Source organism: Corvus moneduloides, chromosome 5, assembly GCF_009650955.1.
Source record: "Corvus moneduloides isolate bCorMon1 chromosome 5, bCorMon1.pri, whole genome shotgun sequence".
NCBI lineage: Eukaryota > Metazoa > Chordata > Aves > Passeriformes > Corvidae > Corvus > Corvus moneduloides.
In genome coordinates, this window is record NC_045480.1 from 63,272,768 (window position 1) to 63,402,530 (window position 129,763).

Below are 129,763 nucleotides of genomic sequence, written 5' to 3' on the forward strand. Positions count from 1 at the left end.
CTTTTCTCTTCTCTTCTCTTCTCTTCTCTTCTCTTCTCTTCTCTTCTCTTCTCTTCTCTTCTCTTCTCTTCTCTTCTCTTCTTTCTCTTCTCTCCTCTCCTCTCCTCCTTCTCTTCCTTTTTTTTTTTTTTTTTTTTTTTGGCAGTTTCAGCTTCAGTTACAGATATGTGCGTTCTCTTTCATTGACTTGTTATTTATGTCATCTTAATTTAAAATTACTTTGTTTCATAGTTCATGTTTCATCCTCTGGCTTCTGTCCACTACATGATTTTAAGTACACTCATCACTTTCTTTTTAGTCAATATTAGTTGCTGTATATGTTATGTTTATGGTGGAAAAGTACCTGCAAATATTGCTAGGCCCTTGCCTCCCACTCAATAACCGTAAGACTGATTCAGGATGACAGATGGTGTTTTCAGTTTCCAAATTCTTTGCTCTAAGTGTATCTTATAACAGTTCCTTCTGTGTTTCTTGTTTTGTCTGATGCAGGCAGGATCCCAACCCCAAATGACCTAAGTTTTTGCTTCATCCAACAGTTCTTCACCCATAGAACCTGAGAGCTGGAGCTTTAAAGCAGATGCTAGAGCTGGAAAACTACCAGTGTCATGTACCACACATCAAAAAGAGTTGGAATTCCACACAGCGCACCCCCACGTGTTGCGTTATGATGCCAATATATGCATGGTGATCAAAAATACATATATGTGAATATACATGTTTTCTGGCCATCATTTTAAATATATCGTGGTTTGACACTGGTTTAAACACCAGGTACCCATGAAAACCGTAACAAAGGGCTTATGCATTGAGATAAGGACTGGGAGAAAGCACTTTTAAGGCCAAAACAGGCTCAAATTTAAAGGTATAAAGTAAATTTATTATTAACCGAGTCAGAGAAGGATAATGAGAAGTAAAATAAGCCTTTAAAACACCTTCCCCCTCCCCCCCCCCCCAAACCCTCCATCCTTCCCACCGATAGCGCAGGGAGACAGGGTGTGGGGGTTTTTGGTCAGTTCATCACTCGAGGAGTTTCTCTTCTGCTATGCTGTGGGGTCCTTCCCACAGGTGATAGTTCTCCATGAACTTCTCCAGCACGGCTCTAATTTCACGAGCAGCAGTCCTGCCCAACCTGCTGTAACATGAGTCCCCCCCACGGGCAAAACAGTTTTCCCAGAACTGCTGCGACATGGGTCACCGGTCCACGAGGTGCAGTCTTTTAAGGATAGGCTGCTCTAGTTTGGAAGCAAGGGCTTTCTCTCTCTATCTCTGGAAGCCAGGGCCCTCTCTCTCTATTCAGGTCCCCCACTGGATTGCATCTTTTCTGGCCTCCACTTGCTCCAGTGTGGGCACCTTTCCCACAGGCTGCAAGCAGATTTCTGCAACCCCCCATGGACGTCATGGATTACAGGGAGACAGTTTGTTTTATTATAGTCCTCACCATGGCTTGCAGAAGAATCTCAGCTCTGATATTTGGAGAACCTCCTCCCCCTCTTTCCTTCCACTGCCCTTGGTGCCGCCAGGTTGGTTTTCTCCACGTTCTCACTTGCTCCTCTTCTCTGACCAGAGGGAATAAAAAACTTGTTGCTCATAAGTACCATTGCTAACAAATTCCACTGATTCAAAGATTTCTGCAGGATCTCGCAGCACTGAGAGGTTGATCTCATCTAGGTTCCACGTTGGGGAATCGCTCGCCATATTTCTGCTGCCAGCCATATGGCAGGGCAGTCACTGCCACTGCAGCACTGGTGCCATTCAATGCCTCTCTTCATGCGGGGCGCCAGGAAGGAGAAGCCGCTGTCGCCAACCCTGTCCTTCCGCCCACAGCAGGGCTGGCTAAAGGCAGCCAGGCAGGCAAAGCTTGCTGCCGGCCATGCCAAGATGGCAGCGGCCGCACAGCTGCGGCAGCCCCATGGCTGCGCAGTGGTGCCAGGATAGTCCAAGGGTGGTGCCTTGCCACCTCTGGGAAAAAGCTGCACCTGCGTGGTTTTGATTTTCTTCTTAAATATGTCATCACAGAGGCATTACCAGCCTCTCTAATTGGGCAAGCAGCATGTCCATCTTCAGAGCCATCAGAGATTGGCTCTGTCAGACATGGTGGAAGCTTCTAGCAGCTTCTCACAGAAGCCACTTCTGTGGCTTCCTCCTACCCCCCCCCCATCCAAAAACTAGGCTGTGTTAAACCAACACAGTATATATAAAGAAAATCTTAAATATCTTTATTTACCATCTACTATCATCATGCATATAAATGAAATATACCTATTTAATGACAGATGAAAGTATTGAAATCAATTCTTTCAGGTCAGACACAATTTGACAAAAGCACTCTGAGCCTTGGAAGCCAAAGGTCAGGGCTGCCAGCATTTGTGCTTTTTAACAGCAGCATCATAGTGACTCAGATATTAGCTCAGAATTGAAGTTAGTACTCAAAGATAGTCACAAGGATGCACAGGAACTTGAAAACCCTCTCTGACGAGCACATGCTTTTTTAAATCTACAGCTGAATCTTTGGTTGCTGAAGCCAGAAGCCCTTCACTGTCTCTAATTTATGAGTGTGTTAAAAATACCTTGAAGTAAATAGAAAAGCTGTTTCATGTATTTTAGGGTCAGTTTAGTCTTTTCCTCTTCATTTGCCCTTCCTTAACTGAAGAAAGGACAGAGGGACAGATGAGTATGAAGGACAAGGAGCATCTCAACCCCCCTGAGCATTTCAAGTGTTTTCCTGTACAGGAGTGGGTGTGAAGGGTGTGGGGATGACCAAGCTTTGGAGAGGATAAATGGTTTGCAAATGCAACTTCTGCTTTATGACTCCTGATTTAGAGGCCCAGCATGATGTTTTTAGCAGTAAATCACTAAGTTTGATTTTCAGAAAGAGGGAGTTTGGCATATTGCCTCACACCGGTCTTTTTCCTGCCTGTGACCTTTCCAAAGGGGTAGTCCAAACAGTAAAAATAATAATAGAAAAGGAAGTACTGAGCTAAGATCAGGGTCTTATGACTCTTAAGTTTTCATATGCTCAGAGCTCCATCCAGCCTGGCCTTGAACACTTCCAGGGACGGGGCTCTGGGCAACAGCTGCTCTGGGCAATCTGTGCCAGTGTCTCACCACCCTTAAGAGAGAAGAACTTCCTAGTAAGAGCAGCAGATTTGTTAAATGCAGGCTAGGGAGAGGATTATGCTTTTTGGGGGGCTTTTTAAAATGATCACTGGTATTGCTATTAATTTCAAATTATTAGCTAAGGATTCAATCATTTGTGGTTCACATTAAGCAGTGGTGATTCAGCAAGGCAGAAAAAAAAATACATGTCAGTAACATCCCCCCAGGGATTGTGCACCTCAGGGAGTGCCGCTGGATGACCAGTAGCTCTTACTTGCCTTCCTTTGGGCTCTGGAAATACCTTCCAGAACTACGAGGAGCTGCCTTCAGCACGTGCTTCAAATTGGCAGGTGGGAGGCTGTGCAGAGCCCAGTGAATCCCAGAACATCCCTGGAAACCAGCAGCCCTTCTTCCTCTCTCAATGCCCCTTCACAGCCATCACTGATGACACCTTTCAGCTGGATAAATGAGGCCTCCTTTGGGCACTCAGCATCAACAGAGGAAAGAAAAAAAAATCCCTCATCCTCAGAGAGATTCTCAGAACAGTGAGTTTTTTTGTGAGTCCTACAATAATGACAACTTCTAATGTTATTTATGATTTTAGATTTAAGATTACATGTTGGTGTTGATTTGCAGAGAAAACCAGACTGCCATTTGAAAGTAACATTACTATTACCTTTAAATAACATGGCTCTACATTTATCTGGGAATTGCAATGTTAAGCAACATCAGTCAATGACCTTGAAAGTAGGACTCTGGAAAAAAACGAGTATTAGAATTATACACTCTGGTGGAAGCGACAATACCTACAGAGAGGACAAGGGATATGACTTCCAATGAATTTATAAAAGTTAAAGAGATTTTTTTTCTGAACAAGATGAGACTAGAAGAAGAGTGATGGAGAAGACTCCTTAGGGTCTTGACATACATCCAAGGGTTAGTAATTGCTGTTTTTGTAACTGTTCTATCACTTCTCATTCTTCTGGAATCTGAAATAAATCCTGAACATGCCTCTAAATCATCAGGTGAGTGCTTCAGATGCCTCAAAACCACCCAGTCATTGCAAGAAAGCACTAACAGTAGTCCAAGTATTGCGAGTCTTACAAAATTGTCACCCACACAGACAGAAACTAGAAACTCCTTTAACTCCCTCACAGCCTTTTGTTAACTATATGGAATTATATTATCATTCCTATTATAATTATTGAAAACAAGTGATAACAGTTTGTAGCAAAGCCAGTTTATTAGGTTTCTGGGATTGTGCCTTGCCTGCCCCCAACACATAGTAAAGAACCCAACTTTACAATCTGGTAAAGCGAAAATACACATACAAAGTATTCAGTACTCTGACATCCATTCTGTGGGCAGATCACCACTGAAAGCCAGCAAGCAACACTGAATCCTGCATTACTGACCATACTGCCTTGATGGCAGAACCATTAAAACATGCTTTGTACTGAACATGGAATTACACACTTGAACACCATTTCCACACAGTTTTCATGACATGAGGGCCCTTATTTACAAGTTGTGATAACTCAAAACTTAACAGATGTGCAGGTGTTTCAGATCAAATTTAACAGTAACACTGCAGCTACATTATTTGCTTACCTCAACCCCCAACCTGACTGACTGACTTTAAAATTCTTAATTCTGGGATATTTATTAAAAAAACCCAAAACCCAAAAACAAACAAAAAACCACGAAAACTTTCTGACATACTTAGTATACAAATAATTAAGAAGGAACCTTCTCAGAAAAAGGATTAAGGATATGAGTGAAAAACAATCTGTCCAACAGGACTGTAAACCGTATTTATTTACAATAGTATAAACATAAATTTAAGATCAATCCTTTTCTTAAAGAAATCATTAAGGACACTAGTGTTAAACAGGTGATTTGTTTCTGAAACAACTGTAAATTCTAGTCATGTAAGGTTCAGAGTGAATACAAAAGTTCCCTTTTACAAACTTTTCCTAAGCAAAAATAGTCACAATTGAAGCAGCTTTATACAGGAAAAAGTATTACCTTTTGTTTAGATTCTTTTTAAACATCTTAATCATATTAGACCAAATTAAATACTCTTTCTAAATCTAGAACAAAATCAATGCATTTTCTTCAATATAAGTTGCAATGAAAGTACATCTCAAGAATTGTAATAGTTTACATAATAATAGTTATCTTGTTTCAGTAATTTGTTTCTAATGTGATCATTACGGTGGCAGCTTTTGAACTAGCCCTTCGATTTAGTTTCCAGTAAGCAACACATGCTACAAATGGCCAATAAAAAAACCTTCATTTATACTTCGAAAACTAAGTCACGAAACACTGTTTGACATGGCACATGAATGAAGTCATAGATTGCGTTCTATGGCTTACATTTCACTTTATGCAACTATGTGAAACTTAGCACCATTTTTATTATGAAACTTAATCTTCAAATAGAACTGGAAAAAGCAGTTGTAACTATGAGAACACAGAAAAAGGTGGTTCAAGAGGAGGAATTTCCCTCATCTGACCCCTACTAGCTCACATTAGTAATGCCAAGGGTGCCCTACATACAGTCACATTATACAAGCAGGTTTTAGCTCAAAAATCTCTAACAGATTATATACTTGGTAGATTTACTCCATATTTCAAGACCAAATTTCATTTGTGTTTGGAAATATTTTAAGAATGTACCATATTCCTAAACATTCCCATTCCTGAAATATGTTAACAAGTTGGCTTTTCAAGATATTTAAAAAGCACTCATGATCTCTAAAGCCCCGCAAACCCCAATCTTTGAAAACCAGTATGCTTTTGCCAAATTCACCCAATCTTTTACTTACTCAACTGTTTTTACTTACCTCTGAGACACTCAACTCAAATACAGCACCTTTAGAAATATATAATTTAAATTTTAGTAAGATCAGAGAATTTATGGACAGATGGAGTCCCAATTTTTACCCCAAATCCTGTGCTACAGTACTTTCCATAACATGGTTTAACATAACAGTTTTGTATGACATGCCCATTATGAAAAATTAATGAAGTTTTAAGTATCAAATAATAGGGAGAAGTTTGTCAATTCCGTTACCACTGCCATGAAGAAACAGACCAAGTTCATAGTGGAACAACAGCCAAAATCTAGCAGGTTGCACTGACACTGACAGCCCGAACTTTGACAGACCTGTTTTTTTTGTTTTTATAATAAAAAGGTACCTGCTTACTAATTTCCTAGCAGTCACCTAATATTCCTTCATATGCCAAAAATCTCCCCACTTGCTGACCCAAAACCCAAGTTCCCTGGTTGTCACAAAAGGCTCTTCTACATTATTCCAATGCCAAGTAGCAACCAAAAGTATTAGTAAACCAGCCTACTGTTTATAATCTTACCACAAGTGATGAGAATAACCTCAGGCAGCAAGAGCTCAAGTAGAACCACTTTGTCAAACTTGACAAAGTATGTTCCCATATATTTATAGTGAAACTTAGTAATTCAGAAAGTACAATTACAAAGTGCAAGAGCATGAGATGGGCACACCTACAACAGGTAAAATAAAAAACACATTAAAGTGCCAAAGAGATTTGCTATACTTGCTACCAAAACCTGGAACTTTGCCAAGATCATAATTTTGAAGCACTTGCAAACAAGACAAGGTGATAGCCAGTGACAGTATGACCTAACACCAGCAGGATGTGGTAGGTTTTGGTTCAGGCTTTATACGTATTTCATCATGATCTGGGGGTTGACTAAGCATTAAAGGCTTGTGACTTTTAAGCTTGTGAGCCAGCGTCATGAATATGGCCTCCACATGGTCATTGTCATTGGGGTTCTTGGCAGAGGTTTCAAACAATGGCATGCTGTGAGTGTCAGCAAACTTCTGGGCCAGGTCCGTGGGCACCTGAATAGCACTTCTCAGGTCACATTTATTTCCAACCAGAATCCGTGGGGTATCATTGGCAAGAAGGTGCTGTTTGCATTCCTCTATCCAGGATGGCAGGCTGTGGAAACTGGCAATGTTTGTCATATCATACACAAACACCACAGCATGTACATTCCTGTAGTAGTGCTGCACCATGCTCTTCCTGAAGCGCTCCTGGCCTGCAGTATCCCATAGCTGTATCTGAAAATGGAAAGATAAGGAGAGGAAAAAATGTTTTACTACTCATCTTGGAAAATAACACAAATTATCTGTAGCGAGGGGAGTTACATGATCACAGAAATCTACTCTTCTGAATTAATCATATTGACAAGTTTGTGCTGAAGAAAATGGTTGCATTCACACAATTTTAGAAACTTTGGATTTCAAAGCTGCTCACAAGCAAGGCCAGGAGGAATGATGACACAACTTGAGAGAAAATACAAATTTCTGACAGTTTATCGGAGCCTGTATTTTTAAAGATTTTTATAAAAACAAATCCTGAAGTCTTAGCAATAGCACTTTTGTTTGAAAATGAAATATATGTTACTTCCAGTACAACTCTCAGCTGACATGACTTTTGTTATTGCCAAAAATAATATCATCTTCCCCAAAATTCTGTTGTTAGCATGACATTAACTGCCATATAGAAGTAGGAAGAAATCAAACCATGGTTGATTTCAACATCAACAAAAACAGGACAAATAAATCTTTCTCTGCAGTGCATTGGAATCAAACCCTCCTGTGATGAACATCTAACTTAAGCTTATTTAATGCTTAAACTGGGACCATACTACGGTTTGTAGTATCAAGGCATGCATAAAAGGAAAAAAATAAAAAAAAGCATAAACCTCCTGTTGGTGTAACATGTGACGATCATTTCCAGGTACACACCATTCTGTCCAAACCAGACTGAATGTATGTGCCAGAAGCTTAGTCAGAACAGAAAGACATTCAGAAGAACTGAAATGCTTTCAAATTTCTGGGGTCCAGATTGAAACAAAACAAAACAAAACAAGCTTTGAAGCACCAGCAGACATAAGCAACAACTAACAGAAATTTTAAATACATTGATCATCCTGTGTAATGGCAGCCTGGAGTCCTCAGATGTGTAGAGAATGCTATAGAATTGTGCACAGTGATGTTTACACAGACTTGCACTCCAGGAAACAAGGAACTGCAATGCCCAGCAGTCAGAGCCCCTTCACCTGCAACACCTGTACACTGTCAGAAATAAATGGCTGTGTGGCTCTATCATGCACACCTTAGTGATAGTGAAACATCTGAAAGACATTTGATTTCTTGGGAAAAAGCTGAGTCCTAGCTTCCTGTCTTATACAGCTGATCCCAGCCGAGGCAGTTTGATTAGTACTCTGGCTTTTGAGCAGAAAATTTTTCCTCCCTGGGAATGAAAGGAGTCTTCCTTAAGACTCAGAACTCAAGGAATACTAAATGTTCTGTAGACAATGAAGATAAATTTGAAATTTAATCTGTTCTCATGAAAGTCGCAGCCACTATGTAATTGTTGAAATTGTTCTCCCATTACCATAGCTCTGCATTCCTTTGATCCAAAAGTTTCAGTAAAACTTCTTTAGAAATTGTAAATATCTTGAAAGTTGTGTTGTTTACCACATTAACCAGTGACTTTTTATATTAGAAAAAAGGAAGCCCATCTGCAAGGGAAATCTGCTGAGAGCAAGAAGATGCATCACTGATAGAGAGGATTACAGTATCACCTAAAACTGTTTTGAAAGCTACAACAGTGGAAATAGGGTAAAACTGAATAGAAGCAGATGCAAAGTCTTGGTAACAGTGAGTGACAATAAGGACTTTTTCTTTAAGCACAGGGTTCATCAGATTGGAAATTATTAAAATGGATGACAATCCAGATCCACAAGTCAATCACAGTATGTTATGAATCAGTCGTGTGACAGACTGAAGAAAAAAGAGTAAGAGATGTTTCAGAAGTTTTTCTGCAATATTCTATTCAACCCTGGTTATCCATCCTCAAAAAAACTCAGACTAGAGCAGGTGGGAATGGCAGCTACTGGTTGCATCAGGGGAACTGAGAATTTGAATGAGAACATCAGAGCAGCTTGGCTTTTGTAGCCCAGTCCAGTTCTCTGCAGCTTTTGATCCAGAGACTTAGAAAGACCCATGTGCAGCTTCTAAAAGGGTCATTAAGAATGTTAGGAAAAGCAAGGCAAGTTGCCCTGGCTCTGATCCCAGAATGGTAGTCAGTTGCAATCGATCTCATTTTAGAATGAAATCTCAGGTTTTGCCAATGGTATTACACTCTACACACAACTGACAGCATCTCCATGAGTCTACACAATTGGACTGAACACAGGCACCTAAGTTTGGGTAAGATTCAGTCACACACCCAGATGAGACATACTTCCAGTTCTGTGCACTTATAAAACATTATAAAGTCAGAAGACTCATAGAAAATGCTCATGAATTTGACAAATTAGAGAAAAAAGAAGCACAGACTGAAGCAATCCCATGTATAGACAACATTATGTTAAGGAATCACTATAGATAAATCTTGGAAAATGCTGTATCAAATAAATTTAAAGAGAGAGTTAATTTTCACAGGCAGCTGTGGGCTAACAATTCTCTCCCCAGCTTATTCACAGAGTAGAAATTGGTCATGCTTCAGTCAAGCAGAGATCTTTAAGTGTATTGCCAGCCTGGGGTAAAGATGGGGAAATTAAATTAAAGGTTTACATAACTTGCAAGTGAAGCTTAAACTACAGTTCTTCCTAAATTTCATTTACATGCAGCACTCAAGCTTGAACAGCATTATCTCAAATTGAAGATGTTAATATTCTTGGCACTGAGTCATTTGCACTAAATCCTTTCCCAATGTTGAAAACTGTACACTTTAGAAGTTTCTTTTTTCCTCTTTAGAGGTGAACTTGAGGAAACTGTTCCATTTCTACCTCTTCTCCCAAATATTTTCTCTACTGAAAAAAAATACCGAAAATGTTCACGTTAATGGGTGTGCACTGATGAAGTAACATAAAGATTACTATTTCATTGTTGGTCCAGTAACACCCATCTTCAGGGGACCACAGTTTTTATAACAGCCCTTTAAAGTATATAGTTTGATTGATTGGTTTAACAGCATAATTCGGCTAATAAAACTGTACAGAATCCCTTGGTCATATTCCCTAAGAAAAACAAATGGCATAAAAAATATTAAATACACTGACTCAGCTATCACATCGCACCTTCTGATTCCGTTCTATGTATCCAGAAAGGCTTTTTTCTAAACAAGGACTCACTTAGTATGTGTGTTTTATAACACACTGGTAAAAACATAACTGGCCTCAATGCTGTCTCCTTTAACAAGACAAAAATTGGAATAGCTCAAAGGTACAGAACATTATGTTCGGACTTTCTTCTTTGGATTTCATTTGCATTTTGCTCTTTTAATGTAGGTCAGTGAAGACTAACATCATTGTTTTCTTCAATTTTCAATGCTTAGATTAACTGAGGAAGAGTAAAATTTAGAAGGCAGAAAATCCATTTGTTGAAAGTTTTAATTTACTCATCACATTTAGGCATCAGTGTTTGATATGAAGCTGTTCAGCCTACTGTACAAGGAATATACTTGTTCCTATGTCTTGGAATTCTACACAATTACTGTGTGGGAGATCCTCAGTGAGAACTGTGCTTGTGTTCCTGCCAATGACACAGCACTTTTCCAGCTGTCAGGGAAACACTTACTGCTGTAGCAGCACAAGAAATAACCATCCAGCTGGCTGGGGGAAGGGAGAAGAGGGAAGACACTACTTTAGAACCTCCTCCTTCGATGCAAGAGGAAAAATTCCCTTCAGGGCACAGCAAGGACTACAATAATTCAGTTCATCAGAGCTTCTCTCTCTCTTCGTTCAACTAGCATTGCTGGAGCTGATTGCTACACATCAGGAAGGTGAAGAGGAGTGAGAGAAGTTGCCAAAACCGCCCAAAATTGGTTCAAACTTGACAACACTCCCACTAAAAACTAGAGTCCTGGCCATAATGACAAAATTCATTCCTTTAATGCTGAAACAGAACTTGCACAAAACAATGTGCCTCAGAACAGCCTCCTTCACTTCTCCACCTTCCTCAACCAGAACTGGTTTATTTTACAGGTAATATTCTCAAGAATGCAGCAAAACGATCTACAAAAACATATATAACAGAATGGCACAATAACCTATGTGAAGCATCTTAGAGCTGTGGATTACTCTATGTTCTTCTTCACTTCTCTCCAATGAAGGCCAGGCATCATTCAGAGGTGATGAAAATGCCAGTCAATAAGATGGTGCTGACAAAACAATATCCCTCAGGAGTTCTCTCCTCTGTCATGAACAGCAACGGACAAAGGAGTACAGAATTTCAGCTGTCAGACAAGTTCTAGTCAGTGGTTTTACAAAAGAAAACCAAAAAAACCCCAAAGATTCCTATTCACCTTTCATTTTTAGTTGAAAAAGGATATGAGATAAAAATCCCACAAGAGCAGGAAAGCAAATTGGCTCTCCTATTCTTCTATATCCTCCATAATTTCTTTAATCAGTAAATAAGCAAGGAAAAACTACAGCTTTCAGCTACATAATGGTAAGCTGTAATTATAACGTCTGATGATAACAAATGTCCAAGTACAAGCTCAAGACTGCTGTTAACTTCCTTTTTCTGCACAAATGAACTTTTCTCATAAAAACAAACTGTAACACAGAAGCAGACTAGGATTCTATTTAAAACCATGTTGGTAAATAAACTGCATTTGTAAGCTGTTACAGAGTATTCTGCAAATGCCTGTTAGGATCAACATACAGCAAACTTAACAGAATCGTAAAAATTAGAAGCCGAAACACATTGCTCAATCCTGAACAATATTCGATTGCCTAATATTTTTAAAGCAAAATTATCATAACAGTGGCACCTACACAGCTTTGTGGTGTTGAAGGTTAAAGCAACTATGATGTCTGATGAACAAAGAAGCAGAATTTCTCAGAGGCAACACGCTGCTGATACCAGGCACAAATAAGACGAAAATACTGCTAAGAGATCTATATGAAAGTCCATTGTAAAGATAAATTACTGATTAACACTTGACAAAAAATGCACGAGGGTCTGGCCTACGGTAGGAATTGGTTCATCATCACAGAAACCTACATCGTGACTACCTTTCCAACAGGAGCAAGGCCAAGCAGTAGAACAGTTTCAGGGCAGACACAACGGCGGCTGCTGGTGACGCGACCCCGCCGAACTGAACTTCGGGGGTACGACGGTGACAGAAGGCCTGGAGACCGCTGCGAGAGGTGCGGCCCGGAACATCCCGCTCTCCCTTCTCCCGGCCGCTGGAGCACTGCGCCAGGCGCGGGCCGGGCCGGGCCGGGCCGGGCCCGGCGTTGCCCCTCCGCCCGCCGCCCCCTCAGCCCGGGCCGCTCCCGGCGCTGTCCCGGGCCGGGCCCCGAGGTACCTTGATGCGCTCGCCGTCGATGGTGACGGCCCGCTCGCGAAAATCCACGCCGATGGTGGCCTCGGTGCGCTGCGGAAAGCGGCCGGCGCAGAAGCGGTAGGTGAGGCATGTCTTGCCCACGTTGGAGTCCCCGATGACGATGATCTTGAAGATACGCGAGCGGGCAGGGGGCAGCGCACCGGGGAGCGCCCCGGAGCCCGTCAGGCTCAGCTCCAGCGAGGACTCGACATCTCCCGCCGCCATCGCGGCCCCGGGAGAGCCGCTACGGGACCCAGACAGAACCTGCCGGCCACCCACAGCGCGCGACGCGTCACGGCCCGCCGCGGGCCGGTCTCGCGAGAGTGCGGCGGCCAAGCCCCGCGGGCGGGGCCTGCGCGCGCCGGGGCCAGTGCTTGCGTGGCCGCCGCCGGCGCCAGGGGGCGCTGCGCGCGCGGCCCCGCGCACTGAAGGGGCGGGAACGGGACCCGCCGGGAATCTCCGAGAACGGGAAACAGCCGGGAATATCCGGGGCTGCGGCGTGCGGGGAGAGCCCGCACCTCTCGGGGCGGCCTGAATGCTGCGAAATGTGGAATATGCAAGATTTTCTTAAAAAAGGTAGTTCTGTGATGTTTGGTCTTTGTCCACTTTCCAGCCTCATCATGGAGAAGGGAGACAATCCATGAAACAGAGAGCCGCCAACAAGTTCTAAGTGATGGCCAGGTGTTCCAAAAACAAATTATTTGTTGGTAGAAATGCTGTTACGGTTTGGGGCTAGACAGGCTTCAATATTCTCAGACCCAGGGGGAGGTTAACAAAGCTTGGGAAGAAGGATGTACCTGTGGACACAGTGGATGTCCCATAGTGCACACCAAAAATGCAGAATTTAGGGGCCACAAGGACATCTGGCAGAACTCCCCAGATAAGGAAGAAACAAATGAAGACAACTCAGTAATTGTGCTGAAATCGGCTCCAACTGGGTAACAGGTAATTCTGGCAGGGGCAGATCCCGACCAGCTCACGGAGCAAGGACCCGAAAAAGGACACCGGCCCAAAAGGAGAGAGAGACTGAGCATGGGGTTAGTTACCATGGGAAATGAGAGAATCATTCACCAGCAGAAGATAGAATACTAATTAGTAAGAGAACTATGTAACTTGTAGCAAACACACTAATCCCTTTGTTTGCTAAAATGTATAAATAGGAAAATGATCTGAGAGTTGGGATGCTTGATCTGTGGAATGCCATGGAGCACCAGGTTTGTGCAATCTGAAATAGATAATGTCTCTCTTGAGTAATTATTGGCTTGTTGCACATGAGGTGACAAATCCAGTTTTTGCAGACCACATGGGGAGCATCCACCAGGAGTTGCATTTGTGAGATGTTTGCATCGATGGTGAATACCCAAAGACAAGAGACCTGGAGTCAGAAGGGGAAGACCAAGAGCATGAGGGCTTGTTTGTAATTGTGGGGAAGGTTTTCTGTGATAATGATGTGACTCAGTCTGCAGTGTGTGGTGTGATGCCGCAGCCCAGGCTCCCCTCAGTTGTCTCAGTGCTGTACAGTCCCACCTCCCTCAGCCTTTCCTTTAAGAGAGGTGCTCCAGTCCTTTAATAACTTCACAGTCCTCTGCTGGACCTCCTCCAAGACCTCCATGTCTCTGTTATCCTGAGGAGCCCAGAACTGGACACAGCTCTCCAGACGTGGCTCACCAGGACTAATCAGAAGGGCAGGATCACCTCCCATGACCTTGCTGGCAAAGCTCTGGGGAGCGCTGTGCTCCAGCCTGACTGCGCTGCTGCTGCCATTTATAGTCAATAAGCAAGTTATCCCTGGCAGGGCAGGACACTTGAATTCGAAGGGATTGATGTATCTCTCAAGAAGTAGGAAAGTGTGGCATTGCCTTAAAAATCTGTTAACTCACCAAGGGCATCAACACTGGTGAGAGGTAAGATGCAGACGTTGAGTTTAAGCAATGTCCACCAGCAAAAATTTTTAAAGAGTTTAACCCCTACAATGGAAAACAAATGTAGATTACAGTAGTTGAGAGAACTGTTGCCCTAACAGGGCGTTTGCAAACTGATAGCTGAGCCAGAATTCCTAAGGTTTAGATCAGATACCTAATAATAACCTTTGAGAGTCCTCCTCTTTTACCCTGCTACACATGCCCCATACGACTTGGGGTTTCTACCTGCACAAATAATAAATGATCCTGGGATCCTATAGAGCAACTGTCATGTGGTTGAAGGACAGTGCTTTGAGCAACCCATTATTACTCATATAAAAACAACAGGGTAGATAAAATTTAGAAAGCATTAAAATATCCTGAGTTCAGAGCAACTTCAGTTACAGTGCCCATCTTAATTTTTGTCACTCCCTTTCCTCCTGCCCTTGGACCAATCCCTAAGACTGTAGAGATGTTCCTCCACCCTGTAGTCCTCTTCTGAGACAGGATGATGCCATTTATGTTCTCAAACAATTAATTCTGTCAAAGAAAAGGAGTAATTTTATTGAAAGGAGATTGAAGGGTGGGGGGAGGAGGTTGTGCCACCCTCAGGTTCCTACTGTCCCTTGCACAGAATTGTTCGTTCTTGCAGCCAGAATGTAAAATGTGTTTGGCTAAGGAGAGGAAGCACAAGCAAGCCCATCTCTATAGCCCAATGATCAAAGAATTATAGAAACGGTTATTCTGGTGATGGGTACTCTGATGTGGGCTCTGTCTAGTGTGCTAAAAGGTGAGTTTGAGCAGCTGTTCACGGGGTCTGCCAACCACTCATTTAAATGATTTTGATCTGGGTTATGCCAGGAGGGCCAAAGTGAATCAGAATCAGATCTGAACTCTTCAACAGCTCTTGACTTCTTTTATGTCAACAGCGAGGACTTTAAATGGCAGAATCAACACACCACCTAGTGGCTGAGGACATTCCTAGTCATTAGTACTCGGCTAATTTTAAGCGGACACCCCGAATACCTTGGCAGTGAATTTGCCTCACGATGCTGCCAACAGCCACCATAGTTCCTGTTTTGTTAGCCCTGAGACAGAATCTCCTTCACGAAGAAGACAGCTGGCCCCTGAAACAATGGACTTAGAGTAAATAACCTAATTTAAACCTGAGAGTTTAAATTTTCTCTCAGATGTGGATGCTTTTGTGTGAGCTATTTCAGTGTGGTACTGGAAACTTCATCACTTCTGCTATACTTGAAGGAATAAAGATGTTTATTAGATCCTTACATTTCATCCAGCACAGACTATTTCTGGATATTCCTTTTCCTTTCCAATATATTTGGAAACCAGCAAATAGAATTGAATTTATTTATAGTAACAGAATAAATTAAAAACGCTTCTTGCTATAAAAGCTTTTGAAAAAGCTTTTGGTTTTTGTCTTGTGCAAGGACAAGTACTTTCAATGGGCTCTTCAGATGTGCTCAGTGAATGAACATGCAAGAGCCTAAATTCACAGCTATTTTTATTTAGCAGATGTAGAATATTTTATGAAAGGGGATTCTGAAAATAGTTGCAAGTCTCTGGACTTGCTTAGCATTTCAAGAATAGTTATTTCTGTTGTCTCTTGAAGGAATATTTAAATGTGTTAGTCCCATGCAAATGCAGAGTGTTCAATATCTAAAAAAAATGTCTACTAGGTTCTAAGTTAAGAAACAAGTAAGGGGGGAAAAGTGTAAGTCTAAGGCTGTCTCATTTACTTGTTTTTTTCTGAAGGTATCAAAAAGTTTCCGGGTGTTTCCTGGTGATTTAATGACAAGTAGTTTAAAAATGCTTTTAAAGTTTCTGCAAAGATACTGTACCTCTGACTTCTGACTTCTTGTGGGGCTTTGGTATGAGGCTTCACAGCCTTCATTTTTGCAGGAAAAAGTCCTGTGGTTTTGCAATGAAAGGTTCTACTACTGCAAGACTTGACTCTGCAAGTCTCAAGGAGAGTTTGACCCCCCACTAACATGTTCCTTTATGACAAAACACAGATGGCAGAAATGTTGGAGCTGCAAAGAACAGCTTTTTAGGAGATGGGGTCCAAGGACCCTGTATGTCAGACTGAAAAAGCAAGTGTTAACACACCGTATTGAAATCACAAAGTCAAATGTCTCATTATCTTTGCACTGAAAATGAAGTTTTGACACAGCTGCTTTACTGCCGGTTACCAGACTGTGCCTTTCACATTCACTTCCATGCCCTTGTTCTTGTCAAAACTATAAACCAGAAAGCTTTCTGAAAATTAAAAGCAATAAAAGCTTTCCCATTTTTAGTTTGTGCTTGAATGTTTTTCTCATTGCATGTCTGGAATGAGCCTTAAGCCTGTCTGGGTAGCTGATGTGACAACTCAGTAACTTCGGCATCAAGAGCTTGGCACAGAAACCTGGGCTCTTCACACATCCCAGTCTTGTAGCAGCACTGCCTGCACATCCTGGCTCTGGTGCTGGGCATGCCCTCTGCCCTGGTGGGATGGCTCATCCAAGGGGAATTAGAAAAAACAGGGAGCATCTTGACAGCAGAGCTGCAGACTGCCAGTGAGCAGCAAAGTGTATGTTAAACCAAAAACTGTGTCCCTGCTTTCTCTGTCCCTGTCATTGTACATGCTGTGCTTAAGGGTGTCTGTATGTCCCAAAGGGTCATCAAATGCCATGAGGCTTCTATATTTACCTGTGTGCACCAATGCCCTAATAAATCATCCCCAGGCAGCAAACAAACCCAGTTGTACTGTGATCTCCCAGAGATTTGCATGCATGTTGATACCTTGACTCACAAGACTTTAATGTAAGGTTATATTATGCATTTTATTTTCTGGTAACAGGTTTTTCTTCCAATAGTTTAATCCCAGGGTGTGGTTTTATTACTTATTTCTGCAAGAATAAGCTCTTCTCCTTTTCACCAGGCTCACTATTGTAATGCAGGGCATAGTCCTACTGTGATTTCAGCTAAAACATTGAATAAAAATACACACAGTCATGGTTTCATCCCAGCCAGCCACCAAATCCCACAGAGCTGCTTGATCACTCCCCCACCAGCAGGAGCAGGGAGAGAATCAGAAGGGTAAAAGCCTAAAAACTCATGAGTTGAGATAAAGACAGATTCATAGGGAAAGCAAAAGCCACACACACAAGCAAAGCGAAATGGGAATGAATTCCCTGCTTCCCATGGGCAGGCAGGTGTTGAAGCATCTCCAGGAGAGCAGGGTCCCATCACACGTAACTTGGGAAGACAAACAGCATCACTCCAAATGTGCCCCCTTTCATCCTTCTTTCCCTTTACTTTAAATACTGAGTGTGATGTCACATGGTCTGGAATATCCCTTTGGTCAGTTGGGGTCACCTGTCCTGGCTGTGTCTCCTCCCACCCTCCCAGGCAACCCCAACTTCATCACCAGTGCGGCAGCATGAAAAGCAGAAAAGGCCTTGGCTCTGTGTAAGCCCTGCTCAGCAATAACAAAAACATCTCTGTATCATCAACCCTGTGTTCAGCACAAATCCAAAACACAGCCCCATAGTAGCCACTGGCACTGCACAAAGGACACCCCTCTGAAAGAACATCAGTCTTCAAGGTGTCAGTCACAAATACCTCCTTTTTGAGAGGGCTGCAGGTGAGGGAATGTTCAAAAGCAAATAGTATGAGGTATTTGTGCTATTGCAAATACTATGATCTCACCAGGAAGAACAATTTATAATGTATGTAGCAAAAGAAAAAAAACCAACCCCAAAACAGATGGGGCCCATGCATCTGATAGTATAGGTAGGTATGAGACAAAAGCTGTATTTTTCTGGTGATTTGCTAAGATGTCCTTTCAGATACCAGATTTATACACTTTTTTAGTGTATTCAGAGTATAATCCTTATAAGTAAGGATAAGTACTGCTTGTTTATGACTTATTCCAGTGGCTTCAGTCTTTTGTCTCTTCTTAACACTTGGCAACAGCCAGTGCCTGCAGCCTGGCACTGAGCTCAATTTGCCTCCTCAGCTTCAGCCCAGCTTACAGCACAAGGCTGTTCCTCCATATAGGTAAATTTAGGTCACCATGCGTTTTTCACGTTGCTTGTATGCAATTTGTGTAACTGCAATTTAGAAAAGGCAGGATGGTTTCAGTGCAATTGGGGTCCTGCAATATTAAACAGAACATAAAGGACATGGTGAAAAGACATGGGGACAAAACAGGAATTCAAAAGTACAAACAAGTTCACTCTGCAATAAGGCAAAGATTGGGTTTTTTTTCCCAGCTCAAACATTTCACTAAGATATTTGGCTGATACTGCATGTGAAATGAGATGCAGAGTTGCGAACGTTTGATGATTCCAGTGAGGAAAAGAAATACTTGAAATGCACGTTATAAACAGCCAGAAGCCAACATTTTCCTAAAATTTTATAAAAATTCTTGCAGGTTATAAAGACAACGGTAAGAAAAAATAGCAAATAATTAATAAAAGCAGCCTAATAGATTATAAGGAGTGTCTGGTTTAAAGCTTCATATTTTTGCAATAAAATCATACAAAAAAATGTGCAGTGGAACAGAACTGTTCCTCCTTTCAGGGACATCTCTGTGGTCCTCTTAGAAGAATGGGGCCATGGCTCTTGGTTTTGGGATGTTCAGGAGAAAATACCAGACACTGAAAGAGCCCTGACAAACCCACCACTTGCACTTACCATGGAAATGCCAGTCTTGCTGCACGATCCACTCAACAGCCACATCATTGCTCCCCATTTACTTTCCTCTAAGTAAAGAGCATTTACACATCCCTTGGGTTCACTGCATGAAGGCAAATTGAGAATAAAGGCACTTTGCATGCACTCCAGCATTTTGAGGGACACAGGAACCACAGAGAGATGTTGTCTTTCTGCTACTGCACATGGGGCCTTCAGAACAGATTCCAGAAGCATAATGACATGGTGGTAGGAAGATCTTTTATACCTGATGGAGTGGAGGGGTACTGATGGAAAGCCAGAACTGAGAGATTTATGCAGATAAAATAATGCCTAACCTGCCAGGCTACCTTGGCTCCTCATAAATGTTCTGTGCTTCAAATCACAAGGAGCTGTTCCCAGAAATGGAAGGGGGCAGTTTCAAAGGATGAAAAGTTCAAGGCAGGCAGTTTCCCAGCACAAATGTTGCTTCCCTCCCACAGAACAATGAAGTTATGAGCACATGGATAAGGAAGGGATGCTATTTTTTAGGGGTGCTGGTTTTGAGTAGAGCATAATCTGTGTGAAGGAGCCCTTCCTGAAACAAGATCCCCTTTGTGATCCAAATGGGTGAATATGAGGATATCGCTGCTATCACTTCAAGTATCGCACCCACCACCTTCCCTGCAGGCATCCACAACCATAGACCCTGCAGGTGTTGCAGCCCTGGTGCTCCCTGGAGACAGGGTTAATCAGAGCTGTTACACACAGTTGTTAACAAATATGTTTTTCCAGGTAATTTGAAATGCCAGGTACACAACACGATAGGTTCCTATATTGCTGTATCTGCTTGGCTACTTTTGCTACAATTTGTCAGCATTACCATATTTTGCATGTTAATTGATTAAAATCGCAAGATACTCTGGGACACTGGATCAGGAAAACTTTGGGATCAGAAGGGCTTATGGATGGGGAAGAGAAGCCTTATTTTATTTAATCCCCAAAAATTGTATCTGAGGAAAATAGCAAATGCTTTTTCATTCAGCTTGCCTCTGAACACCCATTTATCCAAATCCCCATATTGACTCTTTGTAGTCTGAAAGCACAAAGGATTTTTTTGTTGTTGTACATACTGTTAGTTTCTGGGCTAGGATAGACAGCTCCCTGGCAAGGTGGTTCTTTTCCAGCCTGACTCCAAAGGGAGTCACAGCCTTTTCCTATTGACCTTTTTTTTCTTTTTTTGAGACCTGCACCCCCAGTAACAGCTCATCAGCTTGGGAGGAGACAAGGGGAATTAAGGGAACTGGCCGAGGGATTCTTTATTACAAAGCTGTTGGGCCATTCAAGGAGGACCCTGAACCCTACAAGGAAACACTAGTACTCATTTACAAACAGAACTCAGCATTTTTATTCTTTGATTGACTTCCTGCTAGTTTTGATATTTGCTACCACCAGAGAAGAGCGTAAAAACACAGTACAACATTGTTAACCAATTAGGAAGGCTGGAAGGGAAAGCAAATCCCAGTACAATTGCAAGTAACTTGCTGGAGTTTATAATTAAGATTTTTTTGAACAGATCAGCAATGAAGCAATAAATATGCTGCTGCACTGAACCAACAACAGGATTTAATCACTAAGTTTGTGGTTTATTGCATTACAGTTTAAATGTTTTCCATAATCATACATTCACCAACCAGGTAAATGACACTTTTTCATATGTTTTATGCTAAATGGCTAAAATTATGTAGTAGCCAAACTAGACTAGGACTAGTAGAGGTAGATATTGAATGGGCAGTGCCAGGCAGAAATATTTTGTGAAAGTTACTTCTTTGTCTTTTGTTATGAACAGTTAGCAGGTTTAACACTTTTAATTAAAACAAACATCTTACGGAAGCTATTCTAAGATGCTTTGGATTTTTTAGCAATATTTCTCTTGCAATATTACAAACTCTTGGATATGATCTCTCATAAAGTGGACAATTTTTGTCCTCCCAGTTTTCTGCCGTGATTCACATGAAGACTAATATACAAAGTTAGAATCTTTGTGGACATACTACTGGTTTTGCTTGTACCACTCGAGAAGTAATACACATTTACAGCTTCCTTGGCATGGGAAGACTGCATTTATAGTATTTACAGCTTCAGTCATCTTTCTAGTAATAAAAAAGCTATTTTAATCTAAAATGGAATTTCTATTATGCTGCCTCCTTATAACTCACTTCAGTCTCCTTTTGCCAAGCTGCTCAATCAGTTGCTCCTTGCCATTCCCACTGCTGGCTGTATGCTCCTGGAAAGTGTCTCTGCCCAACACAGCCATTAAAATTAGTGTTTGTAGACTGCAGCTTTAATTTCCAGGAAATATCATGACAGCATAGCCACAGGTTTTGCCCTTTGCTCCTCACCTCATCCCAGAACAGATGATAACTGAAAGGCTCCTGGAAGCAAGAGCCTTTCCCCATGCTCAGCAACCACTTTCCTCCAACTGGAACTTGACCTCTAATGAACTTATAGATGGCTCAATCAATTACTGATACAACTGTCTACTTACACTACATTTGCACCGTTTTCCTTCACAGGACCCCAAAACACTGTGTTATCACACGAGCGTAACTCTGACTTCCACATAGTTCAAGCTTTTTACATTACAGTAATAGCATTTTTAAAGCAAAATTCCTTAGGGGAAAAGATTTCAAAGCTAGTTAGGTACTCTGTACAGAACACTTAGAAAAACAGTTAAAGTAATCACAAAAAGGAAAAAATAAATTTTTTATCTGGGTCTATTGAGGTGGATTATGGTATCAAGTGGTCTTGTTGGCATTAGTAGCTACGTGTTCAAAGCAGAACTGTGGCAACAGCATGTGAGCGCTGCAGGAATGATGGCACCATTGCTCCAACCCCCAAAGACATCACATTAGACAGAGATCTTAAGTTTTATTACTTATCTTGCTCACGTGATACTGAAATTGTATTTGCCCCTCTGGCTCCTGAGGCCTGATCTCACTCTGCCCTCATGGGTGTTTTCTTTCAGGGAAAATACAATTCAATCTGAGTTGCTACACCAACTTCCAGGGTCTACTGTTATGGTTGCAGCACCTCCAAATCTGGCAAATCCAAATGCTAAAGGAAGATTTAACAGGCTTATCATAAACACCTCATCTGGCCCTAGAGAGCTCCCTGGGAAACTTGGAATTTGCTCCCCATGCTAGGGGAAAACCTGGGTGACAAACTTCCTTCTGTGTTCTGCCTGACACAGCATGTATCAGGACAAGCCTGCCCCCTATGAACATGCAAATATTAAGACCTCTACTGAAAAAAAAAAAAAAAGTTGAATATAGAAGCTTTTAAGGCATTTAATATGCAAAGAAATTAGTTACTGAATAGGTAGGTTTGTGGCCATTTTACCTGCCTGTTCACACATGTGCATGCTCTGGTCTCCACACGGACAAAGCGAGTACCTCATCCACCATCACACGGAAAACCACAACTTTCAGTTCCCTACAATTTAAGCCCACATCTGACTGGCATTGCTTCATGCAATGCGCATTTGCACCATCTTCTCTTATCTAGGCAAATTTGTTGTCTGAACATTTTTGTCCCCAGGAAAGATACCCATATCATGTGTCATAACCAGTGGCTCCACTGATGGTGAAATCCTCCTTCTCTACTGAAAATCATGAAGAATCAAACCACATTGTGTCATGCCAATACTTTAGGTCACTCTGACCACCAATCCCTGTTCACCTGCTTTGGCAGCCAAGCACCGGTGATTACAATTTTGGATCTCAGCACACAAAGGAAAGCTTCCATTGCAGCACAGCACTCTGTGCTATCACTTCACAAGACTCATTGCACTGGATTTCGACTTCATTTCCAGCTCTTAAAAGCTCTTCCTCAGAAGTCAGCCTTGCATCTAACAGAAGAGATAAAGGAATAACGATTTCTTTACCAATTAAAGAACCTCAGACTTCAGGCAAACTCTTGGCTTAGTTTCCTGTCCTGGGTTTGCAGTCTTCTGGTAGCGGATGAGTAACCACTTAATCCAAAAGCACCATCTCTGAAGCAGTATGGATGCTTTTCAGCAAGGCTATGAAGTGTCTTTAGGGAAATCACAACAGATGTATAGATGGAGACTTCTGGAAGGCCCACTGAAGCACCCTTTTCCCCATTTGCACAATAAAAGATAACAAGTAACTTCCTGCTTTTAGTTTGTCCATTTCAATGCAAAAACAGGCAGTGAAAATGTAAAGGAAATAATTCCATTTATAGGCAGCACCCCAAAAAACCAGTATTTGGGAAAAAAATAATTTGCTTGATGCAATTAACAATCTGTTACGAGTGAGCACTCATCTGCCTCCAGCTTAAGCATTACAAGCCAAGAAATGGGCAGCAATACTCAAGAGGCAAGGACAAAAGCTTGCAGCTTCTGTAGGCAAGACTGAACCATCTCCAGGAGTTGCAGAAGACATGCAGTCCAAGTATCTCAGGCCACAGAAACAACTGACATCAAGACATCAATACCAGAGTCAGTATTCTAGTCCCTAAAAGCCCAGCAGGTTATATATACACATACTGCAAATGTACACAAGGATAGGCTAACCATGAAAAGAAAGTGGAGGTGAAGACACAGTAAACAAAAGCCTGTTGTTCTGACAGTTAGAAAACTACAAACCCCAGTAAGTCTTCCAGGATTTCTTAACTGTACATGTCAATCACTGAATTCCATTATGTGGAAGAGGAAGGCTGTGTATCCACACAACAGGTACTCTGTAACTGAACTCCTGCAGCAAAGAAGGCACTCACTTTGTAAGCTGTAGTTTATTTCTGCTCTGTTTTATATGATGAGCCTACAAAAGAAAACATTTGAGCACTTATCTATATTATTAACACAGTAGACTTGTAGACTGAAGCTTGACTTGGAAAACAAAATTCAGCCTAACACTGGTGGAACTTAAAAGCCAAGTAGCAAAGCGTTGTGTTATAGGACTTCCCAGACATTCAGTATTTACATATAATGCATTTGCACTTTATACTCAATGATCACCCATCAGCAGTGACATTGTTAGCGTGACTGGACAGCACAGTAAGTCAACCCTGAGCTGCACTCCAGCAAACCCCTTCACTGTCAAAGTACAACATAGATTGGTTTAAATATTCACACAGTTGTTTTTCAAAACATTTTATTGCATTATATTTGGTACCTTATGTTTGACAAAGGAAATTACATCTGTAACTGCAGGAATAAGAAGCTGGTCTGTTATTGAAAAAAAATCTTGGGCCCCTTAAAAGTTACAAAGTCTTGGGCTTGCCTGAAACAACTGAGCAAGAAATATATTCTTAGAAATGTAGGGCTTCAAGTATTACAAACCTGTGACACTGTGGAAAAGTTCCAGAGGTATCTAAACTGCAGCACTTTATTTTTTGTTTTTCTGCATAACATTAACAAGGCCTGCTGAGGTTTTAATCTGTTAGTCTCTTGATCAGTCAAAATGGTAGTCAGGAATTTTCCTCTTTGCAACTTCAAGCCATGGTATGTTCTCATTTTGTTTTCACTCTATGTGAAAAATGCATGCGATCTTTCTAATTGGTGCCACATCACAGTGCATAATTTTATTTGGTTCTTGCATTACAGTTTTAAAAAGTTTGGCCAACATACGCCGATAGGTTCATCTCAAGAACAGCAATGTTGATTCTCCCCTCCCCACCCCAAGTTTAATTCCAAGAAAGACCATTTCTAACTGGTTCCTTCAGGTAAAAACTGTGGTGCAAGAACACCAAACTGATCGTGTACAGTGAATTTCAGAGACACAACAAGCTTATTGAACACACTATGTTTCTTAATTCTGGTTGATATCCGTATGTCCAAGCATCCCCAACATAACACGTATGTTGCAGGTTTCTCTGTATATTCTGATTCACATTGCATACTTCCTATGGACACAATCATCCCCCCGTATCAAAATCAGTCAGATGCTAAAGCCCCATCAACTCTTTGTGCTCAGTGAAAGAATCCAGTGCTAAAACAGCAGTTTTGCTGTCTGAGATAACAGTAATCTCACAAGACAAATTTAAAGTTAATATTTCTGCCACACACCTGCTCTGAAGGCTACACACCTCCAGGTCTCATATAAATTAGTTTAAAAACATGGGTGGGTAGGTGAGGAGAAGGTTTGTTTATTTTTTTCCTTTTTTTCAATTTTAGCAGCTTTTAATTTTTAAGAAACCAAACAACCTATAACCAGTAATATGTTAGATATTTTATATATATACTTTGTCAGCAGGATAAAAAGAAGTAAAACTATTTGAAGGCAACAGGCTTTTTTCCTTCTGTTCTTTGTCTAAGTTAGAACAATTCAGCAGGTGCGTGACAAAAATATTATACACCAGATATGGTCCAACGTCATTTTTTTCCAATAAAGTTGTTCATATTTCATTGGCCAGTTCTTCAGGTTCTGCAGAACTATCTCCATTAACTGTGATCTTCATATCATCTTCATATCCAGGGGGCATGAAAGCCAAAGCATAAGGGAAAAGCTTATGACAATTTGCTCTGTAAGTTTCAGATGCTTCTTTACAGTCTCCAAGGCTACCATCACATAAAGCTTCTAATACCTCCATACAAGTCTAATTAAAGAGAAAAATAAAGAAAGTGTTATCGTTTTTTAAATGTTCAGCTGAACACTTGAAAACCAATGCTACAAAGAAAAACTTCTATTGTTTCCAGGTTTCAAACAGCAGTTTTGCTTTCTGAGATAAGAATAATCTCACAAGACAAATTTAAAGTTGTATTTCTGCCACAAATCTGCTCCAAGGGCCACACACCTCCTTTCAATATCAAATGACATTTTAACTAAACATAGCATGAAATACCAGTGTAGTCTGATTTGAAATAATGCAGTTTAAAAAGGGATCTAAAACACAGTTAGAAATCTTGACTGTAAAATGAAATACTAATTTGTCACTTGTTTCTTATTTTCGTAAAAAAAAATGTTATTCCTACTAGTTGGCAACCATTCTTGGGACACACTGACCATTTCAGCAATTCATAATATACCTTTCAATCGAATCAAATTACTCTGATATTACCACATTTTTTCAGATACATGCAGTTTCCTGTCCATTTTTGTTCATGATTTAGAAGAAGAAAAGGAGATATCCTGTGTATTTTTTTCAGCTTGCATTCCAAACATGAGAAACCAACCTACTGAGCTCCACTAAAGCCTGGCAGCATTCACCCACCCGTGGCTGGCTGTGTGCAGGCATTATAAGCATAGCAAGGCAGTCTTTTCCTGCTCCTCTGACATTTAGTACAGTTTTTATTTCTTCTGTGTACTGGAATTAACTGCTCTGTCCTCCTGCTGGAGGGTTATGGAGTTCTCCTCAACAATCCCTTTTCCTAACATTTGCTCTTTGCAACACTGGCATCCACAGAAGGTCAAATATATCAGGTTTTATGCCTGCAGTGTGCTCCAAGACAGTTGGTCTTTACTAGAATGAAATGTAGTAAATTTGATCTCTTTCCACACAAAAATGCCTTTCAACAAACACCTAGACTCCTTCAGATTCTCCATTTTTAGGGCACCTTCAATTTCCCATCTAGAAGTTCAGTAGAAGTCCAACTCTTACTTTACGTTGGCACCAAAAATGCTTAAATTCAACATTTTTTCAGTTTTATCACAATGCAGTGTACAGGATGTTTATGCACTGCTGAGTTGGTAAAAGCTTCCTCTAGTCTTACCAAGTTTGCACCTCCAAAACAACCAAGCTTTTTTGGTTACACTTAATCTTTCCCCAGTCCTGTTCCCAGAATCCCACTCACAGGCAAAAACCAGCAAATAGAAGGCAAATAATTTTTGTTTTCTAAATCTCTTGATAATCTATATTAAGTTCTTTGAGACCACTCAAACAGTAAGAAAACCCGAACCCAAAAACCAACACCCAAACAAAGACAACTTTAAGAAAAATGCTAAATGGGTACTTAGAATATAAAAGACATGAGTTTCCATCCCATAACACAACAGCTAGAATAGAGAAAGGATCTGAATCTTTAACATCCTAAACAAGTCTATAAATCAAGACAAATTGTCCTTTACTGTCTCTTTTTCCCTGCTCTGTCTGGCCCAAAAATTCTGCTGTGAACTTAAAATCCATCACAATTAAAGTTCTGTTGAACCCACTATGTTTCATAAGAGATGTTTGGTGGAAAACTCCAATTTTTGTCCACAAAAGAGTAATTTTAAAGCAACATTTACCAATTTTACTTGCAATAGATCTAAAAAATTGAGCACACAGACTACTGTAAATTGCAAGTCAGAAGTGAAAAGTCTTCCCAGATGAAGGTGGGGGAGTGGTGAAAGGGGCATGGAGGCAGTGTCACAGGGAGATTATTTCATGACCACCAATGGAGCAAAGACTCAAAATTTGGTAAGCTTTTCACTTAACTACATGCTAAGGCAAAACTGTGCTTATGCAGCTTTTATTAAACCTACAGTAGCTCCCACAGCTTGCAGAAAGTTGACTATGGAAAGCCTTCCCAGAGTCTGGGCCACTCCTTTTCTTGTGAACAGTTGCCTGGGTGGCAGCCAAAGCTCAGACAAACTACTACCTTTTCTTTTGCCTTGTGAATTCTCTCAAATTTAGTAAGTTTTCCATTACCTTTGGTAATATGGTTTCTGCTGCTGCTATTTTCATATTATCACAAAACTAAATTAATTTAAATGTGTAAAAACGGTATTAAATATTTCAGTTCAGATGAACCTGACACCCCTTTCTCTCACAACTCGACCTCTTTACCATAAGGTACAGCAATGATTTCAGCTTCCTCTTACCTCCCAATTTTGTTTAAAGCTTCCACAGATACAACAGAAGCTGTTTACAATTTATAAATATGTTACCTGAAGATTTCTGTTAATAAGGGATTCATCCAGGGTCATTGCCAGTTCCACTGCCCTTTTCTGACTGGAAGGATCTAAATAGTACATCATTTTGGCAGCTACAGGAGGAAAAACAAGATTCATCACCCAGTAGATGATGAAAACCATCTTATATACAAACACAAAATAGAGATAATATGAGGAGGAGGGGGGACTGAACTCTCCAGCAGTAATTCAAAATGGAACCAACTTGGAGCATAAAGCTTCACACCTAAGTAGGTAGAAGGGAAGTTCCAAACAAAGAATTAAAAAAACCATTCAGCCACATTAGAGACAACAGGGCAGAGAGGTCCCAACATTTGCATTTCAGCAGGACAAAGAGAAAATTGAAGAAAACCACTGACAACCTGGCAATCATGTTGTCAGAAAAACACAAATAGAGAAGAAAAGCACTCCTGAGTGAAAGAGTGATTGTTACATCACTGGGGCTGATACTGAGATACAACTGCCAGAGAAGCACAGGAAATGAAGAAGTAGGGCAGAACAAGGAGAAAAGCAAAATACCTGATAACCTATGTGGCAGTGAGTCATAGTTCCTTTTAAGGAAAGCTTCATTGAAGTTCTCTGGATTAGTTGCTCCAAAAAGCCGATTCATTTCTTGGTTTAGCACTGTTCTAACAGCATCAGGCAGATCCTTACTTTCAGATACTGTTGGAAAAAAAGTTGAGGTGAGCACACGTAATCACAATAAAATATGCTTTATGCATTTAATATTTTTCATTTTTACATTATTAATATAATTGGAAAGTATCTCAAAGGAAGATATATGAAATTTGAAAAGGTAAATAGTGGATGCAGTTAGATGAAGCTCAACTGCGGCAGTTTTCTGATGCTTAGAAAAAGCCAAAGCTTTTTTACATTAATACACTCTTCCCCTTACTAATTAAAACCTATTAGGTTAAAAGGTTAATGTCATGCAAGTCTGTTCTTAAATGTCTAGTCTGTAGTCCCCACAAGAAAGGGTGACCTTTGGGGCAGGGGAAGGGAGAGAATTCTTCCAACTTTTACCAATAAGGACAGAATTCTAAGCCCTCTCCTTGCATGCTGACACAGGCTGTCAGCAGAAAAGCCACATTCCTCACTCTGCAGTTTCCATTTCTTCACTGCCTTCTTTTCTTTCAGGCGTCACATACTGGTCAGAGTCTTAAAAATTCTTAGCAATACTGGAATGACTCCTAAATTCAGCTGCAGTCATAATAACCATGCATAATTTTAGCATAAATCAGTTGGTTAAAAAGCTTTCTAATACATGCATTAAATATTTTGAATTAATTGTGCTAAAAATCAGTGACTGTAGGTTTGGCATCACCTGGCAGTGTGCACAGATGGAAGTCCTACCAAACAGATACATACCACTGCTAAAGAGATGAATCATACACTCGTGAAGCCAAGGATGACTAGAATCGATAGCAAAGGCTCTCTTCACAGACTGAAGCATCAGAAGGAACTTCTCTGGAAAAAAAAAAGTGTTGACAAACGTTCAAAAACTTGTGGTAGGAACTCACTGCATTGTGTTACAGGAGTATTTAGTGCTTGGAATTAGAATGATCAGAAGAATTTACAGCTGAGTGTACTGCAAAAGCTATTTTTAATAACATGCATCTATTAAACCAGTGAATTAAGTGGATAATCATCAAATGTTCAAACTTTGGTTTTCACACACTGCTCATGGCTGGAGTGTTGGTCCAGTGAAAAGTTGTGTTGTGACAGGGATGGGCTCCTCATACCTCATCAATAATTGCTGCTTAAGTTCCAATAAACACCTTTATGATTCACAAATTGCTTGCTTTCATTAAGTCTTCTCACCTACCTTTTCGAAAATAAATCTCAAAGGCAAAAAGATGAGTCTCTATTTTGTTCTTCACTAAATTCTTCAGGGGTGTTAAAAATTTAATGGCTTCTTCCAAAGGTGCTTCAACCTACAGATTCAAGGAAGTAACAAACAGCTAAGTCGAAATTCAAATCTAGTCACTACAACAACAAAAATCAGCTATTGCTGAGTCACATCAGAGAGTTACTCTCCTAAGGCAGTGCATAAGAACCTCTTCTGTTAACAAATTTTGCAACTTTCACTCAATATATAAACACAGACTAAAAAGTCCAAAATATTTGCTTTTTGATGGCGACAAATCACATTTTGCTGTAGAGACACAAATCTTTTCCTTCTATCATACACCAGTAGTGAATACAACTGGACCTGAACCTGCATGGAAAAGGGCAGTGTGGCTGTCCACACCAACATATGCATGTGGGCCTGAGATGATGGTGTATGATTGATAAATGCCCATGACATTCTGCTTAGACAGGTTCCTGAAAGCTGCGAGGTAATGGTGACAGTCCCAGCCAAAATACCAACACCAAGCTGGAAGTAATTAGATATTGAAAATGGTCTCCTGATCTTAGCTAGTGTAATCCAGTAAATGGACAGCTTTCACACAAATTAATTCTGTGCAGGGGTTCGTTACAGACAGGTATCTTGCACATAGAGGTTTGGGATTACTCAAACAAGAACTGTCCGTTGTCTTTCATATTTTTTTTTACGAAATTACTCTCTAAGAAGCAAATACAAATTTTGCTTTTGCCAATAACAATACAGCAATGTTGAAGTGATACACTTCTTTGCAAACTTGAGTTGAAGATCGCAATGGACACCTTCCTGCTAAACGTAACTACAGCATCTGTCATAAAAACACTCGCATCACTTCTATGTGTAGTTGATTTTACATACACACTGTGCACATCAACTATTTGTAACCTATAATAAAACGCCATTCCAAAGGTATGCCTTTAGTGCCAAAGCTACATACCCAAACAAATCCAGGGGCAGCTGTTTCAGGAAAACTATTTGCAAATAGTCAAAAACGGTCTTTCGGCACCAACTGCATTTGGAAGTGTCTATATCATGATTGTGATATTGAATTTGGAATTATATTATATTGACATCTATATATTAAAGACATAACTAGATTTGCCAAAGGAATGCATTATACAGCTGCAACTATTCCTTATAATCTTGGGAACTGGCTAGATTTTTCAGGGCTATCCCCATGACATCCCTCTACTACAGAACTCAATTTCAATACATGCTGTTGCATTTCAATCTTAGTTAGTTCTGCTTCTTGCAACCAGTGAACTAAACAATAGAAATACCAACAATATTCTTAATAACTAGTCAAGTTTAAGTCCCTTGTTTCTTGGCTACAGAATTAAGTTCACTGACTCAACTTTCAAATATCCCCTCAAGAACTCCCTTTTAATATGAATGAAGTATGAATAGTATGAATATAGATCCAGAATACTGGGCCTATAAAGACTTGCAATCTATACTACTATTGCTATAAATGAATTTTTCCAGTCTCTATAATTTTCTTATCTTCCCCTCACTTTTTTTTTTTTGTTTTCCTGCTCCTTACAGGTATAACTTCTGCTAAAAGAAAAGTCTTCTGGGTCACCTGCCCTTCTATATCTCTCTATAGTTCTTAATCCAGATCTCTAAATCCATCTCAGTCTAGTCTACTATTTACTACCACAGCTTCTTTATTCCTTTTCCCCCCCATTCAAAACATATGCAAACAAATCCTATTAAAGCATTCAATGCTTCAGTGTTTCCTCTTTCACAGGCTGACTATGCAAACAAAAGAATATCAGGGGACCTAAGAGTGAATGATAATCACCTTCCACACAGGATAGAAAAGACTTCCACACAACCAACTAGAAATAGGGTATAATCAACAAGTTCATGCAGTAGACATGTGGAGATAATTCCATGCTACACCTGTAACAAATGTTTATGACTTCAATTACTGCCTTTGAGAACTAGGCACAAAAGCTGCGACTTCCACACTACTGACACTGTATCTAACAAACTAGCCCTAGAAAGGAATTGTTTTTAAAATGCTGCCTGTCAAGAGACACCATACCAAAAAAACCCCAGCAAGTTATTTGAATGGCTTTTGAGTTTTATGTGTGCTCACTACAACTTTTCTAGAAATTTCTAAGACTTTATTATTACATTAGTAAGCACCTTTGCCAGTTTTTCAGGGATAAGTTCCTCTTTCGGTCCTCCAATTTCTTCATCATCATCATCTTTCTTCTTTTTCTGGTTCCTCTGTTGCTTCTCCTTCTCAGCATTTTTCTTTTCCTCCTCCAGCTGTGCTTTCTTCTGGGCTCTTCTCTGCTTATTTCGTAGCTTCTTTAGCTCCTTGTCAGACATATTTGCTGTACACACACAAAGGACAAAACCACACAACACTGATGTCTAATATTAACAGCATCAAGCAGCTGTCAGACAACACCACCTTTTTAAAACCGTATCTACTAATGAGCAATGCTGTCATTACCTTTGTAAAAGCTTATTTACTATGGATAGATTATTTTATAGTCTATGCTGCCGCTTTGTAATTCACAAATTCCTTAATGGAATCAGAGGACAGGAATTAGAATAATACTATAATGAGATGATAAAAATACTAAAACTTGACAAATTCCTCTTGAAGGATTCTTTCTTGAAGGAACCTCTATTCAGACCATTTGAGGTGCCCCAAGTCATAACCACTTAAGCTGCTCTCAAATCAGAGATGAGGGGGAAAAAATAAATAGATGATTTAAACATTATTTTTACATCAGAAGCAAGAGATGACAAAATTTAAGTTGCTACCTAGTGAAATTTCTGTACACTGATAAAAAGCTTAGAAAGAGCTACCCAAACACATCTGCTTCAGTCTGCTATTCCATGGACCAACCACAATGAGAGTTCATGTTTTCACTGCCATTCCATAACACAAATATTTGTAATGAAGAGTTACAACTCTCACTACAAACCCATCATTGTTTTATAATAACCACAATAAAAGCACACATTAGTTTAGCTTCCAGCAGAACATCTACTTTACCATGTAGTCCAAGCTGCAATTTGCCTACTTTGAGTTGTATAGAACTCTGGCTTTGGCTCCCACAGTTGACAACGATAATGAATGCCAGACCTTCCTAAAATATCCACTAATTAGTGAAACTGCATGATTAATAAATCCTGAGGGTTGAATACCTGTATCAGCCTCATGTTCTTTATTTTCATCTGTTAAGGGATTATCATGAAGTTTCAAATAGATCTCTATGGCAATCCGTGCTGCTTTGAAGTAGAAGGGATGTTGTCGAAGCACATCTTCTAGTTTTAACAAGTCCACGTAAGACCTAAGGGTGATCTTCCTCATACAGTAAGTGTGGAAGTCAAACTGGTCATCTGTGATTTCTACAAAATGCTAACACAATGTAACATAACATTATTTAGCAAGTATTAACAATGAGATACTGACCTGGACTTTCAAAATAATAACTTAGTAAAAGCTTACTGTTTGACAAATACAACCTACCTAATACAAACGTTAACAAAACCCTCCAAAACTAAACTCATGGTGAAAAGGACAGAAGGCATCTTAGCCCAGAACCAAAATACACCAATTTCACAGTCTCTTAAAAGTAGCTACCTCTGATAATTTGCAGTTTAGCAGACAAAGGTTTTATATTCATTGTATTTAAACAGCATTTGAGGAGTTTTTCTTCTCTGAACTGCTCTGGGTTTTTTTTTCATTCAAAAGCATCATTTTAACTTCCACTAAATACTATGGCAATAAAGTCCACACTTACACCAGACATGATGTGAGAAAGTACTTTCTTTTGTTCAAGCTCTGCTTTCTGCACCATCTAATGTACCTTTGTTTTTGTTTGAGAAGCAGTGAAAAGTCATTCCCCTCTTGAACTTCTCCAAGTACTTATGATCTCATATAACTTTATCTTAAACTCAGCTTCATTTGTCAAAGATCAGGATAGAAGAGTAAGCACAACAAGCTAATTGCAGTCTCTTCCTCTGGAAGTTACCCCACAACAGTTGTTTTACTAGCACGTTTTTAAGAAGGTGTGACACTCAGATGTAAATAGTGTGCCAGATTGACATAATGGTAGAAAAGTACTACTTCTCGAGTTTTAATTCCTCATGTGTCCTTTTGACTGCTGCTCCACACCAGCACAGAAATTTTTGCAGCATTATCTACAATGGTTTCAGGATTCCTGAGCAGCAACAATTATTTTAAGACCTTTTACTACTTATGCACAGGCAGGTAATTTGTCACTGACTACACTGTTGAACATTACGTTTCATGGGCATCTTAATCATTTAGTACTGAGACAGTGCAGTTGTTGTCCTTGCAATATTCAGTCCGTTTCTGTGATCATTTATTGATGAAATAATGAAGATTCTAGAGATGCCTTAGTAATCTCCATGATAAAACTCCTTTTCTTGTAAAAGTTGATTATTTGCTCCTACACTGTTTTCCCAGCCATGAATCACCGATTAAATCCATGAGATCAACCTCCCTAATTTTCTGAGACAGTTTACATCCTTTATGGTGTGAAGTACGAGATAAAATGTGTTCCTGAAAAACAGAACACCTTTTATCAACTAGACTGTCCCCTTGGCATAACTGACCCCTATAAAAGATTTAAGAGGCGCTGCTTTTTCTTACAAAAGCTTTGTTGATGGTTTTTGAATTCAACATATTTGCTTATTTATTTTTGAACTTTACTACACCTTCAATCAATTAATCCAACAAATTAATAAACAGTGACTTAAATCCTTAGAAATATTTTTTTGGGTGGCCTAAGTTATCACTTCATTTGCTGACCTCTTCTGGTACCCAAGACAATTTATAAGACTAACAGTTTCTTACGCAAAAGAATTTACACTAATTTATTTAAAGGATTTGTGCAAACAAAACATGGTCCTAGCAAATCACAAAATTATTTGGGTCGGAAGGGACCTTAAAGGTCATCTATTTCCAACCCTCTGCCACAGGCAGGGGCACCTTTCACTAGACCAGGTTACTTTGATAATTTTCTATCACTTTTTTCTAATCAGAGAATATTCCAGAGCTGAGTCCTCCCTGCAGAAGAGCAGCAGTGCTGAAATCTCCTAATGCCTCTCTGTTTGCAAAGAGGCATAGCTTCCTACTTAGTTCTGCTCTTTCAGCACTTCTTTTACACCCTCAGCGGTCTGGTAGACTTTAATATGCTTTAAAAAACCAAACCCACATCTGCTTGTTTTTAAAGTCGTTCATCTAAATGTTGTTGTTTACCTCACTATGGATATCTGCATTTAATGTGCAAGTACTCCCCCCCTTTTAAATAAAACTTCTACTTTAAGAAGTCTTTATTTTTGCAACAGCTTCTTTTAAGCTGTAGCCTTTATTTTTTTAAGGAGAAGATAGTAAATATTTTTAGTAATTTTTTAAACATTTATTGTCTACCTCTAAAACAGTGCCTTAACAGTAACTTTAAGGATGGGCTTGTCAGCTCATCCACTTATTTTTGGACTTAAAGTACACATGCTCTTAGTTTGTACCTAAATATCCATTTCCTATGTACACTGCCAAAACTAAGACTATTTTTGACAGTATTCTGCTCTTGTCTGGATCTTCAAGTAACTTTATAAATTCTCTTCATAATATACAGTTTACAATGGCATTTTTCGGAAGAAATGGAACTATATAAACTTGCCAGTAACCAACATGAAATGAAATCTCTCCTGAAGCTACATGAAATGCACCCTTACTGCTCAGAAAAGTAACATATCAGCACAGTAAACTTAAACCAGTGTTTTCCAACCTAAGCAGTTGAGCTGAATACGTACTCTCTCAATTTCATGGCATTTCTTAAGTGCTTCTCCAAATTTGTTCATTGCCTTGTAGGCTTGAGCACATTCTGTCTGAAACCACATGCACTGCATTTCATTCAGGTTCTCTACTGCCGAGGTTCCTTCCTAAAATCAAAAACAGCATTATACAAAAAAATAAATCTCATTGGATTTGTCAGCTGCTATTTCTTTTATCTTTGCCTAATTAAAAGCATAAATAAAGCAAATGAATGCTAAATCTCAGAACTGGAGTCTAGAAAGCTGGAAATGCCACAGTTAAGATCAACTTGCTTTGTTCATTAATTAAAACAAATACAAAAATCTTTGTTACACCTATTGGAAGAGTCAGAAAGACACAATGAAGAGCCAGGCAGTGGTCATTTCACTGTGACAGTTCATCTTTAGGTTAGGAGAGACCTTCATTCAGCGTTTTTAATACGGTGTGCACACAACACATTGCAGCATGGAAAAGATGGCAGAAAAGTTCTAGTCCATGGCAAGACACTGACACCTGCAAGAAATCCTGCAGGATTTTTTTTTCCCCTCAATTAAAACTGCTATTTGTATCTCCCAGAGAACTGCTGATTAAGTATCCTCACAGTAGTAGTAGATGATTATTTCCAACGCAATTGGTCCTAGAGAGGAGTAGCAAGGCAAAAGGAATACTGTTAACTTTGACACCTTCTGGTTCAAAAAGGGGGCTTACAGTTGTCTTTCAAATCTGGTATTTATATATATTTGCACAGATCCATAAGAACATAGCAATGAAAGAGGCAGTATTCAAAACAGCCTGATTTAGGCAACTAAAAACAAAATGTCATTTCCATTTTTATTACGCTTAATCTAGGTCTTCTCTAATTACTGTTTTTTAATTAAGAAGCCTGTATTTCAGCACTAGACAAAAGATCAAATGGAGATAAGATTCTAAAGAGCAACATCATGAAATTATATTTTTCAAGTTCAGTTTTGGGTAACTGGTACGCTTCCTTTTTAGCATCATCTTAGAGCTGCTTAAGGCATTGAGGGAGGTCAAATTAACCTAAATTCATAGTGGGTTTGCATCAAAACCCCCACATAAAGCTACTGAGGATATAAAAAACCAGAACTTCCCCTCCCCTTTTGTCTGCCTGAACATAGCCTTCATTTCACAAGATCCTTCAGATTTCTTTTATAAACACTGTTCCCCCCTCCTCTCTGTTCAACCTACCTTACACTCCAGGTTTCTCCTGCTCTTTAAGAGGGGAGAAAATGGGACAAACAAACAGAAAAGGCTTTGCTTTTGCAGGTAGATCCCAACAGCCTGTTGCCTGTCTCCCACAGACAACACACAAATGACACTGCTAGTATTCCAAAACTATCATTTGACAAATAGTCTGGAGAGACTTCACTGAGCTGTTCTGACTTTCAGTTATGAAAGAATAACATCAAAGAAGCACATTTTAAAAAGTAACTAACCTGTGTGACCATCAAACCTATAAAAATGGGATTACTGCAGCGACAAAAAGTGATGCATGAAATTATGCAATTTCCGTAACACAAAATTTTTCTTCCAGATAACTGGTCATGTGCAAGTACATGGAAAAATAAAAGAAAAAAGGTGCATGCAGCTTTCCATCATCACTGATAAACAAGGACATGGGGATGAAAGTTGGTTCACACAAGTAAGATACCTCACACAGCCTCTCAGCTGTTAGCCACACTAAAATTATGTCCCAAGAGACATCTAAAACTCTCAAACTTACTACCATTAGAAAAAAGATACATGGGCAACTTTACCAGATCTTTCAAGTATCCTACAGAATCAAGATTAAACCCAAAGATTATTGTGCAAAAATTTTCTCAGAAGTTCTCTCTAAAACAGGCATGACATATTTTTCCTACCCAGCAAAAATAACCAAATCCAAGCTTTATAGACTTTTAACTTATTACTATGGAATCATGCTTATCCAAGATTAATTCAAACCCTGCTATGGACTACCATAACTGCAGCAAGCAACCATTGTTGGTCTGAAACAGAACGTAAATATGGTAGTAAAAGTGAGTGCAAAGTTAAAAACAAAAAGTCATTCCACAAGGGATTAGGCCCACATTATTCCAAAGACCTCTAGTTAAGCGCAACAAACCCGCGTAAACTTAGAACACATTTCTTCTGCTTCTTTAATGGAGTTTGCTTTCAACATATATTTTGCACATTTGGAGTTGATAAATCTGTCTGCTGTGTCCAAAGCCTGAGCCTCATCCATCCACCTTGCAGCTTCTTTAATATTTCCAGCATGCTAAAGAGATAGAAATTTAAGTCAGATTCAGTAATTATAAAACATGCACATTTTATCTACTCACTGTTTGATATAATTAGGTTTTTTTAGACTTTTTTTAATAAATAGCTTTCTTCAAAAGCAACAGACCTTTAAAGAAAAAAAGCAGTTAAATACCTTTCCTCATTATGGAATTACTGGTCTTTTAGCGCAGAATGTTTTTCCTGAAAATGCTTAAAGAACCACTTTGGATAATCCCATTCTGATACAGTATCATAGTGCACTTGAGAAATTGTTTTAAGCAGCTAAAAAACCAGGGGGTAAGAACAGATGAAAGACTCCACCTAATTTATCAGTGTGATTCTTATGTACAGCAAAATGTGAATTCTCAGCTTTTGTCCTTTATTGAGTTAAAAACCATCATAGCAGCTTTTTATATGCAGCGGAAAACCCCACCTCAAGTAGCTAAACAATAATACCCTTATCTAGAAACTCACTGAAGTTCCTAACAAACTAATAACCTTTGGTCACTAAGAATAAACCCAAACTTACCTTATAGATTTTTGCCTTCACAAGGAAGAGTTCTATCAAAGTGGGAGTACTTTCTATAGCAGCATTTATATATTCTAGAGCCAGGGATGGCAGTCCAATTCTATCATAATGTTGAGCCAAATAATACTGGACCCAGAGTAAAGTGGTTGGAGGTTCTTCTTTACCATCATCTGGCAGGAGTAAAATGGAAAGCGGTTTTCTGTTCGGTTTATTACTAAAACAACATGCCAGAAGCAGAATGCAATAAATACAGCCACTGAAGTTAATTCTGCCTCTCTATCAGACCTAGGAGAGCTTCCAAACAACTTTAAGCACATACTGCTCCCTTCTCCTTCTGTGGTTTTAAGGAAAAGGAAGTTGGTAGGTCAAAGGGAGTTTCACTTTGTTCCAAGTATTTGCTACGGGCAGTCTGATATGCAAAACCTCCAAGAACACAAAACCTGGTCCCCACCAAAAGCTCCAAAACTACACCTGTCTGTGAAGACTGTGCTATCAGTAGATACTGTTTTTCGTTTGACATTTCTGAAGTTGTAAGATTTGACACAGCTTTCAAACTTCAGTTTCTTGAACAGTGATAAACTCAAGTCCTGAAAATAGCATACTTGAACTCAAAACTGCGAAGAGATGACTAAATTCATGAACCCATGAAAAAAAATTTAGAACAAGTGACTATATTTTGAATACAGACTTTACATTTGACAGTTATGGTTCAGTACTGTGTTAGGGGAAAAGTAGAAAAAAACCCACATCACCTCTGTTTCTTCACTACCTATTTCCCCACCTCTGAATGGACACACAACACCAGGCACTACTCCATGAAGCACAACAGACTCAGCACTCACCATTTGGGTTAAATAACCTGCAGCTTCTTAGAGAGGTTTCATAACCTATCACGAGCTCTTCTATGATTGCCACCTATACATGCAAGACGAGACACAGAAAAAATAATCTGTGGGCCAGATAGTATTTTATTTCAACTTGAGCTACTTGGTGTTAGCCAAACTAGTTATTTTAGTAAGAAGATTCTGCAATATCCTGAATTACATTACATTTGAGAATGTACTCAATCTCACTTCTATTTTTAACAAATTAAGACCAGGCCTCCCTTGGTGAACACTTACACAGCTTAGAATTACTAAATCTTAAGTTTTCTACATTTACCAACTTGGCACATGTATGCCCAATGTACGTACTTCATTTTTTTCCCAGCTATATATATAATATATCAGGCCATCTAAAGCAGTGCTGATGGAGTCAATACTGAAGAAAACCGTTTCCTTCATCTCTTCAATACATCAGTTATGAGGCAGAACATGTAAAAACTGGTTAGAACACTTACCTTCTCCTTATCTTTATATAATGACCTCAAAGTATTGAAGACTGGTGGGCAACCTTTGCTGAAATTCATCCTTAAAAACTTGTCCAGACATTCCTTAAATTTTTCACCTTGAGAGGAAAAAGACCTGTTGATTTTGTTTTACCAGACATTACTCATCAATTGCAGATTGTTTATACTGTTAAATCAGAATCTAAGAAACACAAGTGTTGATCACTACCTGCTCAGCAAAAATGCACTTACCAGACAAAAAGTTTAATGGTAATCTTCTTGGAACTAGTCCCCTTGGGTATTTAGTCCATGCCTCTTCATAGATCTTTAGTCTCTCCATCATATTAGCTGGAAGAGAATTTCACAGTTTACTTTTCCCTTTCTGGCAAGAAGGAAAAGGGGGCAGGGAAAGTGATTTATACCTGACTAAAAAAAAGAAACCAGAATATATAGCAACTAATGGCTATATCCTTCCTAAAGAACAGAATTTCCTCAATCTTATTAAAACTAATGTATTGAATGACTCCAAGGTAGTCAGTATCTGATAATGCCTCTTCCAGCAGTAGCATACTAACTGCTTATCTCCCATCTTAAAAAGAGCTCCTGCCTTGTTGCTGTCTAAAACCTTCAAAGCAGACCATTCAGTTGTATTAGCTACAACGTAAGATTAAGATAACAGAGACAGTAAAGGAAAAATTCAAAATTAAAAGTGTCGTCTAAGAAATAATTCCATTCTTTCAATCACCCACAAATACTATTGCGTTTTTTTATTCTATGATTTTAGTTAAGACAAGGTAACAACAATGCAAGAAATATTTCCAGTCTTTCTTAAGAAACCCCAACATTATGACAGTATGTACACACTATGACTAAAAAGAAATATTTAAATGAGGAATTTTTAAATAATAGTTTTAGTATTTAAAGCAATACAAGCTTTACATGCTTTTATATGCAGAAAAAGCTTATTTACTACAAGATATCAAATCATTACCTGGCTTAAGTGCCTTTTCTAAGCCTTTGTAGTAAGCCCAGTTTTCAGGATTTCTTTCTTGAAGTCCTTTGTAGACTTCAACTGCTTCTTCAAGTCTGCCAAGCTGAAGCAGGAGTTCTCCTGTGTGAAAAACAAGAAGTTTTAAATTAAGGTAACAAGATACTAAAGCAGTGTAACGTTTATCACTCTACAGTAAAAGACTGGATAATCCTTAACTCCATGCAGATTCTAATTTCTTAGAAAAAATGAGCACAGTAGTACTACAAACTAGTTGACAGATGTGCTTTTACTTTGACAATAGCTGCAATTATAGTAAGATTTTACAACTCAGCCCGTAATTCCTGAAACTTACTTGAAAATTTAATGCAAAATGTATGTAGTTTGTTTTTATTTCTCACTTACTGAAGTGACTGGTTACCTTAAGAGCAGTTTTTATTGCAGAAGGCAGTTAAAAGCAGTACATGGTAGCTAATGCATACAGCATCTTGAAAACCAAACTAAAATTGAAGAACTGTAAGAGAATGGTTCTTCAATCTGGTATTTCATGAAACTAACTTCCGTGTTTTTAATCAAGCCATTGATTTGATAAATAAATTCTCAAGATTCTGTAAACAAGTTTCCTTTTAATGATACTTCAATACAAGTTAAAACTGATAAAGATTAGGTCTAACAATTGTATAAACATCTTTGCTAATGCTGGAACTGCAACAGGAGTCAATTTCACAATGGAAAACTGTACTTTACAAAGGTTTGCTACTTACAAATGTTAGGCATGAACAGATAACACAACAGAGGTTAACAGTGCCACTCTAGACTAAGGCAAGATTTTCTTACCCAGTTTCAAGAGGAAAATGCAAATTTACCTTTCTTCTTCCCTATGCCACACAGCTGACATGCAATTTTGTCAACAGATGCTGCTTTCCACAGTTAGAATAACTTGAGGACTACACACAGAATCTAATGCCCAGGAAAACATCAATAGTTCACTCACTGAGAATGACGGAATTGGGAAAATAGACCTTAATTCTTTCTGAGGTGAAAGTTAATTTTTTTTCTATCTAACAGCAGCAAATGCCAATACAATTTTCAGTGTTTGCCAGTTGTACTTCATCCACTGTGGCTTTTGCATGTGTGCTTAAAATTTGTACACACTCATTTATTAGCAGGCTCTCCTGGAGAATACACAGCAACCAAGCCAGACCAAACAACACAATGGGAGCTGTGCCCAAAGAAATTAATCACTTGTGCCCCATTGAAAGCATGCAGACTGCAAAGGGTATTTCTATCCTTTTGTGTGGTAACTTGCTAAGAGGTTTTATGTTTTGGTCTGGCGCTTATTTTTAATGAAGTCCTATTTGAAAAACCTATTTCACTACTAACCTTGGACCTTCAAACACTTAGTATGTCACATAGTACGTCAACGTGAAACACAAAATATGTCAAAAGACCTTTCAGATAAAAAAATAAAGTCACAAAAAACCCACTCCCACCCCAAAAAGTCCGGCTACTATGTTTCAAAAATTATTTGTGATAGCATAGTCTCTATATCCATGACCTTTGATATGCAAACCAAGTCAGATATTCAGCTACCCTGGAGAGTCATCTGCAATCATTTTCCTTGAGGAAGCACCACACCTCCCATAATACAATGACTACTCAATTCCTAGGTTTGTTTTGCATGACAGTGAGATTACTATTAGCAGAAATAGGGAACTAGCTACAACATCTACATGCATATATTAGAGTAAAAGGATTTATTCTCTTTACTTCAAGCAATCATTTAAATAGATTCCAGTGTGGGCCAAGAACAAGCAGTACCTTCAATAGATTGGCAGTTTCACAGAAAGACTGTAAAAGCATCGAGCAGAAGAGGAACAAAGCATGCTTTAAGAAAGTGCACCTGTTAATAGAGCTGTGAGAATGAGCTTGTATCACTCTGCAATTCCCTCTATAGAATATAAGCTGCACTACTGTAGTGATCTGTTATAGTATTATACACCAGGTTTATAATAATACAACAGAAGCCTACACTGGGTTGCCTCACTAAACAATTTCTACACACTGCAAGGGTGACTGAATACATTTAAAAGCCTTCTGCTGTGCCAAAGATGATTCTTCCCTTTCAGGACATGGTATCCTTGTCAGGGCCACTATCAAAGCTGTAACACCACAGGTCTGGGTACACTACTCAGAACTTCAGGACATCAATTTAGGATCTCCTGGCTGAAATGCCTATTAGCTTAAAAGTTTCAGAACAGCATGTCTGTACTTCACTGATGTATTACCAATCTGAGAGAAGAACATGGCAGAGAATGAATAAGCTCCAAGACAAGCAGTCCTTTACAACAGCAAAATTAAATAAATTAACCTAAAACCAAATCAAAGTTCCAAAAGATGGGAAAAGCTGACAGTATGGACATCCCATTGTATGCTATGTGTTTAAATGTATCTTCAGAAAGCGATTACCTTTAGTTTCTTCAACAGCCAGTTTATCACAGATCTGTTTTTCGTAAGTACAAAGATGTTCCAAGGCTTCTTTATACAGCCCTGCTTCCCGGAGGACTTGATTTTGATAGAGCAGCAGTTCACTGTACTCGTAGTCCACCTTGTCAGGTGATGTCTACATAGGAAAGCCAAACACAGGACATAGCTCAGTCTTCTAATTCTAAAATTAGAAGGGATCAAATTCATTTGACTGAAGAAGCTGCATAAAGTTTTCTCATGATGAGAGGAATGTTTTATTTTTGGCTTAAGCAACACTCCATATAGGAATTTCACGTTCTCCTCTTACCTGCTGCGTCTTCCTAAATTCCTCTAAAATTTTTGCTGCCATTTCATAGTCTTCCAGCAGATGGTAAGCAATGGCATAACCAATCCATGATGCTCGCTGTGCAGGTCGAAGCTGAAGCAACTGGTACCTTGTTTCCTGCAAAAAAGTAGCTGCTAATTTTCCTGACTTTACTCTGATACTCTGTAGAATCCATTAGGCAATATTCTGTCTTCAATATTCTAGTATTTAAGGAAGTCACTGCGAAATAGTTTGCTATATGCATTTTATTAACCAGAGAAAGAATAAACTTTGAACTATAATGGTGTTCACTGAATAAAAAAATAAGCCTCCACAAAATGACACATCAAACCAAATCCTGATGAGTCAGACTAATTTTGTTAATGTATGACACACATGCTTTTCCTGTCTTACCACTTATGAACAGAACGTAATTAAGAATACTTGGTTTGAGTTGCAGGAACGCTTACTGGTCTTTCAAATAAACCTTGAAAGTACATATGTATTTAAATCATTAGAACTGTTCTTAGGCAACACAAGTCACGCAAACACATGCCTATCCTTTGGCAAGAGGATAATTACAGCTGGAAAACGCAACAGATTTGCTTGGTATCATGCAGCTTTAATCTGAGGAAAATGCTATTACTTGTTTTGTTACAGACTCCTGAAAGGCATTTTCAAGTAACTTAAAATAAAGGGAAAAAGATACTTCCTATTGAAACAGTCAGAAGTAGGGATTAACAAAGAACTAAAACTAGTTACAGTTGTTTTAACAGAATGATGAGCACTCAAAATATTTTGAAGTAGGAGAGGTTGGAGTTTAAAGCAAAGAAGAAAAACCCAATTAAAACATAACCTTATTCTCAGTTTTGAGAGTAAATTCACATTCTTCAGAAGTCAGCATATGATTAGCCATGAATTACTGACTTCTAAGCATCCTAACATTTAATCCTTAATGCATTCTGTAACCATGTGTTACTTGTATGTGTAGAGATTACAAAATTTGTATTCACATTTATCCAGAGGCAAAGAGAACAGACATTTGCAAACACATTTTAGCACCTACACTGAGTTTTAGCTACCCTGCCTCAGCAAGAGTGGAACCAAATTTCTAGACTACTAATTCGAAAAAAATCAGTGCTTAAGAATTGTCCTGACTCAGGAATAAGTTCTCTGAGGACCTGTGCTAGCTGATGGTTCCACACAGCTTGATACACAGAACTTGCTCTTGGGTATACTAACATTACCCTAATTTGAAAAGGAAATAATACATGAAGAGACCAACTAATGTGTTTTAAACAACATGACTTTAGAGGTGCAAAGGAAACCTAAAAAGATGAAAACTTGACCAAAAAAAATGTAGCTGTCACTCACTAATGCCCAAGTTGGCCAGGAACCAAAATATGATGTTTCATGCAGCACACTGCTTGTTATTACCCACTGCCAAGAGAAACTGGAGGCCACTGATGTAAAGGTGAAGGGATATAGAGCGCAAAGCTACTAAAAAATTTAAACTCCTTTGCCTGAATAAAAGTCATGTTCTGAACACATTGCTGACACTTTACTGTGCCATAAATCAAGTCTCTCCTGATGGGAGAGAATTTGCTGAAAGTCCTTGCAAGGAGTTTAAAAGATAAAGCGAGACAGCTTCTGTAGTTTCAATGCTTCCAGATAGTTGTTTATTAAGTCTTATCAGAGAAACTGAGCCACTAGCGTGACCCAGGTACAGCATGGAAGGAGGAAAAGTAGGAGTGAGAGCGAGAGAGAGCAATTATCAAGATTTACACGGCCTTTTAAAGATATTTTAACCAATAGTTGCTAAAAATGTACATTATTTTTACTTTCTTACCAATTATTCAGTAACACGACTAGGAACTGCGGAATTTTCTATCCAATCAATCCAAACTACTTTTACTGCAGAATATGGAGAGGTAGAAGAAGGAGAAGGAGGTCTAGAGAACAACAACAATCCTCCATTTTGATATTTTTTACCCTTATCTATTTACTATAAAGAGAAGCCTAAAACCTCTAAATTTTCACCCTGTGACAATCTTACATAGTAGTCTATCACCTAATTCACACCACTGTATTTTCTAGTTGTTGTCTGACTGTTGGTAATTTTTTCCAAGGTTTAAAGCTATACCAGTGTTGTCCAGGGGGCTAAAAACCCTTAAAAACAGGCAGAGAAATATTCTCGGCACTCTGGGTTCCTACGCGTTGCCTCTTACCTACGGGAATCCTTTCAAGAAAAGAACAAAACTGGAGAATGCCTACAGATGGATTATACAGCATCAAGAAAAAAAAAAATAAGGCAAGCAATTCTGCACTAAGCTGAAAATTTGACATTAAATCTGTATTTTATAGAAATTGCTCAGTAGCATATCTGCTTTCACTTTCATAAAGTATTGAGTGGCATATAGTTTTAACCCTAACTGTTTTTTTTAAAGTGTCATTAATCAATCTGCCACCTTTGCTGCAGTTCCCTAGAAGATGATTAAATGCAGTATGCATACTTACCCTGTAACCTTCAAGATCCCTCATTTGAATCTGTAGCAGAGAAAGGTCTCTCAAGATTTGAAGATTGTCTTTGTCCCATTTCAGTGCATTTCTATAGCATTTGATAGCTTCATCATACTTCTTGTCTGACCTCTGAAGAAGGCCATAGACATGCCAACCTGGAAAACTCTGTTAAGGCTTCCACTGAATCTGAGCAGGGACAAATGAGCTCCAACACGGCAGTGATAGAATAGCTGCCAACAAGCTCTCAAGCTGTTTTAAAAATGGGCAGGAACACTACAGTTCTTTTCGTCAGAACTTTGCCAGTTATATGTATAGTCTATATAATATGCTTTAAACTTTACTTTTCACATACTGGGGGAGGAAATAAAGCAACAGGGTATCTAAAAACCTTATTAGGCTTACTTGAAAACATTTTTAGGCAACTGAAGTGCTCATAGTCCCTCCATTCCGAGTATACGACAATTTTTCAACAATGTAATGGCAACTACTCATGCTTCCAAAGCAAATGATGTTTAAATGCCCACCATGAGTTTACAGTTGCAGATTAATGATTAAAAAATACTCAATGCATGCCAGAATAATACGTGAGCTAACTGTGACTGCAAGGACTGCAAAACATCTGCCCTTTGGATAGCTTAAGACAAAATATTTATTGGAAATTGAAAACTTTGAACTTCCAGTTTGAAGTTTAAACGGGCTTTTATTGCTACTCTATAAATCGAGTAGTTGCAGAAATCAATCTTTTCTATTCATCAGCAAAAAAGCCCTATTTCAAAAAGGATACAGACATGACTTTTCAAGTCATTCCTTAGGCCTCTGCGCACAAGTTCATAAGCTTCCTCTTTCTTCCCTAGACAGTTCAATGTTAGTCCTTTCATTGCCAAGGTTTCTAAAAAAGAAAAAAAAAAAAGACTAAATAAGTATCAGTTTTTCGTTTTCATGGGTTTTAAGCTCCATATAGCAACCCTAAACATAGAATAAATGCAAATTTAGATTCAGTTATCACTCTCAAGATTTCACATTCTTTTCTCACATGGAAAGCTCTACTGTCAGATTATTCACTTAAGTATATCATACACAGCAATAAACCTTTTATATTACTTCCATCAAAATATGAAGTAATGTTTTATCTTAAAGGGCAGTAAAATCTGTCTGCTCTACAAACATTGAGATTTTTCTTTTTAACTACTCAATTATCTATTCACAACTCTGGTATTTCCACACATCTACCCATATCAAATTAGTTGCAAAAAACCCACAAAGCATTTCTGAACAGTGCAAAGAGACTTTCAACTCAGTATTAAGAGCTGACTAAAAATACAGCAAAGGAACAAACACCTTTTTCTTCTTTTAAAATAAGACTGTTCCTTCAGAAAAATAGCAGGCCACAGAGCTGACAGAGTACTGAACAATATTCAGCCTCTTCCTTTTGTTTTTCACTTTTATCTGAGGGAATCTCAATTTTCCAGGAAAAGTGATTTAACTAATGCATAGGAAATTATTAGGAAATAATAGTGTATTATATTAGGAAATAATATGTATTTACATACGTATATATGTAAATATATTGTTGTATTAGGAAACTTGCACCATGAATCTTAGACTTGAAGGATAAAGAATGGGAAGCCATGACTACTGGTAAGATCAGTCTTTAAAATGACCAATCTTATCAACAGTAAGTGCCTAATACGGAGGTTTCTGGATGCTCTTACTGCTTTATGGGCAAAAAGTTAGCAGTGAAGTGGTATAAAACATATAATTACTCTACTGTAAAGTACAGGGAAAAAGAGACCACATGCCATTTGAAAACTTACCTCCATGTTCTGCAAATTTGGGATTGGAAAGGATCTGTTTACAGAACTTCAACCCATTTCTATACTGCTTATGTTCATAACACCTCTGTTGAAGAACAAAATAAGTTTATTCAAAAAATTTAGATGAAAGTATTTATGCACACTTGAAATTAAGCATCAGTGCAGCTACGGATTTTAGAAAACGTACTAATATTTTAATGAACCCTGTTTATTGAGCTTCCTGTGTTTAAAAATTTTTTACATTGCCAGAAAAAAAAAATATGTTAGCAACACCACAAGTCTAAAAGTGTAACTACAGACATATTATCATACAGCAGATTCTCAGGTAAGACACCACAGGATGCTTAAGTGCCTAAAGAGATTCAACTCTCCCTTAACACAAAAGCAAACCTTACGTCATAACATGGTAAACATTGAACCCATTTGGCCAATTATCCTGTACAGTAAGCCCACAAGACAACCTCCAACAACCATACAAGCTGGAAAGACATTTAAATCATTGCAACATGGCTTACACTACCTCTGAAAGCAACCTCTTATGATCAATTTGATTACCACATATATCTCATATATCCAAACCTTCAAAACTAGTATACAGTAACATTATCTTGCCATACTGGAAATTTAAACATTCCTCTACAGTTTTCTTAGTCCAACTCTTGGAAACACCAACAATAAACTTCAAAGGTATAAAAAAATGGTAAAACAATAAGTGCATGTATTATTTTCTAGTACTGAAGTCATACAGCTGAAATAATATGACTGCAGACCAAGATGCATCACAAACCACCTATCTTGCTCCCCTTACACTGTCACCACCCTTAGGAGAAAGGGAATTGCTCGCATGCAAAAGGAGAGAGAAGGAAGATGCTCAGAGAGAACAAGCAAGATTTACTCAAAGAGGAACATATCAACAAAAGAATTAGAATGGTTTCAACTTGAACAGACCTTCAAAGACCATCTAGTTCCACCCACCCCCCACCCCCATGGGTAGAAACACCTTTCACTACTCCATGTCATTCAAAGTCACATCCAACCCTGACTTTGAACACTTCCAAAAGACAACCCCCTCTGTCACCAAGGACAGGAAATGTCAGCACTGCAAGCACATAGTAAGAGAATGTTTTTAAGGGTTAGGTAAGAGGAAATCTGTACAGGCAGCTATTTTTTTTCTATTAAACTTGACTGGGTATTACCTAGACCCTCCAGTCATTATCAGCTTTCAAGTAGCTGGCTGAGTCACTACAACCAGCCACTAGTCAGAGCTGACAGGCTTTTTCTTTTTTTTTTTTAAATTGAAACCATCAGACATAATGGTTACCAGCCAGGCCTCCTCCCTGAAAAGTAAAGCTGCCATTTGCCCCCACCCAGGTAGTTGTGCAAGCAGCAGAACCTGTCACAAAAGTGGTGCAGCCACAGGAACTGAAGAACGTGTCTGCAGTGTAGTTAAGGCACTGTCACAAGCAGAAGAGGCACTTAGGGGTTTTGCAGTCTGGCTTTGAGTACAACAGCTAAGATGGTGGCTATGAATGTGAAATCCTATCACTAAATGGTTCCATTTAACGTACTCTAACAACCAGGCTTTCATCTTGAAGTTTAAGCAAGGTCACCCAAGATGGGATATATGCTAGAGACAGGAAATATTTGCACGTAAAATTTTCTAGGGTGATACAAAACTTGTAATGCAAGGTAGTTTGAAACAGAGCAAACTCACCGAATATTGTAACAAATTCCTTCCTTTAGGCTTCACAGAGCAAAGATTTACAAGTTTATATCCGCTTACATCTACAGAAAGGTTCTCATAACCCAGAAATACTCAAATAGAGCCAACAAATTATCAGGAAACAATCTGGATATACTTTTATCTCCAGAATACAGCTGTGTATATAGACACAGCTGTATATATTCCCCAGTGAAGCATCAAAGGTCTCCTTTTACAGGTTATTTCTAGATCAAGACAAGTTGAAATGATTTCCCATATACAATTTCTCCAAGTTTTCAAGTTAATACTTCCAAGCTTATTTCATTCTGTTAATGCAAACATTTCAAATTGTGTTATTTTATGAGTTTTTCTTATTCGTGTATGTGTTCTACATACACGCTCTATGTTTTGACAGTGGAAGGAAGGGAACAAATGAAATTGAGGTCACATTTAGTTCTTCAGAAAAGAAGAGACTATTTCCTCATAGTGGGCCCAACAGCACCACTGAGATTCCCCTGCCTGAAGCTGTGCACATACTTAACTCATTCTCCAGAGAGATTATGCGCTAACAAGCTTAAATTAACGTGTGAATAAGACAGAAGGGAGCCAGGAATGAAGCCTATGCAACCATGGCTAGTACGAACCTCGGTGAACCTGTAGTTTCAAGGAATAGACAATTCAAACAAAAATCTTTTCATAAAAAGGAGACAGAAAATATATACAGAGCCTGCGAAAGAAGATCCTTAAGCAAGTAAGTAGTTTCTGAGTAAGAGAAGAAAAAAGAACCAGCAATTTAAATTTAAAAAAAAAAAAAAAAAATTACAGAAGCAGGTATGGTGTCATGTCAAGTATTCTTGGGACATAAAGATACAGGCTTTCTGGAAACAGGAATTTTATTCATCTGGGTAGTTTGTTTCCTCCCAGAAAATTAGCTTGTCACAGTCATGACCAGAGCTCTGACCCTTACTTTCGGACAGCTGTTCTGCAGAAGTAACAGATTTCTCTGTTCCAGAGATGGCTAGAAGAGCAGAGTTGCCTGCACTAAGCTAAACTCCTGCACATATAAACTTCAAAGCCAGCAGTGAGAGCATGCTTGTGATGCTTGACAGACAAGTACTGCAGCTACAACTTGTGACATCATGCGATGAGAAAACAAAAGCTAAACTTTAAAAGAGTAAGGTTAAGGCTAACGCTCCAGAAGAACAGAATCTGACTCTACAGCAGTACTGAATCTATACACATTTCCTGCCCTTCGAAGTTTTTAATTTAGTAAGTTACCAGATCTTTTAAGACATCTAACAAGCTTTTCTCTGCATGCTGTGGCCAGAATGACAACCTATTCCAAACACACCAAGATTCTTTTCATAACTTTTAACTAATTTTCTGTATTTATAGGAAGGAAATAACATCTGCTTCAATACAATTCTACAAAGAATCAGTAAGATGAGACAGGCGAAGTATGACTCCTTCAAAATCATGCAAGACCATAGGAGGTGACAATTTGCATTTGCATCATTTCCCCCACCACCAAGTGGATTGGAATGCATGGCAATTACTAGACAGACTTACATTGAAATTTTAAGGAACAGAGATGCCCCATATTTTCCAAAATCCCAAGTCTGAGGTGGAAGGAGGGCTTGTATTCTGGTGCCCTCTGAATTGTATTAAGGCATTTGTGCAGACTCAGTCTCTGGCCAGATGCCCCACACATGCACGTGGCTCATTGTGTCAAATGCGAATAAATTCCTCCACATTTCTTCTTTGGTGGCTGCCATGAAGAAAGGTGAAAAGACTCCCACTATTTATAACTTACCTACGTCTAGCCATAAGCTCACAGCTACATGGAGTTTGTTCCCCCCCTGCCCCAGCTTTCCAGTTTTGAATCTTCTCCCATCTACTCTCTAAATCTTGCTGCCAAACCTACAGGTAGTGAGCAGTGACATGGATTCTTGAACAAGGTAACTACAAGGTTGTTATACAAGGGCCATGCTACTGATTACAGTAGCACTAAGAGCTGCTTACAACAGCAGAGATGACTTTTATCCAAACTTAATTCAGCACTATTTTCTTTATATACTGTATGAACAAATGCATTGTCACAAGTGCATTTTAGAGATTTTATATTTTTGAAATGTATACAAGTAGGCTCTCTAATTGTTTGTTACCTATAAGCAGGCAGCATATTTTATCCCTCAAGTAATTCTTCCCTCTCAAGCTAGACATTTTAATGGTCAAATACATGTGTTTCCAACTAACACTAAAGGATAATAGTCAAGTACAGCATTTTGACATGCAAGTATATCCCTCAGCATCAAATACACAGCACACAGCAGCCTGGACTCTGCCATTCGTACATGAAATATTTTGCATATATTCACACCCAGGAGTGCAAATCCTCTTTTATCACAAAGCAGTCTTCACATCCTGCAAGCATTTAATAACTACAGTAAATAATTTAACAGTCATACAGACTTAAATGTGCTATTTTTAAGACATTTTGTAATAACTACACTGCAGACTGAAGTGTCTTGTATATTCAGTAACATCAATAGTTAACATCAGCTCAACAGCTCTAGCTCAGCATAACACCAGGACTTAACCATGAGCCTGACTAGAAGCTTCAGTGAATCTACACTGCCACCAAGTGCAACCCAATCTACAAGAAGAATCACCTCGATCACAACACAAAGTAGAAAACTCCCTTTCAAACAGGGACACTTGAGAAAATACATAGGTACAACCTAGCTGATTCAAGAGTGTTTTAAAACTAATTTGCAGAAGTAAAACAAAACAGAAAGTCTCATAGGAGTCTATCCAGCCTGGATTTTGCAGCTGATTAAAACAGGTGAGAAGCACACCCAAAAGTGTTTAATGAGCAAGATGAAGACAGTCACAGGAGACCAACATAAAGGAGAAACTGCCTTTTATCTTCCCACCTGAAAGCATGCAAGACTAGATATTTTTCCTCAAGAGCAATTACCAAAGCAAAGAAGATACCATCAACTCCTCAAGCTCACAAGTGGGAGCACTGGGGCATTATTGACTGCTTTCTTTTTATTCTTACTTGAATCAGCACAACTGATTATAAGAAAGAGCAGTTTGAGAATAAAATTGATACAGCAGACCCAGGTGGGTGGGATCACACAATTGTTATGCCCTTTGAACAGGAACCAAAAACAGTGTGCAATTTCTATTAAAGAGAGAATTTTACAAAAAACAGTATGAAGTACTTTTAACTGTTTTCTCTTCTAAGACTCTGTGTTTTACCAGGTCACACTTTTTACTACAACCTAACACCCCACATCTGCAAATTAACTGAAGTAAAATGAATGCAAACTACCTAATGCCCTAATACTTAAAAACAACCAACCCAAACCAACCAAACCAAAAGCCCCACCAAAACCCCCACAGGAAATCACTTCTCACCCACAGTAATGCTGTAAAAGCAAGCATCCTAACTTAGTCAATGCTGTGACAGACTAGCTGAAGAATATAATTTTCTTCACCAAATGAGTGCCAAAATTGGAATTAAACCCCAAAAGACAGCAGAGCTGCAAACTGAACTTCTCATTGGTAGTTCACTGTATTCAGCCCCTCTCCCTCAGCAAGTGACATAGCCAGTGTCATCATCAGAGGAAATATATTGCAGACTATACCCTATCATATACAAGAGTTACTAGGACAGCTGATCTACACATGGGCACAGGTAAATGTATTACTTGCATCTGCAAGTCCCCAAGAGGAAGTACAATGGAGAATGGACTGCTAAGCCAAAACAATTCACAGATTTGACACTCTGCTAATCCTCTTCCCTAAGGTTCTGAAGCTTGAGCAGATCCATGGTGGACAAGGAGTTAGACTAGATGACCTTTAAAGGTTCCTTCCAACCCAAATTATTCTACAATTCTACAACAAACCCTTTCAACTACAGCAGTGTGCTCTTAGGGGACCCCACAGTTTCCCCCAGTGGCAGTCATGGATGTAGACTTGGGGCATCTGACAGCAATGCTGGCAACTATGATGCTGTGAGACCTATGGCAGTGGGAAGCATTGGAATCCTCGGTCTTTGCATTACCTAAGGTGTGCACTTACAGCACAGGATATGCACGTCTGCCACTCTGACGCCATCTATTTCTTCTGGCATGGTTCAGATGCAGCACTTACAAGATAGTAAATTCAGGTGCCGTGCAGCTCAAGGCTGTTTTCCAGCACACTTCCTCTCTCTACAGGTAGACAAGATCAGGTCAAGTCACTAACATGCACTAATTCAAGCTAAATGTAGTAAAGAAGATTCTGAAAGCATTAGGAGCTACTACTTGCCATGAATTAGTGGGTCTTTTGAGCACTAACCATATCAAACAGCTCAGTAGCTCCAGGCAAAAGATATTCCACCACACCGATTCAATTTCATTACAAACACAAGATGTATAAACCCAAGGACTGAAGAAACCACACAAATCTTACAGCTATGTTAATACTGAAAAACTCTGGAGCAAACTTGCATAATTTTCTGCTGTCAAACTGAAACCAGCTATCCTCTTGCACTGCTCTAAAGTGTTAATTAGTTGAACTGTTGTGTGTAACAAACAGCTTCAGCAATTGCCTGGTTCAACAGATTAAGAAATCCTCCTCTGCACATCACACCTTACCTTTTGGAAGCCACTGATACCTTCATAACTAGCAGTGCTTGGTAGAATACAACCAGAGGAACAGAACAAGTTCCAATTCAAATTAGTTAGGAAGAATGTAAGAAATATGTGTACCTTTTCATTTAATACTAAGGCAGAAAAAATTCTATGCTATGTCTACGCTTTTGAACTGGTCTCATTCCCATATTTAACAAAATTCAGCTGGAAACAGGGGCTGACAAAGAGTTAACTACAGCTCTTTTAGAATACTAGAAATCCTCTTACTGAAGACAGACTTGCTGAAAAACACCCATTATTCAACATCAGTTCTGTTGGCCTGTACTTCCTTACTTTAGTCTCTTCTTGGGCAGAATTATCACGAAGTTGGCCCTGTCTACTAAAATACGTTGACTTCCATCCATGACCCTGGAACCCCTACATTCAGGCTTCACCCCTGAACTCATTAAGAAACTGACTGTACCTCACAAAAGATCCCATGTGCACAGGATATGCTTGGCTTTTAAAGATCATCAACTAAGTGTATCAATTCAAATTCCAAGATCTGGCATATTGGCTGTTCTGGACTTAGACCTGAAGAGTCCATGTATCTCGCAAAATAATCAAGATACATGGAGAGGCTATTGACATTTTCTACCCTTGTATTACACCTAGAGTACTCCTCACCCTTAGCACTGAGGTATGCAAGATGAGGTCTGGTAGCACTGAGTGTTGAGAAGCAGTTAAATGGGTCTATTATATTACAAGGTTCACTGATTCTGTGGTATCACATAAGCAAACAGAAATCCCTGTAACAAGTCTCACTGACCTCACTTTTAAGGGTGGCAATGAATAATTGCTAATTTTCTCTAAATTCCCTATCAGCAAAATCAGAAAACACACAATTCCTTATGCCCAATCCTGTTGCATTGACACAGTGCTGCTGCAGACAAGAGATTTAAACCTGAGACATCCAGAAAAAGTGCAATCATGAAAATCTTATTAAGAAAACCTTTCAAAAACAGCAATAAATGCTGCTTCATCAGATGCTAACCAAAATAAAGGGTAGTACCATATAAATGGAATTAACTCCCCTGCCCCAATTAAAACCACATTGGGTTCAGTTAAGAGTATCTATAGCCACAACAATGTAAGACTGGCTATAATCTTACAACTATGAGGATGTTTCTGTTAATTAGTCTTTTATTTTCACCAGTGAAACAGGTAAAATTATGCTGCTCCTCAAAAATTTACAGCAGTCAATCATGTTTCTACAATTTCTGACAGCCCTGGTGACAAAAAATGGCCTAATTTGGTGAACAGGCTTTAGTAACAGCTGTATTGCTCAAGAGAATCCTCAATGGCATCCTAAAGTCTCAAACACTAATTAATTTTTTTAGCAGGTTTGAGAAACAGTTCTGAAAGACAATTATCAGTGATTCTACTTAAAGCAGCAGATCTATCCTGTACTTCCATTCCAGTATTTCTGCCAAGATACAATTTCTCTTTCTACTACTACTGACCAAGCAGGGTATTCCCCTTGGCAAAGAAAAGTGATTGACATCTCAACAGACAAGCTATTGGAAACGCCTTGCTAGCAATTCCATATTTCAGCTGAGAGACAGTACATGGTAAAATTCCAGTGGTGTGCAGACTTGATTACTGTACAGCCATGCAAATGCAATCACTAGATGGCAAACAAATTGTGCTAATTTATTTGGTTACTGATAAAAGTGAAATCCTGGAAATCAAGTCTTTAATCTTGAATTATGATGACTTAAGAGATTTCCAAGTCTGTCACCTCAGCAATCTTAAAAATCAGCACCTGAATTTCTATGGAGAGAACATTATTTTTAAAGGATTCATGCTGATGGAAGTATTAGTAAAGGAGAAGCACTGGTCTGTCTAGTTTCAAAGTGGAGGGACAGAGAGCACATTCTGGAATGAAGCAACAGGAAGATGGCCCAGCAGGAGGGACTTGGCATATTTACAGCAGAGGCATTTAAGAGAGGTTGTTCAACAGGCTTTTTATCACCAGGAAGTTCCTATATCACTTACTAGAACACTGGTCAAAACCAGCATGGAAAGGAAGACCACCAGCTCAATGACAATGCCCTCAAGCACTGCAATGCTAAGGTAAAAACGACCACATGAAGGTGAAATTCCAATGGCCCTATCCTGCAGCAGACACCCCGGTTACTGGAATGCCCCAGTGGAGCACATAGGTTCTAGCTACGCCCAGTCAAGCCTGCACAGCACCTAAGGAAACTGATAGAAGATGAAAGACGAATAGCCTCCATATGTGATAACGGCCATGGCTAACCCCCAGTCCTGAACAGGGAAACTCTAACCTTCACACAATGTAATATACACCAGCTCAGACCACAAGGCATCTTCTTCCTCAGTACACTACTTCTACAGCACCTAATACAGTTGTGAGCCAGTGAAACTGTTTAAACAAGGACTAAACACACTTACACACCTGCATTGCTTATTTCCAACATAAAAACAACGATGTTTCACTTCTTAAATACTTGGACTTTTTTTCTGTTTGCTAATTAAAGGCTAAGCTGACTACCCATGGTGAGAAATACTTGCACTACCTTAGTCTGCCAGAACATGATGACTCCAAGAACTGCATCCTCTGATGTTTCAAGGGAGTGAAAAACTCTTCCACAAAATATATGTCACCTCTAACAGCTTTGTATTTAATTTTTCTTCAATACTTTTTCAATATATTTAACTTCTACATCCAAAGAAAAGTTAATTGAAGATTATCTTTGGGATTCATGAAATAAAATGAACATCATTGATGAACTGAACCTGCCTGGATACAGCAGACAACTAATTTTGCAAAATGCCAGGAATATTCAAGGAATGTTCATCAGTTATATTTAATTTTAAACAATTAATTAAATAAAATTTAATTAAATAATATTAAAAATAAATTAAAAATTAGTCAATCTTACTTTCTACAACTACTAGTTCTATACTTGAATAGTAAAGGGGGAGGAAATGGAGTAAACTACTTTTTCCATTACTTCATAGTGCATCCAGCCTTCTGTGTACCAAAATGCCAACTTCCCCATTACTGTGTTGTGTTTACTATTCTGCCCTTTCCCCTGTCACCACCTGAATTATTCTCCAGTAATTTCTGGACTGTATGATACTTTTGAACACATTATGTGTGTTCAAAAGTATCATATGGACTCAATTATTTTAAATGTTCAAATGTTGAGATCCACTTTTGCTCTAAATTCCTCAGAATCTCTGAGCAGTAGAACATCTACTTGTAGACCTAACAGCAAATAGTTAAAACTATAAAAACTATATAAGCTAGATACTTTCTTTAAATGGAAGTGCAAGTTTAAGGAGAACGGTGATTGCTAATCCTGTGGGTGGTTTTTTGATTCAAGCTAACCATGCAGATCTCTTTTCCGCTGTCCTGCAGGAACTCTTGAATTGTAAAATGCCTTTCAAACGGAAAAATGTTTCTATCAGAACCTCCACGTACCTGTAAAGTGACTAAAAGAGGTTAGTCTAGTTACAATGTGTTGGAACATGCAAAGGCAAAGTGTACACAGTTCTGAACTCAGAATTTCTCAGGCTAGTGGAAATGCTGGATTGTGAGCAAACCCATACATGAGAAATGTACTGATCATGCAGGACGTTTATTACTAAACAAACAAAAAAACCAAACTCTGAAAGCTACTTATTGCCCTTTGCTAAGCAAAGCTGGGCAGGTTGGTAACATGTGTGTTACACGTATACATCTTAAAAAAAGAAAAAAGAAATTAACCCTCAGGAATTGAAAACACACACAAAACAGATTGAAAAAACCCCAACTTTATGCTTTACTTGCAAAAATAGTTATCTACTTAGCTCCTGTGTTTATTATCTCCATGAAAATAAGCATGGGAATGGGTTTATACATCTGTTAACAGCCTGTGTACCAGTAATTACGTATCTGTAGGGTATGGCATCCTTTCAATAACACTTGGGTCAGTTCCCAAAGCATCTGTTGAAAAAAATATCATCCAGGCATGCTTAACAGGACACATGGCCTGGCTGGGCCAGGAGGCAGCATGGGTCCACCCAGGACCACCTCATTCCTGGCCAGGGGCTCAGAGCTGCACAGACAGACCTCAGCTCCTCCTGCTGCTGTTCAGCCTCCCACGGGACACTACAAGAGGTGGCAGAGGATGAAGTGCTACAGTCTCCAGAAAAGATGGTGTAGAGTGAGGAGAGGCTGCAGGAAGAGAGAGGTGGAATGAAGGCACAGGAGAAGAGAAGTAATTTTTCTTAGGGCCTGCACTTAGGACTTCCTAAAAGATGTCTCACTAATTCAAGTCAAACATGTAACCAAAACTTCACAAAGTAGGGTCATTATCCATAACAAGGCAGACAAGTAGTTCATTAGCAAAATTTTCAGTATGAGGAAAACCTGCTTCGAGCCTTTTCTATTCACCACATGTTATAAAGATACTGCAGCACAGGGCAGTCTTAAATACCAGACTACACATCTGTCATCCCTGTGAGACACAGGAAAAGATCACAATGACACAACTTTTAGTCTATCCAATACATCAAACTCCTCAATTGTTATTAAAGATTTTCAGTTTGAAAAAAAAGTGTACAGAAATCTGCTTGCACTGGGGCACACCTTTTCTAATCTGAATCAAGTTATGAATGCAAGGGTGCTGAGCCAGCACTTTCTCCAAGGACTCTTATTCCTTGTTTGTTCCTGCCCTCCACACAAGTACTCAGACAAATCCAAGCAAAGGGAAAAATTAAAAAAAAACAAACAAAAAACCAACCAAACCCGCTAAGATTTAAACACAGACAAGCTCCTTGATTCAATCTGCCCTGTAATCACACAAACCATCGTCAACGCAAAGGAGGATGGATCACTGAGCATCAAGGCTAGATCTTTCCCAGACCCTAACAAAGCACAACTCATACCAACTCCAAAGCATGACTGAATCTTTCAAAGTAGAAATTAGATTCATAGTTCATTATATTTACTTTTTAACCCTAAATGAAACTGCATGTCTCATGGTCACATGCCTGTTCATAGGGCTTTCTAGTTCTATGTGTTCCATTTTCATAAAATATTTTGGAAAAAGAGGTTACAGAAGACTGTACACATCCCTCCCACTTAAGTGGCACAAGTTTACAGAACCTTAAGAGCACTGTTGCTCCAACAGGACAACAGTACTCATCCTACTTCTGATCTCTGGAAGGACTCAAAATAGTAGCTTAAGTCTCTTTGAAAGACAACATGAGATTTTTAGACAAAACCGACTTCATCTGAGAGAAAAAGGTATAGTGCTTGATCTACATACAGAACCTTCTAAACAAATCCACTGAAGTTGCTCACTAACAAACTTGAGACATTTCCAATTCAACCCAAGTCCTTAGAAATACAATGTTCCTGCAACACCGCATAAACCTGAAACAAGTTCCTTAAGATGTAGCTGAACTGGGCACATTTTGCTGGTATTTGGACTGTAGACCATCTTAACCTCATTCTAAAAACCAGGCTTATTGCCTAAATTCCACTGAATGTTCTCTCATCCATATGCCACGTGCCACCCAGAAAAATCGACTGAGAAAGTTCCACAGGAGTTGGCTGCAAGTTAAACTTCGGGAAGACTTCAAAACCTTCATCCTTCTCCACTGCCTCCTCTGAAAGCCATCTTCCCACCGACCAACAAACATGATTACCGTCTATAGCAAAAATCTGAGTTATAAAAGAAAAAATAAATAAGTAAAGCGAATCCAGGGCGGGTAGTTCGGCAAGACAGCGGCTGCAACGGCGAGCAATGAATGAAGGGGCCGCGGGGTACTTCCCAGAGCCCGGGGTGCTCCACCGCGGCCAGCACCGGGACCTGGTGGGCGAGCGGGGAGACGCGGCGGCCCCCAGCGCTGCCCTAGCGAGGCGGGAGGGGCGTGGGTGACAGGCGGCGCTGGGACCGGCCTGCCCCAGCCGTAAGGAGCCGCGTTCGGAGCGGCGGCGCCGGGGCTCCGCTCCCCGCCGGCTCGGGGTTCGAGCCGGGGCCTCCTCAACCCGGTCCCCGCGGCCGAGCCCGGGCCTCCCGCCCCGCCACTCACCAGGATGCGCTTGAAGAGCGCGTTCTCCTTGGGCGGCAGGCTCACAGAAGGCATCCTCCCCGCCGCCGGCTCCGGCGCCGCCGATGGGCTCCGACGAGGAGAGTGAGTGGGCGGGCGGGCTACGTCCCGTCCCCGCCACTCGGCCGCCGCCGCCGTGAGCCTTCCCACTGAAGTACAGCCGCCCCCGCTGCCTGCCACCCGCGCCGCCGCGGCTGCGGGCCAGGGCCTTCCCGGGCACTCCCGGCCCCTCCGGCCCCCGCGCGCGCCGGGCTCTCCGCGCCAGCCTCGGGCGCGCTCACGTGGTCCCGAGCGGCCGCGGAACCGCCGCCAAAATGGCACCGCGGAGCTTCCCCAGCCGGGTCACGGTGAACCCGCGCATGCGCCACGGCCCCGCGCCGGCCCCGCCCCGCCAATTGTGTGAGCCCCGCTACGCAGTCGGGGCCGGCCTGGGGCGATTTCGGCGGGGTGGCGGCACTGCTCGGTGCTGGTGGCGGGCGGGGAAGGGTGGGGGGCCATGGCGTTGCGCAGGGCTCGCCGGGCCTCACGCGGCGGAGCTCGCCCGCGCGGGGCACGGACGGGGCGGGGCGGGGCGGTCCCACCCCCACGGGCGGAGCCGGGTCCGGTCGACAAGATGGCGGCGGCCCTGAGGGGGGTGAGGTGTTGGGGACTGGTGGCGGCAGCACCCAGCCTCGGTGAGCGGCGGTGGTGGCGGGGCGAGAGCCCCTTCGGGGTAGGCGAGTGGGGTCTGCCCCGGCCCGGCCCGGCCCGGCCCGGCCCGGCCCAGTGACTCAGGGCTATGGGAGCTCTGCTGCCTGTGCAGGCGGCGGCGGCGTCCCCGCGGGCCGGTCTGCGTCTGGTATTAGAGCAAGCTGCGGTGGCGGCTTCTCTCCTTTTACTGTTTTTAATCAAAGCTCATTAGTTACCTTTAATCTTTTATTTTTCTGTTTTAATTTGGTGTTGCTTCCTGGCGGGGGGAGGGCTCAACATGTCTCGCTGCGGTGATGGTGCCGGCCTTTCCCAGGAAGGCTATGCCCTGAGTGCTCTTGGTTAGGCAGGGGATGGGAGGTGGGGAAGGCCTGGGGCTGGGAGCTTTAGGTAGGGGACAGTGAGAGGCACCTTTATAGAGCAGAAGATGCGGGAAGGGATAGTTACTGTGGTTGCGGAAGGGGCAAAAGGGACTGCTTTTGAGTTGTTGGCAGCCCCCCGGCCCCTCTCTCACAGATCAGGGAGCACATGCGGCGGTGTTAGCTACGAACAGATCAGCTATCACAATGCTATGGAGACCACATCATCATTGCATTGGTTTGGGGTTTGTGTTGTGGTTTGGTTTTTTTCCCTGATTGCATGAATGTCAATAAGTACTTGGTGGTCTAAACCTGAGAAATGTTAATGCATTTGTAATCTTGTGCCTTTTTAGCTTTTACTCGTTCTGCATTTGTTGTGAAAAAAGCGAATAGTGCCCAACCAAACTGGCTGGGAGTTGGCTTGGCGTTTAGCACCAGTGCTGCCTTGTGGGCTTTTGTAAGTGTTTTCATTTGGTTTTGTTGAATTTAACTATTCTTAAAAATCATAGTAGTGCTATGAATGCAGTGACTACAACCTACTGAGTTTATTGTGGTAATGGGTGGTCGTAACAGGTGTAAAGATTTAGGCATGATTATGTTCATTATTTATGTTTTCCCAGCTTTATGTTGTGCCCTTATTTAAAAAAATGAACAACTTCTTCAGCTTCTCTCTGTTGCAAACGTAAAGCACCCACAACAGAGTTAATTCTTCAAGCCTGTTGGATTAATGCTTTGGCATTATTTTCCCTGTGGATCTTAACAAAAAAAAAAGACATAGGGATGTGCCCAGATAAATGTATTTATCAGACTACCAATGTGTTCTCTTCTTATTTTTCAGCTGATTAAGGTGGTTTTAACTGATTTCAATAGATTAAGACCCCTTTTTCCTGAGCAAAGTGCACATGTAAGATACTCTCTGTTTCAGAGAACTCACAGACTTCAGTTGTTAAAGCAAACAGGGTGTAGTAGCTCTCAGGAAGAATCAGGCAAGATAAGCAGCACTCCCCAAGGTGACACTGTTTTCAGAGTTGGATGGATTCCCTTTGGGGTTTTCCTTTTTTTGGGGGGTAGTGAATTAATTGGCAGTGGGAGGCCCCCCCCCCCCCCCCCCCCCCCCCCCCCCCGCCCGTCAGGAGAAAATGTTTATCCTAGGCATTGTTTCCACACCTTTTTCAGTTGATAATTTACATATGTGTTCTGGATGGCTTCAGTTACATAGTGGTTTGCATTCTGATAACAGGTATTTTATATTCTGTAGAACTCTTTTTGTTGGCTGGATCCAGCTGTGAATTGTATAGCTGTTTATAATGTACTGCTATTTTATAGCTTATCAAGCAGCATAATGAAGATGTAATGGAATATGAAAGAAGAAAACAAGAGAGAGGACATAAGTGTACAGGATGTTCATAGTAAGTGTGCACATCCAAATGCTTTTGACTTAGCTGAACACAAATTCTGAAGATCTTTGACATCTCTTAGGAGTCAAAATACTGAACTGACTTAGATTCTTCTCTTACTTTTTTTCCTCTATACTTTGTGTCTTGGCTTTTGCTATTCTTTTAACTCATTCCCAGCTTTAAAATGGTAAGGTGGCTGATCTGTATTTTCATATATTCACTTGTGTGCATATTCTCTCTCAGCTTTCTATCTTGGACATGCAAACTCTTAGAAAATAACACATCTCTTACAGTGTCTATAATAAATAAAGGTTGTAAATTGAATACCTTATAAATGGCTCAGTGGCAAGGAAACAAGAGTGACTAAAGATAGATATCTTTTCATCTTTTTTATTTTAACATGTTAACAGTGGGGTATGTTTTTTCTCAGTTTCACTTCTATATTACACATAAGATGATGTAAAGTCAATGCCTGTAGATGGGCACTATAGGGCAAATTGTATGTGGTCACTGTCCTTTTCGGTATAAAAACATATTTTGTGTTTCTGCCACCTAAGAAGTCTTTGGGGATTATGGCCTCAGAGCAATTAATATGCCATTAATTCCTTATACTAAGAGAAAAACTTGTGCTGTGGTTATTTTTCCCCATAAATATTCCTTTATAGATGAAAATGCAGGATGTTATGAGATGTTTCTAACCACTTTCATCACATCTAAATTTTTTATTGCTAAGAATTTTTTCTCTTCTTTCATAGGCTGATGACATACTCACAAAGAGGTAACATGAGGACCAGTTGTCCTACAAATAAATGAGCACAGAAGAAGTAAAAAGTTATCTAATTACTTGTATGTTCATACATTTCATGTGCATAATTAAAAATAAATTATAAAGTCTAGAAGAAACCTGAAACTACTTTCTTTGCCATTAATATTTCATTCTGCTGGTCTTGAAGTTGTTTTATTGGCATTTCCATTTCATAGTTTACCAGTCTTACTTTCAAAACTGCCTTTGCTATTCTGGAAGGTTAGGTTAGACATCAGTTCAGATGAAGTTGAATAAATATTCCAGAAGTGTATTTTTGCTCTGCCATCATTTTCACTGCTAAATTTATAAAATAAGCAAATATAAGAATGGCGTCTGTACAAATGCTAAAATGTGCATTTTCCTGTGAGCATTTTGGGAACTGGCCATACCTGAAAGGTGCCCACAGTGGTGAGACTACACAGTCAATGTCAGTCTTGGGTATGAGCCCTGCCTTCTGAACACTTCTGCCCTCTCTTTGTGCATCAAGGTCAGTCAAGGACAAAGACTGGAAAAATGGCATCATGGCAGTCGGCAAAATATGACATTAGATAATCATGGAGGGGACAACGAAGCTCTGTATAGAGAAAGGATGAGGAACAGGGCAACTACCTAACAATGTAGGGAGGACAAGGATAGCTGTACAGGTTTGACTTGGAGACGGCCATGACTGTGACAGTCGACATGATTCCACAGCAGCAATTCACTTCGACTGTTTTACTGCTAACACCGAACGCCTTTGGCACGGTGCTTAACCTGAGTACCCTTCGCCGTGAATTTAGTTGATTTCTCCTTTTTTTTTTTTTTTTTCTCTTGGAGAAATTCCTTTTAAAGTAAAACAGTAGTTCCTCCCCATCTTCCCTCTCCTTGGTAAATGCCGTCCCTGTTAGTCCGGGTCTGTTCTTGCAGTCAGTACCGAACGCCAGTGGCCGTTTACTTGCCGCGGGGCAGGTCGGTGTCGGCAGCTCCGGGCACTGCGCCGGGTACCCTGCGCTCCGGAAAGACGCTTCCTCCTCTCGCTGCAGCTGGCGCTCTGCTCGCTGCCCCTCTCCACCGGCGCCATCCCCAGGACACTCCCGGCCGGCAGCAGCGTCCAGGTGCGCCGGGCGGGGCTGCGGCTCGACCCGCCCCCGCGGCGCCCGGGGCGGGACCGGTGCCTGCCACCGCAGCCCCGCGACGACGAGCAGCAGAAACTCGGTTCCGTTCTGCTCCGCGCCGCCGCCGAGTCCGCCGCTCGCTCCGCCGCCACCATGTCCCTCTGCAGGGCTGCCTCGCAGGCGCTGGCCTCCCGCCTGAGCAGGGCTCCCGCGGCCGCCAGCCGCCTCAAGCAGCGTGGTACGCGGGGCCGCCGCGGAGCCTGCCCGGGGCCGGGTAGAGGTCACCGGGACGGCGTGAGGGGGCGCGGGGTGGGCCGGGCCGGGTGGCGGCGGCGGAGGGGACGCGCGAAGGTCGCGGGCGGGGGGAGCGCAGAGCCGCGATAGGTGTAGCCGGGGCGGGCGAGAGCCGGGCACGGCTGCTCGGTCATTCTGGGCTGTGAACACTGGCTGCTTCAGACCTCCGCCGCGACCTGCTGGACAGCCGAGCCGGCCGGGACCCCCTACCCCCGCCCCATGGCAAAACGGTGGCCGCTGCTGCCTTCCCTTCCATATAAAATAGCAGGCTACATATCGCCCGGTAGAGCAGCCGGAGCGGCGGTGCCTCTGCAGGGCTACCGGCCCCGGGAGGGAACGGGAGCAGACCCGATGTGCTACAGCCGTGGCTTTTGCCGCATCAGGGTTGTGTAACCAGTGGCAAAAAAATCTGCCAGCTGTGTTGGGCGATGGCAGCTCGCTGACCACTGCTATAGCTAGCAGCCCCGGGGAGAGGGTTAAGGAGACACTGCTGCTGAACGAAAATATAAATATACGCAAATCCGTTAGGATGCCCGGCTATTGGAGCGGAGTCTGAGAAGTGTGTCATGAGACAGATGATGCTAAACATAATCTGGCACACGATGGCAGTATTTTGAGATTGCGATTATTTTTGCAGCTGCCAATTGCAATGCTCAGAGCCATTTTATTTTTCATGAGCTCTTTTTCAATGAGACATTTCTCATCTGGGATCAAGTCACAAACTTCAGTGGAAACCTTTGTTGACCAAGAGAATTACGTGTGTTTTTCATGGGTCTCTTTTTGAGATGTACAGATGAATCCAAGACTGTAGTAAGAAATAGTTTATCACAAATAAATGGGTAGCACTGCTATTAGAGTTAATATGTACTCAATCAAGTATATAAATTGTATAATCCTACCTCTCTGCCCTGTTGGCCAATTCATGAGGTGAAGGGTATGTATCAAAGTGTCAGCAGTCTGAGAATGAAAGAACATGAATTCAAACGAAAAAGCTTTTTTAAAAATTCCCTGTTATTAAACTGAAGAGAGAATTCATTACTTCTGCTGATCATAAGGAATAAGGACAGATTAATTCTTTCACCTACATTAGTCAGGAACTTTTTTACATTCCGTTTTTTTTTTTTTTTTTGACATTCCTTAGTCTATATAGACTGTATCCAGTACTTGGAAGCTGATGGGAGACAATGTAGTTTACAGAAAAACTCACCTCTTAAGAACAGCTCACTCATGGACCTTGTTCATTTGAGCACCATACCCTGTGTTACTTAGTCATAGGATACATCAGTAGGCTGTACCTCTCTGTTTTATACCCTTTTTGAATCATCCTTTCCCATACAGAGTTCAGATTCTATCGTTCTTTTTTGTGATCGTATTTTAGCAGCACTTTACATCAATTTACCTAATGGTTCTTATAGCACCTCCTCGCCAGATGTCATCTGGGAGTGTTCCTGGTTCTTCTGGAGACAGCATGATGATCTATCTCCTTGCTGGTGTTGCTGCTTTTGGTGGTTTATTTTATGTAAGTGTTTGGGGATGGAGCTGTTTGTGCTTTCTGAGCTGGCATGGTGTAAGGTGTGTTCTGGGTTAAAGAGTATGGTCAAGATGCAAACCATCAATGAATGTAGATATTGTAGCATATAGCTAAGTGCAGCCTAACTTAGAAATCAGCTTAAGAGAATTTAGTGAAACTGAAAGGCTATTGCTTGCCTGTTCTACTGTTACTTTGATAAGTAGTGCTGGGTCATTCTTAGTGGAAAGCATATTTTAAACTATGTGAAATTGATGTGTCCAAAGATGGAGTAAGGCACCTCCCTCTAACCCCTTACCTTGTCTTGTCAACCACAAACATTAGGAATATCTAAAAGTGGGCAAGGCAGATGTGAAATAAGCTGTCTGAAGCTGCAAGGGGAAGATATGAACCTTGTTAATTTGGGCACATAAAAAGAAGATAAGAGCATTAGTTACTTCAAAAAAGCATGTTAAAGTTTTGTAAGCATCTGCTTTTGTTAAGCTTTTTGGTAATCATTCTCTTCCCTGCTTCTAAATATATTTGACTCTGTGCTTCACATCCCTAAATCCTCCATTTTATTGCTTACTTCTACCCTTCTCCCCCATAATCTGAGATAGTGACTAGCACACCCCAGAGCGGTACATATTTTCCTGTCCCACAAAGTAATCCTCTTGAATGGTAGGCAGCTATTTGTTCAAAGTAGCAAACATGTATGATTGCATTTCTGGAGGAATAACATATTCTCTTGCTGTCACATTTTTACCATGTTACAAAAATAATTATGTAATTATCTTTTAAAACGCTGTTTTCAATTCCTGAAACACAGCAGCACTTCAAAAGCTGCATGGTATATTGTATTTGCTTTCTAACAATGGAGAAACATGAAATGCATAAATATATTAGTATTGCAGATTGTTAACTTTTTTTAACCTTGCTTAGGATAAATTTTATATGCATTTTAAGATGGGCAGTAGCACTTGCTTAAAATCCCCTCTCTCCCTCTCCCCTCTTTGTGTTTGATAAATTCATAGGGATGTAGCAGTACGTTTAGGTATAATTCCCTTTCAGGCCTACAGAGTAGTCAGTTCATCCCGTAGCAAGTTTATTGAGCATACGAATATTCTTCGCGAGAGAGCCGAGGGGCGGAAAAGCAATCCTTGGTCAAGGAAGGGTGAGTTGAGCTCTTCTCTCTTGTTCCCTGGGTACACGAGGATCTGGAACAGATTTCTGGATTGTCTAATCAGGCCTTAGCACTGTCCAAGTCCTTGTCTGAGGTGTGCAAGTGGGACTGAAGACAAAGGTGGTTGTGTGGTGTTGTTCTGTTACAAAGCTGCTGCTTCACAAATTTTGGTGGTGGCCTTAATGTTCAGGCAGTGAATCTGGTCTTTGATCCACTGGTGGAGGCTCTTTGGATGGAAAGAGTTGATGTGTGAATACTATTAATTGTATAATGGGTGTTTGATTTACTGGAAGCTTAATGAAACTTGACTGAATGCATAATGCTGTCAAAATCAGTTTTGTTCTTTTGTTTGTTGGTGGGGGGGAGAAGATAATATTTTTTTTCAGTCAACAGGTTGGCTTCAGGCCATATGCCATCAGGAAACAGTTCAATGGGGAAAAAACCCTACATTTAAAAAACATACTCTAACTTGCACCAATTTTTTGTCCCATAACTTTGATTTTGTCTTTCTAATTTGGGGTTAAATGAAACATAGGCATTACCTAAATGTATGGCAAACCCTTACTTAGCTCTTCATTCTTGAATAATTAGACCGTGTTAGTTCAAATACTTGTAATGGAATGTTGTCTCTGTCTGCATCAATTAGTGTTATGGCATTAATGTAAAAGGTAGAACTTTGGCAAGCATGGCCTTGCTAGGAGAAGCAATTAGGAAAACTTCTTAAGGATCTTTTTATATTTTTATTTGGTTGTTATTAAAAAATATAAAGTACTGAAGCCAGAGCACTTGAAGGTGTTCCTTTTTTTTTTTTTTTTTTATGTTGACATCTAGGGAATTGATTTAATATATTTGCATGCACACAAAGAATAGATTTGAATAAAATATCTTGAGTTTAAATTTTGTTTTCAGTGTGAGAACATGCTTAAATTGTCTGCCTCTATAATTATTTCTTTAGAAGTTAGTTGTTAGCCTTGAACTTCCACAACACATGCTTTAGTTTCAGAACTTTAAAATTACAGATCTTAAGATTTCAAGTAGTAAAATACCTTAATTTCCTAAAAAGAAAGCAGCTGAACACAGTATAGTTTTAAAACTCAGTTGTTTAAATAAATGTTGAGAATTCAGCCACAATTTGCAATCCTTCATTGTCCCTAAAATAAAAATGTAACCAGGACCAAAGTAGATCTTCTCTCCTAGGGACTTGGTCTTCTGCTGTTCAGAGCAGAAGTCAGGATTACCCTCATTACATTTTGACTGCCGTAGTTGGAAGAACGGGGAAGCATTAAGCAAACCTTCCAATATGTTCCCAATAATGTCAGTGTGTTCCCTCTTTGCTCTTAATGTGCACTTCTGCAAGGTACTGAGTTTTAGCCCTGGCCTACCCACATGTTGGAGTGAAATACTAGCAGTAATGAGTGCTCAGCAACTAATTTTGGGTACTGTCCAGACATCCCATCATCTGCTGCTTTGTGCTGCTTAGTAAGTCACAACCAGTGACCGATGATAGCTGCCTCCCTTTTTATTGATAGTAAGAAATTCAAAATGTTTCTAAGGCCATTAATAAGTTGAAACTTATTTCATATATTATTTTCAATATTTGACTTCTGAATAAATGTTCAACCCAGTTTTTATTTGGACTTCTGAGTAGCTAATTCCAATTCACAGTACAAAACCACCATTGAATCAGCTGCTTTTTAAAATCCTTCTTCATTCCCAGCTGTGTATACCCAAAAGAGGTTTCTGTTCTTACTTTTCCTACAGAATCCTCTGTGTGCCTTCTCAAAAGAGTTAACACCCCTCTTTCTCCCCTTTTTCTCCCGTTGCCTGCATAGTCATATTTTTGTGTTTATCTTGTCACAGTGTTAGCATAGTATTGCTTTTCCCAGAAGTGCCATTGCAGTTTCTTTCCCTGTGCATTTTTTATAGTCAGTCCGTACACTTTTGCACAGTAAGCATTGCTGATAAGAGCAATTAAAAATTCTGTTCTCAAAGTGTTCTGATAGTTTTTTTAGGGGCACATTAAATCAAGCTTAAAATAAGCTCTAAAACAGAGCTGGTAACAATATGAAGTGGTGGATAGAAAAGCAGCGTTCCAAGCAGCACGTTCATGGCATATTTGCTGCATATGGTAAAAGAACTTTCTAGGTGGAGAACTTAACACTGGAGAGCAGCTGATCAGAGAGAGACTCTTTTGCTAGGATTTTTGTGGTTTCTCTTGTGGGAAAAATTCTCCCCTTACGCCTGAACCCAAAACGTCTATTACAGAGAACTGTACATAGCAAGAAGTCTGTCGAAACAAGAGAAACAATCATTCTAGGGTTCTTTGTTTATTAGAGGGTTGAAATTATATTTAATGGTATTTTAATTAATGACAACAGACATTTAGAAAGAGATCTGATAGCAAATTTCCTGTGGCTCTTTCTAACTGAAAGGTACTCTCAAATTTAGGGAGGGATTTAAAAAGCCCCTGGAAGAAGGCTGACTCGAAGTAGCAGTAGAAAATCTGAGACATCATTTGAAATGTAAAACGATGTTTGGCTTGCAGGATGTTCTACTTGCTTATTTAGCAAATACTAGTTTTGTCTTCCATTTGTTGTTTGTATCCTTTAAGCTTGTTCCTGATTTCCTTCTTTTTTAGCTATGATTTTTCTAACAAGCTGATTCAATCTTTCTAATCTATACTCTGCTTTTACACTTTCCAGACTAAAACACAAGGGAGATCTCTTTCCAAACCCGAGGAAGTTAAATACAAACAAAGGACAGTCGTTCACCATTGAGTACCTTGCAGCCCACCTTGGGATGGCTTTATACCTTCTATTGTAAAACTCCATTCTTGTGAGACCTTAAAAGAACTACCTATGTTTGCAAGGCCAAACCATATTGAGCTTTTTACTGAATCTGTTCTGTAGAAGTTCTGAGATGGAGAAGCTGGCTGTTCTGAATGAATGCACTCTATTTGACTGTCCAATAAAGTGTACTGAATGCTGAGCTTGGCTGTTAGCTTGTTCATTGTGTAATGAATTTAGGGGTTTTTTTTAAATAGTGTTTTCTTAAAGGGACATGATCAGGTTTCATAATGCAAAGTTTTGATTTTTACTGAGAAATGAATGGACTTGTCTTGAAACCTGAACACAAAATGATAGGCTTACACTGGCATAAGAAGACCAAAAAAATAAAATTGATCTGTTTAGTTTTTAAACAGATAGAAAAGAATAAAACGAACTCTGACTATGTCTCTTTAAGCTCTTTTGTTTCAATTCTCATGTAGTTTACATTGTATTAAAAACTCTATTTCCAGTTCTATTTTTTCACATGGTGAGTGGGTTCTAGTGGTGAACTTGTGATGAACAGTTGGTGTATAACTTTTCCTTTGTGAACTTGATGTTAGTGCATGTTTGCATGGTGGTTGTGCATCTTTGTTGCTTTGTGCTGTTAGTTTTTCATTACTTGTCTCAGCTGAGTTTGAAGTGATGCATGACTGGGAAACACTGTTTTTCAGGTTCTAAGGAGTCTGACCCACAGTGGTATAAACAAGTCTTTAAAAGAGAGTTGTGACTTGTAAAAAGAAAATAGTCAGTAATAAGTGGTCATATCTCCAAGTAAGTGAGCTCTGACCACTTAAAATTAGCAAGTTATTTTCTTACTTATATAAGACCAAATGTCTTCTTCCCCATGTGGTAGTTTCACAGAGTCATGCTCCCTCTGGCACCTGTGTGTGTACCATCACTGGCCCTTTCAGCAGAGTGGTTTGAAGCAACACTTGGCAAGGTCCTTTGTTATCCTCCCCTGCACCCCCAACACTTGCTTTAAGCCACAGTTTCTTTTCTTATCCCATTGAAACATGTTACGAAACTCAGTAATTAAGAATATGGTTTCCTCGTCTTGTAAACATCATTTTTTGATGCCACATTAGACAATATGGGGGATTAATTACTGATCCTTTTTTTTGTTAATTCTGATCCTGAATCTTAGCTTCCCACTTTAAGTGAGGATGATGATAAAAAGTAGTTGGTAAAATTTCTGTTGCATGCATGCATTTTACTCTCTTTATTGTGTTGAATAAATCCTTAGAAGGTGATGAAGAAGAGATGGATGAAGTCACTGAAGCAGAGAAGGCCATGGAAGAGGCTGATGCAGCAGCTGCTGTTGAGCCTGCAGCACAGGATGAGAGTGCTGGGGTATCCCCAGAAGATAGAGGGGAGAATGACTTACTGAGTCCAGAGGTATCCCATCCTGTGGAGGAAGCACAGCAGGGGGCTGCTGCTAATTTGGAACTTGCTGCTAATTCAGAAGCTGCTGCAGTGCAAGGTTAACTTATGAATGTAGTTTTTGAGTGTGTGTGTTGTGGGTTCTAAAGGTCTGCTTCTTACAGAACATTAAGAATGAGCATCTATGTTCCTAATGGAGTTTGTCCTGCGGTGAAAACTAATTCAGGCATTAACTTGACATATCATGAGCATAAAGTAATTGAGTTTATCATATCAGTGTCTCTGAAAACATCTTGCCTGTGGCACCAGAGTTACTGTCTAAAACAAGTAGAGTGAAATGTTTATTTTACTAGCCCATCCTATTTCTTAAGATATTAAGTTGAGCATATGATGTGATCAGTTACAGAGTTGTTTCAGTGATCTAGTTCTCAAGGGTTTGTTAAGGAATCTAAACACTTTAGTTCACTGGCCATTCCAAAGATATTCACACTGAATAATTATATCTGTTCCATCAATGTAACTTCAACAGAATCTTGCATAGCAAAGAAAATGCTGTTGTGGTCTCAATTTTAAGGATATATTGGGCTAAATTTTCACAATCCGATAAAACATCTGATTGTTGTTAAACAGTGAAATTGGTAAGTGGCAAAACATTCAGTATTTTGAACTGTAAGGGTGTTCGAAATATTTTGGTATACTGTGCTTTTAAAAATTGCAATAATACAAAGGCAAAACTATCCATAAATCACACAAGATACAGGATTATAATTTAATTTGGCAGATTTTTTTAGGTTTTCTTTTTTGGTTTTTTTTACCACTAATCTTGAGAAGATATGTCTAAAACACAGATCAAACAGAGATTAAAGGTATTTTGACTGCTAATCTATGGGCATTTATCGTAGTACCATCAAAGGTGTTAGCAGATCCGGTTTTCACTTTTTTCCTTGGTGATTCCAATGAGGAATGGATGCATCTTAATTTCCTTTTTAACAAATAAACTTGAGAAATAGTGCAGCACATCTAATCACTCAGTTTTATAAAAGGTCTAGGTATGAATGCAATTTTAATTCAAATGTGAATAGCTCCTGTGCTTGTCTCTAAAAGAATCTATTACAAATAACATTTAAAACAATACTTAGTCTGATCTGCTATAATACAGTTTATAGAAAGCAGAACTACATACCTTGGTAGTGATTATTACTGCTTACATATAGAAATATTTATAAGGTAGCAGTGAAAATATCTAGAGCCCTAAAAATTTCCATTTCTATGGAATATTTAGACAACTTCATTTAGAAAGGAAGTAGTCCAGTGTATGTTAAATTTGGTGAATTAGAGCCAGTAAGAGATATGTTTAAAAATGTCTTGCAGCATTTCTTGCTCTACGGAGCAGTTGCAAAATTTCATTTTAATTTCATAAGCACTTGCTTGTGTCTGGAAGTGGTTGTGTATTCCTTTCACAATGCTTATCTAGGAATAACCATTAATTGTTGGATAAGGTAGGATTTTCTGTATGGTAAATATTTCTGCCATTTTGTTGAAGAGGATCTTCCCTGAGAAAGGGAAGCTAGGATTTTCCCTGAGAAACATAGTGCATTAATTGATTAGATACTAGGAAGAAATTCTTTCCTGTGAGGGTGGTGAGGCACTGGAAGAGTTTCCCAGAGCAGCTGTGGATGCCCCATCCCTGGAAGTGTTCAAGGCCAGGTTGGATGGGGTTCTGAGCAATCTGATCTAGTGGAGGGTGTTCCTGCCCATGGCAGGGGATTGGAACAAGATGGTCTTTAAGGTCCCCTCCATCCCAAATCATTCTATGATGATTGTGTGATTAAGTCTGAGGATCTCATTCTGGACATGTTGACATCATTTAGTTAGTGATCACTGCTTGATAAGAAGAAATATGGCTTGTAACTGTTAGTTCCTGCTGGTGTTATCTGGAAGTGGAGGAGCTGTTTAGAAATTACTGATTTGTAAGCTCTATTATCTCTGGCAACATACTTACCGAGGAAAACAGCACTAGAACCAGACATCTGTTATGCTGAAAGCTGTAAGGGAGTCTGAGGGTCATCCCAGGTGCCCTCTACCAAACCTTGCTGCAGTGGTTATTCTTGGCTGGGTGGTAAAGCTAGCGGAAACAAACCTTTGGTATGTAAAATTGTCAAGAAACTGAAGCAAGGGAGTGTTCTCCTTGCCTGATCTCTTGGGTGTTCCTGGGATGTTACAACTTGCTCCTGAGCCTAGCTGTCCTATGCCACTGGTTGCCAGTGCAGATTGCTGTGAACAACTGCTGATGACAGGTGTGGCCAGGATGGTGAAACCCTGGGGACCTCGCTGTGGTTCACATGAGGTTACACCTGGTGTAACCTGAGTCCTGGCCTGGGAGGCAGGACAGGCTCCTGCTCCAGGTCACCTTAGCACTCCCTGCTCCCTTGTCCAGCTCTCCTCATCCTGATCCTGCCTGCAAACAGCACGGCCCCCAGAGCAGTTCTTCCCAGGAGTTCCTGACTGCAAGGAAGGAAGGCCACCAGCAGCACATGGTCTGACACACAGGCCTAAATCAGCATCCCTTTCCTCTAAGCTGTGTAAAAACTAGTTTCCATTGGCATCATGTTCACAAGAAGATGGGGGTTTGTTTCAAAAGTTGTCTGCTCTCTCTGTAACACTTTGTTCAGTGTCTTACTTGCAGCCAACAGCTATCGTGTTTAAAAAAAAATTCTAATTAAAATCCTTCTGGATATAACTTTCAGTTTTGGATTTAACCATCTTTATCATTCATGTTATCTCCATTCAGAGGAAGAAAAAATAGCATAGCTCCACTTTTACTGAGTTAGAGAAGGATTTTTCTTTCAGAACTTTGGAAAAAAGTATGTATTTAAGTAGCTTTTGCTAGTTTTGTTGGCAATTTGCTGTTACTTCTGCAGATGAAGGTGCATTTTTGTTGTTACCAGTATTTTCCTGAACCTCTGCTTTTTCAAATGCCATTGTTTCTTTTAATGTATAAGGCTTTCTCTAATGTTTGGAAGTACAAGCTGTGAAGGGATGCTTGTCTCCAGCTCCTATATACAGATAGTATAAATGTGTGATTACTCGTGGATGTGCAAAAAAACCCCTACCCAAACCAAACGAGATATCAAACAAACAAAAAACCAACCCAGCCTTGGAGGTGGACGCTTAATACTTAATCAGGGTAATTTCCATTTCAGACTGTTAACAATTGTACCTGCCTGGAGTTTTCTCCTTGCCTCAATTTAAGCAATTTACAGTCCACTGCTGGTATCTGGAATTCTGTGAAATACTGTTACCAAAATAAGTACTGAACATGTTACTCTGCTCCCAAGGTTTTATCTTCCTCTAAATTCTAATTTTCTCTAGCTTTTTATTGCTTGAGCTATCTCCCTTGGTTACTGCCCAATGCTGGTTAAGTTCCTGTTGTTCTCTTTCTAGTGTACTGTGTCTGGGACCATAAATTAAGCTTTTCTTCAGACAGAACAAATGCTGTAAAATTCACAGATTGGCAAACTGCTGTTTGGATTAGGCAAGGTCCATGACTTTTAGTGTTTGGGTTGCCACCATAAACTCTTCTCCAACTCTGGTATTGAGGCTTGAGGTTTTGGCATTATCAACTGAAATAACAGAATCAATTAGCCCCTAACTGTGCTTTTCTAGAGTTCTTCCAGACTTCTCTAGCATAGGTTATTTTCTAATTTTGAAAGTATTGAAGGGCATGGTCTGTTCTCTGTTATTTCTAAGGCTGTTTGAGTGAGTGACTGGTTTTGGGGAGGATTATTGTGTGAATGTGCCAGTGTTTTCCATGCTAAGCTTCAAATGCACTACAGTGCCAGCTCTCTGAAGCCTAGAGAAACAAATGCAGGCTGCTCTGGACCGGAGTTGCTGCTTTTGGGACAGGACTTTTGCTGACCCCATCATACAGTGATGCCAAGCAGACAAAAACACCCGATATAATCAGTGCATTTTGGCTTGGCTTGGTAAGTTATCAAATTCTGGGTGTGCTGACACTGTGAGTACTTTGAAAATTACTGAAGAGTCCTCAGAGTGATTTGCAATTGCTTATGCTTATTCAGAGGCTTTCAGAATGACGTTGCTCAGTAGAACAGACACATCCGTCTAGGCATCTGTTTGTGTGAGATGCAGGATGAGGATTTTTTTCTCTTTATTGATTATGATAGATTGATCTAGCTAAATTAGGCCGTAAGAAGTTGAATTATGTAAATATTATCCTACAGGGGAAGTATCTGTATCTGGAACTTCTGTTGGGTATTTCTGTTTCACATTTATCACTTTCTTTTATCTGTCTCTTGGACTGCTGCACTTACCTTATATCTCTCTGGCCATACACTGGCCACTGGTTTCTTCTTCTTCCTCCTGTTTTTCCTTCATAAAACTGAGGTTTAGGTGAGTCATCATAGCATAACTGGAAAATCTCTGTTGGAAGAAAGTGAACAATATTTAGAAAAAAAATTCTGTAAAAGTTGTTAGCATCTGAAGACCCCAGTTGGTAAATGGAGAGACTGTTCAGTTTTGATCAGCTTAGCCAAAAAGTGAACTTTACAGCATGCACTGGGCTGGAGAGGAAGATTTTGGTAAAATGGAAAAAACCCTAGAACTTCCCAGCTAAGAGTGCAAACAAATACGTGGGGGAGACCTGCATAAAAGAACTGTCTTCGTATTTGTCTATACTAGAACAAGGGGACAAGTAGCTTCTCAAGAAAATACTAAAGCTGGTAGAAGGACGTACAGCAAATAATAATGCCTAAATGAATGTCAGTATTAAGGAGAAAATAGACTTACTGCTTTTACTATTTTACTATACTGCTTTACTTAACAGCTCATTGTCAAGACTTGAACCCTAAAATAACTGTATGTATTTAAATTGGAAAGCAACAACTCACTTTGGACAACAAAATCTAGCATTTAATTTACTGTAAGTAGTATTACCTCTGTTTGAAAATTTCCTGTAAATACAACAACCACAGGAATACTGTTAGTCTCCTACTTTAGAGAAACGATCGCAACAGGCACCCCCTGCTGTTTTCCTATGGTGGCAGTTCAAACCACAATGGGAATGATGGGGATTTTGATGTTAATTTTTGGGCAATGTTTCTTATAGCAGTGAAAAACAACAACTTTGCTCCTTTGAAAACTGTGTAAGTGGATAAAACTTGGTTCATTACTCTGTATGAGGAATGTTAAAGAATATGTCTTAATTAGAAGTTTTTTTAGAACTCCCGAACGATTTAATACATCGAATTATTATTTTCATACACACTGTTTATATTAACTTGTGCTAGTTTTCCTTGTGATCCATTCCAATCAGTAATTAAAAATTGTTGTGTTTCAAACAAACAAACAAACAATGTGAGTTGCTTCTCATTGTTACAATTCCATGCTACAGAATATAAAACAATATTCTTGACATTTTATGAGGTATTATAAACTATTCTGAATTAATGTGACATGCACTGTTAGGCTTTTATTCTGACCATCACAGGCATCTCAGAATCTTTTTTTAATCATCTATTGTAGAATAAACTCTCTTCAAGGGAGTCTTCTGGTCATTAGTATGAACTAAGGCTTTTCTTGGGAACTAGTGACCTACATCAGGCACAAACAACCTGTGATGTGCTTGGCTGATTGAACATGTTTCTCTTTCTGTATGAAGTGATGAAAATTTTTATTCTTAATAATGTGCTTCATAATTCCATGGTTTAGGCTCTCAGCTGGACCTCATGGATTTTTATCTGGATTGTTTGTGGATGGCTTGCAAAAAGGAAAAGATGCCGTATTTGTACAGTGGCAGGTTTATTAGAAATCCCAGCTTTCCTTTGTTCATCAGTTTCCCAAAGACCTTGGGCTCCAAGCCTTGGTTTGTGTTCATCCTAGGGAATAGTTGGAATGCCAGAGGGACTAAACTCCTGATGCCCATGGGCTCTAGTGAGGGAGGGCTGAGGCTGAGGCTGCCTTTACGTTGTGTCCGAGTAACAGCGCGGTCAGGCCAGGGCAGTTCCAAAAACAATTCATCAGTTGCCAGCCATTAGTTCCTATCCTCTGCATTCAAGGGAATGATCAGACTGAAAAATAATCAGTGCTTTTCTAAGTAATTGTTATATCCTCCACTCTGTTTAGAACTAAGAGGTTTATTTTTTCCTGTGTGGAGCTCAAGTGCTGATTTCACAGTGTTGTGGAGAGGCATTAGTCTGTGGTCAACCACCTGGACCTTTTTTCCTTTTTAAGCCCAATGTTTAGGTGTTAAGTGTTTTTCCTTTCCAAGCAGTAAGTTGGTAACTTGCTCCAGCTGGTTGGAATCCTAAATGTTCACTGAACAAAATGCTAGAGGAGAGAGAAAGCATTTCAAGTGGTCCTGAGTGACATTCCTGGTGATGGGATGTTTCTGGAGGGTATCTGCAAGCCCTCCATGCTGAGCTCCCTGGATCTTCCTGGCCAATGGCACCTGAAGCACTTGGTCATGTTACAGGGACAGCTGCACAGCTTTGCCTGTTTTGTCCCAAACTGTCTCAGTGATTATTATTTCCCCCTGTCCCTATTGATGTGGTTTGAGCCCCATGAACAGAGGGAGGAGATGCTGAACCCAAGCCAGCCGTGCCTGGGGTGGCAGGTGGCTTCTGATGAAAGCATGGAAGGGGACCTTAGCTGTCATCACCACCTCAGGCTTTGGAACAATTTCCCTTTTCATTTTTCCTAAGGTTGATGGAACCAAAATATGTGAAGTTGCTCTTAAAGTGAATCACAGTTTCTTGCTGCTACTGCTGTCTTCTCCCCTGGATTAGATCTGAATGAGCCAAGTAGCCCTGTTTCTTGTGCTCTATTTTGCAGGTTTTCTCAAATACATTCTTGAATTACTTTTCAAACGTGACAGAATTTGACTTTTTAAAAGTCAATTCTATTTCACTGCCAGTTTTCCATTAGCAGGTCTTTAAACTATGAAAAGGAACTGGGAATATTTTGCTCTGCTTATCTTAACATTTCAGGGAACATCCTGAGACCCTCAATGGACCTGACTGAGGAAGCTTTTGGTAAACAAAAGCATCACATTCTAATGTAAGATGGTCTCTAACAGACTGTAAATAAAATACTGTTTCTAATTGCACAATTAAATTTTACTTCCCCCCTCCTCCTCTCCTTTGGAATTAGTGTGTGACATTGGTTATGTTATAGACAGCTTGAAATATCAAAGCCTTGTTTTGTAATCCAGCTTTGGTTCTCCTGCTCCAGATGGATTCCAGTTGTATGATACTGGCTAACTTGTATTGTTTTAGCTTTATAAAACCAAATTCTTCTGCAAAGAATGTTTTTAAAGTAATTGAACCTGGTGTTTGGCATTACAGATATTAGCCTCACCTTGACTGCCTAGGAAAAAAATCATCATATGAAGGATACTGCTTTAAGTGAAGTGCTTCACTCAGAAAAGCATATTTTTAAATATCTTTGAAAATTGCAGGATACCAGTGCCTGTTTAAATTTTTTGTTGTTTCCAGTTGGGAAGATCACTTTTAAATAAATCAAAGAATTAGGATTAGAACCAAAATATGTTTGTTTTAAATGTATTGGTAAGGAAATTCAAAACTGAGGGAAGAAATACAGGCTGTACTCCTGAGAAGGCTGGGATTATCTTGTATGGTCTTGTTATAAAACTTCTGTCCTGTGGGAAGAAATCCCCACCTCTCCCCAAGCAAAGAAAAGATTGAATAAATCTTTAATTTTAAAATGTGGAACAGCTGTCTTCTTCATCTGTATTGTAAATAAGGAATACATACTTGCAAAGCCACTTAAAAAATACAAGGTAGAGATTTAAAATCCAGTAAGATTAAAAACTATAATATATAAATTAGTTTATATCCCTTCCACCTTCTTGCTTCAAGGTCATCCTATAGCATGTTGTCTACCAGGCGGTAGGACATGGCTGCCAGTGTGAGCTAGCCAAATTTTGCACTAGGGATTTCCATCCCAGACAAAAATCCAGGCTGATTCTGCATAAAAACTGCCCCAGGAAAGTTGGAAAGCATATTTTAAAAGCTTAAAGGCTTTGGGGGAAGAGGCTGTGCAAGCAGTAGGATCTGGGTTCTGGAAGTCAATGCAATTGCTTGGGGTTTCCTTTATTATTAGCAGGAGAAAGTCAATCTGGGCATGTTATTTTTATTATCAGCTGCAGCAAAAATGAGTCAGTCACACAGGGCACACCAGTCCCTGCTTATCTTGCCTCTTTGTTCTGATGGGGGAATGCTGAGCTCACGAATATTCACACAATTCAAACTGACCATCATGAGCATGCAGAATCACCCTGTATTTGGACTGTTTTCTCTTCTACTGTAAGTGCATAGAAATATATAGTCTGTATTCACTCTCAGGGCTGCAACTTCAGCACTTGTAAAAATTGTCTTTAAAGACTGCAGGAATTACTGCTTAACAGAGGAAGCAGTTTTTGGTAGGTTTTTTTTCACTGAAATGATAGGGATAGTTTCATAAAAATTATATTTCTAGGTGAAATGTTGGATATTGTGCTAACAAGCTACTGAAGCTTCCTAAATCTGCTGCCTTATTTAAAAAAAAAAAAAAAAAGCAAACAGCTAAACGCAAGCTTTCAAAACAAAACCACAATTTTCCTTTGTAAAATCAATTTCATTTTCTGGATTTATTCAACTCAAGCCATATTACTGTATCCCGCAGCCGTAGGGAGGAGAGAAGATCCAGCAGGCAGAAATTGTGCAGCAAGATTGATTCATTTAATTATTTTACAAACTCTTTTATAGACTTTTTTTCTTCATCGTCTAATTGGTCAAAGGATCAGCCACCCCCCTGGGGTGATTGGCTAAAATCCTAAACATCCATTGTCAAAATATTTTTCTACTGTACCATAAACAAGGCTTTGCAAGGTCGCAGGTGTTCATAGTTTATAGAACTCTGCTATTATCTTCGTGAGAGAGAAAAGTATCTCACGGGCTTAGAAAGAAGCAGGAAAATTTCTTGCTAACGGCATTTTTGTATCCACAATTTCCCCTTTTTGTTTTATAAGATAACAATTCTACTATTAATCCTAAATAGAAATTTACATCAGTTATTAATTTTAAATATGTCCTTAAGGCTTTAGCTATCTGACTCCATAACAAGAAATTTAAAGTTCAGTCTCTGCTTGTGGAAGGATCATCCCAGTTTCTGCTTGTGGAAGGACCATCCGCCTGATGGTTGACATCCTGGTCATCATCAGAAGAGTCATTAGGCTGATGATCTACATTCTGGTCGCCATTTAGATGGTTGGCGTTCCGGTCATCATTTGGAGGTTGCCTGTTCTGCCTCTGGTGCCGTAGGGCAAGGCGAACACATTTTGAAGGTAGCCACCCTATCCCAGTATCTGTGGAAACGCAAGCATACCCACAACCCCAAACGATAAGCTCATGCGGGCCTTCCCACTGGTTAGTGAGTAAATTCCGTACCCAGACTTTTGCTCGGGGCAGTTGTGTCTCGCCTGAAGACTGCAATGAGAGAAAATGATTCAGAATAACAGGATTATTTGAATTTTGTGGTACTGTAAGGTGATTAATTGTATACAAAGCTTTTTCTAGTCAACTCTGTGGGGTTTCTCCATGCATTCCCCCTTTTTATTTTTCCAAAACATGCTTCAAAGTACCATGAGCACGCTCGACAATGGCTTGGCCAGTAGGAGAATGTGGGATACCAAAGGTATGGTCTACACCCCGTAGGTGCAAGAACTGCCGTGTCTTCTCTGAGGCGTAGGCAGGACCATTATCAGTCTTCACAGCAGCCAGCACGCCCAGGACCGAGAAAGCCAATTTCCAATGGGCAATGACATCACGGCCCTTCTCTTCAGTGTGAGCAGTAGCCCACATAGCTGAGGAGAAAGTGTCAATAGACATGTGCACATATTTAAGCCGACCAAATTCAGGGATGTGCGTTACATCCGTTTGCCAAAGCTGCAAGGCTTTTAGCCCTCGGGGTTTACCCCCGGTGGCAAAGGTGCAGCAAGTCTGTGACAGTCAGCACAAGCACTGACAATGTCACGCGCTTCAGTTGGCTTTAAATGAAACTGCTTCTGCAGGGTGTGTGCACTTTGATGGAAGAAACCGTGCGATGCCTTGGCTTGTGCAATTTTGTTCGGCTGAGGCCCTACCCACGCAGGGTTGGCCAGCCTGTCAGCCCTGGCATTGCCTTCTCTAGGGTGGCTGAGTAGGCCTGTGCCTGTACCTGTGCCACCCTCTGGGGGAGCCACTGCATCAGAGAGCAATTCCTCCTCCTTGCACCCCAGTAGAAGTTTCCCGACTGTTGGCATGAGTCAGAGATCTACAATAGTCTGAGCAATGCTCTGGTCTGCCACACCTCTTGCACTGGGGGTGTAGCCACCACGACCACCGCTTCTGTCACTGGTCTCAGCTTCTCTGGTGGCTGGAGCGCCGGCGCTGTGCCGGCAGATAACGCTGGGACCGGCGCCACCGCCGCTGCGGGTTCCAGGTTTGGAGCAGCTGGTCGCGCCACTTCCATGTTCACCGTATCTCTCACAGGGGCGCAGGCGGCGCGGAAGGCGCAGGCGCAGTGCACCCCGCACAGAGGGGCACCTCTGGCCACTGCAACAGCTGCTTTTGCAAGCTGAGCAGCTCCTCCAGCTGCCGTGAGATGTTCAGCAGCTCTGTCAGCAAAGGCAGATGCTGTATTAGAAGGTCGATTGCTTGGTTCTGCTTTTCCACAGCACTGTCTGTCGCTGCGGAGGGTGATGAGCTGCATCCGGGCATTCTCAGCATGGCAGGTGCATGTGCAGCCGGGCTAGGAGCCACCATGGCCATCCAAGATGCCAGCCCGCTGAACCGCAGCCCTGAAAAACCGGTGGCTGCCGCTGAGTCAAATGGCAAGGCGGGCTGCACGCCCTCCCCGCTGCCCCGACACCCCCACCAGTTTCTCTGCCAGTGCAGAGTCCTTGGGAGGCATGGAGTCCTGCGACTGCGCAGGGTGACCCTGTACAGGCTCTGGGACATGCTCTGCCCATGGAGCTGGAGCGGATTTTTTGGATCTCTCTCCTTCACATTCCACTGAGGCAGTCGAGCCAGCTTTACTGCTACAGTCAAGGTCTATCAGCAGAGAAAACAACAACTGCCAAGTGCTTAATAATTCTAGCACTGCCGAATCCCCATATGGGAGCTCATGTCATATAGCACAGCCTAGTTCCTGCCACAGCCCAAAATCCAGGGCAGTGTCTGGGTTCCAGGAGACACCATGTAGGGCAGCCCAGTCTAATAACTCACAAAGTGAGTCCTCAGTGATGGAGGCGTTCATTGAAGTGATAACACCTTTCCAGACTGATAGCAGAGCGTTGGGTTTTAAACCGCTGTTTGCCATTCTCTCAGTCCCATCAGACATCCCGGTCTGGGGTGGGGGGAAGGGAACAGCGTACCTCTAGAAAAATTTGGCTTGGCTCGCAGCGTGCAGGACACATTGCAGCGTGCAGATCACGTCGAGGTGCACCAAATATTACTGTATCCCACAACTGTAGGGAGGAGAGAAGATCCAGCAGGCAGAAATTGTGCAGCAAGATTGATTCATTTAATTATTTTACAAACTCTTTTATAGACTTTTTTTCTTCATCGTCTAATTGGTCAAAGGATCAGCCACCCCCCTGGGGTGATTGGCTATAATCCTAAAACATCCATTGTCAAAATATTTTTCTACTGTACCATAAACAAGGCTTTGCAAGGTCGCAGGTGTTCGTGGTTTATAGAACTCTGCTATTATCTTCGTGAGAGAGAAAAGTGTCTCACGGCTTAGAAAGAAGCAGGAAAATTTCTTGCTAACAGCATTTTTGTATCCACAAAGCCAGATGTGTTTCCACAACAGAAATGGTTTGGTATTGCATTAGGTGCATGTGTAATGTTGCCCAGTCATGTTCTGTTCCCGCAAGTGCAACTTGGGAGGATGCATTTCTTCTCCAAATGGTTATCTCCTAAAGCAGAGGAGCTCAGGACTGCCTGGGAGTGCCTGTAGCTATCCTGGGCAGGAGCAGGAGGTATTTTGGGATTCCCTGTTACACATCAGCAATGGATATTGCACAGATGTTATACACTGATGTATAAATATACATCATATATATATACGCACATATAACTGATGGTTGTGTAGTGGATGTGTGTTGTGGCTGTAACTAACATTGAGGATGCTTGCCCTCAAAATCCCAGGTATGTCCAAATCCTTCTGAGTGCTTTGGCAACAGCTGTTGATGCAATATGCAAAGCCCCTTGCCTACAGTTAGTAAATGTGATTACTGTGAGTCCTCTGAGGCTTGAAGTTCTTTTATATTGTCTTTTGTTGAAATCACAGGAAAGTTAAGCTCCTAATTCAGATCCGTAAGTGCCATGGTATATATAAATGCCTAGCAAAATTGAAGAAAGCTGTAGCCAGCGATACTGGGATGCAGCTACTTACTCCAGGAGAAAACTGAAAATAATCTAAATCAAATTTTCAGAAAAAAAAGAGGTAGTAATATACACAGAGGCTGAGATTTTTGCTACTAATATAATACCTTGTATGAAATTGTGAAGTATACCTTCTGTATACTGTAGAGTAATATTCTGTATATTCTGTAGAGTAATATATCCTACTAGGATGGGGGGTAGCACAACACACCGAATGAAGCAGGAAAATTATTAAGCCCTTTAACTCCAGTGCTTTTGATGAAGGATACATGTGTGCAGGGGCAAGTTTCCCCCAGAGAATTAAGAAAGAGCCCAATGAACCCCACTTTTGTGGATATGAAAGGAAGCTAAATAATTTTTGGCAGGCTTTAAATTGTATGGGTCAGGATGGAATCATTACTTGACTGAGACCCATTTGGCAGGAATGCTGCAAGTGGGTGTTTTGGTAAAGATGTTAAGGAGCTGGAGTGATATTGTTCTATATGGATAATAAAGCAGCTGGGCATTCAGTGGAAAGCATAATATTAAATACCATGTGTCCTCATTGCAGAGAAGCAGTTGCACAATCCAGATTATTTTGTTCAGTTACAGCCTTTAGAAATTGTAAGAAATCTGGCATAAATAGACAAAATGGATGATAATCCTCACTGCATGAGGAAATGCAGGACTTCAGGTTTTCAAACTGATCATCATCAGGAAACAACACAGAACCAGTGAAGATGCTGTAACTCCTCTACAACTATTTTGTAAAAAATAAAGAAGCTTAAAATTTTAGTATTTGAACTAACAAAAGTTAGGAATGATTTCAGTTACATCCATTAATTGCTGCAGAGTTTCATGACAGGCTTATTAACAACTTTGCAATAATTGAACAGACAGAAAATCCTTCATCCAAGGATTATGGAAAAGGAATCATCATTGTATCAGGCAGAGATTAAAATACCATTGTATCAGGCAGAGATTAAAATACCATTGTATCAGGCAGAGATTAAAATGAAATAGGGTGTTACTGCAGGATTTTACATGGAACAAATGCAAGAGATTAAACCGGATTGAAAAAAAATTACATCCATGCAGATTAAAAAAAAAAAAAAAGAAAAAAAAGAGAGGGTGTGAAATAGCACTGGGATTAAATTTAACACAAAGGAGAAATGCCTAAACTTTGTAACACTGTGCTACTAGCTGATCAGTAGGGGAGGATGTGAGGAGCTCGAGCCATATGTCTGATGCTCCTCATGTAGAAAGACCCACATGACAGTCCCTAGTCTGAGATAGGCAGGGCATTCATTCTCAGCTTGGCAGGGCATCATTAGTCTGGTTTTGCTCTGGGATTGCAGCAATTCCCTTGAACAGAGAAAAATGTGTTGGCCTTGTAAATGGAATACAGAGTGTTTGTTCCAAGACATGTCCAAACCACCAAAAAACAGGCCGAGATTTGTTCTGGTGTCAAATGAATGCTCAGGGTAGCCATCAGGAGGTTGTAGACTGTTTCCTAATTTCATGGTGCCCAAAGCACCAGAAGACACTTGGACAGTTTGCAATATGACAAAGAACCAAAGCCAAGGTGATCTTCATCGGCCAGTCTGACTTTGCTGGAGATAAGGCCTTAAGGATAATGACCCAGTGCAAGCTGCCATTGCTGGTGCTGCCATGAGCATGTGCACTGGGACCACCAGCTACTGCCACATTTCTCTTCACCAAAAGAGCTGTGGCACCAAGAAAGGGGCTCTTATGGAACTCCAGCCACATGTGCTCAAAGAACGGATGGGAAAGCCACTTGAATAAAAGTACCAGCTCAGGATTTGTGCTCTAACCAAGGGCAATTTTGTATGTAAACGTACTACACCCATTCAACAGACACAGGTTTTCAAAATGAAATGCCTGCCACAAGTCCCTTTATATTTTAGTGAGTGACAGCTACTCCACAGAGACATGGATGAACACCTTGGGAGGAATCCATATTTTTTTGCATTAGATTGCCTTTCTGATAGCTATAAGGAATAATTCAGATGAGAGACATTTTTTTCAGCACAAGTAGTTAATGTTTGGTTTCAAGGCAGGTATTCCTGTAGATGACAAACACACACAATTCCCATCCAAAGGAAATGAAGTTTTGATAAAAAGCAGAAAAGACCATGTTGCTCCCTCTAGTTGCATACTGATCTACTCTTCTTAGTGCTAAAGAAATTAAAACACGAGAAAAAACCAAAAAAAGATTAAATACTATCAGACAGAGAAAGAATTTTTGGTAATATAAGCTGAATGTTTGATGTTACAAACTGAAACCCAGCAGCTTGTTACCATAGCAAATATATGACATTACATCAAGTATTCCTTGCTATAAAATATCTAAAGTTCCAAATTTGAAATGTACTATTTCTATTGCATAGCTCTTCCCTATAAAGGCAAAGGTGCCAGTTCCTGAGCATTTCTTTTTATTTTGCTTCTTCAAAATCCAGAAAGCATTCTTGTGGCTTTTGTTGAGGCAGACATAACAGCACACACTTGTCGTAATCCAAAGTCGAGAGAGATCTTTTATTTTCTCTACTGCTATTCTTATACCTCTTGATAATTGCTGTGGCCTATTGAGATTGGCTGCTTAGCAAACAATGACAAGGCTGTCTAACAAACAATGACCATTCAAGCAGTAAAACAATTAGCTATACAAGCAAAGGTATAGTTGCTACATATTATCCACAAGTTCTTCCTTGTACACTCTTAATGTCCCATAACAAGAACATCTCATCCTTATGTCCAGAACATCTTCTCTCATTGATATGTTCTTGGCCTTCTCTGTGGGTTTCACTGAAGCTGCAAAATTTCCACTGTAAAATTCTCACGGGTAAATTCTGACTGATTTCATGTCTGATTCTGTGAGGCCCTCAGACCAGCTGTCAGCCTCATCAAATTCTGAAAAGTAAAGTGAAATAATCAATGTTCCGAATATGCTGTATTTAACTAGCTGCAAGGTGATATTTGGGGAAAGGTATGGGATGCTAGCTCTATAAAACTATTTACTGCATTTATTGAACTCCTAAAGAAGCTGTTTAATTAATTGTGTTTAATAGACATATAGTTTAGTATAGGATGAAACAAGAAAGTTAGAGACAAACCTTCTCCTACTGAGCAGTTAGAGTGGGATGATGCAGACCTTTGACAGGAAGGTTAGATGAACAGGGTAAGAGAGAATTTACTCAAGTAAAATTTAACATGCAGCTGCTGGGTGATGTGTTCAGTGTTCCTGCAGAGTGTATCTGTATAGAGACTGCCTATTACTAAATATTGCCTATTACTAATTATTACCTATTACAGACTTTTTATAGAGACGAATTGCTTTATGCGTAAAGGAGTATTGAAAAATATCTGGTTGGCAATCATGGAATTGCAGCCTGAATCTTCAGCCTGATGCTAGGATATTTTTACATTAAAACTACCCATGATGTCTTTCCAAGATTATGTGGAGTGTAGATGTAATGTCCTATGAATTTGACAGAAATCAGAAAACAAAGCCACAATATCTGCAAGAGATAATATACACGTTAGAGAATATTTGCCTATGTCTAAATACATGAAAATAGATCCAGTTTATAGGTTTCTGCCCCAGGGTTGGAAAGAGGCAGACTTTCCCTGGAATTCAGTTTGCAAAGTTTTATTTGCCTGATAAAATTTAATCATCTGATAGATCCTGTTGTCTTCAGCTACTTCAAGCATATATGTTGGGCAGCTACTTCATGCTTTGTGAGCCTTGATTGCTCACCGTCATTTATGATGGTGAATGGAAAGAGACAACAATTATCTTTCTTATTTGATTCATAGAAACTGTGAGTGAAGTCTTGGATGTTGCAGCTTCTTCTGCCCATGAGGAAAACTTAGACAGTGATAAGGAAGCAGTAGCCTCAGCAGCTCAAGAGATTTCTGACACAGACTCAAAGAGCCAGGACACTGATGCTGAGGAGTCATGGCAAACTTCAGAAGGTGCAAGAGTCCAGCTGGGTCTGCAATGTTTGTCAAGTGCTGATGGCTGTGTGCACTGAACCAGCTGCAAGAGCATGCAGAACTCAAGTGATGCAGTGCGGCTGCCCATGATGGCTGTGTTTGGCATCACAGTGTTATCAGAAAATCTGATTTTGAAATTATGTGCTATGCAGTAGAAGTAGGTTGCTAAATTCGATTGTGTAGTGTGGTGACTCATGGCCCTGCTCAGTGCCCTGCTGTAAGTGGCTGCATGTGAACTTCATTAAGAACAAGAAATTCTCCTTGTGCTGCATATAACACATTTTTTCAACACCTGACTTGATTTGAAAGACAGAATTTTCTTAAATTCTATTGGTGTAAAGAAAAATATAGAACATGTGGTATGAATAAAGCTTGCAGTGCTTTGGTGCAACTATAAACAATCTCATATTCCTTTTGAAGTTGAATGATGTAATTAAATGCAAAGAAAAATGTGTGTTAAAATCATCACTGTGGAGATTTTCAAAGGAGTTTAGAAGTTTGGCCTCTAAACTCTTTTAAAATTGGAATTAAAAAGCTAAAAGGAAAAATGTCTGCATACCTAATACGGATTTGTAAATTCTATCCCTTTAGTCCAAGAATCCTTTGGACTAAGGGAAACAACTTACTTGACTATTTGTCATTGAATAAGTAATTTCCATTGTTTCTCATTGGTGTTTTGTCTCCATTTTCAGTTTCTGAGGAGGAGAAGACAACTGAAGAAGTTGCTTAAGATCCCTAAAGGTACACAGTACAGTTGCAGCATGTGGTTTTCTGCTCTTCACCTAAGTTTTTATCTCAGTTAGTGACAATTGGAGCATGTGGTAAGTGCACATGCACTGTTATGGTGAATTTGTATTTCTGCTCTCAAAAAAAAAAAGAACTTCATTGAAGTATTTCTTATTTTTTGGGAATCATTGCCAGCATCTTTTAGAGGCTAGGGAGCAAATCCTATATCAATTGTCATGCTGTGTATTTATTTATAGCTTTATTTTAGTCCCATGCAAACTGGATAAAGATCTGAGAATTGTAGCTTTCTTCCAAGCAAAAAATGTTCTTTGGATATTTGGTTTAAATTATATATGGCTACTGGACTTCTGGATTATTGTTCTATACAATAAAGCAGTAGCCCTCTCGACTGTCTTATTTTAAATAAATATTTTCATTATTAGTCTCTCCGCACTTTCAGTTTGTGCTAATGAAAAATACTGGATATAATATTCTTTCTATTTTGCTAGTGTCTTTCTCAGTTGGCTTTATTTTTTGATTGTCAGAAAAGTTGCAAGCCTATGCCTCTCAAAGTTTTTATTTTTGATCAAATTAAAAGCCAAATGTACCTGAGGGTACCACATCAGAAAATCAAGTAACCAAGAACACATAAATGCTGTGGTATAGAGAAGGCAATCAAGTTAGGAATCTTTTTTTTCCCTTGTAAACATCTGGCATCTAGATTAAGAAATAGATTAATCTCCTACCAGTGTACAGGTCCACTCCATTCTGTTTAAACTGCTTGGACTCTTTTTGACAAAAAAGTTACTTTTTATGAGTATAACAGCACAAGGTTACAAAAGAGCTTCTTATTGAGTTCCAATTTGATCTCGTGCGCAGGGGGAAAAAGATTTATGAAATATTTTACTACTTGGTGCTGTAAGATTACTGGCTGTCATTTGACCAATTTACAAGTCTAGAACCATACTGCATTCCCAGTCAGGAAAGAATTCTTTCTTCCTTTTTATTTTGGTGTTTTGATTGTAAACACTTCGGAGTATGAAGCTTAACTCTGACTTTGCATTAAAACACATTATACTTTTTAAGGAATTCAAGGCAAAGAAAATGAAATTAAAAGAACGTTGGTGTGAGAATCAAATCACTATCTAGTTAACTTTTTTTAAAAAATAGTGGTTATTTAGTGAAGGGATAGAGGAAGTAGTAATGGATTAAATCCTCAGATAAAGCCCTAAGTTGATGCTCAGAGAATGCCTGAGAAGAGATGTTCAGCTGTTCTACTGATTGTGTCTATTGGGCCCAAATTGACACTGCTATGGAACTACTTATATAAGTAATCTCAGCAAAAACAATTGGTTTACCTTGTGCTTAAAGTTAAGCAAGTAACTATTTGTAGAAGTAAGTCCAGCGTGCAGGGAACACTTATGCCTGAGCAACGTGGATGAACATGACAGATTCCTTGAAACTAGGCTTTGGTGATGGCAACAGAGCAAGTTCCCATAAGCCATCCCAGATAAGCATGATTTACACATCAGTGCTGTGTATACTCTGTAATTCACTTAACTGGTAACCTGCAGTCAAATTTACAGTGCGCTTTGAATGATTGCAAAGAAAAAGACCTGCTGAATTTTGTCTGTTGCTAAACATCGTTTATTGTCGCTTCTTCTAAATCAGATTCTTTTTTCTTTTTCCCAGTAAGCAGTGCGGAAGCCTTTGGAAAGTTTAATGCAAATATTTGTGGCAATCAACCAGCTGATTCCTGTGTGAAACCTCATACTCTTCCTTGGAGACATAAAAGAAACTGTACAGTCTGCCCTATCACACACCGGTCATTAGGGTCAGTATTAGTGCTGCAAGAGATGATTTACATTGCCTAGAGAAACGCTTCTGTGACTAACATCTCTGCTGTAGAAAGTAGCATCCAGTCAAGCCACTCAGGATGTTCTAAATACATGTGCTAAAAGAAGCAGTAGACTTAACTAAACCATGCCAGATGAACTCCTTCTGTGTCTTTGTTGTCTTGATACATACATTGGTTTCTTACTTTTGGTCCAAACTGTTGTTGTGCATAGTTACACCTTTGTAACATTCCATGCTAAAATGTAAGCAAAAGGTTTTAAAATCAAGTCAAAATATTATAAAAGTAGCTGTTAGCATTTTTAAATTGGATCACAGGGAAAATAACAACCTGTTTGCTCCTGAGTTTGGATTTCTGATTGTAAGCATAGGACATCTGGCTGTACATGATCTGATTTCCCCCCTGCATAAACATTTCAGATGCTACCATTCCTTGCACAATAACATCCAGGAGTAAACATTTAAGGCTCCTGCTTTGGGAAGAAAACCTGTTTGCAAGTAGTAGCAATAGGTACTTCATAGCATTACAATCAAAATAGCACTGGTCGGTGTTGTCATCATGGATCAAAGTAGTGGCTCCTGCCTTCGGTGGGCTGGGCTCTGCTCCTCCCAAATCTCATTCAGCTTACTGTGGTCTTTCTGTGTTGCTCTGTCTTCACAGTGGCATGTGGTGGTAGTATAGCAACACAAAGTTTTGGTGTAAACCTTCAAACTGGTACAAATCGCAAGTGTTTTAGGCCATGGCAAAGCCTGTCTCCAAGCACTTGCAGACAGAGAGCAAAATGCCTGTGAAGGGCTATGCAACAGGTGTTCAAATGCATTCTTAGGGACTAAGAAAGAACTGAATAGCTAAATAATGTTGTTTTCTCTGTATTAGCTTAATAAAAAATACATATATTATGAATAACAGGTTTGTATGCCACTGTGCTCCCAACGCTCCATTGTGCTACATGCACAAGCGTGCATCTAAGACAAAACATTGAGACCCCATTGCAGCCATCACAGAATGGCAATGATTCTAAACCAGGGCTAAATAAGGTATATTATGTACAATTTATATAGAAAGTGTGTTTCATAAGGTGTGTCTGATTCTTCTCTCTTCAAGCAGAAGTTTGGAAAATGTTGAAAGAGAAATTACAGCATTATGACATTCCTACCCATAGCACAAAGCGACACATGCTCCTTCCCCCATCATAAAGCAAATTATAATAGTGTTCCAACAAAAATATAACCTGTTGCTCCTGGACCTACTTAGGAATAACTGGAACAAGGCAGAGGCAAAAGCAGGCTCCTGAGCTTCAAGAAGACAAACCACAGCCTTCTGTTTAAAGGATAAAGCCTCTGTGATTAAAAGCAATTTTTGTAGCCAAAGCTACTGGAATAAAAATCTTAGACCAATATTTTGTTGGATAAGAGTCTATTTATCTGGTAGATTAAACATGCTGCGATGGATGTATGCACTTAAATGTTCTATTTCTTCATTTTCACTAATTGCTAATAAAAGAAGTTATTTTAACTGCTTCTAACAGTATGGTTTCTGAAATTGTAGGCTTTTCTGAATGGCTTTTTATCTCTGGAACTGCTCTGGTACATGGCAAAATATTTTAGCCCTCCAGAACAACTGCCTGAAGGACTGAATCACAAACTATGATGAGCTTTCCAAAGTTTTTCATCCTTCCAATTTCAAAAAAATGTGAGAGTCCCAAAATAGCCTGTACATGTGCTTTATGTCAGAGTTCCTCTTTTTTTGCTTTTGTTTCATATAGGTTTTTTTTAATTAAAAAAAAAAAGAAACTACTGTTGAAAGACAGAGGAATTAGGAATATATTATGAACTCTAGCTGTGATGATATGTAGCACAGTATGGTCTGCTTCAGCACTTGACTCTCTTAGAATAACAACAGAGATATTTTGCAATTCGCAGAGCTCTGGCCATTGTTTATTCAGTCTTGCTAGTATGGAGTCTGAATACCACATAAATTAATATTTTTCTGTCCTTCACTTTCAAAAAAGTGAATTTTTGAGTTGCTACGCAAAGGCTGTGATGAACCATGGAAAATGTTGAAAGATATTGTTGAAATGGATCATTAAGAAGAACAAGGCCACAGCAGAGAACAGACATAATGCAAGACTAAAGGAGATGGGAGGAAAGGTTTGGTCTTGAGAATATACTTCACTGGCCAGAGCAAAGCTTGAGATTCCAGAATTTGTCCAAATGGCACATTGCTCCTTTGCTGTCAGCAACTATCTGTGAAAACAGCTGGCAAGGATTTTCACCTCCCTCTAGAGCCAGTTGTCCCTCTAAGTTCACCTCTCTGAAGGGCAACAGCCTGTTGCTGCTGGCAGCTATTCACAAAGCTGAAAATTCTGGAGACAACGAAGTCCATCTAACAGTTTCAGGTTTACTCTTTGCCTGTATTGATGTAGATATAGAATTTCAATTTTATGTTCGTTTGTTTCTTCAACACATAAGACAATTACTAAAAAACATAATTCAAACTGCAAGCTGGTTCTCAGCACTTGGAAAATCCAAGAGTGAAATACTTTAATCAAGATTTCTTATGTCTGTGTAACAAGCTTTGATGATGTGATACTACTTTTTAAATCTGTTTTTCTGAAAAAGGAAAAAAACCACAAAAAAACCAAAACAAAGACAAAAACTCAATGTATTCCAACCCAGCCAAGAATATGCTGTGATTCTTTTCCTCACCTGTTGGCCTCTTTCCCTCAAAAATTTTGAGCCAACTAGCCACCCCAACTTCTGCTTTACTAGGCAGCTGAGAGGAACACAAAGTTCCTACCAGCTGTGTGATAACTGAGATCAGTTATATATAGGTGTAACTACACCTATACACATAGATGCAACTATGCACAACAACATATATATATATATATTATATAAGCTACTTGTAGTGTTTGGCAACAGATAAGTAAATATATGATGCAGCTCTGTGGCACTTTTGTGGCTGCAATCAGCTACTGTAGGTGCTGTTTTCTCCCTGTGGGTGGTTAGGAAAGACTGAGAGGAGAGCTGAGAGGACAGAGGCACATAGAAGGTGAGGGCAGACAAGCAGGGACAGAAGGTATTTTATGTAAAAGGACACAGGATCTCACTTTGTGTGCTGCCCATGGGGTGGTCCATTTCCATGGAGTGCCATCCCTGTTGTGATACACACAATTCTGCTCTTAGGAAAGGTATTACTTGGTTGTGTGCTTTTCTTTCTTGCCCTCCTCACCTGCTGCAGAAGATGGAAGCTGTGCAGGATGATGGAAATCAATTCCATTCCCAAGCAACAGGGTTCAGGCATCACCACGGGTAACTGGATTCTCCTGCATTCTGGGCATTACTCTTTTCTTTGGGATGCTGCAAGAGATTTTATCTCCTCCAGCTCTTTTGGAGGGGGAAAAGGGCTAAAACTGTAGGTTTCTATGCTGGAGTTATTCCTGCTACTTGCTTGAACTACAGGTAATTAAACAGGTTGTTGAAATAGCATGATTTGCTTGTGGTTTATTGAGAGAAACCAATTAATTTTTATTTACGCCTCAACATATGTTATAAATCCATTTTCTGACATGGGGTGAAAAATTACTATAGGGGCATGTGGGGAGCCTTAACACCTGCCACATGCAGGAGGCAGCTAGGGCATGTGAGGGGGAAGGAAACTGCCGACATTACAGGCAACCCCTTTAGAAAATGGCAGTAAGCCCTGTCTGTGAGGGGACTTTGCCTGACAGGGCAGAGAAAGCTTCCACCACTGGGCTGCAAGCGACCATCCCCCTGCTGGTGTGGCAGACCCCCGGATGCCAGGGAAAAAATGCCTGGGAAATTGGGCCGTGGGAGGAGTCTTAGCACATAAAAGCAGTGAACTGCAATGGAATTACTCCCCACCATTTTTTTTTGTCTCTTAGAAGACCGAGGGCTCACCTGGAAGTTCAACTCGCTTCCTCCCCCCCACCCCGCCTGCTTTTTCTCCCTGCTCTCCTGCTTCTTCTGATGCGCGGGAAAGACTCTACTACTAGAATAAGTAGTAAAGTAGGTATGTTTATTCCAGCGCTGGGACGCATGGGATATAGTTCCTCCAAAGTCATGCACGCTAACACCTGCATTCAGCTTGGTATATGTCAGGTTACAAGCTTGAGGATGTGCAGCTGCGCAGATAAGATGTACTGACCAGGAGAAGGGAGGGTGAACTCTGAATTCTTTAATCATAACATAACTAGTAGAAGCTTGCCAATGTAGTCTAATTATGTAGAAGCAGAAATGCGCTTTGATAGGTTTGAGTCAATTAAGAGTTAACAAGCTGGTATACTATATAAGTGCCTCTGGATTGCTAATAAGGGGAGCTTGCTTTTATCAACCATATTGGCTGGTCTGCAATTTCTCCCCCTGCCGCAGTCGCTGGACTTTTCCAACAATTAAGTTTCCCAATACGCCTATACATATTCATTGCCTAGCCCCGCCTAGCTTCTCTTCATATTACAATGAGCCCAAAAGTCATTTACATTCGCGTTGCGCTTGCGCAGTGTTGTCTGGTGGTTGTGGGCAGGGGTCTCTGAGATGAAACAAGAGTCTTCCTCAGATGAAGTAAAGGGTCTTCCTCATCTTGAACTTCTCACCTTTCCTCCCTGCGCATGCTCTTTATGTCCCTGGCCTAAGGCCAAACTTCAAGACTGGTTTGAGTTAGTTTTAGGTTAAAAACAGGATCTTTGGTCAAGATTCCTTCCCTTTATCAATAGTCTCATATCTTCTTATCCTGCTTTGGTAGGCACAATAAGAGTTGGGCAAGCCGTATGCATTGCTTCTAACAAACAACTTCTTAGTAAATAATTTAACCTCTGCTTCCCCATCCCCCTGATTCAGTCCCCCCTTTTCTAAAGAGTTAGTAAATTCTTTTACTAATACATAAATTCTTTTCCTAATGATTTTTTACAGTAAGCATCCCTTAATGCTCTTCCATGTGCATTTGACAAAGTAGTTAAAACTGATAACCTTTTATAGTACTCTATAGTTCCAAATAAGCAACATAATAGCACAAGGCAGGCACTAACCAAGATTGATAAGACAATTATGGGGTGACATAACATATTTAGGATGCCAGTTGCGGTAGGTGACCACTGAAAAGCACATCCCACCAGTTATGACTTGCATCTTGTTCTATTCTTTGCAAGATTCTGCTTATTTCTTGTGTGTCATGATAGATGGTGACTAAGGTCTTTTTCCTGTTTTCTTCAGATTTCTTCTAAAATCTCAGTTAGGTCCTGATGTTTCGCTAATTGCTTTATTAATGTGAGGTCCATCCCAATAGGTGTGGGTAGCAATTTATGGTATATGGTGTAGTGAGACCTTACCAATTGATGAGACCCAACCAGTGCTAAATACGAAAGGTCACACCCAACAATCTTGGCAAAATTACAAATACAAAAATTAGGGTGATTCCTGGCAGCTACATTTATATTACTGTCATCTATCATCATAAAAGTGCAGATAGTTCTTAAGCACACACAACCTTGACCAATATATACAAGTACAGCTTTTGCTGAAGTGTCTGGATGGATCTCAAAGTGACAAATGCCTTGTTCTGCATCAAGACATATGTCTTTAGCATCAAGTGTATTACTTTCATAGATAAATCCTTGTTGTTCCCGTGTGATGCAAGATTCTAAATTTACTGTTTGCCACTTTTCTCCTACCATCTGAGCCCATACTCTATATTCAGAGGGGTAAAAAACTGTCCCTTCATAATTTAATCCCAATGCAACAATAGGATAAATTACATAAACTGTGGCATTACGTATAGTAAGCACAAAGGCAGTAGCTATGTTAGTCATTGGGTCATAGGTGAAATTTACCAAGGTCCACCAGGATTGGAGCTTTCTTTCTAATTTAGTAGCATTATTCCAAACAGCTCCTTAGATGTCAATAGGGAAAACACCTTCACTTTCCTCTCTTATAATTAAGGAAGCTGTTGATTGCATCCATAATTGGGCTCATATGCAGCTAAGGGCTAATGATACATTGTCTTGAGCTACACCAAGTGTGTTTAATATCAGTCTGTGGTCCAGGTCGCTGATTTTTGTGAGGTCTGGGAGTATTTTTGAGACTTGCCACTGGCTGTTTCCTAACACTAATAAGGCGGATTGTAGGGGCTGTTTTAATTTGGTCAGGTCACTCGTTGCCGTGGCCAATTTATTCATCAGTCTCTCTGAATCAATTCCATTTATAAGTCCCAGTCCTGTTCCCAGCATGCCAGTCAGGTCTCTCCGCATTCTGCCTTTGAGGGGGGGGGTTGCTTCTGCAGCCAGGCTGTCCGCCCTTCAAAGGATGTTTGTATTAAAGCAGAGCAGGCTGGTTGGACCTCAGAAATATTAATTTGCATTAGTAGTTCTACATGCTTAAGAGACCACTCTGGATTAAACAGCAGTAATTGCTGGCCTGTGTTTCCCACTACATAAAGGCCAATCTCATAAATCTTTGGTTCAGGTTTAAGTGATGTGACCTGGGTTTGGATTCGATTGCCAGTGTAGGTTGTAGGCCTAGCTATGGCATTTATCTGGAATTTGAATGAGAGCCCATTACTGTCCTAGGCCCAAAGACAAACCACTTCAACAGTCTGTACTAATGTAAAATTATACCAATGTCTTGGTTTGAAAGACAGGTGTCTGCTAAGGAAGGCAGGAGTCTCCCTTGGAATGGTAGATGCAACCCCCTTTCCCTCCGAGTTATTATAATTTTGAAATTAAGGGGCTTTCAGGCAAAGATATGGGAAATAGGAATAACAGTTCTTTACCATTACATATCTATATGTGTATAACAAGTCAAACAAACAACAATAACTATGGCAGTAACAGCAAACAATCACAAACCCAGTCCCAGCCTTCTCAGCTGTCGGGCCCTTTCCCCTTGGGTGCAGTTCCGCTCGCAGCCGGCAGGGGCGCTGGCAGCTCCCAGTGAGCAGGGCAGGTGCGATGGTTCCCCCACGGCTGCAGGGGGCGCTCCGGAGCAAGCTCGGGGAGCATGTGGCACTGGTGCCCTGGGATCCCAGGAAGGGATGGGACAAAGGCTTCACAAACCCCTGGGCAGCCGATCCCAGTGTCTGGCTGGACCCTCGGGAACAGCAGGCTGGAACAGCAGGCTGGAACAGCAGGGATGAGCACAAATCCCGGGTGGCAGATGAGATGTATCCAAACTCAGGAGCTGCGGTGGAAACCCCCTGGAGATCTGGGCAGGCAGGGCACGGCGGGGCTACAGAGTGCAATGGTGGGGGCAGGGCGGCCGCAGCCCAGCTCCCAGGGGGGCAGGGAAGGCGGGCTTGGGATCCCGGGGTTTCTCCGGTAGAAGGAAAGCAGCCGAAGAGGCAGCCTCTCTCTCTCTCTCCGTCCAAACGCCGGGAACTGACTGCCCGCAAACCTAGGTGAAAGAGACGCAGCCTTCCCCCCTGTGGCCAGGTCCTTTGTTTTCCTTAAGCACCCAGCAATTAGTCCCCATGGCAACATGTATGGGGAAAATTCCTTTAAGAGAAAAACAAAAACAGGAGGAGAACTAAAACCCCAACAACCAACAATCTACTTCACTTGAATGACTACAGATTTCATTATGTTTGTCTGTAGGAGTAGCTGAAACACTAATTCGGGTTCTTTTTTATGAGTAGTTCCGTTAATCATTTGGCATCCTGTTTTGATTTCTTCTCCTACAGTTCCCTGAAGCTGCCAAGTTTTTTGTTTTTCCCATTCTTGCTTTGTATACACTTGATTTCCATGCATGACCACAGTCAGCAGGTTTATATCCTTTAAATCAGAATATTTCCCCATGAATCCAGTAAACTGCATAAAGGCTTGGGACCATATGTCTTCTCTCCTATGAATAACTTCCCAACTGGAGGTTAGAATTATGACTGTGAAAAAAACAATTTTCTGGGTTATACTTGTGTGCCATCCTAACATTTTCATTTTGTTCGGGTAAACTTCAATTTCAGTTCATCATCACCAGGGGTCACTTTCAAAGGGGCCTCTGGAGCCCTCTTTACTCAGGTATGGTGAATCCAGGCACTCTGATCTTAATCACGGTATAAGTGGTGAGAAGTACCTGAAATGGTCCCTCCCACTGTGGTTCCAGAGTTTTTTCTGTAAGAAAATTAACATACACATGATCTCCAGGTTGAATGTCATGTACAGGACCGTCCAAGCCTCAACTTCAGGTTCCAGCCACATGTTTTCCAATTTCTCTAAGCTGTTTGTCTAAAGCAATCATATAGGTGGTTAGCACCTCTTCCCCTATTTGGGTAGATACTCCTTTCTGTACCCTATATGGTCTCCCATAAAGTATTTCGAAGGGACTTAGCTTTTCTTTAATTCTGGGTTTGGTCCAAATTCGTAACAATGCAAGTGGAAGAGATTGGGGCCAGGGTAAATTAGCTTCTTGCCCTAGTCTCACAATTTGCTGTTTAATCAAATGATTCATTTTCTTTACTTGACCACTCGACTGGGGGTGGTATGGAGTGTGGAGTTCCCAATCTATGCCTAAATGTCGGCTAGTTTGTTGTACCACCCTTGAAATAAAATGTGGTCCCCTATCTGAGGATATTGTGGCTAGAACTCCGAAGTGCAGTATTATTTCTTGTAGTAATGCTTTGGTTACTTCTCGAGCCTTAGCAGTTCTAGTAGGAAAGGCTTCTGGCCATCTTGAAAAAGTATCTGTCAGCACTAGCAAATATCGATACCCTCCTTTTCTTGGAAGTTCCATAAAATCAATTTGCCACTGCTGTCCAGGCCCATGGCCCCTCCCAGTTTGGCCCATTTTCGGTTTGGGGATATTTTTGGGATTAGTCTGGAGGCAAAGGTTACACTGTCAGGTTACCTGCACAACAGTTTCGTGTAAGTTTCTAGTGATAATTTTCCCAATTAAGTAGTTATATAGGGCATTTGTTCCCCAATGCGTTTTCTGGTGCTCCTCTCTAACTAGTGACCATAGCAAATAGGAGGGAATAACCAAATTTCCTTCTGCAGTGATAGCCCATCCCTCTTGGTTGAATGTTCCCCCTTCATCTTTAATCAATTTCTTGTACTTTTTGTTATATGTTGGCTTACCCTCTAGGGAAAGTTGTCCATCTGGGATCAAGGCTACAGTCGTCATTACTTCACCTTTTGCTGCTTCTTTTGCCTCTCCGTCCGCCAGTTCATTTCCTTCTTCCAATTCTGAGCTCACCTTTTGATGTGCCCTTATGTGCACATGTCTTGGTTTGAAAGACAGGTGTCTGCTAAGGAAGGCAGAAGCCTCCCTTGGAATGGCAGATGTAACCCCTTTCCCTCCGAGTTATTATAATTTTGAGATCAAGGGCTTTTAGGCAAAGATGTGGAAAATAGGAATAACAGTTCTTTACTATTATATATATAACCAGTCAAACAAATAACAATAACTATGGCAGTAACAGCAAACAATCACAAACCCAGTCCCAGCCTTCTCGGCTGTCAGGCCCTTTCCCGTCGGGTGCAGTTCCGCTCGCAGCCGGCAGGGGCGCTGGCGGCTCCCAGTGAGCAGGGCAGGTGCGATGGTTTCCCCGCGGCTGCAGGGGGCGCTCCGGAGGGAGCTCAGGGAGCACGTGGCACTGGTGGCCTGGGGTCCCGGGGAGGGATGGAACAAAGGCTTCACAAACCCCTGGGCAGCTGGCCCCGGTGTCTGGCCAGACTCTCGGGAACAGCAGGCTGGAACGACAGGCTGGAACGGCAGGCTGGAATGGCAGGGATGAGCACAAATCCCGGGTGGCAGATGCGATGTATCCAAGCGGGGAATCCCCCGGAGGTCTAGGTAGGCAGGGCAAGCATGGCTACAACGTAGCGAAAGGCTCAAAGCAGCAGCAGGGCAGGGTGGCCACAGCCCAGCCTCCAGCGGGGCACGGAAGGCGGCGTTGGGATCCCAGGGCTTTCCAGCACAAGGAAAAGCAGCTGAAGCAAGCTGACTCCTCTCTGTCCCAACTGCCCACACACCCAGGTGAAACAAAAGGAGTAGCCAGGTCTTTTGTTTTTTCTTAAGCACCTAGCTATTTGTTTCCCTAGCAACATGCATAGGGAAAAATTCCTTTAACAGAAAAAAAACTAGGACTAAACTAAAACCCCAACAGCATGATTGCTACCTTCTCAGGTAGCTGGACTGCTTCCAACAGCCACATTATTTCTTGTGCATGTTTGATGTTCTTTCCCTGCGAATTTAACAGTCCTCTTTCTTTCCAAATGGCCCCGTGTGTGTGTACAACTCCAAACGCATATCTTGAGTCTGTATAGATGTTTATTTTCTTTCCTTTTGCTATCTCTAAGGCATGGGTTAGGGCGATTACTTCAGCCTTTTGCGCAGACGTGTTTGTTGGCAGGGGTCCAGATTCTATTCTTCCGGGCAGGTGGTAACTGCATAGCCAGCATGCCGTTTTCCACTGGTGACATAACTGCTCCCATCGGTAAACCAGGTTTCTGCATCGTCTAAAGGAGTATCCTTCAGATCCTGGCAGCTGGAGTAAGTAGCTTTGATAGTTTCCAGGCAATCATGGCGTACCGGTTCCCCTTGATTTCTACTGAGAAAGGAAGCTGGGTTGACAACGTTAGTTACCACTATTTCTACATCATCTTGCTCCACCATGATGGCTTGATATTTCAGGAACCTTTGTGGGGAGAGCCAGTGCCCACCTTTCACTTGAAGCACCGCGGACACCGTGTGGGATACCAGCACAGTCATTTTCTGAGCCAAGGTGAATTTGCGTGCTTCTTGGATGTTTAGCATGACTGCTGCAACAGCTCTGAGGCACCCAGGCCATCCTTTGGCTGCTGCATCTAGCTGCTTAGAGAAATAGGCAACTGCCTGTCGGTATGGGCCCAGGTCCTGCGCTAGTATTCCCAGGGCGATCCCTTGTTTCTCATGGGAAAATAGAAAGAATGGCTTACTCACGTCTGGAAGTCCTAGAGCTGGAGCTGACATGAGGGCATTCTTTACCTGACTGAAGGCCTGCATGGCCTCCTTTGTCCACTGGAGATCTCTGCTTTCCTTTGTAATGAGCTCATATAATGGTTTCACAAGCAGCCCGTAATTGTAAATCCATAATCTGCACCATCCTGTCATCCCCAGAAGAGTCCGTAACTCTTTCACTGTCTGGGGTTTTGGGGTTTGGCATATCGCTTCTTTGCGATCTTGCCCCAAAGTTTGTTGCCCAGCACTGACTTCATAGCCCAGGCAGATCGCTTTTTGTTTTACCACCTGAGCCTTTTTCTCAGGTACCCTGTACCCTTGGAGTCCCAGAAAGTTTAAGAGGCTTACCATCCAGGCTACACAAGCTTCCTCTGTTCGGGTGACTATTAAAAGGTCATCCACGTACTGCAATAGCTTCCCTTCTCCTGGTGGAGTTTCCCAGGACTCTATGTCTTTTTCAAGTTGTTCTCCAAACAGGGAGGGATGGTTCTTAAATCCCTGAGGCAACACCGTCCATGTGAGTTGGGTTTTGCGCCCACTCTTAGGGCTTTCCCATTTGAATGCAAAAGTTTTCTGGCTGACTTCATGGAGAGGGAGGCAAAAGAAGGCATCCTTTAAATCTAAAATGGTAAACCAAGTTAGCTCTGGTGTTAAACATGTTAATAGAGAGTAAGGATTCGCTACCACAGGATAGAGATCCTCAGTTATCTTGTTAACAGCCCGGTAAATCCTGTACCACCTGCTACGACCCATCAGGTTTATGGACAGGCAAGATAGGAGTGTTAAAATCAGACTGGCACTCTTTTAACAGTCCTAACTGTAAGACTTTTTAAATTATTGGGCTAATTCCTTCTCTGTCTTCCCTTTTGAGGGGGTATTGTTTAATTCTAACTGGTTGTTTTCCCTCTTTGAGTTTGATCTGTATTGGCGTTGCATTTTTGGCTCTCCCAGGTACATCTGTGGCCCAGACTCCTGAGAACACTTGACTCATTATCTCTTCTCTAATTTCTTCTGGAGAGCCTTTAGTTGTTAATATTAGGCTCAGTATTTACACATACTGTTGGTCATTTACCTCCAGAATAATTTCCCTGTTCCTAAAAGTGATGGTTGTTTGCAATTGTTCCAATAGATCTCTTCCTAAAAGCGCTTTTGGAGAATTGGATAAATATAAAAACTTGTGAATACCCCATTGTTTCCCAATTTTATATTTCAACGGCTTGCAAAAATAAACTTTTTCAGATTGACCAGTTGCTCCCTGTCCACAATGTAGTCATCCCCCACAGGCATTAAAGCTTTATTTAAAACTGAATATGCTGCCCCTGTATCAACCAAAAATTCTATTTCTTTTTCCTTTTCCCCTAGTGTAGAGGCGTTCCTTGTGGAGCAGGGGCATAGGATACCCCAGGAAAGCTTGGGCATCCCAGGGCTGTTGCAGAAGTACCCCTGACAGGGCCTCAGGCTGAAGACAGGCTTGCAAGGCACCTGCTAGCCGGCAGCCTTGAACAGCCTTGGAAAAGGTATACACTGGTCAGCTCCCCTGCTGCTTAGAGGCTTTCTCATGGGAAAGGGGCGTGAACTTTGAAAAAGTGTAACTTGGTGAAGGAAAACAATAAAACTGGAGCACAATGCTCAAATCGTATTGGTGTTCATATCGTGACTCTGGCTGGCTCTCCTGCACCCGGGACCCCCCCCGCTAAACGTGGTGCCTGAATGGCAGGGATCCGAGTGAGTTTTGCTACATGCAGGTTCGCTTAAACGCGGTAAGACTCCGAATTTCATTGTATCAGTGCGGCGGAGCCAGGGGAACCAGAGCAGGTGGCCCCAAAGCCGAGTAAAGCCGGGGGCCCGGTCTCGAAGCAGAATAGAAGGCCGAAGGATAAGCCCCAAAGCCGAGTAAAGCCGGGGGCTAAACCTCAAAGCCAAGTGGCCGGAGTCCGTATTTTCACATGGCTAAGCGAGTACCCGCAGCAAAGAAGCTATGGATTACGAGGCGGGGACTTGACTCCTAGCTAGCATCCTCTCTGAGAGGTGAGATTGTGAAAGACTAAGATCTGAATGCCCTCATTACGTGGGCCCGGGAACATGGGTGTGTGAAATACGCTTTGCTTTTGTTCTCAGTCGAAGTGTGGGGGGAAGTTGGAAACGAATTGTGGCTCTCCACAATTGAGGGAGGAAAGGAAGCTAAAGAAGTTAAAGCTCTTGGCTTAACCTGGAAGGCAGTAACTGGCACTCTCGCAGAGATGAAAGCAGAGAGGACAGTGGCTGCAGCCGCCATAGAGGCTTTAGAGTGTAGCAGCTCCGGGTGTGGTGGCTCCGGGAAGGGAACAGACGGGGTTCTTACGGAGTGGCGGCCGGGGACCAGGGCAGAGTCCAGAGTTGCACAGTTCTTTGGGCTGGCCGTGAGAAAACTGATTAAAGGCACAGCAGCACCCGTCCGCTCACTGCGGGAGTTGCTGGACTCAGCAGGGAAGGAAGTTATCCCTCCGACGTCTGAGAGAGAAATGGCTGCGGATGCGGAAACAGAGCCGCCTGACTCAGGGGGCGGGGCACAGGTGGGCCAAGGAGAAACAGGCGGTCCTAGCTCCCAGCCAAAAGCAGCGGCGCAAACCAGCGGTCCTAAAGCCCGGCCGAAAGCGGCAGAGTGCAACCCCCCTCTGCCGGACAGCGGAGCAACATCCAGCAGCGAAGCAGCTTCTGTGGTTTCATCGCCTGCAGAGCCAGAGCCAGCCAGGGCTGCCGGGGGTCAGCCCCAAGAGGGGGAGAAGCACCAAGAAATGATGCAAGAAGTAATCAAAAAGCTTGCTGACTTATCTACACGCAAGACGCGCTAGAGTCCAAAGTGATATTACACCATCAGCACCGTGGCATCCCGTGGCCCCACCAGTCAAGTTAGCACTCAAAGCTCCTACGTTCCCATTGGGAGAATCAGGCACAGTGCCTACAGCCCCTCACTTCCCACAAGGGGAGGTGCAGCCGTCATTTCCATCAGCCCCGACAGAGAGGACTGACCCATTGCAAAGGAGATGGAATGGAGTTATCCGTGATGCAATCATTGAGGGTGATTGGCAAGCAGTGAATGCCCTCGCTTGCCCTGTACAGATACAAGGGGACACTGCAAAGTGGGAACCCCATGACTGGAAGATCTTGCAGCAAGCCAAGCAAACAGTCACCACGCATGGCTTCCAGTCTGAAGCTACACGAAGCATTCTGCAGTTTATCTTTACAGCAGATGTCCTGTGTCCGAATGATTGCATCAGCATCGCACAGTTGTTATAAACCCCTTCACAGTTCCTGCTCTGGGAGTGAACGTGGAAGCGGCTAGCACAAGAAGAAGCTAGCAAACACCAAGGTGATACACAAGACCCACTGTATGCACTCCAAGCTGACATGCTAACTGGGAGCAGGGCTTATGGAGCAACGGTGACACAGCTGACCATTCCCGTAGTCATTCCTCAGTTGTCACAGACTCTTGCCCACAAAGCCTTGTTGTCAATACCTGAAAAGAAGAAGTCGTATGCAGCAGTCCGACAGGGGCTGTCAGAGCATATGGTCAGGTCATTGACCGTTTGTCAGCAGCCTTAAAGGATGCAACTGAGCTCTCTGAAGAGCTCCACGAGCAAATGTTCCGAACACTTGCCTTTGAAAATGCTAATAGGAAAACTAAGACAATTCTTGCCACGCTGCCCCAAGGAGCAGGTGTAGACGAGATGCTCATACGTGCTAGCCGTGCGGAACAGTTGTCTCAAACAGCTGTTTTTACTGCAACACTGCAGAATGTCCTGCAACAACAGGGACAAGTCATCGCCACAGCACTGACCAGAGGGGTGCCCAGCAAGTGGTGCCGTGCTACGCATACAGGACCCTGAAGCGAGAAGGTGCAGTCAGCATCAGCTCCTGAAGAAAGTGACGCCACTACTACAACAGCTGGAACTCTGGGACCTCCATCCCTAGAAGCCTTGGGAGAGGCTGCAGACGTGGCTGAGTGAGGGAGCTGAGGACTTGCCAGATCCACCACTGTCCATAGCAGGAGAAATAGCGAGACCCTGGGGCGAATGTAACAGCTGCCGTGGGTGGTTGCTAGTGACTTGTGGTGGGTGTCGGGGAACCCTCTCCAAAGGCAAAACTAAGAAGGAGAGTAGCATAAATTTTTGGGTATAGCACCAGACACAAAGGTAGAGTGAGAAATTGTTTTTTGACTGTCTTGAGACAGGAGCATTAGCGGACATTTTCAATCAGCTGTCCACCCATTTAGATTGAGTGAAGGCAGTTAATTTGGCTAGCATCTATGTTTTTACTTGGTGCTTCAGCAGCCGGGGCTCACGCTATTTTGCATAAACTTGCTTGCTGGGCAAGGGATAAGTTAAACATAACTTCGCAGATGCTTGATGAGCTAAGTGCAGATGTTACTAGTGTTAGACATACAGTATTACAAAATCGAGCAGCCATTGATTTTCTACTACTAGCTCATGGCCACGGCTGTGAAGAGTTCCAGGGTATGTGCTGTATGAATCTTTCTGACCACTCTGTCTCAATTCACAAGCACCTCTCTGACCTCCAGAGGGGCCTACACAACCTTTGGGAGACAGACGACCCTATTAGAGATTGGCTTAAGGGTCTGGGTATCACCGGATGGCTGCGTACCTTGGTAGTAGAAGGCTGCCGATTGCTATTTGTAGTTATATTAGGCTTAATAATACATGGGTGTATTTTTTCTTGCCTTAAAGCGGGGCTGCAAAAAATCATCAACCAGGCCCAGGTTGCCCAAAAAGAAAACGGGGGAAGTATAGAGGAATTCCTTGTGGAGCAGGGGCATAGGATACCCCAGGAAAGCTTGGGCATCCCAGGGCTGTTGCAGAAGTACCCCTGACAGGGCCTCAGGCTGAAGACAGGCTTGCAAGGCACCTGCTAGCCGGCAGCCTTGAACAGCCTTGGAAAAGGTATACACTGGTCAGCTCCCCTGCTGCTTAGAGGCTTTCTCATGGGAAAGGGGCGTGAACTTTGAAAAAGTGTAACTTGGTGAAGGAAAACAATAAAACTGGAGCACAATGCTCAAATCGTATTGGTGTTCGTATCGTGACTCTGGCTGGATTCCCCTGCACCCGGGACCCCCCCACACTAAACCCTAGCTTCATTATAACCAGTGGATCTGCTAGGGTAGAATCCCCGGGTCTTCTTCAATCTTCTTTCACAAGTGCAACCACCCTCCCTCTTTCTCGGTTTCCTCTGTTCTGGCAGTCTTCTTGTCTTCTTTCTGGGCACTCATTTTTCCAATGACCGTATTTTCTGCAAATTGCGCATTGGTCTTTACCCTAGGTGGGCCCTGTCTGGGAGGTCTCTGTCTGGGGGGTCCCTGTCTAGGTTTTCCTCTATTTCCTTCCCTTTTTACTGCTACTAATTTCCTCATCCCTTGCTTGTAACTTTCTTCTCAATTACTGAATACCCTCCAAGCTGCATCTAATAGAGTTTCCAGGTTCCTCCCCTCTGGCCCCTGAAGTTTTTGCAATTTACGTCTGATATCTCCCGTGGATTGTCCTAGAAACAAAGATACTAGCTGTTGTACCCCTACCTTGGTCTCAGGATCCAGCGGTGTATTGCGATGCATTGCGTCCCTCATACGATCCAGAAATTTGGATGGTGACTCGGAAGGACCCTGTTTTACTGCATACAAAGCTGACCAGTTTAGGGTTTTGGGAATAGCCCTTTTCACCCCTTTTGCTGTCCATTCTTCATAACTTTTTAATTTCTCTAATTCAGCTGTTCTATTCGGACTCCAGTGTGGTTCCTGGAGTGGGAAGTAATCTTTTATATCTAACTGTTGCATTTTGTAATAGTCCTCTGCCAAGTCTCTTGCTGTTTTCAAAACTAACTGTTTCTCCATGTCTGTTAGTCCACCCAGTAGTAATTGTATATCAACCCAGTCTGGATTATGCTGTTTGATTATGAGTCATAAGTGTTCAGCGGTACCCGCTGGATCACTTCAGTAATTTTTGGCAATGTTATACTATGCATCTAGGTCAGCAGTAGAGAAAGGTACTCTAATCAACATTGTATTCCTATCACGTGCCACTGCCTCTCTCAGGGGCACCATCAATAGCTTCTTCCTGGTCCAGGATGAGACAGGACTGCCCGGGGAAGAAGGGTTGGCGTTGGTGTTCCTTCCGAGTCCGCATCCTCTTCCTGTCTCCTAAGGGGAGGCTTAAGCAAATCGGTTAGTTCGTCATCGTCTTGTCCCTGAGCTGCTGCTTGATAAACTTTGTCTGACCTTGTACATCTCTGGCCTATACTGCACGACGAACAACACTGCTTATTTTCTTCCTCAGCCATTTTTATTCTCTTTTTCCAGAGCTAACACCATAGGATCACTGGGGGTTTGATTCCACAATCTCTCTGCCATTCAGGGTGATTTCGGAGAGAGAAAAAAGCGTCAGCATAGGAAACTTCTTCCCATTTACCTTCCCGTCTCAGAAATAGCATTAACTGTAGCAAGGTGTTATAATCTAAAGTTCCATTAGGTGGCCACTTTGCTCCATCTTCTAATTTATACAGTGGCCACCATTGGGTGCAATATTTTATAAGAGTTCATTTATTTTCTGTGCCTCTAGCTCCTACTATCTCTTTCCAATGTGCCAAAATACAGCCAAGCGGGCTTGCTCTGGAGATTTCCTTACTCTGTCTGGTTCCCATCCTATTCAGAGTTCGAGTTCACTCAAATACTGTGCCACCCCCTCTGGGTCACCCGTATAGTGTATAAGCCACTCTTTATAAATTCTCCTATGCCTTCTGCCAAGCCTGCTTCACTGCCACTTAAAATCTTCTTCAAAAGCCTTTACTACCCCCTCCCAATCTGTTTCTAGCACGCTACTATTTTAGGAGCGTGATGCTTTTTGCCACACAAAAGTTTTAAAACAAGATGTTCCTTGCTTTCCCAGCACTCTGGGCACGGATCTCTGCCTGCTAAATAAATAGAATCGTAATATCTCCAACTTCTGCAAAACCCACAGCCGGTGTGGGGCTGGAGTCTTCTTATATACACACACAAAGCAGGGAATCCTTTCTATCACTCGTGCAGGTAGGACAAATGAACGGAAAGAGTCGAGGGCTATACTCCTACCATATAACTGCTGAGGGATGGAGGGGGGGCAACGACCTCCCTCCCTGCTTAGCCACTGTTGTTTCTATCTCTTTCTCCTAGTTTTATCTCACTTCCACCCAAACCTTTCTTTGCACTCTCTCACAGTTCTTTCCCAGTTTTCTTCCCAAACCGCCCAAATCTCAGGTACCAAATGCAACTTTCTGCACACACACTTTAAAATCTCAGGCTCAAAATCAACTTCACTAGAGTGCCTCCGATAGCACTGAGAACATAGGCTCCGCTGCCTGGCAGAAGAGCAGTACCACCTCTTCTTACAAACTTTAAACTGTATTAATACCCATGCACCATGCCACCCTCTCGCTGAATGAAAAGTTCTGATACATCCACAAAAACAAGCTATTCCACGTACTCTTTCAAAACCTAAATCCTCTGCTGCTGGTTGCTCCCAGTCTAAAGCCACCAAACTTCCTGCAGAAGTTTTGTATATTCCCTCTAGAGGAACTCGTTTGCCTCTTCTCTCTATCCAATGTCCTATTGGATTTATAAATTCCTAAGAATCAAGACCAAACCACTGAGGGGAAGGGGTTCTTCTAACCTCTCGCCTAGCCACAATTCCAAAATCAACAATCAAGCACCACCCCAAACAAATGCTTCAATACTACACATTCAAACAACACACAGCAACATACATGTCTCCAATTTACAAATGAATAGGCGAGCTAATTGTTGGGGTTTTAGTTTAGTCCTAGTTTTTTTCCTGTTAAAGGAATTTTTTTCCCATATGCATGTTGCTAGGGGACAAATGTCTGTACTTAAGAAAGACAAAAAGAGCTGCCCATTGGGGGTGGGGTAGGCCTGGCTACTCCTTTGTTTCACCTGGGTGTGGGGTCAGTTCGCTCTCGGCGTTTGGAGAGAGAAGCTGCAGAGAAAGGAGCTGCTGGTTCTTTTTCTTCGGCCATTTTTCTTTCCTGCTGGAAACAACGCCAGGATCCCAAAGCTGTTTTCCCTGCCCTGCTGGAGGCTGGGCTGTGGCCGCCCTGCCCCGCTGCTGCTGCTTCGAGCCTTCGCTACGCTGTAGCCGTGCTTGCCCTGCCTGCCCGACCTCTGGGGGGTTCCCCGCTTGGATACATCGCATCTGTCCTCTGGGATCTGCGCTCCTCCCTGCCGCTCCAGCCTGCCACTCCAGCCTGCCACTCCAGCCTGCCGTTCCAAGCCTGCCGTTCCAGCCTGCTGTTCCCGAGAGTCTGGCTGGACACCGGGGCCAGCTGCCCAGCAGTTTGTGAAGCCTTTGTTCCATCCCTTCCTGGGATCCCAGGGCACCAGTGCCGCGTGCTCCCTGAGCTCCCTCCGGAGCGCCCCCTGCAGCCGCGGGGAAACCATCGCACCTGCCCTGCTCACTGGGAGCTGCCAGCGCCCCTGCCGGCTGCGAGTGGAACTGCACCCAAGGGGAAAGGGCCTGACAGCTGAGAAGGCTGGGACTGGGTTTGTGATTGTTTGCTGTTACTGCCATAGTTATTGTTGTTTTGTTTGACTGGTTATATATATAATAGTAAAGAACTGTTATTCCTATTTTCCCACATCTTTGCCTAAAAGCCCTTGATTTCAAAATTATAATAACTCGGAGGGAAAGGGGTTACATCTGCCATTCCAAGGGAGGCTTCTGCCTTCCTTAGCAGACACCTGTCTTTCAAACCAAGACACTGATATATAGCCACATACACATAAAAGCAGTCCAGTAACAACCAATATCCACACAGGCATATAAGCAACACAACAACAGTCAAATCAGCTACTAGTAGCAAGAATATTCACAACACTCACTTGTAATAACTTCAGGGTCCCTCTTATATTTTCCCCAATACAGTAACAAGTTCTGGTGGGACCCCACCCCGTAATCACCTGATCTGCTCTCAGGATTGCTGGCAGCCACTCTATCGGTTGACAATTCCCCTTGCCGGCTCCCGTAGCCAGTCACTTGCAAGCCCCACCTTTACCCACACAGGGACTACGCTGTGCGTGGGACATCTCCTCGCGGCTTACCAGCAGCCCTGGCCACGCGTATGACTTACAGGCACCCTAAATGCAAAACATACCGTTTATCCACAGTTTCAGCAGGTCGTTGTCTATCCCTCACAGTGAGCGAGCCAAAGGGGCGGAGTTCCTCCAGGAAAGCCCTGGGGTGCCCCTAGGATGCCCACTCCTCAGCCAATCCTGCAGTCAGACAGAGTTTCTCCTGGCTGCTTTCCAAAATGATTGCCAGGAAAGACTCCACTACCAGAATAAGTAGTAAAGTAGGTATGTTTATTCCAGCGCTGGGACGCGTGGGGGATAGTTCCTCCAAAGTCATGCACGCTAACACCTGCATTCAGCCTGGTATATGTCAGGTTACAAGCTCCATATTCATTAAGTTTCCCAATACGCCTATACATATTCATTGCCTAGCCCCGCCTAGCTTCTCCTCATATTACAATGAGCCCAAAAGTCATTTACATTCGCGTTGCGCTTGCGCAGTGTTGTCTGGTGGTCGTGGGCAGGGGTCTCTGAGATGAAATAAGAGTCTTCCTCAGATGAAGTAAAGGGTCTTCCTCATCTTGAACTTCTCACCTTTCCTCCCTGCGCATGCTCTTTATGTCCCTGGCCTAAGGCCAAACTTCAAGACTGGTTTGAGTTAGTTTTAGGTTAAAAACAGGATCTTTGGTCAAGATTCCTTCCCTTTATCAGTAGTCTCATATCTTCTTATCCTGCTTTGGTAGGCACAATAAGAGTTGGGCAAGCCGTATGCATTGCTTCTAACAAACAACTTCTTAGTAAATAATTTAATCTCTGCTTTCCCATCCCCCTGATTCACTTCCCTGCCTGTCTTTCCTGTCTGCACCCCCTGAGGCAGCCCGTTCTCATGACTACCTGCTTCGCAGCCATTTGCACCCAGCCTGCAGCCATTGCCACCGCCGCCTTCCCCATGTTGCTCAGAAGCCAGCCCGCAGCCGTCATTCACTGACAGAAGAGACACGCAGCCTGCTGCCGCTTGGAAGTCACACCCAGTCAATCACAAGAGCCGCGCAGACTCATCGCAGCTTGTAGCACACACGCTCTATCTGACAAGCAGATGCCAACGGGGCGCCCCGGGGTACAGCGGTAACATGCTGTTCTTGTCTTCTGTTTCTCTCTCCTTCTCTCTTTTCCCCTCTCTGCTCCCTTTATTATCCCACTTCGGTAGGAACACTTATCTTTCTTTATCAATAAACAGTTCTCAGATACAATATTGCCACATTTGTGATTTATTTCGTCCAAGAAATCTATCAAAAAGAATCCTCCCCGACTCCCCTTACAGCAGGACGGGACATTTCTCTATCTGCAGATGTTCTCCACTTTGTCTTGACATTTTACCCAACTCAAATAATGGCTTTAGCAAGCTCTGAAAGGCTGATTTTGATTAATGCTCAACAGCTCCTGCATAACAAACGGGAAACTTCGGAGCAATAGAAAACTCTTCTTTGTGTGGTTAGTTAATTTTTTGTATAAGTTTCATGTGCAGATCCAGTCACTTAATTACCTAAAAATCTTGGTTTCTTAGTGATAAATAGTTTCCCTTATTTATAAACCTTCATGACTCAGAGATCTTAAAAAAAATATATGCATGAGCTCTGCTTGTGCCCTAGGAAAAGTGTAATACAATGTTGTAGTTGCTGTGTTTCATCTCAGGAAGTTTAGCTGCCTGTGCCTTTTCTTCTCAGTTCAGCATTGACTGTGGTATGCAAACCAATTAAAGAAGGAAAAATAGAGAAGAAGTGGAAGAGGAGAGACAGTAATATGTATCAAGATCATATTTCCTCTTTCTATCTCTATAATGTAATTAAATTACTGAGGCCCACGGAGGTTCACTGATTACCCGCCCCATAATGTGATTTTTTTTCTGGCTTCCTTCTTCCTCCATAAGGCTATTTTCTTTTTGAGTAATTAGTGGGAAATGTTGTTCTCCTGTGAGGGCTAATTGAGCATAATTAACCATTGGACAACATGCACTCACATCATCAAGCAGAAGAGGGCAGTAAATCAAAAGCAGTAAGATTACTAAAATCTGGGACAGAGAAAGAATTCCCTTATCCCCAAAACCTGGAGCTGAACAACACAGGAAGAAATTAATAATGTATGCTTTTTTCCGCCTGGAGAAAAAGGGCTTGACTTGTTTGGGGTTTTTTTATTATTTGTGGTTTGTAGAAAATCCAAATCATACAAATAGTTTTCATTCCACTGTTTTAGTAAGTGACTGATTTCCAATGCAATGTATTTGGTGTTGAGGCTCTTATAAAGTGAAAGGAGCCCAACCTGGAGTAACTGTTCAAGGCTTGACAGTTCTTGCCTATGGGAACACAATGAGGCTGGATGTGAATGTCCTTGTTTCCATTTAAATTATTAATGAAGTTCTATAAAATCAAAATCACTGCAGTCTCACCCCTCTTCGTTACTACAAGTAGTGGCAGCAGCAGCAGCAAGCTACACAAAGTACTTAGTTCTAGTTATAAACAAAGAGAAAAGAACTTTCAAGTGTCTGAAATTGTTACTTTATGAGTAACCCTTAATGGCTTGATTTCTACCCCACTTCCTTTCTGCATGTCTCTTCACAGAGTCATGTGTTCCATACCAGTTCTGAGATATCCTCACTCACCACTGTCAATGTGAATTGCAGACCTTGGCTGTTCCTAAACGAAAAGTAGTTTTAAATGCTGAAATATTTTGCTGTGAAAAACAAAAATGTCTTCGAGGACAATTTTTTTTTTCTTTAAACCAAAATAACTGAAAGCAAACTGGTTAGTCTCTGTATGGAATTTCTTCTTGTAACCCACCACAATTTCCAAAGGGTTATCATGTATAGGAAGGGGGCATTCTGTTTTGTGCTACCTCTAAATTAAAAAGACCAACATGCCATGTACATCCCATGTATTTTCTAAGTGAAAATGAGGTAAAGTCCTCTTTCACACTGATTCTAACTTTTTCTTTCTAAAATATTGCAACTGCTGTATTTTGAAGTCTAACATATAGCAACGAACCACTTAGTCTTTTATTTCTATGTAACTCTTTCTTTTTTAAAATCAAGATAAATTTATTCAAGAATAAAATCCTGCCTGAAACAGGCTTGTTTTGGCATTGCATTGTTCCCCTGCCTGAATCACATAACTCCCATGTAATTAGTGGTGTTACAACCCCAGCTGAGGATCAGAAGCCTCTTGGTCTTACCTACTTTACAAGCAAAGTAGCATTATAACTTTAAGGAAAGGAAGGTATGTGTTTCAGTTTCTTCATTTGACGTTTTGTTTTATTTTATTCTAGCTTGTATGTTATTAATGGACAATTTTAAATGAGAGGGAATGAATTCAGAAAATATTTGGCTTAAACATGCAATGTAAAGGCCTTTACAGTAAAATATAAGCTGCTTTAGGAGCCTACAGTATGAATAAAATCAGGGGGGTGTGGAAGGTATCTTTTCAGCTTTATACCGGCTAGCGCTTGTATTTCAATGCCTTAGAAAGCCTCGAGCAGCCTTGAGAGGTAGCAAGGGCGATCTAGCACTTTAGTAGCTCTAAAATCGGTACCTGAATCAGCTGCAGAGCAAATACCATCAGCAGAAGCAAAGAGGGAGAAATATAGCTCCCTGCTCACTCAATTCCCTGCAGTTAGAAGCTTTCAAATGAGACAGACGACCAGAGATGTTTACAGGAAAGTAGCTGAGCTGAGAGACAGCGTTTGCCTCCCCTCGACCATCTTTATTAGGAGAAGGGGAAAGGGGAGGACTGGGGGCGGACCCGGGGTGAGCGGCCAATCAGACACTGCTGAAGAGTCTGAGTTACATTTGGCTTTGCCCGCGCTTGGAACAAAGGAGCTCAGAGCACATGTCTTTGGGAGGGGGGAGGGGAAGCTCAAAACAGGCAGCAACAATTCCCTATTTTTTTTTCTTTAAAGCTGGGTTGTAACTCTTAGTAACTTAAAAGTGCATAGAACAGTAACAAAACAACAGTGCAAAATATAATTGTAATCTATCGTCCCTACAACTCGACAGTACCTAGGATGCCTTTAAACTAGTTCCCCAGTCAAAACTCAGGGGTTTAGTCAGGACATCTATGGTATGGAGTATCAGGACAAAGGTTTATAAAATACAGTGCAAAAACCTGAGTGCAAAACAGTGCAACTTAATTTAAGGGATTAACATAAAGATCTGCAGTAGGGGGTTTACATGAAGGTGCAAAATCAGGATTCTTTTTACGGCGTCTCTTCCAGGAGGCAGTTTTAACCTCCTTAACTTTTGAGGAAGTGACATAAGGTTTTACCCACTTGCCTGGGATCCATCTCAGTCCTTGAGGGGTAGATACACTGGCATACCCACGTCCCCAAGTTACAAGTTTGTACGGTCCTTGGATTTTTTGAGTCTCTGGGTCCCGGATCAGGACTTCTGGATTTTCCTGCAGTTTCTGTCTCCTGGTGTTCTGGAAATGACGATAGATGGGAGGGTTTGGATCCTCAAAGGTGCCATTCAGGAAGTTTATGGTAAACAGTGCTTTGCTGAGTCAGAAGACAGGTGAGTTGAGTTTGGTGGTCCCTGATTGTTGTAGCAGCATTCGCTTGAGGGTTTGATGGGCATGTTCGACAATGACTTGTCCAGTTGGGGAGTGAGGAATACCTGTAACATGTCGAAATCCCCACTGCTGACGAAAGTTTTTAAACTCCTGGGAGGTGTAGGCAGGTCCATTATCAGTTTTTATCTCCTCAGGTGTACCGAGCACAGCAAAAGCTTGGACAAGATGTTTTTCAACGTCCTTAGCCTTTTCACCTGCATGTGCAGAGGCATACATAGCACCAGAGAAGGTATCAATAGAAACATGAACGTATTTTAATCTCCCAAATTCAGGGAAATGTGTGACGTCCATTTGCCACACTTCACCGTTATTAATGCCTCTGGGATTGACCCCCATGCCCAGTGATGGAAGCTGTAGCTTCTGGCAGTTGGGACATGTTGCCACTATTGCTTTTGCCTGTGTCCGCGACAGATGGAACATGCGGATAAGAGCAGGAATATTTTGATGGTACATGGCATGGCTCAATTTTGCTTGTTCAAAAACTTGGGGGAGCTTTGGTAAGTCGGCTGATAGAACTATGTCTGCTGGCATAGCCAGAGCATCAGCTCTATGATTACCCTCCGCAATAAATCCTGGCAGGTTTGTATGTGACCTCACATGCATGACAAAATAGGGATGCTCTCTGTGGGAAACCAGATAAATTAATTTTGAGAGTAAATCATAAATTTTCTTGTTTGAGATTTCTTTTAGGAGAGCATGCTCAGCTCTAACAGTTACTCCAGCTACATATGCTGAGTCTGTGACCAAATTAAAGGGTTCTTTGAACCTCTCAAATGCTCTAAGAACAGCTGCTAATTCAGCTACTTGTGGTGATCCCTGGATTACCTGGATGTCAGATTCCCACTTTTGCGTCTTTGGATTTTTCCATGTGACCACGGACTTTTTACTTTTTCCTGAGGCATCAGTAAAAACGGTAATCGCATCGAGGGGTTTTCTACTTTGAATCTCTCGAGGGATGAAAGAGAATGGCAGATTAAACATGTCATGTTTTGGGTAATGATTGGAGATTTGGCCTGAGTAACTATCTAATGCAAATTGTAAATTTATATTATTTTGGAGTAGGTGATCTAATGCGTCAGTTGTTACAGGTAAATAGATGCATGCAAAGTCACATCCTGCCAGGGTGCGGAGCCTTGCTCTACCCTTCATGATAATTTTTGCCATTAGTTCTTGTGGCTGTGTGATGGTTTTAGGAGGTTGGAGTGGAAGGAATACCCATTCAATTATGATGAGGGGTTCCTTCTGCTCTTTGTCCCACTGAAATATGAGGCCATGAAAGCGTGGTACCTTCCCTAGAATGACAAGCTTAAAGGGTAGGGAGGGCTGATACCTGTGTGCTTGTCTGGTGGAAATGAGCTCTTGTATCTTTTTGAGAGACTGCCTTGCCTCTTCTGTCAGGGATCTAGGGGATGCTGGACCGCCTTCCCCTTTTACTAAGTTTGCAATAGGAGCTACATCCTCTGTGGTGAGTCCTAACCAGGACCTTAAATACTTCAGTGTCCCACAGATCTGTTGCACTTCCTCTAGTGTTTTTGGGTTATTATTAATGGTGACAGGTGTTGGGGTGATAGAGGTTTCTGTGATTTTGAGTCCGAGGTAGTTCCAAGGGCTTGTTCTCTGCATTTTTTCAGGTTGTAATTCAAAGCCCTTGGCCTCTAGGGCCTCAACCACCATGTTAAGTGTCTGCTCGAGATACTGATTATTGGGAGCACACACCAGCACATCATCCATGTAATGCAGGATGATGGCTTTCTCTGCTTTGGCACGGATGGGAGATAGAATTTTAGCAATATACTCTTGGCAGAGAGTTGGGGAATTTTTCATACCTTGGGGAAGCACAAGCCAATGATAACGTTCCATGGGAGTTTCACGATTAAGAGATGGTACAGAAAATGCAAATCGGGGGGCATCTGCAGGGTGGAGTGGAATATGAAAGAAGCAATCTTTAATGTCAAGAACAGCTAAATGCCAATGTTGCGGGAGCATTGAAGGTGATGGCATACCTGGTTGAAGGGGTCCCATGTCTTCAATAACCTTATTAACTTCTCTAAGATCTTGGAGTAGCCTATACTTGTTCTTTCCCGGTTTTTGTATTACAAACACGGGTGTGTTCCATGGGCTGTTAGTTGGAACTATATTTCCTTTAGCCAATTGTTCAGCTACTAATGTTTTGAGTGCCTCTAAGTTTTCTTTTTTTAGCGACCACTGGTTAACCCACACGGGTTCATCTGTTTTCCAAGTTAATTTATGTGGATGGCGCTCTGCTTCAGTGGCCTGCAAGGGAAAATTTTGATGTCTAGGCGTGATATCAATTTTTGTTCCCCACTGAGACATGGCATCCCTTCCCCATAGGGTGAATTTGGTGTCTGGGACATATGGACGAAGCGTCGCTATTTGTCCTTCAGGACCTTCAATTTGGATGGTGTGTTTGGACTGCTTTGCAATTTGGGTACCTCCAATCCCTTGTATGATGCCCTGAGATTGCAATTCCCATTGCGTAGGCCACTTATCAAATGGAATGACAGACACATCAGCACCTGTGTCTATCATTCCCATTATACTGATTTTATGTGATTTGTAACGGAGCTTACATTCTATTACAGGTTTGTCGTTTCCCAAAACCTCAGTCCAACAGATGGCTGGGATATGACCATCTGTGGGCAGGTATTTGGGCAGTGGAAAGGCCTGTGCAATGACTTGACCCTTTGGCATAAAGTATGGTGGATATATACATTGTACAATTAGGTTAGAACACACGTTCTGATCCATTTTCATGAGTGTGGGTGTAACCTCTATCCCAGCAGGTGTTTCCCGAGTGTCCCCAATAACAAAAAGGTATGTAAATTCTGGCATGTGGTCCACATTCTGGAATGAAATGGGTATTACAGTCTGTTTGTTGTTGTTGAAATGGTGGGCTTTATCACAGGTTACCTTAAACCTGAGTCCAGAAGTCCAAGTTGCTTTGTCTGCAGCCCTATTTATGTCTGAACGCGGAGCTGTTAGGACGCGTTGAGTCGCCAGTTTCCCTGCTGTTGACCTGGGGAAACAGTCTTTGGAGAGTTTTTATCAGCAGTTATAATTGCTCTGCAATTGCGAGCTACATGTCCCTTTTTCTGACAACAATAGCATACAAAGTTACCGCGCGATTGAGTTTCTCCTGTACCTGTAACATTCTCCACAACCTCCCCAACCATCCCCACTTTTTTCAAAAAGGGAGCAGCTGTGTTCAGCTGCACCTTCTTCATACAGACTTCGAGGATGGATTCAACAGTAGGAGGAGGATACAGCGGGAGAGTGAGAATGACTTGTTTGCAAGCATCATTTGTATTAACTTGGAGAAGTTCGAGTAGGAGCGCTTGTTGGAGGTCAGGATTAGGGACCTGGGAAGAGACAGCTTCGTACAAACGGTTATAAAAGTGAATAATATTTTCATTTGGCGATTGCTTGATGGTGGTATAATGAGAATTAGGAGTTTGAGATGGTAATAATGTTAAGGCCTTTTCAGCAGCACGTGTGATTTCAGTAAGAACTGGACGAGGGATAAGCATTGCTTGTTTTTGAGGATTTGCCATATTATTGTCACCAGATAAAAGGTCTAATGTGATATAATTGTTTTCAAAATCCAGGTAATTATCTGGAGTTTGCCACAAAATTTTTAATAAATCAGATAAAATTATTTTCCATTGCTTTTTCCACACCATAAAATCACCAGGTGTGAGAAGAGTTTGCATTAATGTAAGTAAATCATGAGGAACAAGTAAGTGAGTTGCAAAAGTAGCACTTAAAAGGCTCTTAAAATAATTACTATGCATTCCAAACTCCTTAATTGCCTTGCACAAATCCTTAATATCAGAATAAGAAAGGGGTTTCCAGTCAGGGTTAGCTCCATTGCTAGTACAAGAGAGTGTAGTAGAAGCAGTTGGAGTTACTTCCTGGTAGGCAGGGGTTCCCGGATTCAGAGGGGCGGTCACAGGACTGTGGGAACCTGGGGCGGGACAATGGGAAGCAGGGGCGGGGAGTGGAGGGGCAGGGGCGGGGAGTGGAGGCGGGGACACGGCCGGAGGAGGGGAGGGGTTGGGGGCGGGGTCAGGTTGTGACACAGGAGTGGGAGGGGATGGGGGGGGGGGGGGGACAAGAAGGGATTTGTGGGATGGGGAGAAAGGGATTGTGGGAGGTGTAGTTTGGAGAGGAAGGAACATTGCATCCGCCATTACTGGAGACAGACAAACTCAGAGAAAAGGGGTTGGGGGGAGGGGTTTTTTCCCGGGCTGCGAGCACATGGCAATGGCTGACCCTGGGAACAAAGAGATCAGGGGAGAAGGGGTTTTTACGCGCGCTTGAAACATGAGGGCTAGAAACTGGGGACAAAGGGAGTGGAGAAGAGGGGTTGGGAAGGTCCTGGGATGGGCTCCGGATTCCCATCCAAGGCAGGGTGCTGAGGAAACACGGGTGAGCCAGGAGGACGATAGCTCTCCTGTGCTGAGAAGCAGTCTGCTCTAGCTGTGTTTTCCAGCGTAGGGGAAGAGGAGTCCGGGACACAGGGGTTGGAAGAGGGTATAAGGGAATTAACAGGGGGGTTTTGCAGTGGCTTTTCATGTACTGCCTTTTTCTCCGGCAAAGTATAACTTAGTAACAGGAGAGGAAAGAATTTTGAAACTGTTTCATCTCCTGCACGCCTCAGAGAGGAGAGTTTTCTCCCCACCTTATCCCAAAATTCAGCAGATCTTATGTCTTTGGAGGTCAGATTAGGAAAGTACTGAAAAAGCCATTGTACAAAAGATTGAACTAGATTTTTAGGGTATTTATGCCCAGTTAAAGAAAGGTAACTTTGAACTTGGTGGTATATTTCTCTATGGTGTGCAGAAACTTCAGATCCCATTATGAATGCACACCAAACCTCAACCCCTTACTCACCAAAAAGGAGGAAAAAAAAAGAGAAAGTTTACACCGGCACCAGCTTAAGACAGGAGCCCCTAAACCAGCAGGGAAATACTCACCAGAATTCTGGATTTATCACAGGAAAGCAGGTCCGGAGAAAAAAAAACGCGAGAAGGGTCTTCTGCTTACCAGCCGTTCCCTCGCCATGTGGCGTGGGGGAGGGTACAGGCTGAGGCTCTGGGCTCGATGTTACACAAAAAGTAACACCTCGCCACACAGAGCTGGCACAGCAGGACGTGCAGAGCTAACTCCAGCAGACACAGCTGCCGGGACACCCTGAAAGTCTCTCAGAACCGGAGTTCAGGGATAGCACGTTGGGCGCCAAATGTGGAAGGTATCTTTTCAGCTTTATACCGGCTAGCGCTTGTATTTCAATGCCTTAGAAAGCCTCGAGCAGCCTTGAGAGGTAGCAAAGGCGATCTAGCACTTTAGTAGCTCTAAAATCGGTACCTGAATCAGCTGCAGAGCAAATACCATCAGCAGAAGCAAAGAGGGAGAAATATAGCTCCCTGCTCACTCAATTCCCTGCAGTTAGAAGCTTTCAAATGAGACAGACGACCAGAGATGTTCACAGGAAAGTAGCTGAGCTGAGAGACAGCGTTTGCCTCCCCTCGACCATCTTTATTAGGAGAAGGGGAAAGGGGAGGACTGGGGGCGGACCCGGGGTGAGCGGCCAATCAGACACTGCTGAAGAGTCTGAGTTACATTTGGCTTTGCCCGCGCTTGGAACAAAGGAGCTCAGAGCACATGTCTTTGGGAGGGGGGAGGGGAAGCTCAAAACAGGCAGCAACAGGGGGGTAGATAGGAAGTTTAAGTAAATGTGAGTGAAGTTGACACTAGTCATGTGTCTTCATAGCACAGAAACCTTGCAGCAAGTCTGAAACTTTGCCTTAATTCTGTTGGATCTGGAATTCTCCACAGATGGAACTTTTATTTATCTGGTATTTATCTTCAGCAATAGAAATATGTGAATCAACAGGTTTATAGACCTCTTATTAGGTCACATATCCCTGCAAAAATAACTCCAAAAGCTGGTTGGAACTAGCTGATCGATCTTTAATGTCCCTTCCAACCCAAACCATTCCACGATCCCATGATTTGGGAAAACATTTGCTCCTTTGTATGTACAAAGTGGATATTCAGTGGCCCTTTCTGGAGTGAGCATTTGCAGTGTTGCCTGGGACTGCTACTAAAGACTGGTTCCAGTTATCAGTAGTGTGTCAAAATAGCCACCTCCATGTGAGACTTTTCCACCAGCAGTAATCTTTGAACTCTCAGCTCACAATGTAATACTTCTTTTTTTCCTACAAGGGCTTTTTTTTTATAGAAGCAAGACCACTCAAATGTTTCAGAGTTGTGCTAGCAAAGTGACTACTTTTGTGACAAATACATGCAGCAAAATATCCATCCCAAAGAGCCCACCTGAGATTTCTTTCCTGCTAGCACAGACAGCTTCAGCAATGTGCAAAGCAACAGCAGTATGTCCTGTGGCATCCAGAGTGTGGAGACAACCTAAGAGGGCTGCATAGGCCAGGTGGCAGGAAAATGAACATCAGCTTTACAGAAAGGACCACTTAAGAGTCTGTTTTTAGAGCACCCCTAAGTAATGGCCATGTCACCTCACGAAGGAGCTACTGAGATGTGCAAAGCAGCTTTGGTGTACATGGCTGTTGTTCAGCTGACAGTGGGTCTGTGTTTTAATGAAGTTGTCTACTCTTTTCCATGAAAAGGATCAAGGCAAGAGGTTTTCTAACTTTTTTGAGTTTTTACTTGGACCCATGGAAAGAAGAATAAGGAATAAACCCCAAATCAAACCCCAAAAAGTGAGCACATCAAGTCAGGACTTATTAAGCACTAAAGATGAAACTGACAGCACTTAGATCTGCCAGGCTGCAAAAAAACTGTCATTAAGGGCTAACATTTCCATTCAGCCGGACACGTTTCCAGTCTATAACACAGCAATTTTTGCCAGGAAGTCTTTAATCTTTTCCTCCCAATACCCCACCCTTCTCTTGACTTGCTCTTTTTCCCATTTATTTTATAATTGTCATCTACTATCTTCTATCATCCACTATTAATGAGATTTTAGCTTTACATCTTTGTTACATTTGTGACACTATTTACATGCTACACTATTAAAATAATTACATTTTCTAATGTGCAAACACTGAATATTATAATTTCTAGCAGCAACGTGGATGTCAGCTATATTGTTAATAAATGATAATATTTTTCCCCATATAATTTGAGGCTTGTTTTTAAAGGCAAACAAAAGACCTAAAAGTGATACCTCTTACCTTTTGAAGAGCAGACAGACAACTGAAAATTTGTTAATATAAACTAGGAGCAAAATCTGTAACTGACAACATCCAAGTGTATGCCTTATTACACATCTGGCAGGCTTAGTGCGTGGAAAAAGCTAAATTTTGCTATGGTGTGTGCTTTACTACAAAGCCACAGCTCATTTAAATTTACACCTCAGTAGTGGCCACTTACATAAGAGGCTGCTGGTAGCACCATCTATTATTAGTAATGCCTGACATGTTTTTGGAAAGAAAGAATCACCAATGTTTCCATGCTTCAGGGCACAGGACTGATATTTTTAGACCTACCTTTATAGTCAGGGAGATGTTTGTGCCATACCTGAGTAAAATAACTGGCCATGTTATTTATCCTGGAAAACTCAACTTGTATGTAACCTGCAAAAGTCAATCAGATTCCAGAGCCTAAAGACCCCTGAAAGATTTTATTTCCTTAGGAAAGGAAGCTGATGCCCTGAAAATGCAGAGGGAAGAAATATTCAGCTCAAATGCATAAGGAAGAGGAGCCAGAGCAGTAGAGCAGTGGGTGGTAACATGCAGAAGGCAGAAGCTGAAGACCGGATATCTATTAAAATGCCCTAGGGTATATATACCGTGTCCTGCAGCCGTAGGGAGGAGCAGAGAAGATCCAGCAGGCAGGAATTGTGCAGCAAGATTGATTCATTCAATTATTTTACAAACTCTTTTATAGACTTTTTTCTTCATAGTCTAATTGGACAAGGATCAGCCACCCCTTGGGGGTGATTGGCTAAAATCCTAAAACATCCATTGTCAAAATATTTTTCTACTATACTATAAAAGAAGACTTTTCAAGGCTGCAGGTGTTTCATTGTTTACAGAACTCTGCTACTATCTCTGTGAGAGAGAAAAGTCTCTCATGGACTTAGAAAATACCAAGAAAATCCTTGCTAGCAGCATTTTTGTATCCACAATTCCCCCTTTTTGTTTTATATGATAACAATTCTACTATTAATCCTAAATAGAAATTTACATCAGTTATTAATTCTAAATATGTCCTTAAGGCTTTAACTATCTGACTCCATAACAAGAAATTTAAAGTTCAGTCTCTGCTTGTAGAAGGACCTGATGGTTGACATCTTGGTCATCATCAGAAGAGTCATTAGGTGTTGCAAAATGGTTAGAGGATCAGGGACATAGATCATTGATGAAGGGAACAAATCAATAACTGTATAAACAAAAAGCCTGCAAGCAAAAGGCCTGTATGAGAAAAACCCTCCATGAGAAAATCCCTGTGTGAGAACCAAGCCTGAGAACAAAAAGGGAGTTTGAGGATGTGCAGCTGTGCAGATAAGACCCGAAGAAAGGAGGGTGAACTCTGAATTCTTTTAATCATAACATAACCAGAAGAAGCTTGCCAATGTAGTCTAATTATGTAGAAGCAGAAATGCGCTTTGGTAAGTTTTAAGCCACTTAAGAGTTAACAAGCTGGTATACTATATAAGTGCCTCTGGATTGCTAATAAATGGAGCTTGCTTTTATCAACCATATTGGCTGGTCTGCAATTTCTCCCCCCGTCACAGTCAAAGGACTTTTCCAACAATTAGGCTGATGATCTACATTCTGGTCGCCATTTGGATGGTTGGCGTTCTGATCATCATTTGGAGGTTGCCTGTTCTGCCTCTGGTGCCGTAGGTCAGGGTGAACACATTTTGAAGGTAGCCACTGTACCCCAGTATCTCTGGAAATGCAAGTATACCCATGACCCCAAATGATAAGCTCATGAGGGCCTTCCCACTGGTTAGTGAGTAAATTCCGTACCCAGACTTTTGCTCGGGGCAGTTGTGTCTTGCCTGAAGACTGCAATGAGAGAAAATGATTCAGAATAACAGGATTATTTGAATTTTGTGGTACTGTAAGGTGATTAATTGTATACAAAGCTTTTTCTAGTTGGCTTCAGTAACCAAATTCAAAGGTTCCTGTGAGAATCATTGAAAAGCCATGGTAACAGCCCTTAATTCAACTAACTGAGCAGAGCCTGACTCGGATTGGTGTGTTAGTCAGCCACCACAAAGGCAGTGTAGGATACTGTGCGCCCTTACGCACAGTGACCCCTGCTAAAAATTTGTCCCAATCCGTACCCCCCAAGCTGCCAACACGTCCCATCCCCAAAGGTTAAGGGAAGTAGCGGTAACATAAGGCCTAATTGTAGCTGTGTGCCCCTCTGAGTCCTTCACCATCACAGGCCGTTCACTTCAATAGCTCTGTGTGGTTCCTCCTAATCCTGCGATGGCCAATCCCACAGGGGCTAAAGGCCATGAGGGAGGCCATGCAGAGAAGGAGATGATAGTTACATCAGCACCCGTATCAATCAAACCTCGAAGCTGAGTCCGGGGCGGACGGGTGTTCGGCAGGATCAGGGTACATGTCATCTGTGGCCTTTGATCAGAGATGTCTGCAGTCCAGAAGGCCTGTGGAAGTCCTGTAGATCTACTGCCATTATCTTCATGAGTTTGTTGTTCTATCCTGGGGACACAAGACTTAAAAGGCACTCATTTAGCAAGGCAGGTCTTTTCAGGAAGGGGTTTTTGCATGGAGACCATAGCGCAAATCTGACCTTTAAAGTCAGCGTCAATAACTCCTGAGCGCACTAAGATTCCTTGATGGGTAACATCAGGTTTTCCCACCAGCATCGCACTGGATCCCTGGGCTAAGGGTCCATATGCATCCAAGGGAACCTTATAAATACCGCTAGAGTCTAAGACGACTGCTGCTGAGGTGTGGACGTCAAACCCGTCTGATCCGTGGGTGCTGTCTCTAGGGTGACTGAGTAGGCCTGTGCCTGTACCTGTGCCACTCTCTGGGGGAGCCACTGCATCGGAGAGCAATTCCCCCGGCGGAAGTTTCCTGATAAAGGCCGACCGTTGGCATGAGTCAGAGATCTACAATAGTCCAAAAAATGCCCTGGCCTGCTACACCTCTTGCACTGGGGGATCGGTGTGTTTTCTTTTTGGCTTGGCTTAGGCTGCTTCTGTTTTTTCACCTGTTTGGGTTGCTTTGGTTCACGACCAGAAGATGCGTGAACAGGCTGCAGAAACGCAGCCAAAGCAGACCTTTTCTGGTTCCCAGATCCCACCTTAGAGCAGGCTTCGACCATGTCTGTTACCTCAGGGTCCCCTGGTAAGGCATCTATGATTTTTCTGCACTCTTCATTTGCGTTGTCCCTCACTAACTGCCTTAACAATATCTGCCTTAACCTGTCATCCTCAACCTGCTTCTCAAGAGAAGCAGCAACTTTTTCTACAAAAGAGAGGAATGACTCTGATTTCCCTTGAACTATTTCAGTATATCGCTTTCTAGGCACAGATATCTCTATGGTTTTCAACAGGGCAGCCATGCCGACCTGTTGAGCTTGCTGCAGGATGCTAGAGGACAAGGTACCCTGTAGATTGGGATCAGAGAAGGGACCAGTCCCCATCAAAGCATCCGTTCCCACTGTCCGTCTAGGATCGGCAGAGGGAACTGCATATTCCCTAATGCAGCCTTGTCAGCCAGCTTTCTCCAGGTTTTCTCAAAAACTCCAAACTGTACAGGTTGAAATAGGATTTGACCTAAGTGTCTGATATCAAATGGAGCAAGCAAATCTGTATTTATCACCCTTATTATCTGCATAACCTCAGCAGAACCAAGCCCATGTTGTGCCACCTTGGATTGCAAATCCTGGGCAACCTTCCAAGCAATTACCTCATGCTTGTCATGCTCACTTGAATTTGGGAGAGCCTTATACACTGAGAAAGCTTGGATCTCCCCTTTCGGGGAGTCACCACCATCCTGAACTGCTGGCACAGCCTGTGGATGGGGTGTAACAGCTTCCCGATTACTCCCAGAATCCTCAAATCTATTTGGCATTCCCAGGGTCTCCAATAATTTCCAATCTCCCTCCTCCAACGCTCTCATCTTAACTGACTCCAAGAAGCTATTGTAGTGGGTCGGACACACTGTTACCGTGCAGTCTGGAAAGGTCCAGGGGCGAGACCGGAGCAGCCTTTTCCTTCACTGCCCAGCTGTGGCAGCTTTACGCCCCGGGGCCAGAACCTCATCTGCCTCACTTCCCGACGAGGAATCATCAGGCAAAGGCAACTTTGAGGCACTGTGAGCGAACAGAGGTGGGCGGGGAGGTGTTGGGGTCTCCTCCCCTGCCGTGTAGCCCTGGGAGAGGGGCCCTGAGGGGATAGACACGGGGTTTCCCTGCCCCTGCTCAGCCTTGTTCCCCATTGGTTGGTTTGTGTTCCCCTGCGCGGGCGAAGGACCCTTGGTCCCGTGACTGTAGCAGTTCCTCGGCAGAGCTCCAGCCATGCGGCTGGAGAAATAAACATCTCTCTGAAACAGCTATCAAGAATCTGTCTGTCCATATATATTTCCTTTCCACGGGACTCCTGGTTTGGTATATGCATGTTGCAGGATCCCCACTGCAACAGGGAGGGACACACTGGCTAGGTTGGCTAGAGGCAGAACAGACAGCACAGACTACAGCTGGCTGCGCTGCAGTTTGAACAGCAGCCTTTTTACGGGATGCCATCTCGGCCAGTTCCGACCGAACTGGTACTGGAGCTGCTGCAGCTGTCTCCAGGGCTGCTGCCACGCCCGGCGCTGCGCTCGTCTCCTGCACGGTGCCAGAGTTCGGCACCGCCGCTGGCCCTTGCTCTGCGGCCGCGTTCGGCGCCGCCACTGGCCAAGGCATGGCCACTGCGTCCGCCACTTCTATCACCGGTCCCGGTTCCACAGGCAGCTGGAGCACCGGTGCTGTGCTGGTTGCTGACACTGCAGCCCCCGCCGCCACCACTTCCGGGTTTTCCTGCGGCAGTGCTACTTCCGGATTCGGCATTGGCCGCACCACTTCCTGCCTCGGAGCCGTGTCTCCCACAGGCAGTGCAGGCAGTGCGGGCGGTGGGGTGCCTCTGGCATCTGCAGCAGCTGCTTTTGCAAGCTGAGCAGTTCCTCCAGCTGCCGTGAGATGTTCAGCAGCTCTGTCAGCAAAGGCAGATGCTGTGTTAATAGGTAAACGGCTCGGTTCTGCAGCTGTGCAGAACAGTCCAGCGCCATAGAGGGCAATGGACCACACCCAGGCAGTCTCAGTGCAGTCACTCCAGGGGCTATGCTGGCCAAGAAGGTAGATCCAGGCATTCCTGGCACAGCCGATGCATGCGGAGACAGGCTAGGAGCCACCACAGGGGTCCAATTCGCTAAGCCGCTAATTCGCAGTCCTGGATAAGCTGTGGCCACTGCTGAGCCGAGCAGCAAGGCAGGCTGTGTAGCTTCCTGCTGCCTTGACACCCCCCGCCTCTGCCGGCGCGGGGTCCCTGGGGGCCGCGGAGTCCTGCGACTGTGCAGGGTGAGCCGGCGCAGGCTCTGCCCGTGAAGCCGGGGGGGGTTTTTCGGATCCAGCACCACACGCCCCTGAAGCCCAGTCAGTGGGATCCCCTTTGGACATTCCCCCATCACTCACTACCGAAATAGGCGAGCCAGCTCTGCTGCCACAGTCAAGGTCTGTCAGCAGCATTCCAAGTTCGGAATAATTCTAACGCTGCTGGGTTCCCAAACGGGAGCTCGTGCCGGACAGCACAGCCAAATTCCTGCCACAATCCAAAGTCCAGGGTAGTGTTTCTGTCCATGGGAATCCCTTGCAAAGTAGCCCAATCTAATAATTCCCGAAGTGAGTTTTCAGGAATGGAGGTGTGCATTATACTGAAAACACCTTTCCAGACCATTACTACAGCGTCAAGTTTGTGAGCCGCTGTTTGCCATTTTCTCAGTCACGTTGGACCTCCTGGTCCCGGGGGGGGAGGGGGGGGAAGGGGAACAGCGTACCTCTAGAGAAATTCAGCTTGGCTCGCAGCAGCAGGACACTTCCCAGCATTCAGATCACATCGGCGGTACCAAATATTAAAAAAATGCCCTAGGGTATATTACCGTGTCCTGCAGCCGTAGGGAGGAGCAGAGAAGATCCAGCAGGCAGGAATTGTGCAGCAAGATTGATTCATTCAATTATTTTACAAACTCTTTTATAGACTTTTTTCTTCATAGTCTAATTGGACAAGGATCAGCCACCCCTTGGGGGTGATTGGCTAAAATCCTAAAACATCCATTGTCAAAATATTTTTCTACTATACTATAAAAGAAGACTTTTCAAGGCTGCAGGTGTTTCATTGTTTACAGAACTCTGCTACTCTCTCTGTGAGAGAGAAAAGTCTCTCACGGACTTAGAAAATACCAAGAAAATCCTTGCTAGCAGCATTTTTGTATCCACAGATATCAGAGTTGGTAAAGCAGGAGATGCACAGAGTGTCAAAGGAGCAGTGTATGTGGATGGTCAGATGGAAATTGAGATGCAGCAGAGGTACTTTTGCACGCAGATGGAGGTGAGGAGCAGATGTGTGTGACTGAACTGCCTGTCACAGGGGCTGGGCTCCTGTCAGAAGGGAGATCCTTAAATCAGACCCTTACGATGTACAGGCACAGGAGGCCCAAATCAGTCTGAACAGAAACCTTCATCCTAGAGCTCCTTACAGCAAGTGGCTTTGCATTGCAGAAAACCTCCCTGGCAATGTAGGGGTTTCTTTCTATTTGTAATGAAAATGTAATGCCTCCTCTTCAGCTAAAGCTCTTCTGTTTTTTTCTGTGAAATGCCAAGGGCATAATGTTTGAAGCCCAATGTTTGTAAAGGAGAACACCAATTCTGTTCAAAACTTCGGACCAGGCAAGATCAAGACAGTCTCAATGCATACTTGCTTTGTGAGCAGAGTCTGACAGTGCATCTCGTACTTCCAAGGGAACAACAAAAACTGGATTACGAATTTGACTGGTTTCAAACCCATGCGCTCTGTGAGCCGGCTGCGGCGCGGTAGAACTGGGGGCCGGCATTTCAGCA

The 129,763-nt window shown here is 41.8% G+C and overlaps 4 protein-coding genes across 8 annotated transcripts; 2 read left to right on the top strand and 2 right to left on the bottom strand.

The window, feature by feature from the left end:
• Window positions 1-4,314: 4,314 nt before the first annotated feature.
• On the bottom strand, window positions 4,315-12,810 carry RAB33B (RAB33B, member RAS oncogene family). The gene is made up of 2 exons (XM_032109363.1): window positions 12,475-12,810; window positions 4,315-7,205 (listed from the first exon to the last, which is right to left on the bottom strand). The coding sequence occupies exons 1-2, from the start codon at window positions 12,715-12,717 to the stop codon at window positions 6,762-6,764; spliced, it is 687 nt and encodes a 228-aa protein (XP_031965254.1). The 5' UTR covers window positions 12,718-12,810; the 3' UTR covers window positions 4,315-6,761.
• Window positions 12,811-22,898: 10,088 nt separating this feature from the next.
• NAA15 (N-alpha-acetyltransferase 15, NatA auxiliary subunit) lies at window positions 22,899-60,729 on the bottom strand. The gene is made up of 20 exons (XM_032109272.1): window positions 60,373-60,729; window positions 47,932-48,016; window positions 46,902-47,006; window positions 46,115-46,272; window positions 43,601-43,735; window positions 43,276-43,429; window positions 40,810-40,929; window positions 40,071-40,166; window positions 39,831-39,937; window positions 39,334-39,406; window positions 38,492-38,661; window positions 37,808-37,960; window positions 35,682-35,810; window positions 33,045-33,258; window positions 32,025-32,218; window positions 29,811-29,919; window positions 29,354-29,452; window positions 28,505-28,648; window positions 27,962-28,059; window positions 22,899-25,691 (listed from the first exon to the last, which is right to left on the bottom strand). Exons 1-20 carry the CDS (start codon window positions 60,424-60,426, stop codon window positions 25,491-25,493), a joined length of 2,598 nt encoding a protein of 865 aa, XP_031965163.1. The 5' UTR covers window positions 60,427-60,729; the 3' UTR covers window positions 22,899-25,490.
• Window positions 60,730-60,871: 142 nt separating this feature from the next.
• Window positions 60,872-63,743, top strand: NDUFC1 (NADH:ubiquinone oxidoreductase subunit C1). 2 transcript variants are annotated; one of them, XM_032109276.1, is made up of 4 exons: window positions 60,872-61,064; window positions 61,790-61,893; window positions 62,763-62,845; window positions 63,589-63,743. In XM_032109276.1, coding segments are annotated over exons 1-4 (366 nt in total). In that variant the 5' UTR covers window positions 60,872-60,886; the 3' UTR covers window positions 63,590-63,743. The 2 variants fall into 2 exon arrangements, with proteins under 2 accessions (XP_031965167.1, XP_031965168.1); XM_032109277.1 differs by lacking the exon at window positions 63,589-63,743 and having other exon boundaries at window positions 62,763-62,846.
• A 1,023-nt stretch (window positions 63,744-64,766) lies between these two features.
• MGARP (mitochondria localized glutamic acid rich protein) lies at window positions 64,767-94,441 on the top strand. Of its 4 annotated transcripts, none has more exons than XR_004240218.1 (7): window positions 64,767-64,970; window positions 66,442-66,545; window positions 67,605-67,707; window positions 71,788-72,024; window positions 88,190-88,348; window positions 89,062-89,190; window positions 90,788-94,441. XR_004240218.1 is itself a non-coding variant. In XM_032109273.1 (7 exons), the coding sequence occupies exons 1-6, from the start codon at window positions 64,886-64,888 to the stop codon at window positions 89,097-89,099; spliced, it is 726 nt and encodes a 241-aa protein (XP_031965164.1). In that variant the 5' UTR covers window positions 64,767-64,885; the 3' UTR covers window positions 89,100-89,110; window positions 90,788-94,441. The 4 variants fall into 4 exon arrangements, 2 of the variants coding, with proteins under 2 accessions (XP_031965164.1, XP_031965165.1); XM_032109273.1 differs by having other exon boundaries at window positions 89,062-89,110; XR_004240219.1 differs by lacking the exon at window positions 88,190-88,348.
• Window positions 94,442-129,763: the final 35,322 nt, after the last annotated feature.

Excerpts from the sequence above, each read along its gene's own strand:
- NDUFC1 (XM_032109276.1), top strand. The coding sequence starts at position 60,887 with ATGGCGTTGCGCAGGGCTCGCCGGGCCTCACGCGGCGGAGCTCGCCCG. Across the intron at positions 61,065-61,789 it reads GGCGGCAGCACCCAGCCTCG|CTTTTACTCGTTCTGCATTT; the intron begins GTGAGCGGCGGT and ends GTGCCTTTTTAG. Across the intron at positions 61,894-62,762 it reads GTGCTGCCTTGTGGGCTTTT|CTTATCAAGCAGCATAATGA; the intron begins GTAAGTGTTTTC and ends GCTATTTTATAG.
- RAB33B (XM_032109363.1), bottom strand. The coding sequence starts at position 12,717 with ATGGCGGCGGGAGATGTCGAGTCCTCGCTGGAGCTGAGCCTGACGGGC. Across the intron at positions 7,206-12,474 it reads TCGACGGCGAGCGCATCAAG|ATACAGCTATGGGATACTGC; the intron begins GTACCTCGGGGC and ends TTCCATTTTCAG.
- MGARP (XM_032109273.1), top strand. The coding sequence starts at position 64,886 with ATGTCCCTCTGCAGGGCTGCCTCGCAGGCGCTGGCCTCCCGCCTGAGC. Across the intron at positions 66,546-67,604 it reads CTTTTGGTGGTTTATTTTAT|GCCTACAGAGTAGTCAGTTC; the intron begins GTAAGTGTTTGG and ends ATTCCCTTTCAG. Across the intron at positions 72,025-88,189 it reads AGAAGCTGCTGCAGTGCAAG|AAACTGTGAGTGAAGTCTTG; the intron begins GTTAACTTATGA and ends TTTGATTCATAG.
- NAA15 (XM_032109272.1), bottom strand. The coding sequence starts at position 60,426 with ATGCCTTCTGTGAGCCTGCCGCCCAAGGAGAACGCGCTCTTCAAGCGC. Across the intron at positions 32,219-33,044 it reads AGAACATGAGGCTGATACAG|CAAATATGTCTGACAAGGAG; the intron begins GTATTCAACCCT and ends GTGTGTGTACAG. Across the intron at positions 29,920-32,024 it reads TCCCTGAAAAACTGGCAAAG|GTTGAAGCACCTTTGGAAGA; the intron begins GTGCTTACTAAT and ends TTGAATCTGTAG.